At 44.1% G+C, this 111,576-nt stretch overlaps 4 protein-coding genes and 1 pseudogene across 15 annotated transcripts; all 5 read left to right on the top strand.

Annotated features, from left to right (window-relative positions):
• The first annotated feature begins 12,325 nt into the window (after positions 1 to 12,325).
• On the top strand, positions 12,326 to 25,593 carry CES3 (carboxylesterase 3). 8 transcript variants are annotated; one of them, XM_043435732.1, is made up of 13 exons: positions 12,326 to 12,486; positions 13,958 to 14,162; positions 14,267 to 14,405; positions 14,557 to 14,690; positions 15,157 to 15,310; positions 15,418 to 15,522; positions 16,399 to 16,500; positions 16,859 to 16,996; positions 21,923 to 22,003; positions 23,292 to 23,439; positions 24,446 to 24,595; positions 24,748 to 24,826; positions 24,938 to 25,593. In XM_043435732.1, the coding sequence occupies exons 1-13, from the start codon at positions 12,468 to 12,470 to the stop codon at positions 25,131 to 25,133; spliced, it is 1,650 nt and encodes a 549-aa protein (XP_043291667.1). In that variant the 5' UTR covers positions 12,326 to 12,467; the 3' UTR covers positions 25,134 to 25,593. The 8 variants fall into 8 exon arrangements, with proteins under 8 accessions (XP_043291667.1, XP_043291670.1, XP_043291666.1 ...); XM_043435731.1 differs by lacking the exon at positions 12,326 to 12,486 and adding an exon at positions 12,728 to 12,883; XM_043435735.1 differs by lacking the exon at positions 13,958 to 14,162 and having other exon boundaries at positions 12,335 to 12,486.
• A 7,076-nt stretch (positions 25,594 to 32,669) lies between these two features.
• Positions 32,670 to 47,655, top strand: CES4A (carboxylesterase 4A). 4 transcript variants are annotated; one of them, XM_043435729.1, is made up of 14 exons: positions 32,682 to 33,101; positions 36,297 to 36,498; positions 40,298 to 40,439; positions 40,521 to 40,654; positions 40,980 to 41,133; positions 42,698 to 42,802; positions 42,880 to 42,984; positions 43,109 to 43,147; positions 43,652 to 43,792; positions 44,301 to 44,375; positions 44,762 to 44,915; positions 45,574 to 45,702; positions 45,915 to 45,987; positions 46,912 to 47,655. In XM_043435729.1, the coding sequence occupies exons 1-14, from the start codon at positions 33,044 to 33,046 to the stop codon at positions 47,051 to 47,053; spliced, it is 1,653 nt and encodes a 550-aa protein (XP_043291664.1). In that variant the 5' UTR covers positions 32,682 to 33,043; the 3' UTR covers positions 47,054 to 47,655. The 4 variants fall into 4 exon arrangements, with proteins under 4 accessions (XP_043291665.1, XP_043291663.1, XP_043291662.1 ...); XM_043435728.1 differs by having other exon boundaries at positions 32,680 to 33,101; positions 40,298 to 40,654; positions 42,883 to 42,984; XM_043435727.1 differs by having other exon boundaries at positions 32,681 to 33,101; positions 40,298 to 40,654.
• A 10,816-nt stretch (positions 47,656 to 58,471) lies between these two features.
• Positions 58,472 to 59,058, top strand: LOC122421373 (annotated as a pseudogene).
• A 2,850-nt stretch (positions 59,059 to 61,908) lies between these two features.
• Positions 61,909 to 110,283, top strand: CBFB (core-binding factor subunit beta). 2 transcript variants are annotated; one of them, XM_043435302.1, is made up of 6 exons: positions 61,909 to 62,264; positions 62,490 to 62,576; positions 67,409 to 67,525; positions 86,274 to 86,390; positions 96,612 to 96,707; positions 108,031 to 110,283. In XM_043435302.1, exons 1-6 carry the CDS (start codon positions 62,187 to 62,189, stop codon positions 108,097 to 108,099), a joined length of 564 nt encoding a protein of 187 aa, XP_043291237.1. In that variant the 5' UTR covers positions 61,909 to 62,186; the 3' UTR covers positions 108,100 to 110,283. The 2 variants fall into 2 exon arrangements, with proteins under 2 accessions (XP_043291237.1, XP_043291238.1); XM_043435303.1 differs by having other exon boundaries at positions 61,910 to 62,264; positions 96,612 to 96,738.
• Positions 86,397 to 93,630, top strand: LOC122420292 (protein-serine O-palmitoleoyltransferase porcupine-like). Its single transcript, XM_043435301.1, has one exon. The coding sequence runs from the start codon at positions 86,636 to 86,638 to the stop codon at positions 87,986 to 87,988; it is 1,353 nt and encodes a 450-aa protein (XP_043291236.1). The 5' UTR covers positions 86,397 to 86,635; the 3' UTR covers positions 87,989 to 93,630.
• Positions 110,284 to 111,576: the final 1,293 nt, after the last annotated feature.

Here is a 111,576-nt window from a genome sequence, read left to right as displayed (position 1 = left end):
TGTCAATGTCCCTATTCCCACCCTCTGTCTTCCTAGACTAAGTGCCATCTGTCACTGACCTTTAAACAAACTTCTCTTTCACTTCGTGTCCCACGGAAGGTGATTGACCCCGTTTTTTGTAGGAAGCAGAATTGGGCTTGTCCATGGGCTGCTGGAGCCTGGGCCAGCTGCACAGTGGCCAGAAGTGGGCGGGTTCCTCAGTCACTGTCTCCTAAAGCCTGTCTTTATCCTCAGTGATTCTGCAGACATTGTAGGGCCCAGACTTTACATGATCGCAGCACATCCGTGAAGAGGTTTATCTGTGGGATATTTCCGGGAAGCAGGACTGAGGGGTCAGAAGATCTAGGATGTTAGGAGAAGAGACTTGTCTGTTGGCTCCCAATGGCCTCTTCATGGCCTCTTCATCCAGGGAGGTCTCCTTTGCTTTTCAGAATCCTCCTTGCTACTGCTGCCGCCCCCTCCACCCCTACCATCCCCTCTGCTGAGCATTCCCCAACTCACTGTGGGCATCAACATGATTAGTTTTCCTATGGACCTCATTCTCCCTAAACTTTTAATTCCTTTTCGCCATCTCTCCCCATACCCCCCCGCCAAACCCTATCTTATGTTTCATCTCAATATGCAAAGGCACCAATTATGTTCATTCTGCCTCTTTGTTCCACCAAAACACTTTCTTTATATCAATAAGAGATTGTATCCCTCTTCTCATAGATCCAGGACTCCCTACCTCTGACCCTCTGAGTATCAGGTTTCCCAGGAGAAATGTCCCCCTTCTTTCTACCCACTGTATTCAGCCCAACCAGAGCCCCCTGAAGTTGGGCTGGAAGGATGGAGATTCATGCATTGCCCACTATAGACACCAGATGGCACACAAGTACACCCTTGAGCTTGCAATGACCAACTCTGGATGAGAAAGGAGCTGCTGCTGCTACTAAGTCACTTCAGTTGTGTCCGACTCTATGTGACCCCATAGACAGCAGCCCACCAGGCTCCGCCGTCCTTGGGATTCTTCAGGCAAGAACACTGGAGTGGGTTGCCATTTCCTTCTCCAATGCATGAAAGTGAAAAGTGAAAGTGAAGTCGCTCAATTGTGTCCGACTCTTCGCGACCCCATGGACTGCAGCCCACCAGGCTCCTCCGTCCATGGGATTTTCCAGGCAAGAGTACTGGAGTGTGGTGCCATTGCCTCTGAGAAAGACTTCCTTCTAAAGAACACTTTGTTTTGTTGTTGTTGTTAGTTAATCACTAAGTCTTGTTCGACTCTTTGCAACCCCATGGACTGTAGCCCACCAGGCTCCTCTGTCCATGGGATTTCCCAAGCAAGAATACTGGAGTGGGTTGCCATTTCCTTCTTCAGGGGATCTTCTCAACCTAGGGATTGAACCCACACCTCCTGCATTGGCAGGCAGATTCTTTACCGCTGAGCCACTAGGGAAGCCCGTTCTAATGAACACTGCTCGGTTCTAACGTTTCCCCAGCGTCCTGAAGCACCTATTGGCATGCATGCTTCTGTTTTTCAGTCCTGCATATGCACAGTATACTTCCCAAAAGTGGACTCCCAGGACTAGTTTTAGGTAAACTGATTTTTTGAACAGCTTATTGTGGAATTATGCACATACAAATTCACCTATTTTAGATGTGAAATGGGTATACAGTTTTATAAATTTGGATAAATGTATAAGATATACAACCACCATCACATCAAGTTTTAGGATGCATCCTTTGCTCAGAAAAGTTCCTTTGTGCACCCTCGCACTGCCCTGAACCTGGTTCCACACAACTACTAACTTGCTTTCTGTTGCTATAGTTTGTGTTTTTAAAAAATTCATATAAATTCATTTTTTTTACCAGCTTCTGTCTCTTAGCATAATGTTTTTGAGATTCAACCAATAGTTTTTCTCTTTTCTTGCTGAATAGGATTCCATATATGACATGCCACATTTTACCCATTCATCCACTGATGGACATTTGAGTGATTTCTATTTTTTCCCAGGTGGCACAAGTAGTAAAGAACCCACCTGCCAGTGCAGGAGACATAAGAGACATGGGTTCCATCCCTGTGTCAAGAAGATCCCCTGGAAAAGGAAATGGCAACCCACTCCAGTATTCTTGCCTGGAGAATCCCATGGACAGAAGAGCCTGGTGGGCTACAGTCCATGGGGTCCCAAAGAGCCAGACACAATTAAAGCGACTGAGCATTTTTAGGCTATTTTCAACAAAGTTGCTATGAACATTTTCAGACAAGTCCGTGGACATATGCTTTCATTTCATAAATAGTAAATCGCTAGGGCTTCCCAGATGGCACGAGCAATTAAAGAACCCGCCTGTCACTGCATGAGACATAAGAGACACAGGTTCAATCCCTGGAGGAGAGCATGGTAACCCACTCCCATATTCTTGCCTGGAGAATCCCATGGAAAGAGGAGCCTAGAGGGCTATAGTCTGGGCCATAGGGTTGCAAAGAGTTGGACACGACGGAAGCAACTTAGCACGCATGCAAATAGCTAACAGTGGATTCACTGAGTCATATGGAAAGTGTATGCTTAACTTGGAAAGAAAATGTCAAACTGCCTTCCAACTTGACTATACCATTTTTGCATACTCATCAGCCATATATGTGAGTTCCAATTACTCCAGATCCTCACCAGCACCTCATCTTATCAGTCTTTTACATTCAATTAATTTAATAGATGTGTAGTGGTATCTCATTGTGGCTGGTTACCTCCCTCCATCACCCCCTTCCTCCTTCTCAGTCTCTCTCTCATGAGCCCTTGCATGTACCTGGGATTCTGGGAGAGGGAATGGCCCCACCAGGGAAACTTCCAAAGAGGATTCAGGAAACTGCCCTGGTTGTTTCTGGCAGGAGAGAAATTTTGCCTCAGGCTCTCCAACTTAAGGTGTGAGCTGGAACTCCAGGAGAGGATCTGGCTTCCAGCTCAGGCATGACCCTCACCCTGTGCCTCAATGAACAGCACATGCAGCTGTTTGAATTAGCAAATATCTGCCAGTGCATTGTACTCTCCACCCATACCCCCAGCTCTCACTCCCAGCCACTCACTGGGGCCCTGACACTGGGCCCCATGGGGTGGGGGTCCCCCAAGCCAGCAGAGAACCAGACATCCTGCTCTGACACAAGAACAGGCTCCCCTTGCCTCTGGTTTCATACCTCATGTTTTCGCACTGTAACCTCACTTTAACCCTGTGAGGAGGCTCCTCTTATCATCACTGTTTAATGGATGACAAAACTCGGCCTGGAACTGTGAAGTAACTTGTACTAGGTCACACAACTGCCACCTGGCAGAGCCAGGACCTCAGTGCAGGAGGTCTGGCTCTGAAGTCACGTCTTCCCTGGGGGTGGAATATAGGATTTGAGTTGCTACAAGGAGGCTTCCTGCCCCATTTTCTCCATCATCCCTACCCAGGAGTCTCAGGCCCAGTGGAGGGTCGTGCCCTGCCTCCACCGCTGTCACGTGAGGCTCCTTCCAGAGAGTCAGCCTACCTGAGAGTTATCCCCAACATACACCCTGGGGGTCCTCAGTCCACAGGCCCCTTGGCAGGGCTGCTCAGGCCCAAGGCATCATTCAACCACCATGGAAAAGACCTTGTCTGTTTTTCAAAACATTAAACACAGAATTACCATATGACCATCAGTTCCATTCCTAGCTCTACAGCCAAGAGAAACGAAAACATAGGACCACACAGGAACTCATAAACAAATGTTTACAACAGTGTAATTCATAAGAGTCGAAAGGAGGAAACAACCCAAATGCCCTTCAATGAATGAATGGATAGAAAAAATTTTGGTGCACCCACAGTGAAATATTATTTGATCATAAAAAGTAAGTACTGATATGTGCTACACCTTAGATGAAACTCCAGAACATCATGCTGAGGGAGAGAAGCCAGACACTAAATGTCACATATCATATGATTGCTTTAATGTGATACATCTGTTATAGCCACGCTTTCCGGGAAACAGACTCACTCAGAAGGACAATGCAGATAGTGGAGTGCAGTTTATTACGCCGGCGGGCCCAAGGCAGAGTCTCCTCTTAGCCAAGGACCCCGACCAGCATTTGTGAAAATCTTTTATACCCCATGTGTCCAAACCCACTACCCCAATTCCCTTGAGACTTACATAAACAAAGGAAGGGTAAATACAACTACAATAACCCCATCATTCACGTGTTATGTGTTCAAACAGTCAGTAATCAATAAGCCCGCAGTTACATAACAAATAGTTAATAACTGATAAGCCTGTGCTTACATTCTGATAGCTAGTGTCCGGAGGCAGGGGTGATTAGTGTCTGTTTTCTCTTCTTCAAGATTCCCCTGCCCAGAGGGGGGTCTTATCCTTCCATTGTCACTCCCACAGGCGCTAAGCACAGAGTTCAGAGTCCACTGGAGAGGTGGCCGCGCACAGACAGGCCTGAGATGGAGTCCAGGCCCTATGAATTCCTTCTTCACATCCAGAATAGGTAAATCTATGGAGTCAGAGAGCAGATTAATGGTTATCAGCTCATCAGGGGATGGGGGTATTGGCATGGAAGGTGAGGGGCAGGGGCAGGAATGGAGAGGGACTATTCAATGGAAAGGATGTATTGCTGGGGTGATGAAAGAACTTTGTAACTAGAGAGATGGCCCCAAAGCGCAAATACACTAAATACCACTGATCTGTATACTTTATAATGGTTCATTGTAATGTGAATTTGGTGGTGGTTTAGTCGCGAAGTCATGTCCAACTCTTGAGACCCCATAAACTGCAACCCACCAGACTCCCCTGTCCTTGGGATTCTCCAGGCAAGAATAGTGGAGTGGGTTGCCATTTCCTTCTCCAGGGTATCTTCCCAACCCAGGAGCCAAACGTGGGTCTCCTGCCTTGCAGGCAGATTCTTTACCAAATGAGCTACAAGGGAAGACTCGATTTAAAAGGAAAAAAAAAAGGGACTTGCAGGCAGATTCTTTACCAAATGAGCTACAAGGGAAGACTCGATTTAAAAAGAAAAAAAAAGGGACTTCCCTGGTGGTCTAGTGGTTAAGAGTCTGCCTTCCAATGCAGGAGATGAGGGGTTCCATCCCTGGTCGGGAAACTAAGATCCCACATACCTCCAGGGATCTAAGCCTGAGGGCCCCAACTCCTGAGCCAGGAGATCTTGCTTGCACAACAAAGACCTGATGCAGCCAAAAATAAATAAATACTTTTCTTTTTTTAAAGAAAGGGGGCATCAACCCCAGTTCCCTCTACCCTGCGGCAGAGCTCAGGTGCCTCTCCAGCAGGTAGTGTTATAGCCACGCTTTCCGGGAAACAGACTCACTCAGAAGGACAATGCAGATAGTGGAGTGCAGTTTATTACGCCGGCGGGCCCAAGGCAGAGTCTCCTCTTAGCCAAGGACCCCGTCCAGCATTTGTGAAAATCTTTTATACCCCATGTGTCCAAACCCACTACCCCAATTCCCTTGAGACTTACATAAACAAAGGAAGGGTAAATACAACTACAATAACCCCATCATTCACGTGTTATGTGTTCAAACAGTCAATAATCAATAAGCCCGCAGTTATATAACAAATAGTTAATAACTGATAAGCCTGTGCTTACATTCTGATAGCTAGTGTCCGGAGGCAGGGGTGATTAGTGTCTGTTCTTCAAGATTCCCCTGCCCAGAGGGGGGTCTTATCCTTCCATTGTCATTCCCACAGGCGCTAAGCACAGAGTTCAGAGTCCACTGGAGAGGTGGCCGCGCACGATCAGCACAGACAGGCCTGAGATGGAGTCCAGGCCCTATGAATTCCTTCTTCATTCCCCCCTCTTGATGCTCTTAGTTTCCATAACGAGCATCATTTATTGAGATATATTGTACCTTAGCCCTCCTGCCACCCACATGAGAGAATGCTATCAACCTCTGGGTTACAAAATTCACAAGGCATTGTAGGAAGCAAGGTCCACAGAGCAGTATGATCGAGATTACTATAACAACAGTTCATTAGACATGGCTTTCACTTGATTTTGCATATCCTCCAAGGCAGCAGATACATCTTCAGACAGGTCAGGGATGTACACACCATTCGCCAAAGTCCCTCCTTGGGCTGCTGTGAGTATGTCTAATGCCATCCTATTTTGAATTACTGCCTTCCTCATCTGAATCTGTTCTTCGTTCAAAGCTTGAATGGCTTTAGTACTGTCTAAGAGGGCCTGTTTAATGAAATTAGTTAAGGCCTCTACCTTAACCATGATATCCGCTGTCCCTACAGAGGGTATAAACAAGGCAGCAAGATAGTCATACCATTGGAACACAGATCGTGTCCATCTTGCATGCAGATAAGGCAGGTTTACTGGAGGCTGCTGTAGGCTAGGCTTAATTCTGCCATGGGCGAAAGCAAATCCTAATGTGCAACGCCCCACCCAGCCAACTGGTAACCATGGCCATAAGTTAAGCCCACAGAGCCACTGGGTCCCATTGGGGGCTACCCAGCGGATTCCAGGATTATATTTCCAGTCGGAACCGGGCCACTGAGCAGACTGACTGGGGTGATAGGTAACTTCCAAGATTTGTTTACTTTGTTCAGGGGACAAATAACAATTCTTTTGGGTCTAGGGGATGGTCTCCAAATCCAACTTTCTGTTCTTTTTGTTCCCAGCAAATAGTAGCAGGGGCAATCAACTGTCCTTTCTCAGGAGTCATCCAGAAATATTCATCCCAGACCTGGTAGTATTGCTCAAGGCACCGGGAGGCCTGTCCCCCTTTTGTAAGGGAGCCCTTTTCTTCTTTAATTCTCATATATGAGGTATAAGCCTTTGTTATCTCCGTAAGGCTGGTGTTCATGTTAAATGTAACCCTATGTCCCCGGCCCATTGATGGCTTCTTCTAACACCAGAGGGCAAAGAAAGGTTATGGTTGGTGAGAGAGAGGAAAGTTCCTTTCTGTTGTTAAAGTCCCCATAACGGAGTGACGATACCCACCAGGGGAGTCTGTCTATTACTGACAGGGGCATAGCCCCACATACCCAAGTTCAAAATTGCATTGGTGAGGCCGAGCAGCAGGAGTCATTTACCCAGCTCCATCCTGTAGAGGGCTCGTCTGGGACCTAGTTTTCTTCTTCCTCCTCAGAATGATCTTGGTTTCCCGTGGGTCGGTGGGGTCCTTCTGGGTGGTCCACTCGGTGTCCTCCGGGTCAGCGTGGTATGTCTTCTTCGCTCTGGTGTGATGGATCAAGGGACAATACCTGCAACTTTAACTGCAGTAGGGGTAGTTAGAATAACATAAGGGCCCTTTCACCAAAGGGCTAGCAAATCATGTTTCCAATCTTTGACCCATACTTGGTCACCAAGTGTAAACTCATGAATCTGTTCCCCAAGGGGGAACGGCACCCTTTCTTGTACAAACTTAGTCACCCGATTTATTACCTTACCCAGTTCCATCTGCTGTGAAATCCTATCCCCCCTTACCTGAGGCAAATTTGTTGACACCTGTTTTCTTATGGGAGAAGGCCTCCCATACACAATTTCGTGTAGAGAATAGCCTTGGGACTGTGGGGTCATCCTGAGTCTGAGCAGAGCCATTGGGAGCAAGTCCACTCAGGAGCAGTCAGTCTCTCTGATCCACTTGGAGAGTCTCTTTAAGTGTCCGGTTGGTTCATTCCACCATCTCAGAACTCTGGGCCTCCTCTTGGTAGATCTGTGCCTTCTTCTTCGACACCCGGTAACCTGCTTCCATCAACAGCTGGAGCAGTGCATTTGTCCCTTTCCAGCATTTTTCCTTGGTCTCAGGCAGCCAGCAGCAGGTCATCCCCCTATTGTAGGAGCTGACATCCATACTCTTCCGGATGGAATGAGTCCAGATCAGAAGCCAAGGCTTCCCCAAAGATGGCTGGGAAGTTTTTAAACCCTTGTGGGAGAGTCCAGATGAGCTGTTGTTTGGTGCTCCCCACTGGATCTTCCCATTCAAAGGCAAATATGGGCTGTGACGCTGGGGCGAGGCATATGCAGAAGAAGGCATCCTTGAGATCTAGGCAAGTGTAAACTTTAGTCCTCGGTGGGAGGAGGCTAAGTAAGGTATAGGGGTTTGGAACAGTGGCGTGTAAAGTCACAGTAGCCTGGTTGACTAGCCTGAGATCTTGTACAGGCCTACAGTCCCGTCCTCCTTCCCTTTTGACTGGCAGGATTGGCGTATTCCAAGCCGACTGGCACTCTACTAGAATGCCTGCTTGTTTCAATCTATTGATGTGGGGCAATATGCCGGTTCAGGCCTCCATCCATAGTGGGTACCGGAGCCCTCTAACCGGCATGGTGCCTGGTTTGAGTTCCATTATCACTGGGGCGTGATGTTTAGCCAGCCTGGGGGGAGGAGGGGTTGTCTTCCACCCAGACCTCAGGGAATAATTGAGTTAGCTCCCTCATGCTCTTCTGGCCCACCCGGTTCTGCCTTCAGAGGCTCATGCAACCTCCACTCATCTTGGGTTGGTATTGAGAGAGAGGGCAAATAAGTCATAGAGTCCGTCCAGAAGGTGGGCCTCTCCTCAGGGGAGAAAGTCACTTGTGCTCCTAGTTTGGAGAGCAAGTCTCTTCCCAACATGGGTACTGGGCACTCAGGAATGTAGAGGAATTCATGAATCCCTTGGTGCCTCCCCCCCCCCATCTGACATTTTCTGGGCTGGCAAAACGATTTAGTCATCTCTTCTCCCGATACCCCAGTTACAGCGGTAGTCTTTGTGGACAGAGGTGCCACAGGTTTTGTTACTACCGACAATTCTGCTCCTGTATCCACCATGAAGTCAATGTTTTGGTCCCCCACTTTTACGGTTACCATGGGCTCTCAGGGACCTGATATCTCTGAGCCCTGGCAGCCCTAGTTAATTTCCAGGTCAGCAAGCCCCACAACTGCAGGAGCTTCCTCTTCCTTCCTTGCCTTAGGGCATTCATCCTTCCAGTGGCCAAAAGCTCGGCACCGGGCACACTGGTTTGGCTGTAATGGGCCCAGGGCCTCCCTTGGGACCGGCTGAAGGACTGTCCTGTCCTTGGGGCAGATGAGGTTTTCTGGAGGGCCCGAGATAGACTTTCCCAGAGCAGCAGCTAGCACTGTAAGTCTCTTGTCTGTTCTCTTTTATTCCCTCCGGCTCTCTGGCAGAGCGCGGTCTCTGCTTAATTCCAACATCTCCCTCCCCCTCTTGTCAGTACTCACCGGGAGAGGCGGGTATAGCTTGGGCGGTTCGGTTGGAGCCGGATTCTGGAAGTGCTGGCCAGAGGCTTCTGTCACCGGGATCGGAGCCTGCCCAAACGGCGGCTCTACGAACTCCGGGAAAGCTGGCTGTTGCAGAAACTTCACCTGGCCCTGGATCGGGCATTAAGGCGGCCTCCGGTCCTGGTGAAGCACTGGGAGGCAGGCGTGTCATTATCCAGCATGCGGGAGGGGTCAGGTCATCCCCGTCCAAATCCTGTAGAATTTCCTTTTTTATCATCAGTCAATTTTTGTGCCATTAATATTTTTCCCTTTCCCTTCTGGATACAGAAACTTGTCCAAGTAGGAGGGTCTCGAGCTAACCCTAGCCATGAGTCAATAGATGGATACTGATCCAGGTGTCCTGGCTCTCCTGTGACTTTAAGTTCACGGTGTTCTCTGGTGGCCATCCTGCTCCCATAGGGGTCCATTCGACCTCACAGAGTATGTGGAGGCAGTTAGGCTTCATCTTCACCCCATAGTCTCCTCCTAATCCCTTCTTTAAATTTTTAATCATGCACTCCAATACAGTTGCCTTAGATTCACTTTCCCCCATCTTGCTTACCTTCTCGGACCTTCTTCTACTTTTCCTTTTCGTTCTGTCTACAAAGTTCTCAGTACCCTATGTACTTCTGATATTTCCACTCAGTGACGCTTAAATTGCCATTCTGCCTCCTTCCTAACTGGGGCGAGAAGAGCCTTACCTGCCAGACCCCAGAGGGAGAAGGGGGATCGGCGTGTCTTCACCTGCCAGTCAGCATAGCTGAACCAGATCACATGGTCCAAGACTGTTTCTCCCTTAAAGTCCATTCTGCCTTGGTGGGCTTGATCAGAAACACAGATGGGTTAAATATCCCATGTCCCAGGCCATCTCCGGAAAAGCCAATTCATACTCACTTCTGTATCCCCCTCCTTCTAGCCTAACAATTCCGAGGGGGTCAAGAATTTCACAGCAGACAGGACACCTCCTGGGGGAGGGCAGAATACGAGCATACAAGGACCAGTTTCCTATTCTAAAAATCCCCTGGCGATCGCTTGGTAATAATATTCCCCGAGACGGCATGGAAACACCTCCTAAATGACCTTCACAAATTTCCTTCCTAAACCCTAGCACGCTTGTCGACCTGTGTACCAAGCAATCGCCGCCTGCCTATTCCAGGCTCCTGTGGGTCCTTGCTCCTTCTAGTCCCTCCCAGGGGGGTGCTCAGGCCCCCTCTTCCACCCTGCTGGGTGGGCTCCTCCTCACCTGAGCGCTCAGGTCCCCTGCTGCCGTCCACTACCTGCTGACGTGAAAGGTCCGGGCGTTGAGAAGCAGAATCCTTCCAGAGGGGCGAGGCGCCTTCCCCCCTCTAGGAGATTCAAGCCACAAAGCCTCGGGGTGGCCTCAAATGACACCTGTCTCCTCAAAGTGAGGAGTTTCCCGGCCCATGCACCAAATGTTATAGCCACGCTTTCCGGGAAACAGACTCACTCAGAAGGACAATGCAGATAGTGGAGTGCAGTTTATTACGCCGGCGGGCCCAAGGCAGAGTCTCCTCTTAGCCAAGGACCCCGACCAGCATTTGTGAAAATCTTTTATACCCCATGTGTACGCGTCCAAACCCACTACCCCAATTCCCTTGAGACTTACATAAACAAAGGAAGGGTAAATACAACTACAATAACCCCATCATTCACGTGTTATGTGTTCAAACAGTCAATAATCAATAAGCCCGCAGTTACATAACAAATAGTTAATAACCGATAAGCCTGTGCTTACATTCTGATAGCTAGTGTCCGGAGGCAGGGGTGATTAGTGTCTGTTTTCTCTTCTTCAAGATTCCCCTGCCCAGAGGGGGGTCTTATCCTTCCATTGTCACTCCCACAGGCGCTAAGCACAGAGTTCAGAGTCCACTGGAGAGGTGGCCGCGCACAGACAGGCCTGAGATGGAGTCCAGGCCCTATGAATTCCTTCTTCACATCCAGAATAGGTAAATCTATGGAGTCAGAGAGCAGATTAATGGTTATCAGCTCATCAGGGGATGGGGGTATTGGCATGGAAGGTGAGGGGCAGGGGCAGGAATGGAGAGGGACTATTCAATGGAAAGGATGTATTGCTGGGGTGATGAAAGAACTTTGTAACTAGAGAGATGGCCCCAAAGCGCAAATACACTAAATACCACTGATCTGTATACTTTATAATGGTTCATTGTAATGTGAATTTGGTGGTGGTTTAGTCGCGAAGTCATGTCCAACTCTTGAGACCCCATAAACTGCAACCCACCAGACTCCCCTGTCCTTGGGATTCTCCAGGCAAGAATAGTGGAGTGGGTTGCCATTTCCTTCTCCAGGGTATCTTCCCAACCCAGGAGCCAAACGTGGGTCTCCTGCCTTGCAGGCAGATTCTTTACCAAATGAGCTACAAGGGAAGACTCGATTTAAAAGGAAAAAAAAAAGGGACTTGCAGGCAGATTCTTTACCAAATGAGCTACAAGGGAAGACTCGATTTAAAAAGAAAAAAAAAGGGACTTCCCTGGTGGTCTAGTGGTTAAGAGTCTGCCTTCCAATGCAGGAGATGAGGGGTTCCATCCCTGGTCGGGAAACTAAGATCCCACATACCTCCAGGGATCTAAGCCTGAGGGCCCCAACTCCTGAGCCAGGAGATCTTGCTTGCACAACAAAGACCTGATGCAGCCAAAAATAAATAAATACTTTTCTTTTTTTAAAGAAAGGGGGCATCAACCCCAGTTCCCTCTACCCTGCGGCAGAGCTCAGGTGCCTCTCCAGCAGGTAGTGTTATAGCCACGCTTTCCGGGAAACAGACTCACTCAGAAGGACAATGCAGATAGTGGAGTGCAGTTTATTACGCCGGCGGGCCCAAGGCAGAGTCTCCTCTTAGCCAAGGACCCCGACCAGCATTTGTGAAAATCTTTTATACCCCATGTGTACGTGTCCAAACCCACTACCCCAATTCCCTTGAGACTTACATAAACAAAGGAAGGGTAAATACAACTACAATAACCCCATCATTCACGTGTTATGTGTTCAAACAGTCAATAATCAATAAGCCCGCAGTTACATAACAAATAGTTAATAACTGATAAGCCTGTGCTTACATTCTGATAGCTAGTGTCCGGAGGCAGGGGTGATTAGTGTCTGTTCTTCAAGATTCCCCTGCCCAGAGCGGGGTCTTATCCTTCCATTGTCAGTAGGACCAGACAGTGGCCCCTACCCCGGTGAGCTGGCTCACTCAGAGCAGGACTGGCACCAGGGTCATGTCCACTACTCCCTCAGGTAGGTGATATGTGTGCCTGGCAGTGAGTGTCCAAAGTGTCCTGGAAGTCTTGGTGTCAGGAGAGCTGCAACTTGAACCCAGGGTTGCAGAGCACCTTCCCTTGCCTAGGGCTGTCATATCACCACGCCTGATGGCAGGGCTGGTCTCCCAGCCCCACCCCCCTCCTCCCCCAACCTGGCTGCTAGACTCCAGTCAGGTGGGGGTGGTCTGCTGAGGCTTTCCCAACAACCGTTTAGAGATTGGCTGTGCCAAAGGGCAGGGACATTGTTCCACCTTCTACCACTTCTGCCCACAGTTGAGTGTGAATAAGAAGCATGGGCACAGTGGTAAGAACCAGGTCTGGGGTCCTGGTCTGGGTGGCCTGTCTGCTCCTGGCATTCTCTGCTACAGCCACTGGTAAGACACACCCTCAGGGCCTGCAGAGGTGGGAGCTTCTGGTTTGGTGGGAGGACTTGGAGGAGGGACAGGGAAGGTGGGCAGCCTGATCAGAGAAGGAGCCCTCTGTTCTGTTCACTTGTTCACCAGAATGCCAAGGGTTGAACATCTTCTCTGGGCAGGGGCAACCATCCGGGTAATGCTACTCCTCTCTTTCTTTGTTATGATAAAATATACAAAACATAAAATTTGCCATTTTAACCATGCTTAAGTGCGATTTGTCATGTTTTTAAGAGTTCCGAGGATTTCATTTAATCAGTAAGACACAGACGTAGAAATGATCATCATGAGAAAGAAAGTTTACTTGCCATTCCCTAGAAACAGGTCCACTCAGGGAAGCAGGGGTCCCTCAGGAAGCAGAGGAAATGAGCAGGGGGTGGGGGAAGGATGTGGATGACAGCTTTCATTGTTGTTCCCTGTGGGAAGGACAGGAGAGACAGGTAGAGCAGGTCTGGGTTAGCTCATTGGAATGGTTTCAGTAGGTTCTGGGGCATGGGGCTGTCCCTACATGTCCGGGACCTGGCCTTGCATTGATTAGGGCAGGTGGTTAGTTGCCAGGAGTACGAGGGTGCCCAGAGGTGGCCAGGAGCATGGCCTCTGGATGGACTGTGAAGGGCACGTCTCAGTGAGTGGTTTACCATCTCTAAGAAATGGCTATTCCTGAGAGGGCAGGGCCAGCAAGCTGGATGTCAAAATATCAGAACAGAAAAAAAAAAAAAAAAGATAAGGTTGTCATGCCGTATTTAGCAGGTGAGAGGGCAAGTGGCCGGCCCAAGCCACCACCCATTGCCCACCTGGCAGGTCTGTGGGTCGCAGGGGGGTTTAGCTTGTTCACTAGGGGGAACTGACTCAACCTGGAGGAGAGGTGGGGAGAGGATTTGAGGGGTAGTCACAAGACCCATTTCACAGGCAGGCTGGGGCAGTTCATCAGAGTGCTCAGAACCCGGCCTGGCAGAGGAGGTGCTCAGAGTAGACTAGTGGGTCCATCTGCCACCCCATGCACACTCACCCACAGCCCCTCTGTCCTGCCCTCAGGGCCGGGGGTCACTCAGCCTGAAGTGGACACAACCCTGGGCCGTGTGCAAGGCCGGCAGGTGGGCGTGAAGGGCACAGACCGTCTTGTGAACGTCTTCTTGGGCATCCCATTCGCCCAGCCGCCCCTGGGGCCCCACCGGTTCTCGGCCCCGCGCCCAGCGAAGCCTTGGGAGGGCGTGCGAGATGCCAGCAGGGCCCACGCCATGTGAGTAGCCCCGCTGAGGTGGGCAGGCAGGCAGGTGGCAGGAGTCCAGCTGCCTGGGCTGGTGGGGCTGACCCACTGGCCCTCGGTCTCCTCCTCCGCCACAGGTGTCCACAGGATCTGGAGAGAATGAACAACAGCAGATTTACGCTGGACGGAAAGCACCAGACCTTCCCCATTTCGGAGGACTGCCTGATCCTCAACATCTACAGCCCGGCTGAGGCCCCCTCGGGGGCAGGAAGGCCAGTGAGCTGCCCAGAGGGCCCGGTCCACCCAGCCAGCGCGGCCAGGCCTGATCCCTCCCCACCCCCGCTCCGAAAGCACTCCAGGAGTCCCCAGAATGCCCTGAGCCAGTCAGTGGGCAGTCGGGATCACTGACCCACGGCCATCTCTGCAGGTCATGGTGTGGTTCCACGGGGGCTCTCTCGTGACGGGCACCGCCACCTCCCACGATGGGTCCGCCCTGGCCGCCTACGGGGACGTGGTCGTGGTCACAGTCCAGCACCGCCTGGGCTTCCTTGGCTTTTTCAGGTGAGGCAGCACGCCTGGCGGAGGGCAGTGACTGCACAGGGTGAGGGTCTGGAGCTCGAAGCGAGACCGGGTCCCAGGCAAGCAGGGTGCTGGGCAGAGCGCAGTCAGCTGAGGCTCCACCCCCTTGGGGGAGGGGCTCAGCCAAAGCCTGGGTTTGACAGTGGGACTTGGACCTTTGAGCACAATACTTTGGCTCCTGGTCTGTGGGTCAACAGAGTCTGTAGGGTCAAGGAACAACACATTCCAGAAGCCGCTGGAGAGCCAGAGCTGGCGGGTTGCCCAGTCAGGCCCACCCACCCCACATACTGGGCATCTGACTACTGGGCATCGCTCATAGCCAGGCCAGATTGAGGAGCAAGGGAAGGTGGGGCATCCCAGGGGCTGATTCAGAGCAAAACTTCAGAGGCTGAGGAAAATCTGTCAGGGGATCCAGCCGGCCCTAACCACTGCCCCACTCAACCGCCAGCACTGGGGACAAGCATGCTCCTGGCAACTGGGCATTCCTCGACGTCGTGGCTGCTCTGCGCTGGGTGCAGGGGAATATCACCCCCTTTGGGGGTGACTTCAACTCTGTCACCATCTTTGGTGAATCCACTGGGGCCTCTGTCGTCTCTGCCCTGGTGAGTCACCCCAGGGAGGGAACCAGCAATGGTGTCTCCTGTGGTCCCAGACCTCTCAGATCTTCTGCCCTCCTCTGACAGCCATCTGTCCCCGACACTGCCCCCAGGTCCTGTCCCCACTGGCTGCCGGGCTGTTCCATAGAGCTATAGCACAGAGTGGAATCATCACCCTACCGGGGTTTCTGGATCCTGACCCCTGGCTCCTGGCTCAGGTCTGCATTTCTTTCACTCTCTCACCCCATGTACACCTGCCCTATGCTTGCTCTTGGCGGAGGTGTTACCACTAGCCAGCTCCTTGCTGGCAGAGAGGGACACACTAGGCTGAAGGAAGCACACAACTAGTGAGAACTCAGGGAAAACCGCCTGAGTTCCCAGGGTGTGGCATGGTCCCGGAAGCCATCCCTCCAGCCTCACGGGCTACCTGACCCTGCTCCAGCCTCAGCACCAACCATGGTCCCCTCCCTGCCAGAGCAGCGCACACATGACTCCCTCCCCACCTAAACCCTCTCTCCTTTCCTTGCATGCCTGCATACTAAATCACTTCAGTTGTGTCCAACCCTTTGCGACCCTGTGGACTGTAGCCTGCCAGGCTCCTCTGTCCATGGGAGTCTCCAGGCAAGAATACTGGAGTGGGTTGCCATACCCTCCTCCAGGGGATCTTCCCAGACTTAGCGATCGAACCCACATCTCTTACATCTCCTGCACTGGCAGACAAGCTCTTTACAACTAGCATTACCTCCTTCCCTTACTCCACCGAACTTTTTTGAGCCCACTGACTCTGGGACTAGAGTTAATTAGATAATGACACTGTTCTCACAGGGGTAGAGGGGACCCAGACACACACACACACAGATAATGACAGTAATGACGTGATGGGGGACACATGGGGTGCCTGGGGACCACCCAAGCTGGTGGGCAAGGAAGGCTTATCTGAGTTGGTGGTAGATCTCTGGCCAGTGTCAAGGTCCTGTCTCTTACATCATTGCCCCAGTTCTCCTACAAATTCGTCCTCTCTCTGTGGGAGGCAGAGGGCTGGCAGTGGGCACTGATGGGCAAGAGGGAGTCAAGACACTTTTGTCTGTCCCCAGACCCTCGCAGACTCCTTGGCCTGCAACTCTGACTCCTCGGCTGGGATGGTGCAGTGCCTTCGGCAGAAGACAAGTGAGGAGATAATCCTTGCCTACAAGTCTGTATGCTCACTTCTTGGGGAACAGCAGTGGGCAGTGACACAGAGGGGATTCTGTCCAGAGCCTGCAGGAGTAGAGGGGCAATCAGTAGTGTGGGGTGAGGCAGCTACCCGGGAGGCTAAGGGTCTGGGGGCATGAAGAGGGGGGGTCACCCCAGTCCTGAGGGTCTTCTAGCAAAGAAGACGGCTTAGAAGCATCACAGGCCTGGTCTCCTGACTCCCTCCAGTCTTCTCGCCTTGGTGATCTCATCCCCTCTCTTCTCCTTAAGGCTCAGCCACCCAGGCAGACAGCCGAGGGATCTCTAGGGTTCCATCTGTTGAGGGCCTGACTGGGAGGCTCTCTGCCTTGTTTTCTCCTGCAGAGAAAAATAGCTTTGTACAACATCGATGGTACCTTCTTTCCCAAGAGCCCTGAGGAGCTCCTGAGGGAGAGGCAGTTCCACTCTGTGCCCTTCCTCTTCGGAGTCAACAACCACGAGTTTGGCTGGCTCATCCCCAGGGTGAGTGTACCCTTCAAGGCCCTCCCTGCCCCGACATCATCTCCATGTGCTGTGAGTTCAGACCCTTCTGTCTCATAGGTGAGAAAGCAGAAGCTGACCCAGTTTCATTTTCTCAAAGCAAATATTTCCTTCTTAGGGACCACATTTTTTTACTTTCTAGGCAGTACTGATCCATGGCATATTCCTGCCTTGGTGTCTGGCTTATGAATCAGGCTCTATGAGACTAGTTTGTGTGACTCTGTACCTGAGGGGCCAACCACCCGAGATTCCCAGGTTTCTGACAGTGTCAAGTCGCTGGGAGACATCATGGCCCACATGCCTTCCAGTCCTTTTCAGCTGCACAGAATACCCCACACAGAGTGTCACCATCATACCTTCCTTCTAAGCATCTTCTCATATTTCATTCTCACTCTTTCGCCCATCTTCACAATTAATGAATTTAATGCCTGCAAAATCTTCCACAAAGAAAGGGTCGTCTCATAATTTTCCTTCATGTCATTGCTTTGGCAGCTTCTCATTTTAATCACTGAAGCTAATATTGCAGTTAACGTCTTCATGTCCACAGCTTTTGTCCTCTGACTTATTTCCTTGTATTTAATCCCCAGGGGCACATTTGGGTGCTTGTTAGATGAAAGCCTTAAGTAATGTTGATACTCATTGAAGTTTGTAGGAGTTTACAGTCCAGGTGTGTGTGTGTGTGTGTGTGATAGCAGAAGAGTGTTAAGGGGAAACAGTACCCTGACTCTGGTAGGCAGCCTTGCCCCCACACTTGCAACTTTGAGTTGTGAGTGTTAACAGTGAAAGGGAGCTGACTTGGCTGGCTCCCAAGACACGGGCAAACCTGTCTGGTGTGGAACGCTGTGCCCAGGACTTTGTGGCTAAAGATATTTCTCAGAGTTGGTGACTCAGAGGGCTGCTCACCCCATCACTAGTACAGGCGTTCCCTCCATTCTCTATAGCCATGGAAAGTAATCCGTATGCCTAATGGAAACCTCTCCACTTCTTACATGTTGCTATTGGTACAGCACTTTCTGAAATTACTCCACTGATTCAAACTGCCACCAGCATTGTCTACAGGTTTTTTGTTTGGTTTTGTTTCATTTTGTTTGACTGCTGTGAGACTTGCGGGATCTTAGTTCCCCGACTAGGAATCAAACCCATGCCCCTTGCAGTGGAAGCACAGAGTCCTAATCACTTGACCACCAGTGAAGTCCCTGGAGTCTACAGGCTTTCTTGCAAACTTACCAGCATTTGCAGAGCACAGTTTTTTAAATGTCAACTTTTTAAAAATATAATTTACATAGCATAAAAGTTACCTCTTTGAAGTGTACAATTCAGTGGTTCTTAGTATGCTCACAAAGCTGTGCAGCCATCACCATATCTTATTCCAGAACATTTGCTTCACCATCACGCAGAAAGAAGCCCATACCCATTTAGCTGTCACTTCCCATCCCTCCCCATGCCCCCTACCCTAGCACTTGGCAACCATGAATCTACTTTCTGTCTCTGATCTACTTTCTGTCAAATCTATGGATTTGCCTCTTCTGGACATTTCATATAGTAGAATCGTACAATATGTGGGGTTTTGTGTCTGACTTCTTTCACCTAATATAATGTTTTTAAGGGCCATCTATGTTGTAGTGGATATCAGTACTTCCCTCTTTTTTTATGGCTGAATAGTTCAGTGTATGGATATACCATATTTGTTTATCCATTCATCAGTTGACAGACAGTTGGGTTGCTTCCACCTTTTTGGTTCTTATGGATTCCCCTAATGTAAACGTTTGTGTACCAGTTTTTGTGCAAACATATGCCTTAATTGCTCTTGGTTATATACTCAGGGATGGAAGTAAGTCTATGCTCAATCATTTCAGGAACTGCTGAACTATTTTCCAAAGTAGCTGCACCAGTTTATATTTCCACCAGCAGTGTATAAGGATTTCAATTACTCCACATCCTTGCCAATGCTTGTTAATATCTTTTGTTTTGATTGTAGTCATCCCAGTGGGTGTGAAGTGGTATCTCATTGTGGTTTTGAGTTGCACTTCCCTAGTGACTAAAATGGTGAACATCTTTTCATGTGCTTATCGGCCATTTTAATATTTTCTTTGGAGAACTGTCTTCTGTTTTGTCCATTTTAAAATTGAATTATTTGTCTTTTTATTGTTGAGTTGTAAAATTTTTCATATATTCCAGATAGACATCCCTTATCAGATATATGATTTTCAAATATTTTTCCCATTCTGTAGATTGTATTTTCACATTGTTGACAGTATCCTTTGCAACACAATTAAAAAAAAAAATTGATGAAGTTTATCTGTTCTTTTGTTGCTTGCCCTTTTTTTTTGTCATACCTAAGAAATGATTGCTAAATCCAAGGTCATAAAGATTTCTCTCTATGATTACTTCTCAGAATTTTATAGTTTTAGCTGTTATATTTAGGTCTAGATTCATTTCAAGTTAATTTTTGTATATGGTGTGAGCTAAGGGCTCTTTGGCATGTGGTATCTTCTTGTCCCTGCGTGATCTGTTGAAAAAAACTATTCTCTTCTTATTGAACTGTCTTGGTGCCCTTATTGAAAATCAGTTGGTCATGAATGAGTCTATTTCTGGACTTTGAATTCTACTCCATTAATTTTTCCTTATGCCACTGCCATAGTATCCTGACTACAGCAGTATTATAGTAAGTGTTAAAATTGGGAAGTATGAATTCCTCAACTCTGTTCTTCTTTTTCAAGATTGCTATATTATTTTATCAGAGTTGCCATAACAAAAAACCACAATATGAGTGGCTTAAACAATGGACATTAAGTGTTTCACAGTTCTGGAGGCTACAAGTCTGAAATCAAGATGTGAGCAAGGTTGGTTCCTTCTGAGTGTTGTGAGAGAGAATCCATGCCTCTTTTAACTTTTCCTTTGGCCTCATGTATTCTTTGGCTTATAGATGGCTTTCTCTCTCTGGCTTCGTGTTGCTTTCCCTCTGACCCGTCTATCCCCTTTTACAAGGACTCCAGACATTCTAGACAGTGCTCTGTGCTCAGTCGCGTCTGACTCTTTGTGACCCCATAGAGCCCGCCAGGCTCCTCTGTCCATGGGATTTCCCAGGAAAGAGTACTGGAATAGGTTGCCATTTCCTTCTCCAGGGGATTTTTCTTACTCAGGGATTGAACATGTGTCTCTTGTGTCTCCTGCATTGCAGGCAGATTCTTTACCCACTGAGCCATCAGGGAAGCTGATACTAGACTAGAGCCCACCCTAATGATTACCTCTGTAATCATCAGAATTTGACTAATGGCCTCATCTTTACATAAGATCACATTCTGAGGTACTGGAGATTATGACTCCACATATTTTTATGTGGAGACACAATCAGTCCATGATAATTGTTTAGCTATTCTGAGTCCCTTGCATTCCCATGTGAATTGTGGTCAGCTTGTCCATTCCTGAAAAGAAAAAAAAGCAACTGAGATTCTGATTGGGATCACACTGAATCTCTAGTTCAATCCAGGAAGTATTGTCATTTTAACAATATTAAGTCTTACAATCCATGAACATGGAACATCTTCACATTTAGTTAAGTCTTCTTTAATTTCTCTCAATTATGTCTTCTAGTTTTTAATGTACAGTCTTGTACTTCTCTTATTAAATTTATTCCTAAGTATTTTATTCTTTTCAATGCTATTGTAAATGGAATTGTCTTCTTCATGTCACCTTCAGATTGTTCACTGGTAGTGTACAGGAGCAATTGGTATATTGATCTTGTAGAACAACTGTTAAAGAAGTTTTGCTACTTTAGCTTCCATGGCCTTTAGTTTAGTACCTTAATTCCTAGTGAAGATTAACATCTCCCCTTGGGTATACACTTTTTGTGTTTATTTATCTGTGAATTTTTTGTTCCTGCTGCTACAAAGATTAGCCGAGTCTAGGAGCCATGAAAATAACTTTAATAACTTTGACCTTTCTATCCTGCTTACTCTGTCAGGGCCTTTGTACATTAACCCATTCCTCACAACAATCCCATGAGGCAAGATATTGTCACTCCTTTTACAGATTAAGAGGGGCTTCCCTCATAGCTCAGTATTCTTGGGCTTCCCTTGTGGCTCAGCTGGTAAAGAATTCGCCTGAAATGCGGGACACCTGGGTTCAATCCCTGGGTTGGGAAGATCCCCTAGAGAAGGGAAATGTTACCCAGTCCTGTATTCTGGCCTGGAGAATTCCATGGACTTAAACAGTCCACGGGGTCGCAGAGAGTCAGACATGACTGAGTGACTGTTACTCACTTACAGATTAAGAAACTGTGACACAGAGAGTTTAAGTAACTGGTTCATGTTATGCACCTAGTAAGTAGCGGAGCTGGGATTTGAACCAGAGACCGAGCTTTTAAAACTGTAACATGCAAAGCCAACATTTTAAAAACTATTTATTTATTTTATTTTTATTATTAATTTGGCTGTGTCAGGCCTTAGTTGCACCATGGGAATTCTTAGTTGCAGCATGTGGGTTTCCTGACCAGGGATCGAACCCAGGCCCCCTGCCTGGGAAGTACAGAGTCTTAGTCACCAGAGCACCAGAGAAGATCCTAAAGTCAACATTTAATTTTAAAGACATTTGAACTTTCTTTGTAACCCCTGCTACAGGACCTGGGGGTCTTGATAGTATTCTATGAAAATATTGAACAAATTCCGAGACTGCTGTTAACCACTTGCTTGTTGTATTTGGTGCTTTTCCCTCCCTCCTAAATTAGAAGTTTATTTTTAGGGAGGTCTTCAGGCTAGTGGGTTTGGCCACACTCGGCTCTATAATGAGCTCATGGTCCCATGGCTGTGAACACTGGCCTGCTCCAAGCTGGGCGCTGGCTGGGAAGGTGAGGGTGAGGGGCATGGGCCGTGATGAGGCTGTACTGAGAGGGCCTTGGTGTCTGCATAGGGCTGGGGTTTACTGGAGAAGATGGATCAACTGAGCCTGGAGGACATGCTGGCCATCCTGAGGCCCTTCTTGACCAATATGGTGAGAAAAAGGCAGGAACGGGTAGTCCAGTGGGGCTGAACCTAACACAGTCTCTACCCTCTACCCTCCAACACCCAGCTCCCTACCTGCCACCAAGCCTGGGGGGCAACTGTCGGATTTTAGTTCTGCCTAGGAATTCCCTGGGACATGACACAACATGGTTCTCAAAGGTAGATCACCACCACATCATTTTCATCACAGACTACCCGTAATGAGCACACACACTCTCTGCCAGGACCTGTGCTGTGCTGAGCACCGGGACAGGCATTCAAATCCTCCAATCCTCGTTACAACTTTGTGAAGCAGGGACTTTCATTATCCTCATGTTACAGATGAGGAAACTGAGGCTCAAGGCCTCGAGGTGGGTAAAGGGCAGAGGCAGAGCTTGTGCCAGTCATCTGATCTCAGAGCTTAAGATGGCACAGTCAGACCTGGAACCAGGTGGTGTGTGCGTGCTAAGTCGCTCAGTCGTGTCCGACTCTGTGCAACCCTATGGACTATAGTCTGCCGGGCTCCTCTGTCCCTGGGATTCTCCAGGCAAGAATACTGGAGTGGGTGCCATGCCCTCTTCCAGGGGATCTTCCTGACCCAGGGATCGAATTCGCGTCTCTTAAGTCTCCTGAATTGGCGGGCAGGTTCTTTGCCACTAGCACCTCCTGGGATGCCTGAAGCCAGGTGGACCTGGGGTCAAATCCTGATCCTGGCTTCTTGTCCACAATTAACCTTCCACTTCTTCACTCGTAAATAAGAATGCTAGTTCCCACCCATGTGAGCTGTTTAAGAAAGATACTGGATGCTGTATTGGAAGAGTCTCCCAGGGAACTGGTATCCAGGAGGTGCTCAATCGATGTACATTTCCTTCGAGACTCCCTAGATCCCTCCTCACTCACACAATCACATCGCTGCTCTCTAGAGCTGTGGGGAAGTCCCATGATTCATTCTTCCACTAACTTCCTAGTTAACTTCAACTGAGTGCCTGCTCTAGGCCAGAACTCTGTGATTCACAGAGGCTGCCAAACCACTTTACAGGGAGGAACTGACTTTCAGAGAGGTTCAGCAACCTGTCTGAGGTCACACAGCCAATCAGTCACTATGATTGCAGAGCTAGCAGTTAACGCCAGATTTGACCTCTTCCCACCCAGACATCATCTAGAACCCCCAAGGAAGGCAGGTGGCTAGCCTCCTGGCACATGAGTCCTGGGACACGAAAAAGGCCAGACAGGAGGATGCAGGACTTCTTGGAAGGGTCTGCCATGGCTGTGGGATCTGACAAGGCCTCTCACCCCAGGATGTGCCCACTGAGGTGATGTCCACCATCATAAAGGAATACCTAGGCAGCAGCTCAGATGGACAAGCCAAGCGAGAAGCCTTCCAGGAATTGCTAAGTGACGGTTTCATAACCTTACCCATGTTGCAATTTGCGAGACACCTCCAAGGTAAGCCTATCACTGCCTAAGCTGTCCCACCCTTCCCACTTGAGCCCAGGACCTGAGCTCTCACGGGGAACATGGCCTCAGCTCCACTGCTTCTCCCACTCACCACTTCCTCTCTGAGACACAGTATCACAACAGTAAGAGGTGACTCTGGCAGACACTCTGCAGAGGAGAAAACCAAGGCACGGAGAGGTGCGGTGACCTGTCAGAGGTCGCCCAGCAGGGCTTCTCACCAGTTCTCTGGGACTCAGTTGACTCATGAGTGATTTTTTCTGCTTTCAGCCTTCCTCCTGGGAGAAAAGTCTTGCTTCCTCCAAGCTTCATGGCTCTGCAGTCCCCAACCTTTTTGGCTCCAGGGACTGTTTTCACAGAAGACAATTTTTCCATAGACAAGGAGTGAGAGGGGGATGGTTTCAGGATGACTCAAGCACATTACATTTATTGTACACTTTATTTCTATTTATTATGACATCAGCTCCACCTCAAATCATCAGGCATTCAATCCTGGAGACTGCAGACCCCTGTTGTGGCTAAACCCTAACATAGTCCTAAACAGTTCTGGGTTCCTGTCTTTGTGACCCCTTGGGCAGACACATAACCCTTCTGTGCCTCGTTTTCTCATTTCTAAAATGGCTATAGTAGGGGCTCCCTGATGGAGCCTAAGATTCCAGGCTCCCAATGCTGAGGACCTGGGTTCAACCCCTGGTCGGGGGGAACTAATGATCCTACATGCCACAACAAAATTCGGTGCAGCCAAATAAATAAAAATTTAAAGAAATAAAATGGCAATCATAATGCATAATGATCTAATCCATAGGTTATTATGAGGATGAACTGAACGATGACTGGTGCTGAACATCTAGCAAGTACTCAGTAAAGGCTTGCTGTTCATCATTTTGTCATCATCATTATTATCACTGGTATTGGTGTTACCGTGAGCCTGGCTTAGCAAAGATAGTGCCTGATCAGGCTGTGGGTGACCATCTCTCATGCAGCCCTCTCTCCACAGATTCTGGGGTCTCAATCTTTTTCTATGAGTTCCAGCATCGACCCAGTTCTTTTGCAAAGATCAAGCCAGCCTGGGTGCGGGCTGATCATGCGGCTGAGTTGACCTTCATGTTCGGCGGTCCTTTCCTCACGGATGAGAGCTCCATGTTGGGTGAGAATGGACAGACCAGTAATCCTTAGGTTTCTGGCTCCACCAGGGGAGGAGCGGGGCTTGCAGGAACAGAGGTCTCAGGTCAGCATAAGGGACCCTGGAGTCTCCTTCAGGACCCACCTGACCCTGATCCAAGTCTGTCCTTCCCACAGCCTTTCCAGAAGCCACGGAGGAGGAGCAGCAACTGAGCCTCACCATGATGGCCCAGTGGACCAACTTTGCCTGGACAGGGTGAGTAAGCAAAAAGGCCTGCCTGGCTTTGGGCCTAGGACTACTTAGAGCTGCCTGCCTGGGAGCAATACAGGAGGCCTTGGTCTTCATTCATTCATTCCTCCCACCCAGGGACCCCAATGGCAAGGGGCTGCCTCTTTGGCCCCCATTCAACCATGCGGAGGAATACCTGGAAATCAGCCTGGTGCCACGGGTCAACCAGAAGCCAAGGGAGGCCCGAATGCAGTTCTGGGCAGAGATACTTCCCACCAAGTTTGGGCAGTGGCAGCATAAGCAGAAGGGCAGGAAGGCCCAGGAGGAACTCTGAGGCAGGCCCTGGGCCTTCTGGGCTGGAGCTCAGCCCTAGGGGTGGCCACATCCCAGGCGGGCAGCCTCCTCCTCTCCCTTCTGTGCTATGTGCTAAATCACTTCAGCTGTGTCTGACGCTTTTGCAACCCCCATGGACAGTAGCCCGCCAGGCTCCTCTGTCCCTGGGATTGTCCAGGCAAGAATACTGGAGCGTGTTGCCATGCCTTCCTCCAGGGGATCTTCCTGACCCAAGGATCAAACCTGGGTCTCTTACATCTCCTGCATGAGGAGGCAGGTTCTTTACCTCTAGTGCCATCTAGGAAGCCCTCTCTCACTGCTAAGAGACTTTAACCCAAACCAGGCTGATGGGCAGTCATATCTCTTAAAGCAGGGGTCCCCAACCTCTGGGATCTAATGCCTGATGATCTGAGGTGGGGCTGATGTCATAATAATAGAAATAAAGTGCACAATAAATGTAATACACTTGACTCATCCTGAAACTGTTCCCCCCTCCCCAGTCGATGGAAAAATTGTCTTCTACAAAACCAGTCCCTGGTGCTGAAAATGTCAGAGACTGCTTGCTGCATTAAAACATCAGCCCCTCTGTGACTCCTGTGAAATGTCACCTGCTTCTCATCTAGGGGGATTTTGCCCAAACTTCTCCCTCTTCCCACTTGCTCCATGGAAAGTTCCAGCTCATACCTCAAGCTCCCCAGAGGATCCTCCTCCGGAAAGTCTTCCCTGCCTTCTCTGGACCTGGCCCGAGCTCTGTCTATGACAGTGTATCCCACTCTAGGCTAGCACCGTTGGTGTCAGTGTTCCTCTTCCCCTCTCAGAAGCTCTCTGAGAGTGGAAATCAGCCTGACCCCACTCTGCATCTCCCATACCAGGATCAGGCAGGACCTGGGGTCAAAGGATGCTTGCTGAGTGAGAGACTGAGAAAGTATGAGGATGGGGACTGTTGCATGTGAACCCAGGCCCTTTAGGCACCAAAGCTCTGCTTAGTTCTGGACAAATGTTGTCCTCTCTGATCAGAAGGGTGGGTGGACTCTCGTGGCAGAGACCTGGATTTAGAGAGGGTGGGTCCTGAGGCCTCAGGGGATCCAGCTGACAACGATCTCAGAGGCCTCTGACTGGGGCTGGGGGAGGTCCCTTTGTCCATGCTGCCCAGTCTTGGCCCTTGCCAAGACAGAGCAGAGTCCAGCAGGGCCAGGGTCTTGACCCTTGGACGTGAGATGCAAGCTTCCCAGCCCTAGTACCTCACCCACTTATGGCCTGCCTGGGCTCTTTCTTCTCCCTCCAGCTGGGGAGACTGACTTCTGGGGCTGCACAGTTCTCGGGGCACCACCAGGACGCAGGAGAACAGGGTGGGGGTGGGTGTCTGGACTAGTGCATCAGTCAGGCTGCTGTCAGAGAGAGAAGACCAGGTCTGCCCTCTCAGGCGACGACAGGTGAAAAGCAGCCAGAGGTTTTTGAGTGGGGCACACATTTCTTTCTTTTGTTTGTTTTTGAGGATCAATATATCCTTCCCTTGAGACATCTGGATTTTAATACAAACACAATGACTTCCCCTCTGCCCACTATCTCATCCCACCAACTCTGGTCCCATATACACCCTTCGTCAGTCAGACTAAGTTCCTGGCTGCTGCTGATTGAATGAAAACTACTTGCAGTTGAGACCAATTCTGTTTTGTGCATGCATGCTAAGTTGTTTTAATCATGTCCAACTCTTTGCAACCCCATGGACTGTAGCTCTCCACGCTCCTTTGTCCATGGGGTTCTCCAGGCAAGAATATTGGAGTGGGTTGCCATGCCCTCCTCCAGAGGATCTTCCTGACGCAGGGATCAAACCCATGTCTCTTGTGTCTCCTGCATTGGCAGGCTGATTCTTTACCACTTGCACCACCTGGGAAGTTCTGTTTTGGGAAGTCCATTTGGGGCAGAAAAGAGTCACAAACCAGAGAGGTTCCAAGTCGTGCTGCTCGGCTACCCTAAAGCTCCCTGCCACCCTTGAGGCAAGTTCAAGCTCTTTATACGGCATTGAAGGACTCCTGTTCTCATCCCCTTGTCCCCACAAGCTGGTAAGAGAGTCTGACAGGTAGTTCAGTTCAGTTCAGTCGCTCAGTCGTGTCTGACTCTTTGTGACCCCATGAACTGCAGCACACCAGGCCTCCCTGTCCATCTCCAACTCCTGGAATCCACCCAAACCCATGTCCACTGAGTCGGTGATGACACCCAACCATCTCATCCTCTGTCATCCCCTTCTCCTCCTGCCCTCCATCTTTCCCAGCATCAGGGTCTCTTCAAACGAGTCAGTTCTTTGCATGAAGTGGCCAAAGTATTGGAGTTTCAGCTTCAACATTAGTCCTTCCAGTGAACACCCAGGACCAATCTCCTTTAGGATGGACTGGTTGGATCTCCTTGAAGTCCAAGGGACTCTCAAGAGTCCTCTCCAACACCACAGTTCAAAAGCATCAATTCTTCGGCGCTCAGCTTTCTTCACAGTCCAACTCTCACATCCATACATGACCACTGGAAAAACCATAGCCTTGACTAGACAGACCTTTGTTGACAAATAATGTCTCTGCTTTTCAATATGCTGTCTAGGTTGGTCATAACTTTCCTTCCAAGGAGTAAGCATATTTTAACTTCATGGCTGCAATCACCATCTGCAGTGATTTTGGAGCCCAGAAAAATAAAGTCAGCCACTGCATCCACTGTTTCCCCATCTATTAGCCATGAAGTGATGGGACCAGATGCCATGATCTTAAATAGGCTCCAATTCCACAGTGTGTTACTGGAGACACAAAGGGCTATAGGGACACAGAGGCATAGACCAGCCTGACTTGGGGGACAAGGCATCTAAGCTGACACCGGAAGGACCAGCAGAAGGGGCTCAGGCCAGGGGGGTAGGCTTGAGTGGTGGGAGCAGGGAAGAGGGCATTCCTGGCAGATGGAACAGCAGGAACAAAGGGCTGGAGGTTGAGATGTGCTGAGAAAACACAGTTCTGTATGTCAGCAATGAGGCCAGCAAAGACCAGACTGGGAGCAGCCGTGCAGGCTGGACTAGGGGCCTGGACTGGAGGGTGACAGAGAGCCTGGGAAAGGTTTAATCAGGTGGGGGTGTGTGACATGAATGGGCTGGGGGTGGTGATGAGAGAGGGGACAGGGAGAGCAAGAAGCAGGCCAGTGCAGGCTTCCTGGGCGGGACAGAAGGCACCAGTGGGCTCTAGGTTTAGAAGCAACAGGCTGACGTGGTAATTGAGGGGACAAGAAGGTGAGAGAAGGAAGACTCCTGGAGGGTAGGGGGTTGCCTGGGGGCAAGCAGGACCGGGTTGGGAATCAAGGGGTCGGTTTAGACCATGCTGGAGGTACAGACAGGCCTCTTCCTCCAGGCCTGAGGGCACACCACACCTGGCAGCCACAGGGATGTGCGGGGTGGGGGGCACATACCAGTTTCCATGTCACCACTGCCAGAAAGCTCCGAGGAGGGTGGGCAAGCCTGCTGGTGAGGCGTCAGACCATGCCCCAGGTCAAGTTTCCCCCTTCTTCTCCTCCTTCCCCCAACTTCTAGGGTTTTCTGTCCATGGGAGGGAGAGGAATGACTTGGCATGGTCCCAGTGGCTTGGGGTTGAGGGGGAGGCAGTGCCAGAGAAGAGGGTGCTCCTAGGATCCCAGTCTTCTGGCCTCTCTGCTCTCACTTCCCTGGGCCAGTACTCATGGAACTCCCCTCCCTTGCTGGCAGAGCATCCTCCACCCACTGATGGTCCAGCCCCAGGACCCAGAGTGAAAGCAGCAAGCCAGGGGCACCCACAAATTCAGAAGGACCAGGCCCTGCAGGGCAGGGACTGGTGGACCCAGGGAGCCTCCCCAAGGCAGGGTGACAGGAAGGACCCAGTGAGCAGCGTGAGTGTGTGAGCACCAGGGGGTACTGCAGGATCGAACGTGCACACCTGGACCCAGCCATCCGATAAGAGATTGGTAGACACTCCCAGTAGATGCAGACAAGTGTGTTCACACCCAGCGCCAGTCACACACACACACATCCACACACACATACCCTCACTAATAGGGTTCCAATACAGCTCAGCAATTTACTAGATATGTATGAGCAAGTTATTTAGTTTCTTTGTTCCTTAGTTTTCCCATCCGTAAAATGGGGGATAATGATAGTGTTTTCCCCCTTCATGGATCCGCTATGAGGACTGAATGATAATTAGTTGTAAAGTGCCTGGAATAGTGCCTGACACACAGCAAGTGCTCAACAATTGCCCCCTGGTGTAGGTGTGGACACAGATTTCAACTGCACTGTCTGAAAAAATCATATGGCTCCCTCAACCGCAGTTCAAAGATAGAAGAACTAGGGGACATTTGGGATCATATGGCTCCCTCAACCACAGTTCAAAGATAGAAGAACTAGGGGACATTTGGGATGCTATCATAATGTTAGTATGAGGCTTTTCCACTTTGAAATAACTCTTGGACCTGTGTCTGCCTAGAAGAGGTGGCAGGTGGAACTCTGTGATGTTCTGAATGAGTCTCTGGCCTTCCCTGAGGGTCTCAGGGAAGCTGTCATCCAAGCCCCTCCCCCACTGTACCTGCAGTCCCTCCTTTTGGATTTTATTTTATTTATTTATTTTTAATTTTTTTTATTTATTTATTTTTTTTATCCTTTTGGATTTTAGATGTACACCCTCCAGTCCCCCTGGACCCCAGTTCCCAGCCCAGCTTGCCCAGGCCCTGGGAAAACCATTCCAAGAATAGGAAGCTACCTGGCAGAGAAATACCAGCTCTGTTACTGGAGAAGAGTGGCATCCACACATCCCTCCTCCCTCTGTCCCAGCCATTGAGCTTCCTTTCCCATCAGCCCAGATTCCTCATGTCTTGAGATGGCATTGCCCACTGGAGCCTCTCTAGGGCTGTCCTTGCCCCTCCCTACTGTCCCTGAGCTGACTTTTCTGACTCTGGAGGTCTTGACCAGGGCCCAGGGCACCAGGCAATCAGAAGGCCAGGCCTCACCCACCCAAGGAGCCTTGCTGAGCTTCCCTCTGTGCTCAAGTTCATTCACATCCTTTCTCTCCCTCGGGGCTCTGGACCATCCTCTGGGGTCCTGAGTAGTCTTATAGGACCTTTGGGCCATCCTCTGGGGTCCCGAGTGGATCCCCGCTTTACAGAGGAAGAAACTGAGGATCAGAGAGGGGAAGCACCTTGCCTGAGGCCACACAGAGTGAGGATGGAGCTAGGACCCATTCCCAGTACTGTGGGCCTCCCTCCAGACTGTGCCCTCATGCCTAGAGTGAGCTCTCCAGCTGCCGGAGTGAGGGTCTAAGGGGTGGTGTAGGCAGAGGAACTGGGATTCCAATAGCTAGCACTGTCAGCAAGTGAGGCCCAGAGTGGGGAGTTTTGCAATAGTTCAGGCAGTACAGAAATGAGAGATGACCGCACCGCACTCACTGGGTCTGCAGAGCTCCAGGCACAGGCTCCTTCTCTTATCAGGAGCTTGGCTTCATCCTGTGGTCTGGCCCCTCAGGACACCCCACCCGACTTGTCATGAATCTTTGAAGCCCAGTCATGGACCAGATGAAGCCTCATTTCAGTTCAGTTCAGTCACTCGGTCGTTTCTGACTCTTTGTGACCCCATGGACTGCCGCACACCAGGCTTCCCCATCTTTTGATAGAGCCTCAGTTTTCTCTCACCAAACAGAGGGTGCTGGGTGACCCAGGAGAAGATCACCTAGCATTTCATGTCAGAATCTCAGGTTCTTACCCCTAAGATAGTGTTTTCCCAGGGCCACCTGACTGACCCAGCAACCTACTCAATTTTCCCTGTGCCCCATGCGGGCGTTGGATGGGACCCACATGAGTCCTCCACTCAGAAGCCTGGCCTGGCATTACTCCCACCCATATGGCCCAGGTGAAAGGTTGTTTCTTCCCCGGGGAGAGGGGGCACGAATGGAGCCAGCTATTGGCAGGACCGGTCCTTAAGGCCCACACAGAGCTGGCCTAGTTACTGCACAGCTGGGCTGCGGATCCTGCAGGTGACTGACCTCCAGGCCTGCCTGGCAGGTGCACTCACAGTCTTATCTGCCTTTTCCACCACCCACTTCCCTTGTCCTCCACACTCACACTCCCCTCCACCTCCCAGCTTGGCCCTTCCTTTCAGTAACACATGCTTAGTACAAACAGATAAACTAACCTTGTCAAGTGCTCAGGGCTGGTGCACTGGGAAGACCCAGAGCGATCGGATGGGGAGGGAGGTGGGAGGGGGGATCGGGATGGGGAACATATGTAAATCCACGGCTGATTCATGTCCATGTATGGCAAAAACCACTACAATATTGTAAAGTAATTAGCCTCCAACTAATAAAAATAAATGGGGAAAAAAAAAAAAACCAACTAACCTTGTTGGAGCCTAGGAAGCAGAAACAAGTGGCTCTGTCACTTCCCTCAAACCAGGCTCCATACTCCTAGTGATGTGGCCACACATGGACCGCAGGGGAGGCCAGCAGCGCAAAGTAATGAGAAAGGGAATATGATCCAGAAAGAGAAACGTGGCCCAGGACAGATGAAGCTGCTGGTAACCTGTGTTTCCCTGATCTTGCCTTCCCTGTTCTCTCCCATACCTGACTCTTTAAACCCCACAATGATAATGCATTCTTCATAATGCTGGCTAAAGAAAACGTAGAAACTACAGAAAATTTAAAGGAAAAAGAAGGAAAAAAAAATCAAGGTCACTGATGATGACTCTGCAACTCAGAGCCAACCACAGACACCATTTTGGCATCAATCCTTCCTGTTACTTTAGACATCTTTGGAGTATTTTGGTATGTACTTTCCATGGTCATATTCAATATACAATTTCAGATTCTCCCTTTTTCAAGTTATTAAACCACATCAGCCTTTCCCCAAGGACTAACGATGACAGCTGACGATGGGTTTTCCCTGTTTGAAGTGCTTTACCTACATGAACACATTTAACCCTCACTACAACTCAGTAATATTATCATGCAGGATTTACAGATGAAGAAACTGGAGTCCAGAAGACTCACACAGCTTGTAAGTGGCAATGCTGGGATTCAAGCCCAGTAGCCTGGCTCATAACCAGTGCTAAATCATTGGCTACTCTAGAGTCTCACGGAACATGATATTACTGACCGTGTAGCATAAATTACATTCTGTAGGTGTAACATCCTTCTTCACCCATCCCCTACAGCCTTACTGAGGTGAGGCTGTCGTCAACAAGGCTATAGGACACTCATCCTGTAAACAACTTTTTGTGTGTTTTGGATGGTCTCCCAGACCAAATTTCTTAGTCAAAGGATAGGGTAGTTTTTGTTTTGTTTTTAATATTTATTTGGTTACCCCAGGTCCCTGACCACCATCACCCAGTTTTGGACTTCCACATCATGGCTGCTTTCAGACCCACATGGTCCTGGCTGAGAAAGTCAGCATGTGTGAGAAGGGTTAGGGAGTGCCTGTGAAAGGGACTGCACAAACTGGAGGGAAGCCTCCGTGTATGTGTGTGTGGGCGGGGAGTAGGGCCTTTAAATCCGCAGGGAGGAAACCTGGGGGCCAAGAAACAAGTGCTCAGGGGTTCTGCTCCAAACTTAGTACCTACTGGTGCTCAGTGCTTGACTCACACTACCTCAACTTTAAGCCCATTGCACAGATGAGCAAACTGCAAAGGGGTTACAGGCTGGTCAGTTTTTCAAAGAGCCAAGACCATTGACAGTGACTTATCACCCCAACGCAGAGATACGGCTGTGGGCTGATGGGAGAGCTGGTTACAATTTCTCCCACCCTCTCACCTTCTATTGATGATTAAAAGATAAAAGTCGGACAGCCCAGCTCGCCGCAGACACATCCGCCATCTGACATCTGCGGGGTGGACATCGTCCCAGACTGTGGCAGGAGCTGGCTGGCCGGAGAATGAATTGGATTCTGTGCTTGAGCCTCACCCTCCTTCTGGTGGCGCAGACAGCCTGGGGTAAGCCCCTACCCTTCCCTGGTTCAAGAGGGACATAGGCCATAGGGACAGGTCCCCAACTCAACCTCTCCTGGGGGCAGCAGGGTAGGGACATTTAGAGATCTGGGTGGATGGGGGTGGTGGGCAGCTGGGAGCATGGACATTTATATTTACATTTTTATAAAATATATCTTATAATTTACATAACTCTATATGTTATAATTATGATTGTATACTTACATTCTTTATACAATTAATACTGTTTAAAAATCTTATTATATTAGTGTGTGTGTATATATATATATATATATCTTAGTGTATGTGTGTGTGTAAAATCATTGTGTAATCACCAACCAGATCAAGATCTAGAACATTTCAGGACTTCTCTGGTGGTCCAGTGGTTAAGACTCTGTGCTACAATGCAGCAGGGTGGGTTACATTCCTGGTCGGGGAACTAAGATCCCACATGTCATGAGGCAAGGCCAAAAAAACAAAAAAAGATCTAGAACATTTCCAGCACCTGACATGCACCTTCCCAGGCAATACACTCCAAGTAACCACCACCATTCTGATGGCTATCATAATTTAGTTTTGCCCATATTAACACATTAATTTTTTTTTTCTTGGTTACATGCAGGAACTTAGCTCCCCAGCTAGGGATCAAACCTGAGCCCTCTGCAGTGGAAGTGCAGAGTCTTAGCCACTGGACCGCCAGGGAAGTCCCCACATTAAAAAATTTTTTTAACTTGAAACTTTGCTAAAACAACTTTAGCATTCTGGCACATTGTTTGTTAGTCTTTTTATTGCATATTTGTATATAGCTGTGATATAAGCACCTAAACAATTTTATTCTGTTTTTTTTTTCACTTAAGATCATGCATAAACAGTTTATAACTTGAGTTCATAATTACATTTACTTTTCCTGAACCCCAGATACAAATAATGCTTCTTGTTCTCACTATGGCAAGTATGACTGTGATTCATAAAGTCTTTCTTTTAATACATTTCTGACTAGTTTCATAAGGGTGGACCTAGAGTGGAATTACTGAGTCAAAGCATGTGAATATTTTATGACTCTTATACATTTTGCCAAATTATTTTTTCAAGGTGGTGTATCAGTTTATCTTCCACCAACAGCATATGTGGGTGTCCTTTTCATTGCATCTTTGCCAGAATTGGGTGCTATCATTTTTCAAAGATTTTTCTTTTTTTTTTTGGATGTGGACCATTTTTCAAGTCTTTACTGAATCTGTTACAATATTGCTTCTGTTTTATGTTTTTGGTTTTTTGATGGCAAGGCATGTGGGACCACGGATGGAACCACACCGCCCCCTGCAATGGAAGCACAGAGTCTTAACCACTGAACTGCCAGGGAAGTCGAGGTGCCATTGTTTTTAATTTATTAAGTGGAAATTGTAACTCTTGGTTTTAATTAGTATTTTATGACTTCTAAAAACATGGAATATTGTTTTCATAAGTGTTTACGTATTGCCTCAGGGTAGCAGAGGTAGGACCGGGAACACTCCTCATCAGCTCTGATTCAGGGGTGTAGAGCACTCTGTCACAGGCTTAGGTGCTCCCAGAGGCTGGGTGAGGACAGTAAAACATTACTGTTTAGGCAGAGCTCTGATGTGAGACAGTCTGTGTCACCCTGGACAAGTTATATACCACTTTGAACCCCCATTTCCACATTTGTGTAGTAGGAAAATACAAAACAGTTACCTTATAAATTTTTTAGGCAGATGAGGTGAGAGAGCATAAAAGTGTTTGGCACAGTGCCAAGCTATAATAAAAGATCAGTCAATCATAGTCATTAGCTATTCAATCATGGGTGGACCCAGAATTCAGGGCAAATCTGAGTAATATGATAGATCTTGACCTCCTGGCTCTGTCCTATGAGATCTCAAGCTGGTCACTAACCATCTCTGGGCCTCAAGGCCCCACCCCACTCCTCCAAGGGCCATTGAGAAGCCTACATGGGAGGACCATGACAAAGGGCCTTGTAAGTTGCAAGGGACTACACACACACAGAGGAGGTTTGAGATGGTCCCTTGCCCCCACTGGCACACACCTCCATGTTTGAAGGGTCACTACCACAGCCAGTTCTTTGTGCCCAGATATTACTCAAGTAAGACCTGGGGACGTGGGCAGAGAGGCCGCCTGCAGCTAGGGTGTGAGGGTGTGTTCTTACCACACCAACTGTTGTTATTCAGTTGCTCAGTCATGTCCAACTCTTTTTGATCCCTCTTTGCTGCCTGACTGCAGCACGCCATGCTCCTCTGTCCTCCACTGTCTCCCAGAGTTTGCTCAAATTCATGTCCATTGAATCCATTGAGTCAGTGATGCTATCTAACCATCTCATCCTCTGCCACCCCCTTTTCCTATTGCTTTTAGTTTTTACCAGCATCAGGTCTTTTCCAGTGAGTCAGCTCTTCGCATCAGGTGGCCAAAGTATTGGAGCTTGAGCTTCAGCATCAGTCCTTCGAATGAATATTCAGGGTTGATTTCTTTTAGGATTGACTGGTTTGATCTTGCAGTCCAAGGGATTCTCAAGAGCCTTCTCCAGTTCCACAGTTCGAAAGCATCAATTCTTTGGCACTCAGCTATATCAATGCTATTCGAAAAATGAGTTGCATCAAAATCTCCTAGAAGGGGTTGTAAATCTAATTTCCTGATGCAACCTGAGATTCTCTTTCAGAGGATGTAGAATGGGACCCAGGAATTTGAATTTCCTGATGATTCCTCCAGAGGATTCTAATGCCCAATCAAGTTCGATAATATTTTTATTAGATTTGCTTTCTGTCATTTTCTAGGGTGAGCCCCCAGGGAACCAGGGCACAGTAAATTTCAGCTTTTTGTTTTGTTTTTTGACCATGTGACTTGTGAGATCTTAGTTCCCCAGCCAGGGGTTGAGCCTGGGCCCTTGGCAGTAAGAGTGCAGAGTTCTAGCCACTGGACCATCTGGAAATTCCTGAAAAATTTAGTTTTGATAAAGGGGGAGGAGGAGAAAGAAATGACAGGGGTGCTTCAGGAAGGGAAAAACAAACAAACAAACATAGCTTTGATATCTTAAATCAAATACACTAGATAAAATTACTAAGAGGAACACAAAAGAAGTAAGCAATGACACAATTGTGAAAAGCTTCAAGCTGGTGCTGTGGCAGATGGGTCAAGGTGTCTCTGGTGTCCAGGGTGACCCTTCTCTTCTCTTTCTAGGTGCCTTGCACACCAAGGAGCCTCTAGTGGATACCAAATATGGGACACTCAGAGGAAAGCAGATACACGTGGGGAAGACACCCATCAATGTCTTCCTAGGAGTTCCCTTCTCCAAACCTCCTGTGGGTGCCCGCAGATTCGCTGCCCCAGAGTCCCCAGAGCCCTGGGAAGGAATCAGAGATGCCACCACCTACGCCCCTGCGTAAGAACCAGAGGACTGTGGGCTGGGAGGTGGGCAGATCCCAAGCAAGGCGGAGAACCCATGCCCGCTTCTGGGCCAGGGTTTGAACAACTCACCGAAGAGTGCACTTGTGCCCACGGGCAAGCCTGGGGACCATACTGGGCCTCAGTTTCCAAACCTATATAATGAAGTAGCTGGTCTAAATGGTACTTAAGTCACTGATAAGGCTGTTTTTTATTCTCTTGTGGGAAGGCTCCAGGCAAAGAGGAGGTGCATACTGACTGTGCCCCCAGGACCTGCTGGGGAGCTGAGTGTCCCTAAATGTGTGTAAGGAACAGTACACACACACACAGAACCCTGAGCTCTTCCCTCTTCCTCGGTGCTTGAACCTAAGAAGGCCACATGTCACCCCTAGCCCTTCACTGCAGAATATGGGGAAACCTGGACTCAGTTGCAGTTTCAATGTCCCAGGGTCTTCATGCAACCCCGAGCTGGGCCTGAGTCACATGAGCATGTTGGGACAATGACTGCCCTTTGAAGCACTGGGCTTGGCAGTTTACCAAGAACAAGTATATTCACTGTTCACTCAGACCATTGAGTAACGCACTGTCCAGAACATTCTGTGATGAACACTAACACTGTTCAGCATCGGTTGGATAAATTACTGGATTTAAAAAAATGTCTACTGTGAGAACCTGGGTGTCAGGTGATATAAAAAACTACAACTACCTGGGTATCTAGTTGTTAAAAAACAGGATGTCCACTGTTAGACCATGATTGACTGTTACTGGAACACTGGAGTGTTGGTTGTTAAACTACTGGCTATCACTGAGAGAAGCCTAGGCATTCTGAATATTGTGTGACAACTGTTATTCGGAACCCCATGGATCAGGTGACAGAACATGGAAAAACCATTGTTGGAACTCTGAGGATCAGGAGTTTCGAGATTGGGGTGTCCCTTGCATAAACATCTGGGTATCTGTTGTGGGAATATTGGCCACTGGCTGTTTGGAACACAGAGTGTCAGGTGTAAGAATTTGTGGATAACTTAAAACAGACTGTGGGTGGTAATTAAGGGGAGAACAGGGAGAAAGAAAGCTCTTACAGAGATGGTGGCTTTGACCAGGGTAGTTACAGTGGAGATGGGTGGGAGTAGTCAGGCTCCAGATTTATTCTGAAGGTAAAATTGACAGGATTTTCTGGAGAATTGGATGTGAGTCACAAGGAAAGAAGAATAATCAAGGATAATGACTAGTTTGGGGGCAGAGCAGCAAGGCAAATAGAGGCACAATTTACCTAAATGGAGAAGACTAGGACAAGAGCACGTTTGGGCAAAACAAGAGTTCATTTTGGGGTATGTTAAGTTTGGCATGTCTAATAGATATCCATGTGGAGATGTGGAATAGATGGTTTGGACAAAGGGAGCTGGAAGGAGACTAGTCATCAGAAGGTCAGTGGTGTGAAGCCCTAGGCCTGAAGGACATCAGCTCAGGAAAGAATAATCAGACTGAAAAGAGAAATGAGGGTTGAGGCCTGGGGCATTCGCCTGCTTAGGCTGGAAAGAAGAGGAGGAGGAGTCACCCATGAGGTGGCAGGAAAACCAGGAGAGTGGGATTACAGAAGCCTAGAGAAGGAAGTCAGGTGGCAGAGGATGAGATGGTTGGATCACCAACTCGATGAGTTGGCATCACCGACTCGACGGGCATGAGTTTGAGCAAACTTTGGGAGACAGTGGAGGACAGAGGAGACTGGCATGTTGTAGTCCACAGGGTCGCAAAGAATAAGACATGACTTGGTGACTGAACAACCACAGAGAAGGAAAGCTTTGAAGAAGCAGAGAATGGTCAACCATACAGAGGGGCTACCAGGGCAAGTAAGATGATGGGAGAGATTTAGCAAGATGGAAGTCATTGGTGACTTTGATGGGAATGGCTTTAGTGGCAGGTTGGAGACAGAGGCCTCAAATGCTTATAACCCCAGTTCTAGGCTCTAAGACCCCTGGCTTTCCTGCTGGGATGCTGGATGTGATTTATGGGACAGCATAAAGAAAGCTGAGCGCCGAAGAATTGATGCTTTTGAACTGTGATGTTGGAGAAGGCTCTTGAGAGTCCCTTGGACTGCAAGTAGATCCAACCAGTCCATCCTAAAGGAAATCAGTCCTGAATATTAATTGGAAGGACTGATGCTAAAACTGAAACTCCAATACTTTGGCCACCTGATGTGAAGAACAGACTCATTGGAAAAAGACCCTGATGCTGGGAAAGATTGAAGGCGGGAGAAGGGGACGACAGAGGATGAGATAGTTGGATGGCATCACTGACTCAATGTACATGAGTCTGAGTAAATTCCAGGAGTTGGTGATGGACAGGGAGGCCTGGCGTGCTGCAGTCCATGGGGTTGCAGAGTCAGACATGACTGAGCTATTGAACTGAACTGATCCTAACACCAATGTTAGCTGCTGCTGAGAAGTCAAGCAAAGACAATCTGTAGAAAGAGACAAGTTGCCTACCAGTGATCTTGGACAGGCTGGTAGGTGTGGAGGGAAAGAAAACTTATTGAAAAGTTTGGCCGTGAGGGGGAAGAGAGAGATAGATTAGTTGCTGGAGAAGGTGGGTAGTAGAGGATAGGTTTGGACCAAGGTATGTTGAAGTGCTGTGGGGAAGGAATGAAAAGGAGCATGTGATGATCTAGGGTTAGGGAGGTGGGGATGAATTACACCTACAAAAACACACATTCACACAGTGAAGACAGGCTGGCACAAGAGAAGGGAACAGAGGAGTAGGTAGACAGGGTTCCTGCATCCAGTCAAATGCGCCCAGCCCCACCTGTTATAAGAATAGCCATCCCCAGGGCTGGGCCAGCATGGAGGAAAGGTAAGATGGCCTGACAGCCCAAGATCCATACAGTGCATAGGTACAGGGCCAAGTGCCAGGAATCAGCTGAACACATCTCCATCCCTACCCTTTGAAAGCAAAAACAACCAATCAAAATTACTCCAAGTCAGTATTATAGTTAGTGGTGTATAGAGGTTTGGGAAGCCCAGAGGAGAAAGTGCCCAGCAGACACACACATAAGCTGGACCTTAAATGTGAGTAGGAGCTTGCTGGGCAGAGGAGAAGGCATTTGGTAGAGAGAACAGAGGCATGGAGGCTTGGAGGTGGGAGGCAAGAGGTCATGTGTATTTGGAGCAAAGAGTGACTGGGAGGAGATGACTAGATGGGAAGGAGAGCCTAGGTCATTGTGGGTGAACCTAGACTTTATCCTGGGGGCAGGAGGAACCAGGGAAGGTAATAAGGAGGGGAGTGACATGGTCAGATTTGTGTTATCTGTCAATCTTTCTGGCCAGGGAGTGGAAGATGAGTTGGAGGGGAGGTGAAGAGGCAGGGGCAGAGTCCTGGCCAGAGTGATGGTGGCCTTCACAGGGCAGTAGCCTTGAAGTGAACAGAGGGGGCCTATTCAAACGCTGTTTTGGAGTCAGAATAGAGACTGAGAGGAGGACAGGGCATGTAAGAAAGGAGGTGGCCCAGGGCACCCAGGTTTCTAGCTTGACAGCACCAACAGGTCTCCAACAGGAGCAGGGAACTGCTTCCTTCCTTGGGAACAGGCACACCAAGGTGCAAGGCAGGGAATGCCAACCTGCCTCTTACCCCTGGACCTAATGTTAGTGGAGGCTGCTAGGACAAGAATACACACGCACACACAGCCACACGTTGCCTGAATCTTGCCTCGGGTTCTAGTCCCTCAATACAGGAACCTGGGTTGAAACCATTCTCCCCACTATCATCACGGCACTGAAACCCAACTCACATCGTGTCCACAGGTGCCTTCAGGAGTCCTGGGGACAGGTCACCTCCATGTATTTCAACACACACAAACGATATAAATGGCTACACTTCAGTGAGGACTGTCTATACCTGAATGTGCACGCGCCAGTGCGAGCGCGCGGAGACCCTCTGCAGCCCGTGAGTACTCAGCCTTCAACCACCCACCATCCCACTCAAGCACCCCGCTGTCCCGCTCAGGCCTCAGCCCTTCTCGCCCAGGTGATGATCTGGTTCCCAGGAGGCGCCTTCCTCGTGGGTTCCGCTTCCACTTATGATGGCTCCGAATTGGCTGCCAGGGAGAAAGTGGTGGTCGTGGTTCTGCAGCACAGGCTCGGCATCTTGGGCTTCCTCAGGTGGGCGGGACCGGAAACCCGCGCCTGGGGTCAGGGGCGGGGCCTCCTCGGCTCTTGGACTAAAGGCGGAGGAGGTGAGGATTGGGTGGAAGAAAGGGGGCGTGGCCTATGGAGCGGATCCTCGTGAGGGGCGTGGCAGGGAGGGGTCTAATACTTGGAGCAGACAGGTAGGTGCTAGATACCGCATGGGGCGGCGCCCAATTATAAGGAAGGAAATGCGGTGGTTAGGCCTAGTCTCTGAGGGATAGGGCGGGACAAGGCGCGGGGCTCCCCAGCACCCAGGCGTCGGGGCTCCTGACGCTGATAGTGAGCCCCGCGCGCTCAGCACTGGGGACAGCCAAGCGCGCGGAAACTGGGCGCTGCTGGACCAGGTTGCGGCTCTGCGCTGGGTGCAGAAGAACATCGAAGCCTTCGGCGGAGACCCAGGCTGCGTGACTTTGTTCGGCCAGTCATCAGGGGCCATGTGCATCTCGGGACTGGTGAGTGCAATGCCCAGATAGACCTAAGCACAGTCGCAGGACCGCGTGGCCCATGGGTTCTGCACATATACTTGTGCAGATTTGGGTATACTTTACATTCCAATCCACAGACCTGCCCTCACCACTGCCATGGGTACCACCCCTCACAGCCAAGGATATCTGTTCCATTCAGGGAGGAAACCAAGCCAGCCCAGAAAAGGCAATGCTAAGACTATGACTGTGGTGGGCCAGAAAGATCATCCAGCACTTCCTGCCTCTCCACATTCCCCCAGAGGTCTATGCCCGAAACAGAGACCACTGTGTGCCCTCTGGGCAGGGTTGGGGCCACAGATCAGGCGTAGGAGTCAGGCCTAGGTTAGAGACTGGGCTTTGCCCTTGACTTCTGGGGTACTGCTCACCTAGAGTTTGAGGGTAGGTCAGGTGCCCTGTGAGGGACATGTGGCTGGGCAGTCAGCGGGGAGCACGTCACACAGGACCTCGTGGGCCACAGTAATAACACTCAAACACTTGAGCACATTCCGTGTGCCAGTCACTTTTCTAAGCACCTTACATGTATTCATTCATTGAATTACCTCAACAATCCAAAAAGAGGACTATTCCCTTTCTGCACTCTACAAAAAGAAAAGTGTTCTCCATCTACAGAGGAAGAAAGTGAGGCCCAGAGAAATTAAGCAACTTTGTTGAAAATGCCTTGGAGAGCAGGCAAATATTTTAAGCAGGGGAGTGACACAATCAGATGTGCCTTTAGAGTTGGCTCTATCTGCTGGGTCTGGGTTAAAATGAAGCACAAACAGAGGCTTGGAGACCAGCTTGGGGTGAGGGATGGTGTATCTAATGGGGGCTAGTTCTGAAATAGGAGCGGGAAGGATGGACAATAGATGAGTGATGTGGGAGGCCAAGTAGACAGGACAGGGCCAACTGCAGCATGCAGATGACCAGAGGAGAGAGGGAAGGCCCAGGTGGATGGTGTGGATAAGGGACAACACCCAGATGGGGAGTGGCTGGAGCAAATTTGGGGCACATTAAGTCTGAGGTGCCCAGGGGACAGGATGGGGGTCCGAAATGGCAACCCACTCCAGTATTCTTGCCTGAAAAATCCCATGGACGGAGAAGCTTGGTAGGCTACAGTCCATGGGGTCGCAAAGAGTTGGACACAACTGAGCAACTTCACTTCACTTCTCCAACCTGGGTAGCAGGGGAAGGCTAAGAACTATCAGTGCAGGTAATTGGGGTCATGGGAACCATAGGGTCCCCTTCCCATATTCCTAGCCCAGTAGCAGAGGGGGGCCCCTATTGGTTTGTTACACCAGCAGAACCACTGCAGCAACACCAGATGCCCTGCGGGACCCCTGGGGCCATTCCACAGAGCAGGACATGGATGCCCAGAGAGTGGAAGGCACAGGCTCTAGGTTTAGGACTCCAACCCAGAACTCCTGTCTCCCTCCTTGCTTCTGCCCTTTCTGGGCCCCTTCAAGCAGCCCAGCCAGGCCAGAAAGTCACCCCAAACTGCCCAAGTGGTCCCCATTTGTGCATGTCATGGCTGCCACTCCCCCCACCCCTGCAGATGACATCACCCCTAGCCCGGGGTCTCTTCCATCGGGCCATTTCCCAGAGTGGCACCGCAGCACTCCAAATCTTCATCACTCCTGATCCACTGAAGGTGGCCAAGGTAAGTGCCTCCTCTCTCCTAAGGTTCAGCAAGGGAGGCAGGATGGGCACACCCCCAAGCACCTCTTCTCTTCACAGAAGATTGCCCAGCTGGCAGGCTGCAACCACAACAGCACAAAGATTCTGGTAGACTGCCTGAGAACACTATCAGGGGCTGAGGTGATGCGTGTTTCCCAGAAGATGGTAGGTAGAACTTCCTTCCGGCCTCTGACCCAGCTGCCTGCATCCTTCTGACCTGGTACCCAGCCTCCCCAGGCACCATGCCGTAGAAGATTCCCTTTAGTCCCATCCTTTTCTCTTCCCACAGAGATTCTTCAAACTGCGCGGCCAGGAAGACCCTCAAGAGGTGAGCAGGCCCCATTCTGTCTGAACATCTTTTGTGAGCCACTTAGGATACTCAGGCCAAAATTCCTTCACAGGGCTGATGTTCCACTGGGGGCAGACAATAAACACTATAAATAAATGAATTATTCACTTCTTTAGGAGATGATAAGTTAATGGAAACAAAAGAAGGAGAGTAAGGAGGTTGGGCATGTTGGGAGGGGTAGGATTTTAAATAGAAGGAAAAGAGAAGTCTTAGCAAAGATTTTCAAGAGATGAGAGAATGCGCTATGTGAACACCTCTTGGTGTCAGCCGAGGGGTGGGAGATGGGGGAATCCTGAGTCTGAGTAGCCTGGTCCTGCCTGTGGCTAATCCTCTCTCACACCAGGTTGACTGAGCCCCAGCTTTTTCCCAGTCAAAGCACATATACTAGAATGATTTCTGGAACTTGCTGAGCTGTCATCTTAGACCAACGGGGTCCTAGGAGGGTAAGTGGGAGGATTGACTGGAAACCCCCTTGCCTTATAGATTGTGTGGTTCATGAGCCCCGTGGTGGACGGTGTAGTGTTCCAGGACAACCCCATTGTGGTCCTGATTCAGGGGCAGGTTGCACCTGTGCCTTACCTTTTGGGTGTCAACAGTCTGGAGTTCAACTGGCTCTTGCCTTTTGTAAGTGAAAAGGAGGGATGCCCATCACAGTAGGGGTAGCAGAGGATGCCTTATGAGCAGTGCTGGGTACCACGTCAGATTCCAGAGGTCTCTCTGGGGATGCCCGAGAGCTTGGGAGCCTCCTGCAGTCCCTGTGCAGTGAGAACTGTACAGGAATAATGAGAGGGAGAGAAGTGTAGTCTCTTGGAGGTTTGGGGGCCCCCAAATCCTTAGCTCATAGTGTGAATGGGTCCTCATATCCATTCCTTCCCCACCAGGCGGCTGTACATCCTGGGTCCCTCCCTTGCTCCCGGGTGGATCAGGGCAGATGCCCAAGCTCAGGAGGGCCCTCCCAGCCCTCACTGCAGCTCCAAACCAAGTTAGTGATGGAGAGGTTGGGAGCAGGAGTGCGGGAAAGGTCATGGGTACTCCTGTTCTGAGAAGAGCCTTGGGGCCTGATGTGGCACAGCTGGAATCCTTCCTAATGTTTGGGCCTGGCCTACACCTGGGCCCTTGCCTTGTGGAGCAGATCGTGAAGTTTCCAATGAGCCATCTGAGGAAAGAAACCATCATCAAGCTGCTCTGGAGTACCAGCACCCTGTTGGTGAGGGGCCGTGCTATCACGTGTGCTCTGTTTGGTTGGTCAAGGCAGCCTCCCTATTTTTACCTACTAGCTGCTCTTCACAAAGGGCTCCCAGCTAGGACAGAGATGTTCCTTGGGGGGGCCTGGGGTTTTGCATGGGATCAGGTGGCTGCTACTGGGCAAGGCTCTCCAGACTTCCTCGGGGACAGAGCAGGCAGTTCTCATGCAGCTAAAACACTGGGGTAAGAATTGTCAAAGGGGGAGACCTTCCCAGGAGGCTCCTCATCCCCCCACACCCAGGCCAAAAACTCCTGGGGGTGCTGAGCCTGGATCCAAGTCACTGGTGTGCTTACCTGTGACCCAGCTGGCACCCCACACCTCAGGGTGGGTGTGACTTCCCCACTTAGAATGTCACCAAGGAGCAGTTACCACTGGTGATGGAGGAGTACCTGAGTGATGTGGATGACCATGACCAGAAGATGCTACAAAAACATGTGATGGACCTAGCTGGGGATGCTACCTTTGTGTACTCCACACTGCAGGCTGCCCGCTACCACCGCAGTATGTGGGGTTCTCAAGAGTGGCCACACCCTGTCCACTGGTGCTGCTTGCCACTGGGCTGACCAATCACTCACTCACCCTCTCTGTACCTCTGGGCTGATGTAGAATTCCAAGTGGCCACAGAAGAGACAGCATGCTGTCAACTGCAGAGAAGAGAGGCTGTTCCTTAGGGCTGAAGAGGGCAAGGCCAAGGCCAGCCCAGAGGAAACAACCTAGGGTGGTCAGGGAAGGTCTCCTGGCTGCAAGGACAGGCCTCTATAGGGGTATCTTGGAGATCCTACCCAGGCTGACCCAGGCTTGGGCAACACGTGGGTGAGAGGTCAAAGGAGGGGCTGGAGAAGGTAGACACTGAAGAACCTTCAGTGCCAAACAGAGAGAGGAGAGGTTCAGTGGAAGGAAGAAGAAGGCTTACCACAATCCCATGAACTGTTTTCACGTCCCTAGTCTGCAGATGAGGACTTGCAGCTCTGAGAGGTTGGGTGTCTTGCCCCAGGTCACGTGACTAATGAGTAGTATAGGTAGGATTCGAATCTGCTCCCTGGATTCTGAAGCCCAAACTCTTCCCCCTGCTTGATGCAGGTGGGTGGGATGTGTAGGGTGGATGAGAAGTCCGGGTTGAGTCTTTTTCAGCAGCCTTCATTGGGTTTCTTGTTCCTAGATGCTGGCTTCCCTGTCTATCTGTATGAGTTTGAGCACTACGCTCCTGGCACTATCGTAAAACCCCGCACTGATGGGGCAGACCACGGAGATGAGATCGGCTTCATCTTTGGGAGTCCTTTCTCCAAAGGTGCCGAAGCCCCACCTGACTCCCCGCTGGGTGTCAATCTCTCCATCTTTGTGTTCTGACCCCACCCTCCCTGGCTGACCACAGGGAGTTAGCTAGTAAATTCTTAATCTGGAATACTCTCTCAAATGAAAGCCTCCCAGCATGGAAGCAGTGGGGTGGGATGTCCCCACCCCATGGTCCGTTCTAAACCCTACCTTCCATTCTGCCTCCAGGCCATTCCTCAAGCAAGGAGAAGGCACTGAGCCTCCAGATGATGAAATACTGGGCCAACTTTGCTCGCTCAGGGTGAGTCTGATCCCCCAACACGTGTGGGTGGTCTTCCTACCAGCGCTAGACCCAGTGGTCAGCTGTTTCAGGTATTTGTCCTTGTATGTCCCATAGAAAAGGCACCCAGGCCTAAATGTCCCTAGAATGTGCCTCTCTCTGTCCCATGACCACATCCTTCATTCACTCAAGCATTCCATAGTCACTACCAATGTGCTTTTTTGTGGCCAGCTCAATACTGGGAGCTGGAATTCAAGGGTATCATAGACATGATCCCCATCTGCCAGCAGCCTGTTAATAGTTAACAAAGATATTAAATTACCATCTGGCATGATGAGAATTGTGTTAGGGAAGCAGAAGGCACTATGAGAGCATAGAGGAGGTGTCTGACTGACCTGGGGTGGGCAGGGGCGGTTTCCTGGCAGAGATGACTTATGATCTGAGCTTTGGCTAGTCTTGCAACTAGTTTCCATCTTCACGTTCTCTCTCCTTTCTCTCCATCCTCCTGATGACACTCAAGGGATCTTTCTGAAATATCATTTGACCAAGTCACCCACTTAAAACTTCATGGCTTCCCTTTGTTCCCAGATAAAGTCCCATCCCCTTCACTTGGAACAAAAGTCTTCAAAATCCTTCCTGTTTCATCTCTTCTCCACACCTATTCTCTTGACACACTCTATATTTTCACCTAACCCTGTACTTGTGCTTTCTTCCAAAAGCCCTGGGCTTTCATACCTCCAACCCTTTGCACATACAGTTCCCTCTGCCTCAAAGTGCCCTCCCACCACACTTTTCCTCCTCTTTCTTAAAGATCTGTCTAAATATCATCTCTGTAAGGCCTTCTTGAACCCTACCTCCCAAAGGGAAAGTGTATGAGGGAAAAGTAACAGAAGGAGGCAAGATGAAGACGAGCTCAAGTAATCCTCTCTCCTTCCTCCTGGGCAGAAACCCCAATGGTGGGAAGCTGCCCTACTGGCCACGCTACAACAAGGATGAGAAGTACCTGCAGCTGGATTTAACCACAAGGGTGGGTGTGATGCTCAGGGAGAAGAAGATGGCCTTTTGGAAGAGGCTGCACCAGAATTAAGGACCTGAAAAGCAAGGCAATTCTGAGAGCGGCTCTGCAGGAGGGAGCCTTAGGGATTGTCCCACCACGCAGGCTAGGAACACTAGCCGTGGACGTGTCTGGGACAAGCATCCTGCCCTCCCCAGTCCAGGTCCTGCAGAGGGTCTATATTCCTTCCATGACAGAGCCTTAGCCTGTTTGGGGCCCAGAATCACCCTCTTCAGCCTGACATCCCATGATGTCCAGCTATCTCACTGACCATTGGATTAGTTCAGGCCCTTTCTGCCGGATTCTGCCCAGCTACCCAGACTCAGAACAAACGCTTCTCTTCCTTCTCCAAATCCTCCCATCCATCAAGGTCAACTTCAAGCCACTTCTTATGGGAAGTCCACCCAGATTGCCACTGCCCCACCATTGCAAACAGTTTGCCGTTCGCCATTCATCCTGCTCAACCTTATGCCTTTTCACATTGGACTGAGGCCTTGGGCAGGTTATATGTTATAAGGAGTGATGCTTTGACAGCTGGGGATATTCTCCCCTTTCCATACTGATTTTTCCCAGGGTCCCTTCAAAGCCTGGCCACAGAGAGAGTCCTTAATAAAGACACGTTGACTTGCCCTGAATTTGTGTCCATCTGTGAAACAGTTGGGTGAAGCAGATGGTTTCTCGATTTGAGTCCTTGGAGGGAGGGAGCACTACTGGCTTCTCTCTGCTGGGCTGAGCCTGTGCTGCTCACTCAGTCAAGGAGAGCTGCTGCAAAGTTGCCTGGGCTGCAGAACACCTGGCTTTTTTTTTCACTGTCTCGAGTGCACCTCTCAGGACATCCACACTCCATGCTCACTTGTCCACTGGGTGAGGTCTTGGTGCTGCATTCAGACTCCTTACTCTCTGGTCTCTCTTGCAACCTGGGCATAACCCCACTGCCTCCCATAGGTTTTTTGTTTTATTTGGGGATTTTTTGTGGATTTTTTTATTTTTGGAAAATATACACAACATGCAATTTACCATTTTAACCATTTTAATTTCAGTGACATTAAGTAAATTTACATTATCATCATCATCATCCATCTCCAGAATTTTTTTTATCATCACAAACTGAAACTCAGCGTCCATTTAACAATAGCTTCCTATGCACCCAAACCCTGGTACCCACTATTCTACTTTCTAGCCTATGAATTTGAGTATTTCAGGAGCTTCGTGTGAATGGAATCATACAGTATTTGTGCTTTCGTGTCTGGCTTTTTATACTTCGCGTGTCTTTGCATGTTATAGCATATTTCAGAATTTTATTCCTGTTTAAGTCTGAATTATGTTCCATTGTATGTACATACCACATTCTGTTTCTCTGTTTATCTGTGGATGGACATTTGGGTTGTTACCACCTTTTGGCTGTTGTGAAAAATGCTCTGAACATGAGTGTAGTGTTCCATGGGTTTTGTACCATAAACTATAATGTCGATTAGGTTCTTTATTCCTAGAGGGTTTCCTTAATCTCTGAGACAACTGGAGGCTGCAAAGCCCCATGGGGTGAGGGACACCCAATCCTCCATACCCTCACATCTAAGCCGCCAACCCAAAGGGATGGTTGGAGGAGGGAGAAGAGCCCCTTTTGGGTAAACATTTATCTTCACGACAATGCTGGCACATGAATTTTATTATCCCATTTCTTCAGACAAGTAAACTGAGACAAGAAACATAAAAGTCCCTGCTCAAGGTCATGAGCTAGTGGTGGCAGAGTGGGAATTTGATCCAGGCCTGTCTGACTCACCCTGCCACCTCTATCCAGACCTGGAACAACCCCTGAGAGAAGGTGGCCCCCAGAGGAGGTGTGACAGCTCCAGTTTCAGGGGAGGAATAGCCAGAAGTCCCTGTCTACCTCTAACCAGGCAACAGGTGACTAAATAGCCATTTTTCAGTGAAACCCAGAGTGAGGACTAGGAGCTCAGCCCCCTGGAGGGCAGTCCTGGGCAACCGATACAGAAATCAGCAGATGCTGGCTGAGGTCAAGCTGGGTTTCACACACACACACACACACACACACACACACACACACACACACACACACACACAGAGAGGATGCTTACATGGGACATCCTGCCCTGGGGATCCAGAGGCCTGACCTCAGACTGGTCCAGGAGCTGGGTTTCACACACACACACACACACACACACACACACACACACACACACACACACACACACACACACACAGAGAGGATGCTTACATGGGACATCCTGCCCTGGGGATCCAGAGGCCTGACCTCAGACTGGTCCAGGACTGCTTCTGAGGCTCCCTCAGTTCTCTCCTCAGGCTTTCTCATGCAGGGCTGTGAAGGGAGCTTATGTAAACAGTCACCCACCCATAGGGTATTCTCTTCGGAATCAGAGGGAGAGCAGCTGAATCACAGCCAGGGCTCAGCCAGCTGCAGGAGCTGTGGGGATCATAAAGGAATTCCGGGAACCCTGGCACCTTCTCTAAGAACTCAAGCCAGCAAGAACTCTGATGGGCAACCTGGATGGTGGGCTGGGCCCCTGCCTCCCATAGTCCCTGCCTCATATCCTCCCTTCTTGCCTGCTCTTCTGGGATGTCACTGATGGATGAAGGGGTTGGAGAAGGCAACGGACTGCCTTGTCTCCATCCTGTCTTCATGCCTTCGCTTGGATCCCCCGATGGCCACCCAGAGTCCTTCCGAAATCCCTTGTCGCAGGGAGCCCTTCTCAGAACTGATTAGATCTTGGTGAAGACCCCAGGGCGCTTCTGTGGCTTTTCCCCACGTTTACCTCGGCTCGCCCGGACCACTGTGAGCACAAAGGCGCACCACTGCAAAGCTGGCCTGGGAACGGCGCGCACAGGCGGGGTTCATCTGGCCCCTTCCTCTCTTCCAACACCCCCAGCTCCCTACCCCCAAAGCAGCAATTACCGGCAGAAGCGGCCGGGGAAGGGCCAATTAGTGCGGGAGTCTCAGCCCCTCGGCTGTGCCCGCGCTGACCGCAGCCCCCGCAGCGCCGTCGCCGCCTCTCGCCCGCCGCCGCCCTCCCTGCCCGGCAGACAGCGCCAGCCGCCTGGGAGCCCCGGGGGACGCGCCGTCCGGCCTCCCGCCAACTGCAGTGATGGATCCAGCAGCCTGGCGTGGGGCCAGAGCCCAGGCGGACGCGAGGGCGCCGGGAGCTGCAACTTGCTGCCGCTGGGAGGTGGGGGCGAGCGGAATGGGGCCTCATTCCCTGTGAAGACTCCTGCGCCCCCGACGGCTCGAGCCTGGCGCCTGCTTTCAGTCGCCAGGCAGGCAGGCTGCAGGGGCTCAGTGGGGGGGGGGGGGGGGGTGGTAAGAGGAGAGGTTCCTCTTACAGCCTCACGGTCCTCTGACTTGGGGGCCTCCAAGGTTCCTTCCTAGGGTGGCCAAGCCCAGGGCAGATCCCTGTTGGCGGCCTTAGCAGGGCCTGGCTTGAGAAACCCTGGGCTTGTGCTTGATAAAGCTCCCGCGGCAGGCAAGGTGGGCAGAAGGGTGGGTGGGCAGTGTGGGACCGCAGGACCCTTTTCACTGATAAGCCAATGCATGGACTTCCTCCCCTGGGTCCCAGCCCTGCACAACCTGCCTTGCTCACCTATAGGCTTTGAGACCCAAGGGGGATCAGTCTTGTCCTCCGGGAACCCACAGGCTGCCTAGACAGAAGCACCAGGGACTTGGCTGGGATCCCAAGCTCATGGAAACTCTGAGGTCCAGGGAGGCTTCAGGTGAAGGAAAGAGGCAGCACCGCCACTTCAAGGCTCCCCCTTCCCCAGCTGACTCCTTTCTAGCCCAGACTGGACACACTGGGGCCCTGCAGTTGGGGCGGGGTGGGCCTATGCCCAGGACACACTCTGGGTGAGGCTGGGGAATGGAAGAAGCAGGGGAGAAGGGTTTAATGGAAAGGCTCACAAATGGGGTTCACCAGAGATCCGCTGTACAAGACTCCCATTTCCTGTGCCACGCAGGGCCGGGTAAGAGGTGCTGGGACCTCTGACCAGTCCTGCACGCAGTGTCCTGGGGTTAAGAGTGGCCTTATTTCTATGCCCCCACGGTTTCCCAGGTGGTGCTAGTGGTAAAGAATCTGCCTGTCCATGTAGGAGACGTAAGAGACGTGCAAGTTCAGTCCCTGAGTCGGGAAGATCCCCTGGAGGAGGGCATGGCAACCCACTCCAGTATTCTTGCCTAGAGAATTCCATGGACAGAGGAGCCTGGCGGACTACAATCCATGGGGTCACAAAGAGTCAGCAACTTAGCACGCATGCATACACACCACTCAGGTCTGGTCTTAGTAGGGAAGGGCTGGAAGCCTGCCTTGTGCCCTAGAACTTCACTCAGACCCTGCTGGACCAGACTTCCTGTGAAGGAGAAGGGATCACTTCTAAGCGAATGAGAATTCCCCCTTTCTACGTACCAAGGTGATTAGCTGTATGGAGAGAAGGTGGGGGAAGACTGTGAGAAATTGGGTGTGGGGATTGAGTAAGGAAGAGAGACCATGACAGAGATACCACCTTCGGTCCTTTGTGGAATGAGGTGACAGTGCATTAAATTAAAGCATGAGAAGATTTCCCTGGTGGTTCAGTGGCTAAAACTCTGTGCTCCCTATGCAGGAGGCCTGGGTTCAGTCCTGGTCAGGGAACTAGATCCCACATGCCCTAGCTAAGAGGTCGCATGCTGCAACTAAAGATCCTGCCTACCACAACAGAGACAGAAGATCCTGCTGCAACTAAGACCTGGCACAGCCAAGTAAGTAGATAAATGAATGAAAAAAAAAAAAAGCATGAGGGAAAGTATGGAGATAGGTGACAGAGACAGTGGAACAGTCTGCCAAGAAACTTAGAGGGTGGAGAAAAGAAACAGAAGCAGGCACACATACCCAGACAAGCAAATGAACAGAGAGCCAGGGCAGTGCTGGGGGCTGTCCTGGAGAAGGGCACTACCTGGCCACTTAGAAGGGGACAGAGAGCAAAGGATCTGTTTCTCATCCCCATTGTCTGACCGCTGAGACCCTTCAGGGCATGACAGAAGGGTCATCTGGAAAGGCTGTGGGAGCACAGAGATGAACCTCTCTTGGGCTAGGTTGGGGTGCTGGGAAAGGCTTCCAGGAGGAGCACCTGAAAGGATCAGTAGGAAAGAGTGGAAGGGATGAAGGTGGAGAGGGAAGGGGAGGAACCCAGGCCCGGAGGCAGGAATTAGCCTCTTCCATCCCAGCAGCTGTGCATCAGCGTGGCCCACACAGGAAGATTAAAAGAGGAACCAGGCCCGGAGCTGGAGCTCCTGTAAGCCTGGGAGGGAACACGGCCCCTACCCTGAGGTACTGGAGAGCCATGGGAAGGACAGGTACCGGGAAGGACAGGCTTATCTTCCAGAAGGAGCAACTGGAGGAGAAGGGAGAAGTAGAGAAGCCAGGGAAGGGTGGAGCAGAACTGGAAGTGAGTCCTTCAGAGAACAGAGCAAACAACCTCATAAAGCAGATGGGCAAGACTTGGTGACAGAGGAGGGGAGGAGAGGGGTGGTGGAAGTGGAGAGAAACTCCTAGGTGTCTCGTTGTTCCAAGGAGCTTTGGGCCAAGGCAGGAGGTCAGCTCTGAGCATCCACCTGCTGCCCTCCACAGGTGGGTCCTTGGCTCAGAGCTCTCCCACCCAGCCTCGGAAATCACGTGAAGCCGCCCTAGGGCCTGGGCCCAAGAAAAGGCCCAAGAGGGTGTCCAGTCCAGGTTGGGGGCACAGCCCAGAGGGCCAGGTGTTACTGGGGGAGCTCCTCCCCTCTGACCCCCTCTCCAGAAGCTAATCAAGGTAGTACTGTAGCCTCCAGCTGCTGACCCTCTATCATTGCAATGATAGCTCCATGGCCATGAGGGGTTGAGTTTGGGCCTCTTTGTCTATGGAGCAAATCAGAAGGGGAGGAAGGCCCATTGGAGCCCTAAAAGAACTCAGAAGCTGAGAGCAGACAGCCTCACAGAACAGAGTTCGACCTATCTCTTTTAGGCAGAGTTTGGGAGCTGTGTGTTCCCGTCTGGGCGTGTTCCTCTCTGTGTGTGTCCTCAGGCAAGCCACTGCCTATCTGGGCCTGGTTTCTACTCTCCAGTGCACTGCGCGCAATCTCTGGGGTAGGACACTGCTCTAGCCTCCCTCTCCTCCAGCTATGGTCCAGGACTCCTGTCTACTCTCAGCTTATTCATCCATAGGTGCTATGGAGGAGCATACCCGTGACCTCTTCAAGGAGTCACTGGGTGATCATTACATATTTCCTACTGTGAAGGAGCAAGGACCCTTTGGAAGGGGAGCCTGAAGATGGAAGAAAAGCCTTTCAGAAAATTAGCCCCAGTGGCAGGAAAATTCATCAAAAGCTGGCAGAATAGCTGCTGCTGATTCATGTCTCTTACCTAAGGAACAGCTCTCTGGGCTGAGGGCAGGACTGGTAGCTTCCAGAGTCTTCCAAAGACCCCAGACCCAAAACTTCAAAACACTGGAACTTTTACTGGAATTTTCAGCATCTGGTGAGGGGGGGGAGGGTGGACCATCATCTTTTTTTTGTTCCTGAATCATAGGATTCTACAGTGCTAGGAAAGGCTGCTGATAGACAGTGGCCTTGAGTTTGAATACAACTGCTGTGTGATCTCAGACACTCAGTTGACCTCTCTGATCCTCTCTGCCAGGAGAAATTCTGACCTTCCCTACCTTCTAGGTGACCAATACATCAATAATATTCAGTGCATGTGTGCTAAGTCTCTTCAGTCGTGTCCGACTCTTTGCAACCATATATACTATCGCCCATCAGGCTCCTCTGTCCAGGGATTCTCTGGAGTGGGTTGCCATGCCCTCCTCCAGGGGATCTTCCGACCTAGGGATTGAACTCAGGTTTAAATGGCAACCCACTCCAGTACTCTTGCCTGGAAAATCCCATGGACAGAGGAGCCTGATAGGCTACAGTCCCAAAGAGTCAGACATGACTGAGCAATTTCACTTTCACTTTCCTGAATTGCAGCCAGATTCTTTACCACCTGAGCCACCAGGGAAGCCCATAATACTCAATACACCTGGGAAAAGAATAATTTTTCGTGAAGAGTGAGGATGGAACCATATCAAAACAATTCTTGGTAGAGGGCCCATCCAGCAGGAAAACAGTCTGGATGTGGAACTCATTATTACAGTGGCACTTACCTCCCTCCCACTGCCAGGTATTATGGTAGGCAGAAGAGCTGTTGCAGGACACCCCTCCAGGGAGCACTATTTACCTGGCTTACAGTGTGAATGCGCCCCAAAATGTAACCTGAACTCCATGCCCTATGTACTCTGGACCTGCCACCTACATGCACACTTACACCACCCACGCTTCAGAGAAGCCTCTGATGGGATCTCTTGGTTACCATCTCACCCAAAACATCCACACTGGGTGGTCTTTATAGCCCCTTCCTCTTCCAGCCTGTCCATGGCTGCCTTCAGGTCCCAGAACTGGTCTGGCCACCAGGTCAGCCCGATCATTTGAAGCAGAATCCTTTGAAGGAGCTATTGATGTACAGAACCACAGAGAATCCCTTCCAGGCTGGTGAGGTGGCCGTAGGATAGTAACTCTGTCAGCCTATTTTTAAGACAGTGTTACAGCGCAATTGGGAAACCCTGCCTGCAAGGATGGTTTAGAGCTCAGTAAACTGGGGAAAGAATCCAAGAACAAGGCCAAGTTTCAAGGTATCAGCAGGGAGACAAAAGGAGAGAAGATAAAAAAGGATGCATTTGGACTCAGGCGTCGATAAATGAGCCAGAAGTGGTTGTTGAATTATTCAGCCTCCTTTATTGATCCATTGATCTCTTTCTGCAGGTCTTGGTTTATTCTTGGTTGGCATTTCCTGTGTCTGAGACAGTGGGAAGAGAAATGGAGAGAAGAAAGGAACAGGTTTTTAAGACTCCAGAAGAGAAAAGAGGCAAGGCCAAGAGAAACCTGGCAACAGGTATCAGGAACCTTAAAATGCCTGTATCTTTTGACATGGTGGATCTGTTTTCTGGAAATTGACCCTAAAAACACTATCCAAAACTTTTAAGAAAAAGCCTTCAAGCATCACGATATTCATAGAAGCCTTATTTTTATAGCAGTCAATAACGGGAAACAATCTAAATAGTTATGTCTGACAATAAAGGATCAGCCAAGAAGTCATTAGGAGTTTTATAAGATTACATGGAGAAATACTTATGCCATAGGATTAGGTCAAAATGGAGCATTCAAAACTGTGCCCATAGGGGAATTCTGTGGTGGTCCAGTGGTTAGGACTCCGTGCTTTCACTGCCAAGGGCCTGATTTCAATCCCTGATCAGAGAACTAAAATTCTGCAAGCTGCACAGCATGGCCAAAAAAAACACAAAACCCTGTACATATAGAATGTCATAACTGTGTGAAGAAATGTGGATGGAAGAGGGCCAACGAAAATGTACCAAAATGTTAGCAATGATTGTCTTCAAGTGATGAGGTTCTCTTTTTTTTCCTTATAGTTCCTAAATTTTCTACAATATGCACAAGCTTTAAATAATTAAAACAAAATGCAAGGATGGAGCGAAAGACGCTCATATGAGGTGTCTGCACAGAAGTAAAATAAGCATAAAGTAGTAGGGAGCCGATTCCTTCTAGAACCCAGGGTACTGCTATGTCTTAGGTCTGCCGACCATTGCCCTGGCACGTCAAATGGACAGAAGTGATAGGATGAGGTGATACTGCAGGGCAGTCACTCTGCAGAGGACAGTCAAAGGCTCCTGAACTCATTATTTAAAGATAAAGCATGAGGGACTTCTCTGGCAGTCCAGCAGCTAAGGCTCTATACTCCCAGTGCATGGGGCCTGGTTACCATCCCTGGTCAGGAAACAGATCCCGCATGCTGCAACCAAGACCTGGCACAGTCAAATCAATAAACATTTTAAAAAAGAAAGGAAAGAAAAGAAATAAGAGTTTTCCCTTAAGAGAAAGGGGAGGAGGTCAGGCTAGATAGAGGGGACAGTGAGAGAAAAGGCCCTGAGGCATGTGGGAACCACAAACAGGCCAGTGTGGTCGAATGGCAGGGTGCCGTGGGGAGACACAATGGGAGAAGGGATTGGGAAGGAAAGGAATGACTGTCAGGGCGGTCACATAAGCTGGGCTGACAGCCTTTGCCTCTCAGCCATAGGCAAATCGGGGACTTGGGGGAGGGTTTCAAGCAGCAGGGCGGTGTGGTTAGAGCTCTACATTCTCCAGTTCCCCAGTCTAGTCTGTTTGCCATCACCCTCCAGAAACTCAGAGAGGAGGGGAGGGGAAGGGGAGCCATCCAGCAGCTCTCACACGTGGTCAGCCAGACCTCCTGACCCCAGCCTGGCCCTCTGCCCACCACACCAGGTTCAGGCCCCACCTCCGGCCACTCAGACAAACCCCTTCACCTCCCATGACAAAGAGGCTCATTTGGTGCCTGGGCAAGATTTTGCAAACGTCAACCTTGTAATTACAAGGATGAAATCATCTGGTTCCTTTTAAGCAAACGGGTTTATTGATCCCAACACTGAAGAAAAGCTATTCTGGGGAAACTTGCTCCTCTCTGCTTTCCTCTCCCTCTGGGATGGATGAATTGATGGGGGTGTTGGGGGTGGGCGGAGGGGCGGGTGGTGGTGGCAGGGCAGTTAAGAAAGGGGAGAACTTCCCAGAGGGAAAATTCTTATGGGCCCAAGGGTGAATTGTATGGTATGTAAATTATATCTCCAAAAAATTATTTAGGGCTCAGGAAACTGCCTCATTTAGGTGGATGATACCCCATCCTGGACTTCAGCCCATCTCCATCCAAAGACTAGAAGCTGAGTAGAACTAGGCTTTGATGGCTCTGTGCCAACCACTAATTCCCCTCCTCTCCCACCCCCTCAACGTTCATTTGTGGCTCCAGATCCTGTTTCAGCTTTAAGATGGTACACTATTTCCTCAGTAATTGAATGGATGCTGTTTCTTTAGAATAAAGTGCACAGAGGTTCAGGGACCTGGGAGGACCTCACCCCCACTTTGAGGAGAGACAGATGTGGGTGGCTGCTGACACCAGATCTGGATAAAGCCATCCTTTCTGCTAGACCTGGGAGGCAGGATGTCTAGACCCTGACTGACCAAGCCAAGGAGGGACAAACAGTTGGGCTCAGGGGACAGGAATGTGCAACCATCAAGGGCAAGAGCCACAACCTGCCACAAGGCCCACAGTAAGACCCCTTCACCCAACCTGTTGGGGCCCCTTTGGGAGCATGGTAGGGTGCTTCAGGAGAGTGACCCCAGCTCTCTATAAGTTCACATGCAGTTTGGTGAAGGAGACAAGCTGGACTTTGGGCATCTTTACCCATAGAAGCCTTGTAATGGAATGGTTAAGAGCCCTAGCCCCTCTGAACCTTGGTTTCCTCATCTGTAGAATTGGGTCAATAACAACAAACTTTCAGGGTTATGATGAGGAGTGAACAAAGGATATATCCCCAGTGCTTAGCCATTTCATTAACTCTAATGGGTCAGGGTCTTGTCTGGGTCCTATGGCCACCTATTTACCTTTTCAGGGTCTCGTTTTCCTCATCTCAGATAGGGACAAGGAGGCCTGTCTTAGAAGGTGGTTGTGTGAATTAACTGAGATAAGGGGCATAAAAGCACCCTGCTCAGAGCTTCACAATTGAACCAGACAATTCAGGGTCCCCTCAACACCATGCTCAGCAGTGTCATCCTTTTGCTGCCCACCCTTTCAAGATCAGTGGGAGCAGCTGCCCACCTGGGAAAGGAGGAGAGAGAAGGCCCTGGACTGACCGAATCCTTAAGAAAGGAAAGCTCCAAGCAGTTGGGCTTCAGAGAATTCAGCCAGGTTTATGGGGTTGGGAGGGTGTTTTTCGGCAGTGAACAGTCACCCTCAGGCTTCCATCTGTGGGCCCTACTAGAGCTGGCTGGTAGCAAACTCCTTCACGGGGTGGTGCCTGAACCAATCCATACCCACCAGACAGAAGCACAGAGCTGAATATATGTGATGTGGGTGAAATTTTCTTTTATTAATTTCCTTTAATCCAGTTTTTAAAATAAGGGGAAAAAATTAACAACCATTAAAAAAATAAAAAATAAAAAAAAGGCACACAGAGTTCAGCCGAGGAGCTGGCCTCCTTCAGCCTGCGGCTCGTTTCCCGGTTGTCCTGGCTGTTTGGATGCCAGACAATGCCGAGTGTGGGTTACCCTGTGGCCTGGAGTTGCCAAAGGCTGTCTGTGGTGCTGCTGTTCTGGGTCCGCCTGGCAGACTCTCCCATCCCTTTCCCTCCAGACGGCATCCCCCACCTCTGTGAGGCTGACACTTAGAGTACTCTGTCCTCCTCTGCACTCCCACTGTTCCCAGTCCAGCTCCCTCGAGCTTAGAAGGGATTTGTCTTGACCATCACCTTTTCTTTGTCAAAAATTCATGGTGGCTTTCTGCCTCAGCTGCTGCCATGGCCCCTGTGAAAAAGTTTGTGGCAAAGAGCAAAAAAAAGAAGCTGGTTCTGAAGTTTTACCTTTGACTACACCTACCCTGTAAAAGGTAGCATCATAGATGCTGCCAATTTTGAGCAGTTTCTTTAGGAGAGAATCAAAGTGAATGGTAAAGCTGAGAATCTTGGTGGAGGAGTTGTAACAGTCAAAAGAAGCTAGAGCAGGACTACTGTAATGTCTGAGGTGCCTTTCTTCAAAAGGTATTTGAAATATCTCACCAAAAAATATTTGAAGAAGCATAATCTACATGATGGGTTTCCCAGGTGGCGCTAGTGGTAAAGAACCTGCCTGCCAATGCAGGAGACATACATAAAAGACTTGGGTTTGATCCCTGGGTCAGGAAGATACCCTGGAGGAGGGCATGGCAACCGACTCCAGTTTTCTTGCCTGGGAAATTCCATGGACAGAGGAACGTGGCGGACTACAGTTCAAGTGACATGACTTTGTGACTAAACAACAACTACATGATTGGTTACCTGTAGTTGCTAACAGCAAAGAAAGTTAGGAATTACATTACTTCCAGATTAGTCAAGATCAAGAAGAGTAGGAACTTCAAGGTTAAAACTCAATTATCTGGAATATTTTGTATGCATTCTTTAATATATATATATAATATATATAATATCATATAATTTTTTAAAAAACTTATTTATTTTTTTTCACCACATCTCAGTTGCGACATGTGGGATCTAGTTCCCACACCAGGGATCAAACCGACCCCTGCATTGGGAGGACGTTTGGACCTAGTGATTGGACCATCAGGAAAGCCCCTCTGTATGAGTTCTCGAATAAAACTTGGGAACAGAAACAACAAAAAGTTCATGTCTGGTCTGAGCATCTAGGCCACTCTAGTGAGATTTCAACTTTTATTTATTCCACATCTCCCAGGGAAAAAACAATTATTGCTAGAGTCCAGACACCAAGGTCAGCTGCAGGTCTGTGAGCCCTACCTGGACCCACTGTGGAGTAGAGTGCTTCCTTGTGAATCATCTATCAGAGACAGAAATGAAAGGTTTTACTCTAGTATCTACCTAAACAGAATATGGTGACATTGCATGGTATTACATGGGATACCCTTTTTTCCTACTATGGACACCAACAGCAGAAACTCTGCTCTCTTGACCACAGTCCTTGTTGACTGACAGCAAACTCATCATCTTCCTCTTGTTCAAACGATGATTGTGTTGTCTTGATGCCCAAAGATCTTCTTAGCTGAACTGGGAAGATGTAAGGGAGAGGCAGCAGATGGATGAAAACTTCTGTTCCTTGTGAGTGGCTTGGTTCTGCCTTGGTAACGGGTAGAGGCTGCCTCACTTACCTGTTAACATAAAGTGCAGATACTTTAAGGCTGGTTTTGTCTGCACTTTGTGCTAATGTGAAGTTTCCCCCTTCAGTTTCACTGGAACCTTTAGGCACCTTTTGAAATAAATGGCACCTTTTGCCAGATATAGCTGATACAAGCTGTTCAGTGGGCCCACCACGTACTCTTACTCCCTCCTTTCGGGAAAACTGTTCTTCCCTTCTTTCAACCATTGGCTTTTCTCTGAAGTTGCCAATTGCAGGCCCCCAGTCCAAAATGGGACAGCATGTGACATAAGCTGGCCGATGTCGTCACATCTGCTTGGATATGGTGATTTGGCAGAGGGGAGAGTGTGGGACCCAGGTTAGGCTCCCAGGAGATGGAATCTTTGGAGACAGAAAAGTGGATGTTTCCATCCTTTGTCAGGAAATGAATGCGATTTATGAGAGGCTGAGAGAATTAGCAGTGAGAAGAAATGGAGAAAGGAAAGAGTCCCTCTCTGTAATTTGTTTACTTAAAACTGACACCTTTTTAGCTTTAAGTTGTTGTTTTTTTAATTGGTTTTCTGTCACTTGCAACTGAAAAGCACCCAAGGGAAAGATTCTGAGATACCTGGACCCCCCACAAAAGTGGTTGGTGACATCCATATCTATGTATACCCTTTCTGTTTGTGTACATACATACATTCACACAGGCTTGGTGTAGGCCAGAGAGCATGCCCTTGGAAGGAGTTGATTCTATGTTTGCTACTCAGAAAGTGTGTGTTTGTTAAAACCACTGGCCTGCAGGTTTGCTTTTGCTGAAAACTCCCCCTGATCTTGGGCAATCCACCATTAACTGGATCCTCGTTAGAGTGAAAAACCAATCCAGTTTGCCAGGAACTGAGTGGTTTCCTGGGACATGGGACTCCCATTGCTAAAACCAGGATAGTCCATCATCCTAGCTCAGTTCTGTATCTGTAAAAATGAGATTGGATTGGACTAGAAAGGGCTGGGAAAGTCTGCCAAATCCTGCATTCAGGCAGACCTTGCCAATTGCCCTTGGCACTAACTCCTGTAAGTTTAAGTGCATTCTTACAATCCTTTGCTATAAGACCAGCTACTGTCAAAATTGGCACCTATTTGCCATAGTTGGACTGAGTTTTTGACAAGCTGAGATTTTAAGGATCAGAATTTATTGAGGACCAACTTTGAGTAAAGCTCTGCCGTAAATCCCATGTCAGGCTGTCTCCAGCCTGAGCTAAATGACTTCCCTAGAACTTGTGGATCTTGTTTTTTAGGATTTGATTGTACATTTGTGTGAATATATGAACCGGTATTGGGTTATTAATTCAGCTTGTTCTTTGAAAACTTAAATTTATTGAGTGCTCATCATGTGCTAAAACTATATAAAAGCTCTCATGCCAGCTAATACTGCGAGCTTGTGAATGCCTGCATTTTGGAAAAAAGCAAACTGAGGCTTTGTGATCCAGTGCCTATCTAAGGGCCCCAGCCAGCAGGCAGGGGAGTGAGTGAGGTCCCATTTGAGGCCCTTCTGATTCCAACAACTCAGACCTTTCCACCATGATGCGGATTCAGTTGGATCTGTTTGGTTTCTTTCCACCGTTAGTCTTTGATGTGCACAGTCTGCACCCTTCCTGGTCGGTTTTCGGAATCTCCAAGGACTTAAGTTTCCAAAGGAGACTTTGGAGTCTCTTTCAAGTCTCCAGGGACTTAAGTTTCCTGGCGTTCAGGTGACAATTTGGGGTTACTCTGCGCTGCTGGGAAGCCCAAAAGTTGCAGGCAGTGTAGAGGAAGGACTCGCGCGGGCCGCTCCCTATCTCCAAGAACGGGGCAGATCCCCCACTGAACGAAGTCGCCCGCGGGCGGGCCAAGGGAAAAGGGGCCGCGCGGCGCCCCGGGAGGAGCCGGGTTTCGCCGCAGTCCAGCGGCCCCGCAAGCAGACTTGCGGCGCATGCGCGGCGCGGTTCGCAGAGTTGTGAATGGTGCGTTTTGTTTGCCGGAGTTTGGGGCGGGCGGGCGCGCGAGGAGGAGGGGTGGGGCCGACGGGGGCGGGGCGGGGCGGGCGGGCTAGCGAGGTGGGCGGCGAGAGGAAGTGGCGGCGGCGGCGGCGGCGGCGGCCGGGGGCGGCGAATGTTGGGTCCGCGCGGGCGGTAGGCAACGGCTGAGGCGGCGGCGGCTGCGTGGGCTGGGCTCGAGCGGGCGGCGGCACCTTAGACTCCCGGGCGCGGGAGCCCACGCGGGCGGGCGCCTGAAACAAAGGGAAGCGAGAGTCAGGGCGCCGCGGGTGGGCGGTCAGTCGGTCAGCGCGGAGCCGGCCAGCGGTGCCCGCGGAAGCCTGGAGCCCGGCGGCCGGCGCGGCCTCAGGGCGGGAAGATGCCGCGCGTCGTGCCCGACCAGAGAAGCAAGTTCGAGAACGAGGAGTTCTTCAGAAAGCTGAGCCGCGAATGTGAGGTGAGGCAGGCGGGCGGCGGGGAGGCCGCGGCGCGCCCCGAGCGGGCCCGGGCGGAGAAAAGTTTGGGCGGTGCGGCCCCGGGGATCCCCGCGCCGGCGCGCCCGCGGAGGGGCAATCTCGCCCGGGCAGCCGTCTCCCCGCTGACTCTGCTTGCCCTTATCGGGGCGGCGCGGGGCGGACGGCGCGGATTTGGCTTCTGATTTCGGGCCGTCTCTGCCTTGCAGATTAAGTACACGGGCTTCAGGGACCGGCCCCACGAGGAGCGCCAGGCGCGCTTCCAGAACGCCTGCCGCGACGGCCGCTCGGAAATCGTAAGTCGGCGGGACGGGGGCGCGGGGGAGTGAGGCGCGCGCGGGTCACTTGTTGCACTGGGGCCGCCGCGGCCCAGGCCGGTTCCGGACGGCGCCGCGGACGCCGCGGCTCCCGGAACTGAGCGGGCGCCGTCTCACTTCCTACTCGGGATTCAAAATGCGAAACCAGACACTGGCGGGCCGCGTCCTCGCGGGGAGACGCTTCCAGGTGGCCGTCGGCGGGTGGATTATGTTTCCCACACACGACTCGGCGGACACTTTGCCGCGAGTGGATCTCAAATCCGAGCCCAACTAAACCAGGAAAGGTCACTATATGGGCTGTGACCCTGATTAAAAGAAAGGGTCGGGATATTAGTAGGAAGAAAACACCCGTAGGGAAAAAGAAGTGGGCTTCGTTCCAAATTATTTCTTGGGCGATAGTTTGTCTCGGGGGCTAGGTTTTGCGTAAATCTATGTGTGAAGCTATCTCTTTTTCATTGGAGCTGGGAATAAATCAGAGGGTAAATCGAGTTATCTGTTGTCCTAAGAGAGAAAAAAAGAAGCCCCCCAAAACGTGCCATCTTTTCTTCGCATCGGAGAGCAACCTTTTTTTCCCTCCAAACCTAAAAAACATATCCCGCTTAGGCCTGCAGTTTTTAAAGAATCGCATGGATTTGCAAAACCCACAGTCGATTTGAGGCCCTGTTTTAGATGCTAGATTTGGTGCTTTACCTCCACCAAACGTTATGCTGAAAAAAAATTCAAGTATCCTACTTCGCCTCATCTCCTTTTGGTTTGTCCTATTGGAGGTGCTAATGAGAGAATGATGGAGCCAAAAAGTGCATCGGAAATAACTAAAGAAAGGAGACTGGTTGTTAATTTTTTAAGAAGTTGAGGAACTGTATAATGGAATCTGATTATCTGCTCCATGACTTGGGCCACTGCATCTTCACACACTTGAAGCTACAGGCGCAGTTTGAATTTAGGTTAACAATAGAAAGACATGTTGGACCATTTGCGTCTCCCATTCCCTGTACAGTAGAGAATATTTTTATTGAGACATAGTTCACATATCATAAAATTCTCCCTTTTCATCACTGAAATCAAGTTTGTTTTTTAAAAATATTTTGATGTTTAAGACAAAGGCTTTTTAAATTGTATTACAGATAATGAGAAGATATGACCAACTTTACTAGGAACTCTAGAATATTTGGTCATTATTGCACATTATAAAAGAAAATGTCTAGCTTTTAGCCCACTTGCTTGAGTAGTTGTAATTGTTATATGATTCAGATGTATAGGACGAATAGTTTTTGGTTTTGGCACTAAGTGGTAGAGGAATCTTTCCTTACTTAGTTGGTTCAGTGATTATATCATCCTTTGTCTGGATTTCCTTTTGGAAAAGGTGGATGGTATACCCAACCAATGGATTTCTTGGAAGTAATTGATGTAAGTATAAAAGATGAGCTATAAAATGCTATTGTAATTTTTTAGAGAAATATAGTTAATTTTTTAGGGAAATACAGTTAATAGGGTATTTTCTGTCATATCAAATTTTACTGCATGTGATTATGAATTGGTGGTATAATTTAAGTGTATTTGAATATATATGAATTCATAGTATATTTGAATTACTATATCATATATAACATGAGTTTCCTGTTATAGCAGTATTATAGGTTGCTTGTATTTGTTATAAATTCCTCTTCAGGGATAAATCAGACATTCTAATTCTAGGCCTTCTCTTCTTCCAAAAATCTGATCCTACAAATTTTAATAAGTTCTTAATTTCTAACAAGTATTTAGGTTAAAGAAGATAAGTAGTTTGAATTTCATCTAAGAATTGTAATTAAGACAGCACAGTTTAATGCGTTGAATAGTATAACTTTGTATTTGGAAGGAATTTCACTTTTTCCTCTCCAGTATTCTCCCTTTAATTCAATGTTAACCATACTTAAATTAACAAGAGTTTTAGCTTCTAGGGGATAGAGACCACATTAATTTCATATATGCCCCCTTCGTATGGGTTTTGCCCAGTATCTTTTGCATCATAAGCACTTGATTATTTGAATTTAAAGGTTACTTCATTTAATGCCCCAAATTTATCTTATGACTTGTAAACAGGCTGTGGCTTTTACTTATTTGGTGGTGGAAAATAGGTAGGGAAAGGCATTTTTTTTTTGCTTCTATTTTAATAGCAGCCATGTATGATAAAAATATATAGCTCTCCAAACTGTGTCCAACCCTTCCCCCCTTTTATTTCTTTTTTTTATGAACACCTTATCAGTGAGGTTAATGAAGAATTTATTTTGTATTTAGATGTAAAGCAACATAAGGCTGTGATGGTCATCTCTTGTTAGGTATAAAACTTTGCAAGACTCTATATCATAGCATAAGATAAGTGTGATTATAGGTGAGGGGTAGAATCTATTTTGTAAAATCAGATTTATTCCTTATATAAGCTCTTGTATTATAGTATTAAGAGATACCTTCAACACTAATGATTAATAAAAAAAATACTTATGAGAGGTATGGTGACTACTGTGAAAGTGGTAAAAACTGTTTTTAATCTTGAAGATGGAAGAATAAAAGGTATGTTGGATTGGCACAAGTGTGCTATTTTACAATTTAATGAAACCTCATGAAATATAATCAGGACACTTTGAGAATTCTCCATATAGCCATTTTTACCAGTGTGGATTTTTATGTTTTCAAACAAAATTTTCCCAACTCCTATGTATTGTAGATGTTCCATTAAAAAAAGAGAGTTCTGTGGTCAAATAAATTTGAGAAATGGTATTCTGGAGTGTGATCTGTTTTTACCACTTCTCCAGTCTCAGAGAGGTATGTTGATGAGATAATGGACATGAAGTGATGAAGCAGGAAATCTTCTGAGGTTGGCCTTCAGGCGGGAGGTGAGGTAATGAGTTGCAGAATGTCTTTACTTAGCCGGGAGCTGATTTGGGATACACTGTGACAGAAGGATTTGTTACTAGGTGACTACTGAAGAAACATGGCTGCCGATTTTGGCAGGGTATTCATTCGTGGGCAGGCTCTCTTATCTGTCACCATTCTGCTCTGTGAATTTCACTGTCTGAGACTGAAAGAATTGGCTGTCTTCTTCAGCTAAGAATTACTTCTCATTGTATTTAGCAAATAAATGTAGCATTTACTGGGTGGTGTTCTAAACACTTGACAAGTACTGGAAACTGAGGTTCAGAGTGAAGTAATTTGCCTCAGGTCAGCCTAGGCAGTTTGCCTCCTAGTGTCTGCTTTTCACTTCAGTGGTTGTTTTTTAAACTTATGCTATTAGTTGGCAAAGTTCTTAAGGTTAATATCATAATATTGATGTTTGTTCAGTCTATTCATATAAGTATTTGCCACAAGAAAGGTATCCCAGTGATGAGGGAAATGCCATTAAAGGTATCTATAGAGATTTAGCAGTTAGATTGACCACTGTACCTTCTAGTATCAATCATAGAAATAGGAAGTGCTGTAATTTTTATCTGTAAAGAATCTAAGCCCCTATCTTGGGGGAACTAGTGGATAGCTGAATCAGCTAATGCTTTAAACAAATTGCCCAAGAATGTGCAACCCTAGCTTTCAGATGAAGACTCTATACTTGGAAACAAATTATGTTTTAGAATTTTAATTAGTAAACTAAAACAAAAAGTTCTCTGATTTCAACAAAGAGTTTACATGCAGAATTTTTTTAATGCTTTTTATGTATTTCTTTTAGATTTTCCCTGGAAAAGAGGGACAGTGTTACTTCCATTTTTAACTAGGGGGAAGTATAGAGTTAAATTGCTCTGGGGCTACACAGAATGACACTTTATTGAAATGGTTTTAGATTGTTCTGTCGAGCTGTGCCATTCAAATCTTTTATAAATATTAGATGAATACTCTTCTGTTATTGTCAGATCCAGTTTTCCTAAAGTCAGATTTTCGAAAATGCATTTTTAAAAATTCATCCAAGGTTTTAGAGAGATGAGTACTGTCATAGCACATGCTAGTGTATGGTTTATCAGAGGAGAGACAGTCCCAAATGCATTTTTTTTTTCAATAGTGGGCTATTAGTTAATTAACATTTATTTATATTCAGTGTGCAAGTGATTGGAATTTGGGAAACTCTGGATAAAATAGACACCTATAGGGATGAAAAAGTCTGTGTTTTTTAAGCTGAGCCTTTCCTGAAACTGGAATTTTTGTCTCTGAGAGTGAGTTCTACTGAAAACCATAATGGAGGATATTATCTTCATCTTATAAATTTTGGTTTTTAAAAATCATTGGAAATGATATTTGGTCAGTTTATTCATGATAATGAGATCCTCCCAATGTGATATATCGTGGAGATATTTTCACTTCCAGTCATCTCCAAGTGCATTTTTAGCATGGTTTTTGAAGCATAGTGTTTCTTTGAGCATGGAAAATCAAGAAAAAGTAAAGTGTCTCATTTACACAACTTTAAATTGTGGTATGCTTTAAAATTCAAAATATTCAGCCCTTCAGTGATTTTTATGTTTAAAAATACAAGTTCTTAAATGTAGTTATGGGGGCTTCTGGTTAGACATTAGCAGTGCGTTGTACTAACGTCAGCAAAAAATGACCTGAAAGAAAGTATTGATTCCATGTCTGATTTTATATTTAAGCAGCCAATGGCAAATGTCCTCAAAATGGAATCAGATGTTTGTAACTTAATACTTAAGAAAAATGATGAGTGCATGTTTTTTTACTTTTAAGTAATCTTGGTGCTGCCTGGCTTAAGACAGAAACTGATGTAAAAATAAATGACTGCCTGCATAATTTATGTAATGTCCTGCTCCTGATCCTGTTTGTATTGATTTTTCTAAAAGGCTTTTGTGGCCACAGGAACCAATCTGTCTCTCCAGTTTTTTCCGGCCAGCTGGCAGGGAGAACAGCGACAAACACCTAGCCGAGAGTATGTCGACTTAGAAAGAGAAGCAGGCAAGGTAGGAAACATTTCTTTGCAATTTGAAATACTGTGGATTGTTTTACTATTAGCAATTACCTGGTGATTTATATTTTAAGAAAGAAATCACAGGTCTGATTATAGAGGTGTGATCAGATTTGCTTTCATTCCATATTAAAAAGATATAATACAATTCTTGGAGAAGGAAATGGCAACCCACTCCAGTATTCTTGCCTGGAAAAGTCCATGGACAGAGGAGTCTGGCGGGCTGAAGTCCATGGGATTACATGACTGAGCATGTGTGCACAAGGGTGGAGGGAAATGGGTTGGTAGCAATAAAGTGGTAGAACTAAAAAAAAAAAAAAAAAGATATAATACAATTCTTAAAAATCAAATGTTTTATATAATTTCATTGCTAATATGATGCTTATGTCATTTGCCACAGAAAGTTCTCACCCTTAAAGAGAGTAGTGTGCTTTCTTATATGTAACATTTGAAACTTAATTCCTTTAAAAGTGTGGACAAGAAATTCTTTGTTTTACTAAAATGTGTGTAACTATAGTGTTTTTTTTAAAAAATGAAAATTAGAGAAAAATGGGAAAAGACTTAGGCTTAAAATTTAATAGTATTTAGAAATGATTCATGGATAGATTTCCACTTTTTAATGTAGCAAATTTAATTTTGAGAAAATATGAAAATGTTAACATGGAAATATTTTTTTGTTTGAAGGAAAAGCTTCTGGGAAACAAATATCTTAAAATTTGTATGTAGGAAGTTTTAGATCAAAGATACGAAAAATGTAGGTAGAGATGTTTAAGTTGAGAGCCCTATTAAAATCTAAGTTAAATGAATTATGTGCTTTTGATGAAATGTTAATGAATAGTGTCTTGGATTAGTTCATCTTTTAATGTAGAAACTGACTTCTTGAAATAAAATATTTAAAGAAAAAAATTTTTTTTACCTCGTTTTGTACTCAGTCTTTCTCCTGTTTCCTTTGCAGCATGTTTCTATACCTGTTTTTATTAACTTGCTAAAATTGTTTTCTAAGTGTCATTGTGACTAGTATAACCTATCACTTTATTTGTGAAACATAAGGATCATCTAAATATTCCTTTGAGGAACTTAAAAGATTTTCGTATTGGGCTGTATTAGAAAAAGGATTTTCATATCTTGTACATATACAATGAAGAGTTGTGGGCTTTTTTTCCTTTAATTTTGTGAAATAAAGTTTGCTCTTTTGTGAGTTACAAATCAACTAATCTTTTGATGGGAAGAGGGAAAATAGATTACAGAATTTTAAAATGAGTAATAAGTTTGAAGTTTGCTTTTCTATGTGTTAGACTTGTTTGCTTGGAAGATTAAAAGCAAATGTTCCAGGGTTTACTACTTGGTAATTATTAATATATACAGGAGAAGTTGGAAAGTAATGACTGTGTGATTATTACTTTTTTGTCTGTTTGGTGTATGAATGTGTGGCTGTTTTTTTCCTTGTTCCAAATACTTCCTTGAAGTTTAACTTGCTAGCTCAGATACTAAAAACATAAACCAAAAAATTTCTTTCCTCTCAACTTTTATGCTAAACTCTTTTAGGATTTCATGATGACATCTCAATGTTACTAAAATCTCCTAGTATTTAATAACTAGTAAAGGGGTGTTAATTCTACTAGAATATGTTTGCTTAAATTAATGATATCTGTTTAGTAGATTGAAGACCATATTTTCCTTGGACTTAAGCCGTTGAGATGTTTTTAGTTATACGATCAACAAGAACAAAAACCTTAGATAGCTTGTTCTAGAACTTAGCGAAAGTGTTTTCAAATATACCAAGAAAAATCATAGAACTGATGCAAGAAATCCGGAAACTTATATTTTATTAATATTTGTTTTATGATTTTCTTCTGTAAAGTGCCAGATTAAATATTTTCAGTTTTGCAGGCATATGATCTCTGTTGCAGCTTCTCAAGTTCGCTGTTACGGTGTGAAAGGAGCCATAGACAATGTGTAAACAAATGAATGTGGCTGTGTTCCAAGGATGGTAATACTGGCAGAAATCTGTATCTTTCCCTCAGATTTAAATTGGTAAATGTTTGTGTATAGATGATATATTTCTCAAATATAATTTTACCAGTACTTTCTACACCAGTAGAATCTAGGAAAAAGAAAGCGTTTTAATGAAAAAAACCAACAACATTAAGGGAAAAAAAAACAAAACCCTGCTAGTATTTCGCTCTTTACCACTGGGATAAGTATAGTAATGAATTTAGAGAAAAGATACTAACCCATGTTTTCTCATCCATAGAGCTCAGGCTCTGGGGTCTCTTATTTCTCTTCTGATAACCATCATCGTTTATTTCTGTGCCCATAGGACTAGAAGCAAAGCAAATTGAAGCAGTTTCCCTAAATGTTAATTATTTGCCTCTGCTCCTTATACTAAATCCAAAATCAGTGTCTCTTCCACATGCTTTCAACCTAGTTAGGTGCTAAAGCAGCTTAGTTCTCTTCCCATTCAAACCCAGCTTTGAGAAATTGAGCCTTTAGAGTTACATATAAATTGAGGTGAAGTCCTGGCTTCATATACTACTTCATTTATTCTGTAACTTTAGACAAGTTGTTTAATCTTTATGGTCCTCAGTTATAAAGTGAGGTTAATGCATGTGTCCCAGGGTGGCCCTAGGGATTAAATAAAACAGTGTATGTAAAGTGCTTAGCTCAGTAACTGGCAGAGTTATTAAAAAATTCATTCATTCAGAAGGTCTTTGTTTAACACCTATTATGTAATTTAGTGAGTACTGTTCTAGGCACTTGATATATGAATAAACAAAACAAAAGATCCTGCCTTACAGGTTGTTTTATGGAAGGAATGGAAGAACAGGCAGCATGCGCAGTTTATAAGTTATGTAGTATGTTACAAAGTGATAAATGCTCTGGGGGGAAAAAAGGAAAATTAGAATAAAATAAGGGATCAATGAACAGGAATGTGTGCAACTTTAAACAGGAAGGACTGGGTAAAGAAGGTCATATTTGAGCAGAAACCTAAAGGAAGATAGGGAATGATGAGCAATGCAGATATTTGAGGGAAAGGTGATCCAAACAGGTGACACAGCCTTGTAAAGGCCCTGGAGTGGGAGCTTGCACAGTGTGTGTGTTAAACAGTGAGTAGGCCAGTGCGGCTAGAGTACACTGACCAAAGAGGAGAGAAGTAGGAGAGATTAGGGAGATAGCAAGAAGCCAGTTTACATGACTGTGAGGGGCCATGGGAACAACAATGGACTTTTATTCTGAGTAGAGTGGAGAGTAGTTTCTGCTCTTTGAGCAGATGAATTTTCTGATCTGCCTTTAGTTTTGAAAAGATCACTCTAGCTGCTGGGTTAACAGCAGTTTTAGCAGGCAAGAGTGAAGCAGGGGGGCCCATTGGGCTGGTATGGTAATCTTGGTGAGAGACCAGGGTGGTAGCAATGGACACAGTGAGGAGGAGTCATAGTCCAGGAATATTTGAGATAGAGCCAACAGGATTTGCTTATAGATTGGATGTGAGGTGTGAGAGTCAAGAATGACTCCAACTTTTCTTGGTTAGAGCAACTGGGAGTATAGGATTGCAGTCATCTGAGATGAGAAAAGCTGTGGGCGGAGCAATTTTGAGCAGTTTAGGGCATGTGAGTTTGTGGTGGTAGCTTGTTGCAGCTTCTGTTTTCAGCACCCACCCGTAACTTCTTAAATGATGGCACAGCTTTTTCCTAAGTGACCCTTTGTCTGCTTATCTCAAGATTTCAGTGTCTTTTTTTTTTTTAATCAGCTTTATGAAAGTATAGTTTATTTACCAAATAATGACCCCATTTTGAGTGTATAATTTGAGTTTTAACAAATGTACACACCCATGTAAACACCACCCACAGTCCAGATAATATTTCATCCCCTTGAGCCCTTCCACAGGAATCTGAGAGTAGCTTAGCTGGTTGGTTCTGGCTCAGGGTCTCCCATGAGTTTGCAGTCCAGCTCTTGGGGCTCTTCAGTCTCTGAAGGCTTAATTGGAGCTAAAGGATCCCCTTGCAAACTCACTCACATGACTTTTGGTTGGTGGCTTCAATTCCTAGTCATATATTCCTTTCCATAGAGAGAAAAAGAATGAAGTCATCCTGCTTTTTATGACTTATTCTCTGATCACTTTTTTCTTCTTGTTCATTAGAAGCGAGTCGCTATGTCTAGCCCACACTCAGCAGGGAGGGGGTTGGTTTATTCACATATATGGGAGGAGGCTGAGATCTTTGGGGCCATCTTAGAGGCTGGCTCCCAGTGTTCACTTAAATCTGATGAATTCAGGAAAAAAATTAGAATGCTAATAGGAAACAGAAGTTCCATATTCTCTTAGATTTGAAATATGGCTTTATGATCTAAGAAAATGGGCTTCGCAAAATCAGTCTTTGTATTCATTCTTTCTGCCTTTGTGTTTGTTGGAATATTTTCAAACCTAGAGTCTTCAGTAAGAAAGGTCTGTTAGTGGGTAACTGACCATCAAGTCAGAGCACACACTTTTATAGTCTGACTTTCAAATATATTTAAAACTTTTGCACCCAGGTACCTAGTGAGCTATTAACAGATAAAGCTGACTCTTTATTAAGGGTCTTTCTTAGAAGAGGTTTAAAATAATACTGTATAATGGAGAGAGCTCTGGATATGTTTGGATTGTCAGAAGACAATCAACAATTGTTTTCCTTAGCTGTAAATGGGAATCAGAATGTCTTCCCTGTTCATAAACCTCATGTGAGGATTAAATGAAGTACCAGAATATGTGAAAATGCCGCCTTAATTGTCAAGCCCTATCCAAAGCTAGACTATTTGATAGGTTTGTAGAGTGAGATCGTAGATAATCAAGGATTTTCAGTGCTGTAGAGGCCTTAGGTCGCTTCACTTCAAGTAGCAGTATGGTGTTGGGAGACTATGTCCTTCCCCAGTGGTCCATCCTGGTGTTTTATAAACCGAGACAGCCAAAATGTTCATCATTGTCCCTTAATTTAAACTGCTTTCCTCTAATGTAGCTGTCAGAAGACAAGAAATGCAACAGATCAGAATTTAAATCATTCTCTGTGAAATTTTGTTAGACCAAGCAACACCCTGTTCCTTTGGTCTTTCCTCTTGGAACTTATTTCCAATTAACTTTTATTTCAAACAAATGCAAATGGTTATGGTTGACCATAAGTTATTAGTCTTGAGTGGTCAGATTAATGGTTTTTGCATGCATTCTGTGTTTTTTAAAGCGTCCTTAGATTTTAAAATTAATGATTATGCTTACTGCATAATCCTAGTTTGTGAGCATGAAGTTAGAGGGTATGAAAATCTTGTAAACTGAAGAAATTAACTTTATAGTGCTATTGTTTGTTTTCCATTTTTTCTATGGAAATTGAATATACTATCTAGTTTCATCTAGATATATTAGATGTGGTCCCAGAAAAAGAGGTTAAACTTTCTATAGTTTTTGTATTGCTATTCATTACTTATGATTTTAATTGATAGATAACAATAGCAGACATTGGGAGTGGTTATATAATGGCATCAGAGCACTTAGCTTTTAAACTTTGATAAGTTATGTGTTTTACTTCTTTTTCTTTTCTGAACATTCATACTTAAAAATCTTTTTATCATTCATTTTCATCAGCATGAAATAACAAAGCAAAGTTTAATAGCATTTGATTTAACAAATAAAGACAAAAACTCTTACTTTAAATGTCTTAAAAAAAAAAATTGTCTTCAAAGTTCCGTAACTGCTGTTTCTGGAGCAGTTTGCTTACTTGCTTGCAGGATCTTTGTCCCAAAATAAATATTGTGTCTGTTTATATACCATCCACAATTTGGCAGAGTTTAGAGCACTCTCTTTAGCTTTGAGAAATTCCTATTCAAGCTCAGAAGCAAGTTTCTTTTCCTCCTTAGACAGCCCAGTCACTCCAAATAAAAGAAATCTGTGGTAACACTTTGGAATGTGGTTTTCCCCAAGAGAAACTGAGGCAACTTTACAACTAGCTTGTTGGATCTAGACTTTTAAGTACTTCAATTCAACTAAAATATGAAGTATATTTTCTGGCACTTAGTTATCAACAGTTTAGTGTACTGAAATAAGTAATCTGGGCTTTTTAAAAAAGTTTTATTTCAACAATTTTTAAATCCAGAAAGAGTAGACTGACTTCATGAATCAATAATAATGTTTAAAAATTAGAATGTCATAGTACCTTCCAGTTAGAGTTACATTAACTTGCATATATGATAAATGCCCCTCTGAAGTATTTGAAGACAATATACTCTTTTTTTCCCGTCTTCTTTTTTTTCTTCCAGTTTTATTGAGATAGAATTGATATACAGCACTCATCTTTCCCCCTTTTCTTGAATTGCATTATTTGCCTGGATTTAGCGTGAAGTGTAGTCTTGGCCATATCTCAATTATATTTTTCAAGTTAGAAAAGTCAGAATGGTATGTCTGAGAGAAACATCCTTAATCTTCCCTTTTTGTTTCTATTTCCTACCCCAATATTTTTGAATGATTAATTCAAACACTGCAAGGATAAAGATGTTATCAACTAAAGAAATCAGTTGTTGAGAAGGGCTGCTATGTCCCAGTTTTACTGCTTCCCATTGTAATTGATTTTTTTCAGTTGTCATTATTGAGATATGATTTCTATACAGTAGAATTCACCTATTTAAGATACACAGTTAAGTGACAAATATGTGCAGCCAGCGGTGTGATTACCACCACAGTGAAGATACAGACTGTTTCCGTAACCTCAGAAAGTGCCCTCGTGTGCTTTGCAGCCAGTCTTCCCGCCCCCCAGCCCAGGCACCCATTGTCTGCTTTCCGTTTCGTACTCTCTTATCTTTTCTTTTTACTGAGCAGTGTTCCATTGTGTGAATCTGCCACATTTCGTTTATCCATTTAGCAGTTGATGGCCATCTGAGTTATTTCGCCTTGGTTTGGCTACTGTGCTGCTTTTAATGTTTATACCTGAGTCTCTTATGTGGACATTTGTTCTCATCTGTCTTGGGTAGATAGATACATAGGACTAAAATTGCTGGCTAGTTAGTTTCATGAATATGAACTTTTTAAGAAACTGCCATTGTTAATCACTCAGTTGTGTCTGATCCTTTGCAACCTGGTGGACTGTGGCCCACCAGGCTTCTCTGTCCATGGAATTCTCCAGGCAGGAATACTGGAGTGGGGTGCCATTCCCTTCTCCAGGGGATCTTCCTAACTCAGGGATTGAACCTAGGTCTCCTGCTTTGCAGGTGGATTCTTTACTGTCTGAGCCACCAAACTGTTCTCCAAAGTGGCTTTGCAATTTTGCATTCCAGCTAGCCATCTATGAGTTTCAGCTACTTCACATCTTTACTAATACTTGGTACTGTTAGTCTTTTTTTATTTTAGCCATTTTTGTGAGTTTGTAGTGGTATCTCATTTTGGGTTTAATTTGCATCTCTGTGGTGACTTGAAGGATGTTCAGTATGTTTTATGTGCTTGTTTGCCATTTGGCGAAGTGTCTGTACAGATCCTTTGCCTATATTTTGATACCAAATTATTATTGAGATGTAGGAATTTTTTAATGTATTAAATACATGTTCTTTATCAGATATTTTTGCAATTGAAGTTTTATTATGAGTCACATTTAAAGTAGCTAGCCTTGACTGCATATCAGTTCAGTTCAGTTCAGTTGCTCAGTCGTGTCTGACTCTGCGACCCCATGAACCACAGCATGCCAGGCCTCCCTGTCTATCACCAACTCCCAGAGTCCACCCAAACCCATGTTCATCTAGTTGGTGATGCCATCCAACCAGTCCATCCTAAAGGAGATCGGTCCTGGGTGTTCATTGGAAGGACTGATGTTGAAGCTGAAACTCCAATACTTTGGCCACCTGATGCGAAGAGTTGACTCATTTGAAAAGATACTGATGCCGGGAAAGATTGAGGGCAGGAGGAGAAGGGGACGACAGAGGATGAGATGGACTGGTTGGATCTCCTTGCAGTCCAAGGGGCTTTCAAGAGTCTTCTCCAACACCACAGTTGAAAAGCATCAATTCTTCAGTGCTCAGCTTTCTTTATAGTCCAACTCTCACATCATATGTGACCACTGGAAAAACCATAGCCTTGACTAGACAGACCTGTGTTGGCAAAGTAATATCTCTGACTGCATATAAAATATTAGGAAGTATAAATACAGATTTTGTCAAAACTGCCCCTAATATAGTGATTTTGGCCTCCTTCGATTGTGCCTCTCAACTTTAAAAAAAAAAAAAAAACTCTTAATTTTTAAACAAAAATTTTGACTCGTGTTGTGTGGCATGTAGGATCTTAGTTCCCCTACCAGGGATCGAACCCACCACTTCTGCATTGAAAGGCCAGGGTCTTAACCACTGGACCGCCAGGGAAGCCCCTTGATGTGTTTTTGGGTGTTTGTTTTTTTTGAGCTTGTTGTTTTGTTTATTATGTTAAAATGCACATCACATAAAATTTACCATTTTATCTGTTCGTAACTATACAGTTCAGTATCATTAAGTATATTAAAATTCATGCTCTTGTCATCTTCCTTATACTAAAGCTCTGTACCCATTAACCACTAACTCTCCTTTCTCCTGTGTCCCCAGCGCCTGACAATTGCCTTTCTACTTTTTGTCTTTGGTAATTTAATTCCTCTAGGTACCTCATGTAAGTGGAATCAACATCCATAACCTACCGCTTAGAGAACCATTGTTAACGTTTTGTTATATTGCCATTCTTATTTTTTCTGTGTTTATTTAAATTGTAAAATAAAATTATTCTATTTGATATGGCATTAACTTTTAATCTTTGGATTTTCTGCACATCTTATTAATAATTGATTTTACTAATAGAAAATCAGCAGTAAATAGATACCTTTGTATAAGAGAGAAGCAACAGAATGATTATCAGTGTAATTCTTGGAATAAAAAAGTAAGAAATGGCTGTGGATGTATCTAGTGAGCATACATGCAGTGTTCATTCACCTGGGAAACCTTTGCAGATCTAGGAAAGCTTTGCAGATCTAGAAAACAGTAGACAGGCAGTGCTGTACACATACATGGCAGTCATATGAAAAATCTCTCCTACAGAAAACTTTGAGCTTTCTAGTATAGGCATTTTAGGGGGCAGAAAATGTTTGTTTTAACTATCTCTGAGTATATGGGACTCCTTTTGCTACTGTGTACTCTTATTTTCTCAGTTTAAAATTAGAATAGTAATAGCAAACAGTTCTGTAGCACTGGCTATGTGCCAGGTACTGTTTTCATTGATACAAAGACCAATACTCTTATTATCTCGTTTTTACTGATAGGAAAGCATTTGTAAGTCTTAATGTGCTACTTAGTTTGAGCAGGCTCTGAGACTTTCTCTGACATCACTTCCTTGATACTTAGTTTTCTAGGGAAGAGTAGAAGCCACAGACCAGCTAACTGTGCTTCATGCTAGAGACACTGATTTGGTGGCGAGTTTAGTTATTGTTACCTTCTTTTATGAAGGTATACAATGTAAGTAGTTGGAAGTTATTACCTACTCTGATCTTTCCAGTTTAGGCTGGGCTTTTCCCAAATTGATGTGTATTTAGGAACAAAGAATTTAAAGTAATGCTTAAAATGTGCCTTTGCCAGTGAAACTGTGCTTTTCAGACTTAATATGACTTTCCTGTGCCAAACTGTGTGTTCTAAGAAGAATATGGCCAAGTCTGGGAATGATTGGCTGGTTACTTTTATGGGGGGAAACATTTTTTCCATGTATACAGTCAACATAAGCCCTTTTGTGTTTTAAAACTTTAGATATGAAGGCAGATTAATCTTCAGATTAAAACAGAAGTGTAGCCTAGGAGTGTGACTTCAGCTTTTCCATTAGGAGAATTTAGATGTTTTCAAATAAACAAAATATTCTGCCCATATTAAATGATAATTTTTAATAAATGTCTGCCTCTTTTTTTAAAACAATATTGCAGAATATTGTTTTAAATAATGGGACTTTGGGAGAACCCTTCTAAATTTTTGGAGGGTATTGTTTATTCCAGCTTTTTAGTCCTGACCTGCCTTTCCGTTGCTATCCAGAACAATGCTGCTGGACTTTTTTTAAATTGTAGTAAATTCACATAGAATTCACCATCTTAGGCATCTGTTCAATTCCATGGTTTTTAATAAATACACAGTGTGCAGCCTTCATCACCACTATCATATTCAGAACATTTTCAGAACTCTGGACTGTTTAAAATATGTTTTGACCTTCTGCAAGCTAGTTTTCATCCTGATCACCACCACTAGTACCAGATGATTTATATCCTCAGTAATTCACTTAATCCTGCACTAGAGTGAATGAAGTCTTTTATTTGATTTTGAAATGCGTTTGGTGATAGCTTGATTTCACAGCTGAGGAAACTGGGGCCCAGAGAGGCTAACTAAATCTTCAGTAGTCATGTAATCTGTCTCCTAGGAAGAGCCAGCATCCAGACCCAGGTCTTTTACCCAAGAGTCTGTGTTGTTTGCAGTTTACCACATTGCTGCTAATAATCATTAGGTAAGTTGCTAGAAACTTCACATACCACCTTTGAAAGTTATTTTAGCCCACCAAGTTATTCTTCCCATTAGAGTCAGTATTTTAACATGGTCATTTTTGACCTCATTTTGATGACTTCAGAACAACCTTTCACTTCCATCTTTTTCCTTTCAACATTTAACTTTTCTTGAATTGTTTTTCTAACTTAAGGCTGCTCTATATTCTCTGATTCTAGGCTCGCCATGACCTGCCTCCTTTTTATATCCTTCCATAATTCTTTTCTGGAGAAGGGAATGGCAGCCCACTCCAGTATTCTCTTTTTTTTTCCCATTTATTTTTATTAGTTGGAGGCTAATTACTTTACAATATTGTAGTGGTTTTTGCCATACATTGACATGAATCAGCTATGGATTTACATGTGTTCCCCATCCCGATCCCCCCTCCCACCTCACTCCAGTATTCTTACCTGGAGAATCCCGTGGACAGAGAAGCTTGGCAGGCTAGAGTCCATGGGATCACAAAGAGTCAGACATGAATGAGCGACTAATGCATGCATATAACTCTTTTCATCTTATAAAACAAACTCCCTATTCCTTGACTCCCTCTCCCCCTTGTTCCTGGCAGCCACTCTTCTTTGTCTGTGATTTTGACTAAATAGCTCTTATAAGTGTTTGTACATACAGTATTTGTCTTTTAGAAGTTCTCTGTATTGATTTGGATGTTAATTCCTTAATAGGTATGTGATTTGTAAATATTTTCTCCCATTCTGTGGGTTGCCTTTTTACCCTATTGATAATGTCTTTTGATGTACAAATTTTTAAAATTTTAATGAAATCCAGCTTACCTATTTTTATTGTTGTTATCTTTGTCCTTGGTGTCATCCCCAAGAAATCATTGTTAGATTCAGTGTCATGAGGCTTTTATCCTTGCTTCTAAGAGTTTTATAGTTTTAGGTCTTAATATTTAGATTTTTGGTCTGTCATGAAGTAATTTTTGTATGTAGTATTAGGTGAGGGTCCAGTTTCATTCACTTCCTTCTAGATATCCGTTTTCCTAGCACCGTTTATTAAAAGGACTCTTCTCTCCCCATTGAATGGTCTCAGTACCCTTGTCAAAAATCATTTGACCACACATGTGAGGGTTTGTTTCTGGGCATCCTACTCTAGCCAATTAGTCTGTATGTCTTTTATGCCAATACTATACCATTTTGATTAATGAAGCTTTGTAGTAAGTTTTGAAATCAGAAAGTATGAGTCCTCAAGTTATCTTCTTTCAAGATTGTTTTGGCTTTTCAGGTCCCTGTAACTTTTTTTTCCCTTTCTTTTTATGTATTTTTATCCTTTTTCCATATGACTTTTAGGATGGAATTTTCTGTTTGGTTAACACATCCACTTATTGAGTGTGCACCTGCGTGTGTGCATGCACACGTTTGCATTCTTAAACTTTTAAGCTCCAGGCACATTCTGTATTAATCCGTGTTATGATTTCTCTAAGATGTACTGTTTTCTGTTTGAACTGTAAGAAGTATATTGGTAAATTACATTAAATCACTATAGAAGAATCTGGGTTTTTTTTTTAACACTTGCATGCAACCCAAGTATGATTCAGAGGCAAGTGAGATTGAATGACTGTCTGTAATGATTATCCAGCAGTCAGGCAGCTGACTGTACATTTCTAAATGGAGAGGAACATGTGACTAAAGGAGGATGAGTCAGAACCAAGTATCTTCTAAAGGAATCTGTTAAATAGACTACATAAATGATTACAGTTAACAAGCAAGGGGTACATACTTCCTTTGTGAAGTATCTTGTTTTCCTGGGTGCCTGTGGCCATCCCAGTATTAATGGTTGTCTGCTGATACTATTGGTGTGGTCAACTATTCATTGTCTCAAAAAAAAAAAAAAAAAGTTGCTTCTTTCCCTTGGAAAGAGAACACTATGTAAAATTTTAGTGGAAGTATTTTGTGTAAATTTCTGTGGTGCTTTATATGTTTCATAAGCTTATGGACATTGGTTTAATTTTTGTTGTCACCTATGAAAGAGGTGTGATTATTGATTTTATATGTGAGAAATTGGGAGACTTACTCATAATCTTAAATTATTTATCTCAAATACACTGTTAAAGCTAAAATTTCAATCCAGGTTTTATCTGATTCTAAAGCACATTTAATTTTTACTCTTCCCATGCTCTCTTGGAGTTAAGCATGGTGATAATATTCCTTTTCTTTAAAAAATAATTACAGTTGATTCTCCTAATTTATGGTAGTTGTCTTCTATAAAGTCCCTGCAAACACATGACCTGTTTATAAGAGGAAAATTCACACTTAGGGCTAAAAAAAAAAAATGCCTTCCCCCAATATTAGCCAGTTTACTCCCTCTGCCAACGTATTAGAACCTGGTATCTCTCCTCATACACATTATTAGAATTTTTATTTTTTATATTTTTATCTTTCATTTAAAGATAGTTATATTGTTTTATTTTAATATTTTTAGCCATTTTATTTCAAACTGTTTTTTTTCCCCAAATGGTAGTCAGTTTTCCAGTCTCCACTAGTTAAGTAAAATACCCATTTACCATTGATTTGCAGTGTTGCTGTTTTCATTGATTAAATCCTTGTATACTTGGCTTTGTTTTTAATTTTTTTTTGTTTATTCCATTAAGTTGTTTCTAGCTGTCACGGCACTACTGCATGTATATTGATTGCATTGTTACATGTCTTAATATCTGAAGGGCAGAAAATACTTTCTTATATTTTCTTGGATAGCCTGATTCTTTTGTGTGCATTGTAGATTTATCCCTCAAAGTCCAGAAAACATTATTTTGAGATTATACTGAAATTTTGTTAAAATAAGGATTACTTTGGGGTTAATTGACATTGGTACTCTTACCATTAGAGAGCATGACATCTTGTTTTTCAAGTCCTTTTCTGTGTTTTAAAAATTAGATATTTTCTTCTTACAGAACCTACCTGTTTCTTATTATATTTATTTTTAATGGATACTTTTAATGCTATTTTAAAATAAGGACTTTTAAAATTTTCTAAATAGTTAACTATTGTAACATAGAAAAGTTGCTGGATTTTGTATATTTTTTATAACAAGTCATTTTATTGAACACATTAATTCACTTGGCTTTTTTGTTAAATATTATAGATTTTTCAGGTAGATCATCTTCAGATATTATGTCCTGGTTGTATTTCTTGTCCACTTTGTTAGAACTGTGGTCTTTAAAAGGAGATTGCAAAGCTCCTGGATCCAGCTCCTGACAGTTTTATCACTGTCAATGAACATTCCATTAATCTTAAGAGTTATATAAGTCATACTTAAATGTAATAGCTGAATTCAGTCTTAATTCTTACAGTTCTTTTTGTACATATTCAGCTCTTCCTTATTACAGACTTTAAGATAACTGGTATTGGAATTTTTGAGGGAGGTAGTGGGATATGAATTTTTAAAAATGCATCATGTATTTCCCTCTAACCTTAATGATACTACCCTTTAAAAAATGACAGGTAATAAACATCTGTTGAATAGGTGAATCTTTTCAAGTTGAAATTATAAGGAAGCTATAAGAAAAGCATTTCTAAGTTCCAGCTGTCTTTCTATTCTTCTGGTAATCATCATTCAGTTATTTACTGAGGGCCTAAGGAATACTGATCATTTCTTCCACTGTTTTCCCACTATCTCATTTTATAGACTAAAGTCACCAGTGTTTGAGCTCTGACAGTTTACTACAAGGAAGTGAAATATTGTTTCCAATTGAAATGGATTTTTTGAGGGTGAAGTGTCTGCTGCTTGCTTTTATCAATATCTTTGACACTTGATTTCCATGTTTATTGATGTTACGTTTCAGCTCAGTACTGGTGTGCATGGAAATCTTTGCAAATTTAGTTATTCTAATTATCTTGAAATTACATTCTTTAGAAACTCAACAGAGGGAACTGTCTCTGCTGCCCCTTTGTACTCTCAGTTTCTGTTGTCTCTCTGGCTACCTAGGAGCTATTGTAGAAGAAAGGACAATTGAAGTTGCCACTGCTTATTCCAAATTTAGATACCCACAGAGAAGAGACTCCAGACTCTCAGATAGAACAGTTTTATACAGGTTGATAAATGGAAAGGTATCTTAAAGTTCTCTCATATCCTTACTCAGACTCTTGCATTTCAAAACCCAGGGTAACTTATGTTTAGCTGCTGAAGTAGTTTGGTCCCTTTACTAAAGGAAATGAGATTTATCATCTCGTAAGCTGTGCGCTGCAGAGACATTGGTGTCTGTGAGGGAAGGGAAAGTTGCATTTTCATTATCATATCCTTTTCCCCTTATACATTCTTTCAAGAATTTGGTGAAAGCATTAGACTTCTTTAGAAAAAGACACATGGACACAAACATATATTTTTATACAGAATTTTGAGACATTTCTGGTCTTCTTGAAACTTAACTGTAAACCCAAACTCATGTAGGTTGTCTGAACTCCAGACTAAACTCCTGCTTTAAATAAGAGCATTGCTAAAAGTTATGAGTGACCTAAGATCCTGTAACATGATACTTTGAAGTTTTATGTGGCCAAGAAAGGAGAAATTTTTACAGGGAGGCCTGTAACTTAACCTTTAGCCACTAGGCTCTTTGCATGCTTTCCTCTTTGTTCATAGCCTGCTCTGCTGGATTCTTCTCTTCTACATAGCATCTAAAAAATTGAATTGCCTCAGGTCTCTTCATGGGCTCCCCTCTTCTCTCCTACTTATTGTTGCTTGAGTAATCTCTTCCGTACCCCTGGATTGAAACACCACAGTGTTGTTGATGGCTGTGTGTGTGTTAGTCATGTCTGACTCTTTTGCGATCCCATGGACTGTAGCCCACCAGGCTCCTCTGTCCATGGAATTCTGGAGTGGGTTGCCACTTCCTCTTCCAGAGGATCTTCCAGACCCAGGGATCGAACCTGGGTCTCCTGAATTGCAGGTGGATTCTTTTCCATCTGAGGCACCGGGGAAGCCCTGTTGATAGCTGCCAGATTTATATCTTCAATCGGTATCTTTTCCCAGAGTGCCAAAACCCCACTTGCAGCTGCCTGCCCAGAAATCATTGTTCACATATCTTCGATGTCGCCTGTGTAACAGATGATAAAACTTAACACGAATATGTTTTATAATTACTCTATTGAGATGTAATTCATAGAGCATAAAATTCACCCTTCACTAAAATAAAGAAAAATTCAGGGATGTTTAGCATATTCACAGAACTGTGCATCATATTCACAGAACTGGAACTCTCATTCCAAAACATCTTCATCACCCTAAAAAGAAATCATGTACTTATTAATAGTCACTCCTCATTTCCACCACCCCACACACACCCCCTGCCCCCCCAACCAGCCCCAGCCCCTGGGAACCACTAATATCTTTCCTATTTCTGTATTTGCCTACTCTGGATATTTCATGTAAATGGAATCATGTAGTTTGTGGCCTTTTTCCAGTTTCTTTCACTTAGCATAGTATTTTCAGGGTTCATCCATGTTGTAGCATGTATCACTACTTTATTCCTTTTTAATGGCTGAGTGGTATTCTGTTAATGGATAATGCCATGGTGGTTCGTACATATTTTTGTTGACGCTTTACTGCTACAGTGATGTGGAATTTAAAGCTATAGAATGTGAAGATTAATTGATACCATGTATAATTTGAATTGAAATAGCATTACAAATACTGGTACCTAGAACTTGAGCTGATTTTTTAAAATGTGCAATACTTTTGTGCTCATGCTTGGTCGTGTCTGACTCTTTGTGACCCTAACTGTAGCCCCCCAAGCACCCTCTGTCTGTGGAATTTTCCAGGCAAAAAGAGTGGAGTGGGTTGCCATTTCCTATCATTGTAATACTTTTACCTTATTTCCAAAAGAACGCAAAACATGAGGCTGCAGTCACTTTTAACTTTCTGTGAAGTCTTAAGCATATCCTCCTGATATTTTACTTTGGGAAAGATAAGCAAGCTAATGTTATTTTTGTGTGTGATTAGCTGAATATTTACCCATTTTAAAGGCTTTATATAATCCATTTAATATAAAATATTTAATTATTCTAGGACAGTGGTTTAAACCTGAGGTCATATTCTAATACATTTTCTTTTCACAGTTTGAAATGAATCATCATTACTTTCAGTAAAAAATGTCTGAATGTTTAAATGACATTATTAAATTACATTACAAAATGCCAAACTGTTGACAGTTTTATTTTCTTCGTACTTCGAGGTTTGTTATTCATGAATGTATGAAAGTGTCAAACATTTACTTTGAAGGTCTACACATAAAACTATTTATTTAAATGTGAATATCTAAATAAATCACAGGATCATCTAAATATTATTTTAAATTACAATTCCAGGCACTAGCCTTGATTATGAACTGTAGCCATTTTCTGAACTCATTTAGGAATTTTCCAAGGCACATCAGTGGTTTTCTTAGTCATGAGAGAACTTTTATAAAGGAGTAATAAATCAGCTTTTTAAAAATATTTGAAAAAAAAAAAAAATATTTGGTAATTTCAAAAGGAAAATATTTCTTGACGATGGAAGTTAATTTGAATAAGTTAGGTTATGGAATCTTTGAATCTAAACGATGTGAGTCATTGATAAAGAATATATAATCTGATCATAAAATTGACCTTTCTCTCCTGTTAGATGAGAATCATCTTTATGTTTAGTGTGAGAATTTAAAATAATGAGGTAGACTGACAGTTGAAATGCTGTACTGTGTAGCACCCTCTACTCTGTTGGAAAGAGTAAGTGGGAATCTCGATTAGTAGATGTGGTAAGCCAAGTTACATTGATAGGCAATTCAGAGAGTTATTATAGATTTAGTCAGGTATCAGGCATGAGGTTGTCACAGTCACTTGTTCAATTAGGTGCACACCACTGGAGTTTTAAATTCACAATGTGGAAGGGAATTCACAATGTGCACTTATCAGAACAGAAGGAAATGTGTGGTTAAACGGTTTCAGCTATAACTGTAGACTGTTTCCCTTGGTCCACATGGGAGGAGAAATGGAACCTAATGTTTTTTACTTTTTTCCCAATATCAGTAGAAATTGACTTGACTCAGCGTGGTTTATGGGGGCCCTTAACAGGAAAAATAGTTGTGTTTAGTAGTGGAGGAGAATGACATAAATATGTACTAAGAAGGCATAAGTCCTCTAGGTTTTATTTTACAGGTGCTTCAGTAGTCATTTTTCTTGCATATTTATTATTACTGAGAGTCCTACTAAACCTCTCTAAAAACAAGAGTGCCTCAAGATTTTTTTGTTGAAGAAATTGCTGAATTGATTAAAGAAAAAGGTGTTCTCAGCTTTTTCCTCCTTTATTTTTTCTTACTCCTTTCTTCTTTTATCACAGTAAAATACTCACCTCAAGATAATAGCATCATCCATCTTTCATCAAGATGATCCATCATTTCTTGGTGGATCCTTAATTGCTTGAGAACAATTATATTTTCAGGCAATGGGAAAATTGATTTGGTAATCCAAAATGAAAGTGACTTAAATTTGGAAATCATGCCTAAAGTGACTTTTGCTCAAGGGTTATTTACTTGAAACATATTATGTGTTATATGCGTAAGTAAGTGTTGTATCAGTTAAGGTTCTTTGGCTAAAAGCAATAGAAATCAACTCTGGCTAACTTAAGTTAAAAAAAGAAGGAAAAAGCAGCAGCATTACTTATCAGAAGTCTGTGAGGTGGTTCATTAGACAGGAAAGGAGAAGAGCCTGACCCTGGGTGGCTTCAGGTATCCAAGTAGAAACAGTGCGTTCGCTTCAGGGGCTAGTGAATTCCAGTTGTTGCACATCTACATGTCTTTCTACTCAAGATGCAAAAATTAAGGCAAAGTACCTGAATGTCCCAGCTTCAGCTGCAAGAGAAATGATGTCTACTTCAAGCATCATCTTACTACAAACAGTTTTTATAAAATCTGTGAAACTTCCTTTTAAAAATAACTAGAAAAATTGTGACTAGAAATAAAATCCTGGTAAGCCAGGTTAGCTTAATGTGTAGAACATAGTCAGAGGCTATGCTTTGTATACTTTCCTGCAGTTCTTTTTTTTTTTTTTTTGCCCGGCCCTCCCTGGCCCCCTGGCCACCCCCCCAGGTCCTTTCCTGCAATTCTTAATTTTATCATTGTATTTAGTTTTTCCCCCCCAAAGAAAACCAGTTTTCATAAGTAAGTTTATCCTTTGTTTCTTATGTGTCTGATAGCTCATCGTGGATTTTCATCCTTCTTTTCTGTGTCTTAGGTATATTTGAAGGCTCCCATGATTCTCAATGGAGTCTGTGTTATCTGGAAAGGCTGGATTGATCTCCAGAGACTGGATGGTATGGGCTGCCTGGAGTTTGATGAGGAGCGAGCCCAGGTAGGGTGACTTCAGGCTTTACTGACTGGTCCCTGTATTTGTCCCTAATCTTGCCTTTGTCTGGAGATCTATTTTACCCAGTCTTTAAGAGTAAGTATACGGTGCTGCCCTGGGAGCTTCAGTGGTCCCAGCCTTGCAGCTGGTGGGGGAGGCTGCCCAGTGGTGGCAGTGGTGTGTCCCTGGCCCGCTGGACTGTAGCTTCTTTACTGCCAAGTCATCTGTTCATCCATCCGTGGGGGTCCACAATGGCCACCTTCAGCCGCCAGGAGTTTTTCCAGCAGCTCCTGCAGGACTGTCTCCTGCCTACTGCCCGGCAGGGCCTTGACCAGATCTGGCTGCTCCTTGCCATCTGTCTTGGCTGCCGCCTCCTCTGGAGGCTCGGATTGCCATCCTGCCTGAAGCACGCAAGCACTGTGGCAGGTGGGTTCTTGAGCCTCTACCACTTCTTCGAGCTGCACATGGTCTGGGTTGTGCTGCTCAGCCTTCTGTGCTACCTCGCGCTCTTCCTCTGCCGACATTCCTCCCATCGCGGCGTCTTCGTCTCCGTCACCATCCTCGCCTACCTGCTTGTGGGTGAGACGTACATGGTGGACACTGTGGCGTGGCACAGGATGCGAGGGGCCCAGATGATTGTGGCCATGAAGGCGGTGTCTCTGGGCTTTGACTTGGATCGGGGTGAGGTGAGCATGGTGCCCTCACCTGTGGAGTTCATGGGCTACCTCTGCTTTGTGGGCACCGTCATCTTTGGGCCCTGGATATCCTTCCACAGGTACTTAGAGGCTGTCCAAGGCCGCCCACTGAGCTGCCGGTGGCTGCAGAAGGTGGCCCAGAGCCTGTTACTGGCCATTCTGTGCCTGGTGCTGTCCACATGTGTGGGCCCCTATCTCTTCCCTTACTTCATCCCCCTCGATGGTGACCACCTCCTTCGCAAGTGGCTGCGAGCCTATGAGAGTGCCATCTCCTTCCGCTTGAGCAACTATTTTGTGGGCTTTCTATCCGAGGCCACAGCCACGTTGGCAGGGACTGGCTTCACCAAGGAGAAGGATCACCTGGAATGGGACCTGACCATTTCTAAGCCACTGAACGTGGAGCTGCCCCGGTCCATGGTGGAAGTTGTCACAAGCTGGAACCTGCCCATGTCTTGCTGGCTGAATAAGTATGTTTTCAAGAATGCTCTCCACCTGGGGACCTTCTCAGCCGTGCTGGTCACCTATACAGCCAGTGCCCTCCTGCACGGCTTTAGCTTCCACCTGGCCGCGGTGCTGCTGTCTCTGGCGTTTATCACTTACGTGGAGCACGTCCTCCGAAAGTGCCTGGCTCGGATCCTCAGTGCCTGCATCTTGTCGAGAAGGTGCCCGCCAGACTGTTCACACCAGTATCGTTCGGGCCTGGGGGTGCGAGCCTTAAACCTGCTCTTTGGGGTCCTGGCCATCTTCCACCTGGCCTACTTGGGCTCCCTGTTTGATGTTGATGTGGACGACACCACAGAGGAGCAGGGCTACGGCATGGCATACACGGTCCACAAGTGGTCAGAGCTCAGCTGGGCCAGTCACTGGGTCACTTTTGGATGCTGGATCTTTTACTGTCTAATAGGCTGAGAGACATCTGAGGCAGCTCCCTCAAGAACCCTCCTCAGGGTGGTGGGGATGAGGGAAGGCCCTCTCTAATTTTTGATCCTTCTCCATTCTTCACACTGCCCCCCATACCCCTACACACACACGTTCATACACACACACATCATTTCCATACCTTCCAATCCCCACTTCCACCACAGGACGGGAAGGGAGTGGTCCCTGCTGGGGCCTAGGGGTGGGGAGAGCCTGGGGAACAGAGAACAGGAGATCCAGGGCCTTCCTGCCTGCCTTGTCTCTTTGTATATACATACAGTTTGTTATCATCAAGTAAATTTGGAAGTTGTTTTTTTTTTAAGAGTAAGTATAGAAAGTCTCATGTTCTCATAATGTTGAGGAATTCTGAAGAGACTGAGACCCAGAGACTGAGACCCAGGTTTTGGTCCGTTTGGGGAAAGTTTTCCTTCAGTGGTTTTAAATTGTGTCGGATTACCACTGTGGGCTTAGTGGGGCACTTCAAAGTGGAGTAGATGGTTCTATTTAATATTTGCTCTGGATCTTTGGCACATTTTGGGGGGAGGGAGCCCAGTTTAAAATAAAATGTAAGAGCAGCAGTTTTGAAACAGCTGAATGAGGAGCTTGGCAAGTTCTCCTTCCCAAAAAGCAATTGTTAAACTTAACAAAATTGTAAACAAACAAGCAAAAACCCATTTACGGTCTCTGGAAATTAACCAAAGGACATATATTGAGAGGCATTTATTTGAACAAAGCTAGTGAATCTCAGTATAAACAGTGATGATCGTCTAGCATGTTAGGAGATGCTCCCACCTCCCCCCTCAGCTCTGGTTCCTCAAGTTCTACCCTGGGCGTGCCATGAGGCCTGGCAGCTCTGTTGTCCTGTCAGAGGGAACTGATTTTATTTAGAGCAGCACTTGGAAAAACACATGCCCAGGGCTGTTAGGAAAACAATAGCAGTCTCTGTGGCAGACAGTCTGGGAAAGCTAATGTTGCAGGGAACAAGAAAATGGCAGACTGGCCAGAAATTTATCAGGGAAATCTAGGGAAAGAGATGGCTAAAGTGAGCCCTACTATTCATATCACACTTAGCTCTTAGGGTCCAAAAGGCTGTGTACATGTACAAGGCTACACCTATTCAGGAGAGGACAGAGGACCCTTGAAAGCTACTGGCCCCTGACTGAATGCAGGGTAGACTGATAAGCTCCCTACACTTTGAAAGTATCCCTCCAAGCCACACACAGACCCCATGGCAAAGGATTTGAAAGCCTTCTGGCTCAAGGTGTTGAAACAAAACCTCTGACCAGTCATTGGCTGACCACTAAGTTATGCTGACCTGGGACAGCCCCCTAGAAAGCAAAGCTTAAAAAGAACAACAACAAAAAATTTAAAAAAGAACAACAAAAAAAAAGCAGTGACATCAGAATTTGGACACTGATGGGGAAACAGACTCCAGAAAATTAGGCAAGTCACTAAGTGAACAAACAGAAAACAGGCAACATGAAGCTGTAGGCAGAATTTCGATTTGCTACTAATTTGGAGTATTTCATTTAAAACACCCAGTTTAAAAAAAAATACCCAGTTTTTAACAGGAAATTATAAGACATGAAAATAAACACAAAAGTGTGACTGTTATTCAGGGAAAAACAAGCAATAGAAACTTGGAGGGAGCTCACTGGCCAATGATGGTTCCTAGTAACAAAAAGAGCAGTTTCTTTTTCAATGTATTCAAAGAACTAAAGGAAAAATTCTTCCTTTTGCCAGTGACTCTTCAAAGAGAGGATTAATAAAGAGATTTGAGACTTCCCTCCTCCAGTGGTTAAGACTCTCTGTTGCCAATGCAGGGGGTGTGGGTTCGATCCCTGGTCGGGAAACTAAGATCCCACACATGCCATGCAGTGCAGCCAAAAGAGATTTTTTTTTTTAAAAAAAGGAATAAAGAGATCTAAATTTTTAAAAGGAATCAAATAGAAATTCTAGAATTTGAAAAGTACAATGACTGAAATGAAAAATTCACAAACTCAACTGATTTGAGCTGGCAAAAGAATTAGTGAATTTGAACACAGGTTAACAGAGGTTATCCAGTCTCAAGAACAGAAAGCAGAAAGAAAAAGGAAAACAATCAGTATCAGAGACAGTGGGATGCCATCACACAGAACAGCATACATGTAATGAAAGTCTCAGATGGAGAAGAGAGAAAGAAAGGAGCAGAAAATGTGTTTTAAGAAATAGCTGAAAATTTCTGAATTGATTAAAAATGCTCATCTCCGTATCCAAGAAGTTTAATGAACTTTAAGAAGGATAAACAGAAAGAAATTCACACCTAGATACATCATAGCCAAACCTGCAAAAGGGAAGCCTCATTACATGCAAGTGAGTCACAGTAAGATTAACAGCTGACTGACTTTTGTAATTATGGAGGCCAGAACATGTCAGTATATGATTATTAGTGGATGTTAATTTTTCAGTTGTTTAATATTAATCCACTTAATGAAGTTAAAATGATGGCATGAATAAAAAGGAGCTCTCTTTTTGTTAGTTCTGTTATCTCTTTCCATGTTGTTGTCCACATATAGAAATGCAGGAATTGTCTCCTTAAGAGATCAAAAAAATTAAACCTTCCTAGTAAAAAAATTCAGATTCAGAGTTAAAATTCTTAAGAAAGAATCTCTGCTACTTTGATTTCCACAGGGATAACGAATACTTAATTCTTTCAGAAAAATAGTAAATAATTAGCAATTTAGAAGGCTGTTTTTGTAAAAAGTGATTAACAGCAGAGTGAAGTTATATAAGAGGGAATTGAGTTGACGTCTAAAACAATTATAAAATGATAGGTAAAAATTTTAAGTTTAACCCACAGTATTTTCCATACTTAGAATTTTCCAGGTTTTGTTGCCCTGGTCCACAGTTTGGGTTTTATTGCTATAAAGTGTCATATACTGTGGTAGAAAACTAATATAATAATAGGTCTTTAATAGTATAAAAATTTTAAAGCAAGGGGTGCCAACCATCAGCACTTCTGGAGCTTTCACCATCCCAAATCTTCTGGCAGATAATAAAAGTAAAAAGACAATATAGTATAGAAATTAGGAGTACGAGCTTCATGGTCATAGAATTGTGATTCCTGGCCCCACCGCTTACCAGCTATTGTGAACAGCATGTTTGTGTTACCCCTAAGTTAGTATTTTGAAGCCTCAGCTTCCAATATGACTGTATTTGGAGATAGGGCCTTTATGGGGCATGTTCTTGTTGTTTAGTCACTAAGTTGTGTCCGACTCTTTTGCAATCCCATGGATTGTAGCCCTCCAGGCTCCTCTGTCTGGGGTTTTCCAGCCAAGAATAAAGTGGGTTCCCATTTCCTTCTCTAGGGTGTTTTCCTGACCCAGGGATCAAACCTGCATCTCACATACTGGCAGGTGGATTCTTTTACCACTGAGCCACCAGTGAAGCCCCCTTATGGGGTTGATTAAGGTTAAATGAGGTCGGAAGAGTGGAGTCCTGATATGACAGGATTAGTGTCCTGATAAGAAACACAGAAGAGAGCTAGCTTGCTTATTCTCTCTGCCATATGATAACAAAATTCTCTAACAGTTGCTGAGGTACCTGGTAAGCTAAGAGAGAAACAGAGGATAGTCACAACTCCATTTTAAAAAATTAAATTGTGTAAGTATTTCTGCTGAAATATTTTCACAGGTATTGTCTTTTTGCCTTTGTTCAGAGTATCTTTGACAAACATTGGCAAAGATATGGAAAAACAGTTATTTGATTACATAAAGTTGACAGAACATTTGGAAAACTGGCAGTAAATACTAAAACTGCACATGTGTGTATGTGTGATCCAGTAATTCTTTTCTGAGGCTTGGTATGCAGTAGAAATGAATGTGTGTGTGTGTGTGTGTGTGTAATCATCAAGATACACATACTAGGATATTTGTAACAGCATTATTGGTTAATAGCCAGGAACTGTATAAACTGTCCAAATGCCCAGTAAACTGTCAAATCGGTAAATTGCATGTTCACACAGAGAAATACAAAGAAAATGAAAAACTACAACTAGCCCACCAATGAGTGAATTTCACAGATATATTAAGGGTATTAAAAAAACCACATGCTGTATGAATACATTTATATATCAAAGTACAAAAATAGGTAAAACTAATACTACATGGTGTTAAAAAGAACAGTAGTGATTTATCCTTGGAAGAGGAGGCTAGTTACTGGAATGGAGGAGAAGGCTTCCAAGATGCTGCTGATGTTCTGTTTCTTCATGTGGCTTTTAGTTAAAGAGCAGGTTCAGTTTCTGAAAATTCATCAAGCTATCTTTTAGGACAGTGCTGTCCAGTAGAATTCAAATGTGAGCCATATTATGTAATTTAAATTTTTCTAAAAGTCACATTTTAAAAAGTTTTTTCTAATTGCTAACTTGTGCATTTTATTTATCCCAGTATATCCAAAATATTATCATTTGAACATAAAGGATATAAACATTTATTGAGACATTTTACCTTTTTTTTGGCAATAAGTATTTGAAACCCAGTGTGTTTTCCAGTTACTCAAATTAGCAACATTTCAAGTATGCAGTACTCAACATGGCTAGAGGCTGTGCTACTGGACAACACAGCCCTAAGATGTATACTATTTTGTGCATATAACATACTTCAATAAAGTGTTTTGAAAGTTTCCCACAATGAAGATATATCTGAGTACAGTTGTATAAACTCACAATTGAATCATGTTTGCTGATTGTATTTCACTTCATTTTCTGTAATGCGTAAGGGGTAAATTTCAGTGTTGTTTTCCTATGTTTGATTTTCAATAACTGCAATTCTTTGAAAGCTGGAAAAACTGAAAAATTTGGCACTTCACCATTGAGTACTTTGATCAGAGATTTCCAGCTAGTTTTGAACAAAATAGAACTAAAAGGACTCATTCACAGGGAAAAAAAAATCAATGTCATTTTAGGAACTAGGTTGATTTCAGAGAAGTTCTTCAAAGGCTCAAATTTTTAAAATCCAAAGTGCTTGTGTAATGTCATGTGAATTTTTTTGTGTTCAGCATCAACTTTGTCACAGATTTTATAATTCAGCCACTTTGTGAAGACATGGATATATTTGTAGTTTATGCAATTCTAATGTCTAGTTGATTGGTAGAATTCCTCACTACTTTGGGAAAGAATTGTTCTGGTAACAATTATGAATTATTTGTGTACCACAACCACAATTCCTAGTAAATTTCTATTTCATCGTTTTAAAAATTCACCAAGAATATTATTCTTTATACAGTGTTTAAATGTTTGTACCACCGTTTGTATTTGTATTATCAGTTTAAGAACTAATAGCTTTATTTTCGTTGTTGTACTTTTTAAATTAATTTAGCAGTCACAAAAATGTTTTACCTTCAATATAATGACTTTCCAAAAGTTCTGTTTTGATTCTATAATAAGGTTAGAAAAATTTAGCCATTCCTGGGATGAATAGATTTTTCTATTTCAAGTACCTGATGACATTGATGTAAAACTGGTATCTTATAGCTTTTTGCAAGGTTTTTCTTTCAGCAAAGTCAGCATGCAAACAACTTTGCTTTTTGTATGTGCACAAGAATGTGAGTGAAAATTTAGAAGAGTCATTTGATTTAAATAAAAGTTATGTTCTACAGAGTGGTGTTAAATGTACCGTTTGCAGCTGCACATGCTAAATTATCGCCTTTGAAGTATATGTTGATGCTTCTTCAGCAGATTTATTTCTTCTGGTTTTCATGTGATCAGTGATAATCATCCTGGTCCCCACAGAGAATAGGAAATGTCATTATGTTGTACAGATTATGTGTTCATCATCAGCTTTCTTGGATACGAATTTTATTCTTAATTTTTCATTTAATATATACTTCTATTTTTTAAATTCATTGCACAGAAAGGTAAGTATTACCAAACTATAAAATAAATATAGTTGTAGATTTAGCTATACAATAAAGACAAAATCAACATAGCAAGAATGGTTGAGAATAGTCTATTTGTATGCTCTATGAGAGCTCTGCTAGACTTTTTTCCCATGTGGGTTTCACGAACACCCAACCACTCTTTATGATGACCCCACCTGACTGCTTTGTTCAGACTGTGGTATAGACTATGGAGTAACAGACTAGTATAGCAGGTAGCTGGTGGGGACCGGAGTGTTGAAAGCCTCTCCCACAACTGCCTGAGTCTGGCTGGTTTAGTTGTCCATATCTGTTTTAGCATACTTTATGGGTGAGTATGTAGTTTTATCAGCAAGTACTCTTTATACTCTCCTTGAAAGGGAGGTGTTATTTAAGTTCCCACCAGGAAAGGATCAAAATAATGTTGGGTCGCTGATTGTCTTTTAATTCAACCAGTTATTAAAGTGTAGACACTGTTCATTGCACATATATTTCACATCTTACTAGAAAAGATGAAGCTGGAATTATAGGTAGAGAGCTACCAAATCTCTCTTGGCTTTTTCTTACTACAAATAATAGTAATAATTCCTTTTTATTTTAATAAGGTAAAAACCCATGATCCTTGGTAAAATACACATTAGTGGCTAATAACTTCCTTAGGGAGTTAGATTACGTCTCATATTATACGCTCTCATTTTATCTTTCAAGTCTTGTCTACTGTTTTGTCACAACTGGTAATTATTTATTGATTGTTGTAATTATTTATTCATTGTCCACCTGCCCTACTAGACCAGAAACTGAGGGAAAGCATTGTTTGTTCCCACTCACTGTATATGTGGCACCCAGCACAGTGACTTGGGCATCATGAAGACTCACTGGACATTTGTGGAATAAATGAAATTAAGTGAATGAATACAAAGAACAGAAGGGATATCCTGTTATCAGCAGACATGTCCTAGTTGATACCTAACTAAGAGAAAACCTTTAGGAGTTGGGAATAGTGTTCTTTTGTGGGTGTCTTTGGCTTATACATTACATTCTGAGAATACAGTTGGCATATATTAGTAATGTGTAGTCACATGTATACATTTTATCTGTCCACAAATGCTTATAAAAGAATAGGATTTACTGAAAGTTGTCAGGTATTGCACCTAAATTTTTTTTATGTTATTTAATCTCATAAAGTATTACGGCTATGTGCATTCTTCGTGAGAGTTTACTGAGGCTTAGAAAATGAAATACCCCTGGGTCACAAAGCTAGTAAATGCATCATAAGAGTGGAAACTTGCTCACACTTTTCGTTTTGTTTAGTCAGTGACAATGACAAGTATTGAACAACCCTACTAACATAGCCAAATAAAGGATGTAGCACACAGAATAAGGTAGCAGCAGTATGCAGTTCAGGCCCGATGTAGCACATACCACGGGGGGCTGTGGTCCTTCCATTTTTCCTGCTGCAGAGTGCTCAGTGTGGATGGGTACATCCTCAGTAGTATGTGTGCAAGATGGATGCTGTATCTCTGGTCATTGCATCAGTTCCCAGGGAGAAAGAAAGGTGACATGTCTCTTAAATGACTCTTAGAGGCCCTATCAGGTAACTTACACTTGTGCATCATTGGCTAGAGCTTGTTACCTGGCCACCCATTCCTGCAGTGAAACTTGGGGCAGTTGAATATTGACTTTTTTGGTTTTGTTGTTGATATTTTAGTTTCATCAACTGTGCATTGAAAGTTCTAGTGTTGAGATGTATGTGGCTGCAAACATTGAGCATCCTTGTGCTGTAGACAGTGAGGGAGCTTTAAGTTGGGGGTTATTATGGTCAGGTTTTGCTTTAGAAGGCATGCTCTGATGGCTGTGTTATGGCTTGGGGGATGATAGAATGGAAGCAGTAAGTAATTGCAGTAATTTAGTGAGAGTTCTTAGGAGCCTGAACTAGCAAAATGTTTGTATGAATGAAAAGGAGACTATAAAGATTCAAAAAATAGGAGGTCACATGGATAGGATTTGGTGGTTGATTGGGTCTGTGAAGATAAGAGGAGAGTAAAGTGTCAAAGGTAGTTCAGGGAGTGAGTGGTGCTACCATCCAGACTAAAGTATAGAGGGCGAGTTTAAATTGGTTGCCTTTTAGACACAAGAAGTTTGAGGTATCTGGGTTTCCTTCATGAACAGATTTTTATTCATCCATCCATTGGGAAAGGATTCAGGTAGATTTGTTACGTGTTACAAATAATTTTCCTTGATAATATCCCTTGGAATTTTCTTTTTGTTGACTATAAGTTTCTAACGTTTGTACAATCAATTCTGTTAATACTCTCTTCTATATTTCTGGCTTCAGTGTTATAATTAGAGCATCCGGCCTGTCTTATCCCCACACTGTAGAAGTATCTACTAATTTCTTTTTCCTTATACTTCCGTGTCTTAAATATTGACTTGATTAGGATTTTATTTTGGTGAATAGGATGAGGTAAGGATGGAAAAGGGAAGAGCATTTTCATTTGTTAGAATGTGATTGAACATGATACGATTTCCAGGATGTTATACTAGCACACAAAAATAATTGAGGTTTCTTGGAGAAGTTGCTCTAATGTTTTTTCATGGCTTTGATGTTTTGAGAAATCCTTTGTTGTTCCTTTCTTTCAAAAAATACAACACCCGCCCCAAATTTTAATTTTTTGATTATAAGTCAAAATTAAAATACCTATTTCATGTCTTCTTATGACAGCAGGAGGACGCCTTAGCACAGCAGGCCTTTGAAGAGGCCCGAAGAAGGACACGTGAATTTGAAGACCGAGACAGGTCTCATCGGGAGGAAATGGAGGTGAGAGTTTCACAGCTGCTGGCAGTAACTGGTTAGTACTTTCCCCCAAACTCTCAGGCTCTATTTGTGATGTTTGTTCATAATGTTTTTAAGTAGTTTAATGTCTTTCATTTTTAAAAAGTGGTGCTCTGTGACTTCCATGTTTATTAAATATAATTGCTAAAATGAAACTTTAGTCTTAAGGTTGTACATGAATTCCTCATTTATTGGTCTTCCTAAAAATCATTTACTGTAAGGTATATTTTCTATTCATTGATCCAAATATCTTCTTTTTTCTTAAGTATCTTATATATTTTTGTGTAAAAACTATCTTATGTTATCATAGAACATGTGTTTTTAGAACATTATTAAAATGTTTGGGAAAAACATTATTTTCTACTTTTCTGTAAATATTTTGTCTTGATATTGTAGCATTTAATTTTCAGTCATCTGTATAGTCTCTTTACTAGAGGAGAATTGAATACTTTCAAACTACTCCAAAGAATGAAATTAACTTAGACTATTTTTATTTAAGTCTTTTTGTGATAAAGTGAAATAGACACCAAATCTACACCAAAAAAAAAAAAAGTAGCTTAATTATTGGAAGGCTAACACTCTTATAACCATCTAGATTTTTTTTTTAAGTGACATTTACTCAGGTAGTCCCACCTCCATGTGTGCATTTAATTATGACCTTATCTTTCCACTCAAAAGTAATCATTGCCTCAGTATTTGTAGTGATCTGAAGTGATTACACTTCCTTGTGTCATTTTACAGTTTTATTACCGATGTCTGCTTCAGTCCTAAACACTCGTATTTAGTCTTGTCCAGGACTTAAATTCGATATGACTATCAACTAAATACAATAATTTCCAGGCATTAGAAAGTTTTCTGAAAACTGGTTGCACAAAAGTGTGAATGTGCTTACTTAAACATTACTGAACTGTGTACTTAGAGATGGTTAAGGTGTAATTTTTATGTTATTTACATATATTTTTCCATGTTAAAAACATTTTTTAAGTCAATGTTATATGATAGAGAAAATTTGTTGTTTTTCCATGCACAAAATTATATGTACACTATTTAAATTAGCATAAAAGTGTCTGTGTCTCTGTGTGTGTGTACACAAAGACAGTGGTTAAGATCCCAGACCCTGGAGCCAGATAGCAAGCTCTGACTCTGACTGCCACTTTGTCACCTCTGATAACATGTTTCACCTTTCTGTGACTGAGTTTCTCATCTATAATTGTGCCTATCTCATACGTTCATCATAAAGATTAAATGAGTAAATATTAATACATGTGAAAGCACCTTTACAGAATGTGGCACTGACTAGGTGTCAGCTGACATTATTGGTATTACTTCATATATATGTTTGTTAAAATATTTTCTAAGGGAATTCCCTAGTGGTCTAGTTGTTAGGACTCTGCTTTCACTGCCAAGGGCCCAGGTTCAATCCCTGATGGGGGAACTAAGATCTCGCAAGCCATGTGGCATGGCTATATATATATATATATAACAAATTAAAAAATCAAGTCTACTTAGTGCTTAGTGTATGAAACAATTATCATTTAATGGTTGATATTTCCCTTTGTCAGTGAGTAAATTGATTTACTTGGCTGATAGCGACTGATGATGACCTCAAAAATACTTTCTAGCCAGGGGAAGAGACAGGAGGGATGTAATGCAGTATATTTTTTTCTTTGAAGCTTTTACAATTATTGTAATCAAACTTTCCATGGCATTTTCTTCGAGGATACTCGTTTCTGTAATAGTAAGAAGTTTTCAATGTATAATATGCATTTGTTATCTCAAGTATAATAAGCATTTGTTATCTGAACCTTTTTGCTCATGCTGTTTGTTCCTTGACTAAGAATTTACTCTTCTGCGTAATTCAAGGTCCAGCTTAAGTGTTATCTGTCAATCCCTTCTCTGATTTTCTTAATCATAATTAGCCCTTCTACTTTGTAGTTTCCAGAGCTCTTCTTATTTCTATTACTGTTCTTATTGAACAGTATGTTAGAACAATTAAAAACTTGTCTGCCCTCCACTGTAGTATGATCCCCAGTGAAATGGGGTCCCTGATGTTTTGAGCCGTGACAGTACAGAGGAAGGGCGCTCACATCTGCCTCTGCCTGGGGGAGTCACTTGCAGGGTTTTGAAGGAGGAATGTGAACTTGCCAGCAGGACAAGCTGGGGAAAGCTTTCTGGACAGATGGAGCAATGTGCAAAGGAGTGAAGGACTAAGAGATCTTACCATGTCAGAGAATGGGTCAGTCTTTCTGGAACAAGCTAACATAGCTTTAAATGAACATCAGAATCATTTTATAAAAAGTGCTGCCCAGCTACATTATATTTGAAGAATAACAACTTGACAGCTGTTGAAACAGTTAATTAGAAAGTTTTTTTGTATGTGATTTGCTTTACATAAAATTTTAGATTATTTGAGGCTAAGAATTGTCTTCTCTAAAATGTTGGTTTGACTGTTCTTATAAATAATGTTTCTTGAAGAAAAACATGTTGAGACTGTATATATGTGTGTTTGTATTTGAACAAAAATATAGTGATATTTTTGTTGCTAAAGATGTCAAATAATTTCTTTCTCAGATAGTTTCCAGTGAGTTTTATGTCAGTGATTGAGCATGTGGGCTTTGTAGTCAGGGCTCGTTAAGATTCCTGGTCATCAGTTGCCAGCCTCTCTCAAGTCTGTTTTGTCAGGGAAATTGTGAGAATAAAATGGGAAAAGGCTTATCAGGCACTTGGTGTGTGTGTGCTCTCAGTAAATAATAGCTCTAAAGTACTTAGTACTAAAAGCTCTACCACCGTGCTGGTTCCAGTTAATTGAATTATCTGGCTAACAAGAACATCTTTTTCGTTCTCGATAAAGTGTATTGGGGCACTTTCCCTGCATTATGACCTAGAGCGTAGAGAAAATGGCTTGGTTTCCATCAATGATTTAAGATCCTGTAGTCCCTTATGGCAGCAATTTAAGAAGTCAGTTCTTGTAGAGAACTGTCATCTAGAAAATTGGGCTGGAGTCTGACTCCAGAGCTCGCACTGGCAGTCTCTAGGGGAGTTTTGGGTATGCATGTATTTTGGCACTTTGTAAATGTGTATTTTTCTTCCCTTGAAAAAAATATTCCTAACAGACTCCTGATGTCAGCTTATTTCTTGTAATTTACCTCCTCTTTCCTGAAAGGAAAACATTGGAGAAAAATACAGTGGTGCCCCCCCCCCCACCCAGTAATTCAGGTATCTGTAAGAGGATCTTAAAAAATATAATCAAACATTCTTTTTGTTTTTAATTTTGTTTTTTAAAAAGTAACAATTTTATGAAAAATGGGTTTTTTACACTCACCTGGATAAAGTTCTTATTTCCATTTCAAGAAACTGAGACTCAGAAAAATTGACTTTCTGTCTTTCACATAGTTGGTTAATAAAGGGAAGAGTGAAGACTTAAACCAGTTTCCTAAGCAGACGTTTTCCACCAGTACAGCCTAGCACTGGGAAATGAATTTGCACATCACCCACAAAGATGATTAAGTTGAAAAATAAAATCTCCCAGAAGAGGTCAGAAACCATTTTGCCTGGAAAAGAAAAAGCTGAGGAAGAAAAGAATAATAATGGTTCTAGTGGGTGGTCCTGACGCCTGACTGGAGACAAAGGCCAAGGAGCAGCAGTAAAGTCGTGGGTGGCAGTAACCCAGTAAGTGGGCCTTGGAGGCTTAAGATCCTGGCAGCACAGAGGCTTGGGGATGTCCTGCCCCTGTTTAGATAACCTCTGAGGCCCCTAGCCCTGGCTTGCTAAACTTGTAACAGTGGGCTCAGGAGCATTTAGTATGTGTAGCCAATTAAGGTTACTGACAGAAGGAAGCAGAACTCCAAGTGGTTTTGGTTTTCCCCAGTGTCTTTTTTTTTTTTTTTTTAATTTTTTATTAGTTGGAGGCTAATTACTTCACAACATTTCAGTGGGTTTTGTCATACATTGATATGAATCAGCCATAGATTTACACTTTCCCCAGTGTCTTTTAATCTGAAATCAGTTTTAAAACTGCTGGAGTGATTACTTTTTATACCTTTTGAATTTTGCATCGTGTGCATCTATTTACCTGTTAAGAGAATGTTTGTTGGTTGTGTTAACACAGAATGATGAGAACAGAAGATTTTCAAACTTTTTTTTTAATGTGAACTTCTGTCTTCATTTGAAATTTTACATAGAACTTTAATATATAAAACAGCTTAAAGGGGGCACTGCTCTGGGTGAAGCAGCGGGAGGGAGTATTCTGTTCTCCCTCTGGAGTCCCTGGGATATTTTCAGGGAACCCAGTAATTGGCAGAATGTAACTTGAAAACCTTTTAGGTAGTAGATGAGGATGAGGCTTCTAATAGACTGCCCTGGTTTTGAATCCTCGCTCTTCTACTTGTTGCTATGTGACATTGGGAAAGTTGCTTAAATTCTTGACCCTCATCTGTAAAATAGAGCTAACACTGTACCTCCCAAGATACTGCCTAACTCAGTATCTGACACTTAAAATGAAACTCATTGGAAGCTCGTTTCTTCACCCCGTCTTTCATTTTTGTTTATTTATTTTTAATTGGAAGATAATTGCTTTACAGTGTTTTGTTGGTTTCTGCCATGCATCAACATGAATCAGCCATAGATACACATATGTCCCTTCCCTGTTTAACTTCCCTCCCACCTCCCACCCCATCCCACTCTATCTAGGTTGTCACAGAGCATCGGACTGAACTCCCCGCATCGTGCAGCAGATCCCCACTGGCTGGCTGTCTTACATATGGTCATGTGTATATTTCAGTGCTGCTCTCTCCGTCTGTCCCACCCTTTCCTTCCCCCACTGTGTCCACAAGTCTATTGTCTATTTCTCCGTCTCTCTTGCTGCCATACAGATAGGTTCATCAATACCATTTTTCTAAATTCCATGTATATGCATTAACATATGATATTTTTCTTTTTCTGACATACTTCAGTCTGTATAACAGGCTCTAGGTTCATCCACCTCACTTGAACTGACTCAAGTTCATTCCATTTTATGGCTGAGTAATACTCCACTGTATATGTACCACAGCTTCTTTAACCATTCATCTATTGATGAACATCTAGGTTGCTTCCAAGTCCTGGCTATTGTAAAATAGTGCTGCAGTGAACATTAGGGTACATGTGTTTTCTAGAATTGTGGTTTTCTCAGGGTTTATGCCCAGTAGTGGGATTGCTGGGTCATATGTTATTTTTATTCCTAGTTTTTAAAGAAATCTCCATACTGTTCTCCATAGTGGCTATATCAATTTACAGTCCCACCAACAGCACAAGAGAAGTCCCTTTTCTCCACATCCTCTCCAGCATTTATTCTTCATAGATTTTTTTATTCATCCCCTCTTTCTGTGCATCTTAGCTCACAGTGTATCTGGAGTGGCAGTAAAGGCAGGCATATCCTAACTTTATAGACTGTGAAAGTCAAAGATATGTTACCAAACTATTTTGTATCCTGTGCTGTTTCTTTTTTTCTTTGTTTTTTTAACAATAGTAAACAATTGTGCGCTTTTCTGGCTTCTCTTGGGATTGAGTAGTGATGAGGAGAGGGTACAAACTTCCTGTATTTAGTGATATTTCTTGATCTGAGGACTACATGGGTGTGTGTACTTTGTGAAAATGCATCAATCATATATTTATAATTTGTACACTCTTCAATACAGAAGATAAAAAATACTTTTTTAATAAAAAAAGTAGACTTTAAAATAGAAAAAGTAATCAAAGACATTTATTCTGTAAACTGCCTGCCCATTGATGTCTGTTGCCTCATAGAAGTAACCCCATGCCTCTTTACCTGAGATTCTTTCCACGACTTGAAAATATTGACATGCTATGCATGGCAGTCTTTTATGTTACACATCTCTATAACTAATTTCATTGCCTTACTTGGGGATTTTGTGAAAGAAGATTGAAGTTAATAATTTCATGAGCTAGAGGCTGGGTGCTTTGATCATAAATGAGTTGGAAGGACAGCTCTGTCGTCTGTTGTGTAGCAGCTCCCACACACTCGGAGTGTGTGCCGAGGCTGCCTTCAGCCTGACTGGCCTCTTAGCCTAAAGCTGTGATGTAGTACTGTTGGCTGTTAATTCAGCTGCAGGGTGACGGGGTGCTTAAAGAGATTTTTCTCTGTCATTATCTAGAAACTGCTTTCATTTGTTTAGGTTATAAAGCGTTAGCAAATTATTGTCTTTAATGTCAGAATGGGTAAACAAGTATTGCTTATTCTGCTATAGTCCGTTTTAGTACAGTTCAGCAAATCATATGGGAATTTTATGTGGAAACTATTTGGAAATAAAAACAGGCGAAAGACTATGTGGTTTTTATATTTATGTTTTGTATGTTTTTGGAGCCTTCGATTCTGTGTGGTCCAAGAAAAAACTTTCAGCCTCTTATTTATTTTAAATTCCCACAGACTTCAGTTTTCACATCACTTAACTCTGTCAATACTTATTTTTATGTAAGGACAAATTAACATAAAAATCTGTCTATACTGGACCTTCTTGGGGTGTATTTTGGACAGTAGATGAAGGTGAACTAGGAATATGAACTCAGATTAAGAGTCAGCATCGGAAGAGGGTTAGTGAGGGAGAGCAAGGGTGCTAGATCTGCCTTCTCCCACACAGAGGGAAAGGGCCTTGTTTGGTATATATCATAGGAGAGGTAGATTTTACTAAAATTCTTTTAATTTTAACTTTATTATAATTCATAAAAATCACTCTTATCTACAGGATGCATATTTTTTTTTAAGATTTGAAAAGTTCATATAGATAAATCGGGAAGTTATAAGCAGCTTGTAGTGATAGCAACAGCGTGAGTGCTTAGTATGTGCCGGGCAGTATATGCTGCAGTATTGGTTTTACATCTGAGTTGTAAATGCTCTTAGAAGATGCATCTCCCTTTTGCGGAGCTGAGGCTGAAAGAGGGCAAGAAGCTTATATAAGCTCACATTACTAAAGTGTAGAGCTGCCCCATCTAAGCCCGGAAATGTCAGTTATTTCCACTATCTCTTTTATTTTTTAAATGCCATTTTAAAGTTTTCCTGAAGTATACTTTATAAAAACTGTATTTTTTTTGATGTGCCTAGTAGACCAGCTCTCGAAGTCTACTATTGATTGTCTTCTGACCTTGTTTTTACCTTTTTTATGAGTTTGGAGAAAGTGCATTTCTTTCTGTTGTATTAGGACTTAAAATTTCTGCTTTGTGCCTCGTCTCGCCTTAGCAGTCAGGAGAAATAGCAGTTACTTAGGAGGCTGACATTAATGCTAATTGTAAGGTAAAGGTTCATTTTCTTTAGCGTTCACAGCTAACTGAGAAACCTTGGGGGAATCATGTAGCATTCTTGGTCTCAGGTCTGTCATGTGTGAGTGAGAGCTGAACTAGAGCTCTGTAGAGTACAGTGCTGCTCTAAACTTCTATCATGCTATGTTCCAGCCTTTAGCCAAGTGTCAAACATAAAGTGATTTGCACATTATCTTGGTATAGTATACACTTGATAAATTTGGATCTATTTTTAATTATTAGGGCATTTTCTCATGAAGAGTTTTCTGCAGTTTGATAATCTTGATAATAAAGGAAATCAGTCAGGTTTTATTCATTTTCACTTGGGTATCCCTGCTCTTGGCTACTTCTGCACGGCTCTGACCAGCAGAGAAAGCTCCAGCATCTGATGCATGTCTTTGTCTCTTCATTTTGAGCGCATCCCATGACTGCCATCTAGAAACTGGATTTGCCATGTTTTTGGGTGATAAAGAAAACAAGAGCAACTGGTAGTGAGGGGTCTGTAGTAAAATGTCTAGATTAATTCTTTATAAAAACTAGAAACAGATTTGTATTTTGAACAGGCTCATGGGTGTCTGCTTTTTATTAAAACCCAATTCTGAAATATTGTTAATAAAAAGTTAAAATCAAGGGCCTATCTGGATTGACTGGGGAGAAAGAAACTAGAAATTACAGGCTTTATGCTTTTAAAATAATCAGGTTCAGAGTTTCTTTGCCATCATCTCGTCTAGTTTGTTACTCATAGAATTCCTTCTAAAATACCCAGCCTTCATTAGAAAACTGCCACAGTTTAAAGCACTGCTTTTCAAGGCAGTGTATCCAGCTGTTAAATTCCAGTCGTGTGGAATCTATTTCATCGGACATAAATGTGTCTGTATTTGTCTCCTTCATATGACAGCGCATACATCTTCCTTTCTAGCATTAAATTTCCTCCCAGTCTCCCTGCTCTCTCATTCTTCTCTCTTCTGCTCTCATTCATACTGTCAGACTTTTCTTTTTTTCAGTTTTTGATTCTCCATTATAGTGTCTTCTTTTACATCTTCCTCATTCCTTCTTTACAGTGTAAATAGAAATTAAAAACACAGAAGGCAAAACAACTTTTCTTTCCAGGCTTTTACCAAAAATATGTTTTAAACAAATAAACCCATAGCAACCTCTGCACAGCCCTGACTAGTAGGGAGGACTGTAGCTGCTGATGACTGTTTTTGTCACTCATTTGGAGTCATCCCGTTATTAAAATAATTGTTTTTTCTTTTACTTCACTGAATTTTTTTTAATTAATTTATTTTTTATTGGAGGATAATTGCTTTACAGAATTTTGCTGTTTTCTGTCAAACCTCAACATGAATCACCCACAGATACACACATATCCCCTCCCTTTTGAGCCTCCCTCCCATCTCCCGCCCCACCCACCCCTCTAGGTTGATGCAGAGCCCCTGTTTGTTTCCTGAGCTGTGCAGCAAATTCCCCTTGGCTGTCTATTTTGCATATGGTAATATAACTTTCCATGTTCCTGTCTCCATATATCTCACCCTCTCCTCCCCTCTCCCCATGTCCATAAGTCTGTTCTCTATGTCTGTTTCTCCATTGCTGCCCTGTAAATAAATTCTTCGGTACCATTTTTCTAGATTCTGTATATATGCATTAGAATACGATATTTATCTTTCTCTTTCTGACTCACTTCACTCTGTATAATAGGTTCTAGGTTCATCCACCTCATCCCCATTATTAAAATAATTTGAAAATTACTTTTATTACAAGACAAAAGCTGAAATACCTTTTTCACAAAGTATTACTGGTAGGTTAGTAGTAATTTATAAATATATAATTAGGATTGATTTTTCTCAGTGTTTCTTCATTGCTCAGCCCCTTTCTAACCTTCATTGACTGAAACCAGATGCTTATATTACCATCTCTTGATTTTGCAGAATTGATCTGTCCTTACACTACATTTAGCATTGATTCTGTAGAGAACATAACTTGTTTTTCTGATGCATATGCGTTCCATCGCTCTTTCAGTCTGTACCCATGTAGCATAACATTAATCTGACTAGTTAATCGAAAGGAATGTGCCAAGATGTAGTCAGCGTGTAAAAATAGTTAAGGTTTGCTAGAGGAATACATCACAGTTTATAAGAAAGACCACAGAAATTAGTGTTGGGTTTGCATTTGTTTGAAAGTGAATAAGGCAAGGTCATTTCTGTCTAAACAGCATAACCTTTTTGAAAAATGATGATAAAACTGGAGCTTCCGACTAAACATGATTTTACAGCACAGGTGTGACTTGTTGAGATGTTTCACTGAAGGTCAAGGATGTTCATTCCCTAACAGCTGTTTTAGATCTTAATAATTGAAATCAGAACATTCAATTTTTGATTGTTTCCCAAAACTGACAGATAGTGGACAATCAGTTGGTAACAATAATACATGAGTCAATTTAGCTAAAGATGGCACAGGTTAATTGCAGTCAGTCCTGGTTGCTGGCATGTAACAAAGGTGGCTAAAACAAGATCTAGATGAAAGATGATGGTGGCTTGGACGAGGGTGAGAGTGGTAGGAATTAGTCAGAAGTGTCAGATTCAGGATTTATTGAAATGTGGAACTATCAGAATTTGCTGTTGGATGTGAGAGAAAGACATGTTGAGGGTTTTTTGCCTAAACAGCTGGTAAAATGGAGTAGCCTCTAGCATAGGAAAACTGTTGCTGAAGGAACTAGTTTCTATAAACAGATGTTTGTGCTTGACTGACATTTGTAGTCACTAAAGAACACTTATGGAAGAAAGATGCACTGGAATTTATGAGAAACTGAAAGTAAATATTATGTGTGGATCAAGCGGGGGCCCTTATATTAAAACTGTATAGTTCATGTTGATGTTTGGTAGAAACCAACACAATACTGTAAAGCAATTATCCTTCAATTAAAAATAAATTTTAAAAAACTGTATATTAGAGTGTGTCATGTACAATATGTTCATTCTTAGATGTTCTCTATTATTTCCCATAGTTTAAATAGAAATGTTTATTCTAAAGTGAAACTTGAAATCCTCAATGTTTATAATTGTCAAGTCTTTTAGTTGCTTAGTATTGTTGTAAAGATACTTCCGGGTATAAACAAGTGCACCAAGGACTCTCATATCATATTTTTTTGAGACAATACTTTTCCATAGTAATTCTGAATTTTATTTCTTGGCGAAGAGATTTCTGGTTAAAACCCAGATGGCATAGATAGAATACAGTGAGAGATGAAATTCGCTACTATATTTTTGTTATATGATTAATAAGCCATATACTTATTATGACTCAGGTTTTTTATCCATAAAATGGATAAACAATAGCACCTGTGTTATAGGTGGTTGGCAGGGATTAAATTAATTAAATTAATTAATTCATGTGAATTGCCTAGAACAGTGCCCAGCATATAGTTAGTGCTCAATGGATGCTCAGCTTTTTAAAAAATGATTTTATTTATATGTATATTTTATTGAAGAATAGTTAATTTACAGTGTTATATTAGTTTCAGGTATACAGCACAATGATTCAGATATGTATATAGTCTTTTCCCTTATAGGTTATTGCAAAATATTGAGCATAGTTCCCTATGCTATACAGTAGGTCCTTGTTGTTTATCTATTTTATATAGTAGTATGTAAAATGTCTGCTGGTATTAAAAGAGAAAATGGGAAAGTTTGCTTCTAAGATGTTTGGATGGTATGTTCAAGTTAAACCCTTTAGTCCCAAAACTATAAATACAGGATTTGTTGCTCTTTTATCCACAGTACATATTTTGATAATGCTCTTTTGCATATAATGAGATTTTTATTCTTGGTTTTTAAGGAAACTATAGCAAAATATTTCATACATAATCTGTATTGTTCTTTTTCCTCTTAACATGTGGAGATACTGGCTGAAAATTCGTTGGCTGCAAACTTTCCTTATATGTGCTACTGTATTTTATATTTATTAGCACTTTGATTTTCAAAACACATTTTCACCCTAAATTATAATTTTGTCATTGCAGGCAAGAAGACAACAAGACCCTAGTCCTGGTTCCAGTTTAGGTGGTGGTGATGACCTCAAACTTCGCTAATTGGTGGCACAAAAGATGTGACCCCATCTTTACATATTCATTGTTTCTAGTCTGCAGAAATAATTAATTAAGACCAGAAACTGTGATAACTGGAGGTACTACGGTTTATTTCTCAACCTTAGGCAGTAACAAGACATCACAAACTGCCATGGTTTTGCACTATAATACCTGCATTTCTAATTTTGTATGCATGTAGCCAGTAATAATTTGAAATTTTTTTCTATGCAAGCTTACCTTGTTGGCATTATTTTAGTGAGTTGAAACTATCCACTTGTAAAACTTTGTTTTCCCTTCATTTTAATTTAAAAGTTCATGTCATTTTTAAAAAGTCAAGAAATTGAAATTTTTACCAGAGGGTTTTTTCCCCCTAATCAGTTGCTCTAGTTTTTTTGTTGTTGTTTGGTTTTTTTCAGTTTTAGATATATTGGTTATACAGCTTCGTTTTAGATAAACATTCTTGGCTTTTTGTTTTGTTTCCCCTGTTTCCTTTTGTGTTTTTATAGTTTATGGCATTTTAAAACTGCTGATGGTTTGCATTATTTACAAGCTAAAAACCTTGTAGCATAGAGCTGTCTGCCATGCCTTCTAACAAAAAGTTTACAGTTGTTAAAGTTGCAGTATCCTTTTAAATGTTGATAATCAGCTCCTTTTCTTTCCTTTTTAAACAAAAAAAATTTTAATTGGTATTAACTCTAGTCTGCCCCAGATCGTTTTAGATTCTGTTCTATAATCATGAGTTTGTATGGAGATATTCTCAATATTCTACTGAAATGCCTAAAGAAGTCACAGGCTGGCTTCTGTTTTATTCAGGGATTTTTTTTTTTAAGTCAATAAGAAAAGGGATACTGGAGCTTCTTCATGTATGTAACAGCATATTAAACTGGAGACAGTGATGAATCAGCTACAAAGGTAATATTGTATTAAAATCATGTTTAAGATAGCTGCTTTTATGTGTATTTTATAATGCATGCTTTTGTAAAAAACAATGCTGAGTGATGAAAGATTTGTCTTAGAAAATGTACATCTATGCAGAGGGTACATTTTCTTCCATTAATTATTCTGGAGAAAAATTCACAGGTTATATATATATGGTATTTTCCAAAAGGACTATTAATAGAACCTTTTGAGATGAATTAGTATAAGAATATTTTTTAAATAGGCTCATTGTCAAATTGATTGCAGCTTTTTTTTTTAATACAAACTGGAAAAAAACGTAAGTCATTTGGCATCTCCTTACAAATATTTTTCATGGTTACATTCATTTAAATGTTACTGCATTTCTGAATTTTTGCAAAAATGTATTTTATCATAATAGAATGGCATTATTATAAAGAGTTTGAAAAAACTGACATGGTCAATTCAGAAAATGAACTGAAGTCTGAATAAGGTCGTTGCATTTAAAACATATATACACTTGACTGATGAGGGAGGTGTGACTTTCAATGTATATAGATCTTATAATTCATAAACATATCCTGTATCTCAGAATAAAAGTATGTGTTATATATTTGAAGTCATGCATGGTAAGGAGTGTGTTTAAATCACTATAAACAATATGCATCATAAAAGACCATGCTGATCTTGTGTAACTAAGTACTATGAATGAATTGGTTGGATTTTGATATTGTGCAGCTCACATGTTTACACACTCAGTGCCCTAATTTCCCTTGAGGGAATCGCCTTTTAAATGATCCTTCCAGTGCTGTTTTAAGGTTACTTTATCACAGAGCTCCTTGGTTTTTGACTCTGCACTTAAATTGTTTTTTTTTTTAAAAACATGATAATGGCACATTTTTTCTATTGCTTCTAGCTAAGGGCTTTCAGTCCACCAGTAACTAAGATCAAACATTATTAAATGTTCATGTTACCATCCTTCTGTAAATACGGGATTGTTCTTGTCATTTAGCATTGTACTGCTTCCATCTGTCTTAATGCTGGCATTAAGATCATGAGCCCTTTTTCTCCAGTAGTGCAGGCTTTGAAAACTACTTTTATTAAGTTATTGATGCAATTTGATATTTTTCCATAATCTGTATTTAAACAAAACGACATCATTGCATCATCTTTTCTAAATTCATCTCCATTAAAACTTGCCTTAAGCTACCAGATTGCTTTTGCCACCATTAGCCATATTGTGTGTTTGTATGTTTAATTTACTTTCACAATAAACTTCTCTGTAGTGAACTTCTGGGTCTTGGTTCTTCATTAACAATAATCCAGCAATTTCTGTTTCAGTGTTCATTATGACACAAAAATTGATTTTGTATCTGAACTGTTCTTGCATCCTGCTATTTACCCTTAAAAAAAAACACAACAACAACAACAACAAAAAAAAAAGCAACAAAAAAAAACCACAACAGTGGCATCTAGTGGTCATTTCTGTTAATTCCAAAGAAAACTTTTAATGTAGGTAACAGAAAGAATACTGACTTTCTTTCCGATGTATATTATAGTTTTCAAAAAGTCTGCCTTGATTTACCCAGCCTATGAGATATGACTATAGAGTAGTCAAGTTGGAGGGAAGGAAGAATTCCAGAAGTTACACATCCAAGTAACTTCCATCTTTCAAACTATTCATTTTAGGAATATACTTTGTTTGACTGTGCTGGTGTCATATCAAACATTCTTAGGACTTTTCTTGGCATTTTCCTACACCAGAAAATTAAACCACTTACTTTAGAAGCATACCTTAAGCGTGATCATGAGAAAATAATTATTCACCACCAGACTTACTGCAAATAACAAATACCTTTAATGCTGAATTGACACCATGAAGCAAAATTTCAAAGAGTTAGATTCATAATGTGAGAGTTAATTTCAAAAATTATTTGAGCCATAGCATCACAGTTTCAGTAATTACCTCTAGAAACAGGTATTTGTATATGTTAGTTTGGGGTTACCTGGGAAAAGAAATGCCTTACTTGATTTATGCCTCACTTGGCACTGGGGAGATTTTTCAAGCTATAAGAAGCTATTGTGAATTATCCATTGGTGCATAACACATTGCCCGAAAACTTAGCAGCTGACAATAAACACCATCTCAGTTCCTGTGGGTCAGAAACTGAGAAGCAGCTAAGTCCAGTAGTCTGATCCAAGGCCTTTCCTGAAGTCAGATTGTCATCCTGGGCTATATAAGACACCTGTGGCTGAAAGATCCTCCCAAGCCCACTCGTAGTCATTGAATGAATGACCTTTCACGGTGTTGGGGATGGAGACCTCCTCCTTCCTTGGCACATGGCTGTCTCTATCGGGCAGCTCATGACTTGGTAGCTGGCTTTCCCAGAGAGTGATCTAAGATGAAGGCCACATCTTAATAACCTCATTTGGGGCTGCCATACTCTGTATGTTAAGTAACTGGGTCAGGCCCACACTGAAAGGGAGAAGTACTGAGCTTCATCTCATGAAGGGTGGGGTGTCAGAGCCTGTGAACATGTTTTTAAAACCACCACAGTCATTTTGCCACATGAGTGTAAGTAT

The sequence above is a fragment of the Cervus canadensis genome, chromosome 18, assembly GCF_019320065.1.
Source record: "Cervus canadensis isolate Bull #8, Minnesota chromosome 18, ASM1932006v1, whole genome shotgun sequence".
Taxonomy (NCBI): domain Eukaryota; kingdom Metazoa; phylum Chordata; class Mammalia; order Artiodactyla; family Cervidae; genus Cervus; species Cervus canadensis.
Note: the sequence above shows the minus strand (reverse complement) of the source record. Positions and strands in the feature narration are given on the sequence as shown.

Coding starts and splice junctions, on each gene's coding strand:
- CES3 (XM_043435731.1), top strand. CDS start 12,802: ATGGGCACAGTGGTAAGAACCAGGTCTGGGGTCCTGGTCTGGGTGGCC. Junction 15,523..16,398: donor ACCCCTGGCTCCTGGCTCAG/GTCTGCATTTCT, acceptor GTCTGTCCCCAG/ACCCTCGCAGACTCCTTGGC. Junction 24,596..24,747: donor GGATGAGAGCTCCATGTTGG/GTGAGAATGGAC, acceptor TCCTTCCCACAG/CCTTTCCAGAAGCCACGGAG.
- CES4A (XM_043435727.1), top strand. CDS start 33,044: ATGAATTGGATTCTGTGCTTGAGCCTCACCCTCCTTCTGGTGGCGCAG. Junction 41,134..42,697: donor CCATGTGCATCTCGGGACTG/GTGAGTGCAATG, acceptor CCACCCCTGCAG/ATGACATCACCCCTAGCCCG. Junction 43,793..44,300: donor TCAACTGGCTCTTGCCTTTT/GTAAGTGAAAAG, acceptor CTTGTGGAGCAG/ATCGTGAAGTTTCCAATGAG.
- CBFB (XM_043435302.1), top strand. CDS start 62,187: ATGCCGCGCGTCGTGCCCGACCAGAGAAGCAAGTTCGAGAACGAGGAG. Junction 62,577..67,408: donor GCGACGGCCGCTCGGAAATC/GTAAGTCGGCGG, acceptor TTTTTCTAAAAG/GCTTTTGTGGCCACAGGAAC. Junction 67,526..86,273: donor TAGAAAGAGAAGCAGGCAAG/GTAGGAAACATT, acceptor TCTGTGTCTTAG/GTATATTTGAAGGCTCCCAT.
- LOC122420292 (XM_043435301.1), top strand. CDS start 86,636: ATGGCCACCTTCAGCCGCCAGGAGTTTTTCCAGCAGCTCCTGCAGGAC.